At 44.9% G+C, this 144,179-nt stretch overlaps 1 protein-coding gene across 3 annotated transcripts; it reads right to left on the reverse strand.

The window, feature by feature from the left end:
* Nucleotides 1–694: 694 nt before the first annotated feature.
* Nucleotides 695–113,649, reverse strand: BICD2 (BICD cargo adaptor 2). Of its 3 annotated transcripts, XM_066596516.1 has the most exons (9): nucleotides 113,252–113,649; nucleotides 47,618–47,830; nucleotides 23,009–23,161; nucleotides 19,317–19,757; nucleotides 16,577–17,578; nucleotides 14,482–14,633; nucleotides 5,807–6,017; nucleotides 4,047–4,112; nucleotides 695–2,846 (listed from the first exon to the last, which is right to left on the reverse strand). In XM_066596516.1, the coding sequence occupies exons 1-8, from the start codon at nucleotides 113,522–113,524 to the stop codon at nucleotides 4,065–4,067; spliced, it is 2,493 nt and encodes an 830-aa protein (XP_066452613.1). In that variant the 5' UTR covers nucleotides 113,525–113,649; the 3' UTR covers nucleotides 695–2,846; nucleotides 4,047–4,064. The 3 variants fall into 3 exon arrangements, with proteins under 3 accessions (XP_066452613.1, XP_066452614.1, XP_066452612.1); XM_066596517.1 differs by lacking the exon at nucleotides 4,047–4,112 and having other exon boundaries at nucleotides 113,252–113,648; XM_066596515.1 differs by lacking the exons at nucleotides 695–2,846; nucleotides 4,047–4,112 and having other exon boundaries at nucleotides 4,119–6,017.
* Between the last annotated feature and the right edge of the window lie 30,530 nt (nucleotides 113,650–144,179).

Below are 144,179 nucleotides of genomic sequence, written 5' to 3' on the forward strand. Positions count from 1 at the left end.
AAGTGCTGGGTCTGATTGGCTAAGTGCTCAGCCGTTCTCATTGAATTCAAGCGGTGGAAGGCGATGTTCTTTGTTTTTTTTTACATTTTTTGACAGTAGCTAGGGATGATTTTCAGGAAAGAGCTTATATTTCAAGCCCTTCCCCAAAAATCACTGCGAGGGTTGCCTGCATCCCATTGCATTCAAGGGGGCAGTAGCACTGGCCCCATTGAAAGCAATGGGCATGGCGCTTCAGTTATGTGCATTTTTAACATGTGTGGATCAGGGTTTTTTTTTTTAGCCTTCAAGTGAGTGAATGAACTGGCACGGCCATGCACAAACACATTAAAATGGTTACCCCCAACCAAAATATCTCCTAGCTGGTGATCAGCTACCAGTAGAAATGCCGTGGGAAAGTTTGGACACCACAAACCTTCTCCTGGCATTATTTCACGATGCCTGTTAAAATGAATGGTAATTTGTCAGTCCTTCAGAGAGTCATGCCCTCCACTCTGGTAATATAGGGGGTTTCCAAGTGAGGGACTCCTTTTCATGGTGTCCATATGAAGGGATATATACATATTGACAGCCCATTTAAAAAAAAAAAATCAATCCCAACATACTGCATGAAAAAAAGAGATACATTTGTGCACAAGACAACAGTGGCCCCATTTTTTGCTGTCCGAACCCAGAAATAAAAAGCAAGACACCAAAGTTACGTTATCATCTTTATTGATACATGTGACTACCCTTACACAGGCAACTCGCTACACACAACCTTGTATTAATATCGTTAACACTCTTCATTCCCTAGGCAGACCTTTATAAAGAAGCACCGATCTATACGACGGCGGCCGCTTCCACGTTCCGATCTGTGTAAAGGTTACTTGGCAAGAGTACGTGCATATGACATGTAACTGAAGAACACTTTGCCACTAAAAAATAATGCACATAAACATAATACAGTACTTTATGAAATAATTTCAAATAAATACCCACATAACAGATGAAATAATTTGCAGTAACAATATCTTAAAAGATCAATACTGTAAAAGATGAGCATATAAAAACCCAACATCTAGAATCCAAACTGTTTTTCCAGCAAACAGAAACCTTTTTCCCCCTCTTTAACACGGAATTAAAAATTTCAAAAAGTTTTTATTTCTCCGCCATCTTGCAAAAATGACGTTCATTTGCGAGTACCAATTGCAATTTCCTAGGCCTCAACGAACCGCCGCCGAGCGGAGCTTGTTGATGCCGCTTTTAGATTCTGTTTCCTGAAATCAACAGCAGTTTAAATACGACATGCAAGAGCAGATATTAATGGGTTGTTTCCCCCACATTTGCTAGTGATAGAATGATAAGGCTATGTCCACCACCACAGGCAGGTAACAGATAAGTCCTCATGATCCCCAGAGATTGGCGGACCACCACCACAAATGTGTAAGTAATACATCTTGCTATATTAAAAAGTGAAAAAAAAAATCTTTTTTTTTTTCCCTCAAAGCTATTAGTTTTGGTTTGCAGACATTAAATTATGTGTCTTCCTCCCTGAATGAGCAAGGATCTGCACTGAAGAAGAATCACTGACCAACGGAATTTTTTACAATTTTTTTTGTTTTCCGTAGATAGACTTTAATCCATTAAAAATATGCAAGATGATTTTCGTTTTGTCCTTTTGCACTTATTGCTCTGCACGGTTTCCTTAAAATTTTCAGATTTCGTTTTTTTTTTCTATCCCATCGAAGCTGATCTAAGATTTTTCATAAAAAGGCACTACTGGTATCCATAACAAAGGCTTATAAACACTCGGTATTTGACAAGATTAGAATTGAAGTTTCTAGATGTACCAGAATTTGGCACAATAATAATGAAAATTAAAAAAACAAAAAAACAATTCCAATTTGGAATTTAATTGGTAACAGTTGTATAAAATTCTGTTCATCAGCAATTCTTGATTTCCTAAAAATCAGACGATTCTGAATGTTTTAGGTAATACTACTTATTAAACGCATTTTTTTTCAAGTGCCTATTACTGTTTTAACCAAAGAAAGTCAAGTTTTTTCCTTGTTACATTAAGCTATTCCTAAGAATAATAATATAGTATGAAAACCCCAGAATTGTCAGACCCTGGATTTTTTTTTCTTCTTATGAACATGGCAGTTAAAACCAGTAATTACAACACAAAAAAACTATAGTGAAAAAGCCAAAAGTAAATAAAACAGAATATATAGATTTAACACCAACAAGTGTATTAAACCGTAAAACAAAAAACAAAAACAAAACAAAAAAATAGTTGGTATATTCCCTGCAACATGCTGATAGGTAAATCAACAAGCACAAGCGTTAATACTACCCAGGAAAACCGCCATGTTGAGGCCATTAATGCAGCCGCTAACACGTTTAAAACATTTCTACATAAAATATAATGGAACAGAAAATATTAAAATATCAAAAAGTGCACAGGTTTAACAATAGGATGTAAAATAATAAAATCATTAAAAAAACAAAAACAAACCAAATAAACCCTTTTACCCAACTGTACTGATGCTTAATGGTGGATAGTTGATCGGAGCATTTTGTTCAGCACTTGTAAGTTTTCTTCCCCAGCAGCATAATAGAGTAAAGCTTTTTGATTCTGAGAATATAGCTAGATATTTCAAGAAACCATGAAAAATAAATGGGAAGGAACGCTTACTGTAAAAGATATCAAAGTTAAAGGAGGGCGCAGTAGTTTCCCGTCTTTATTTTTTTAAATTTTTTTTTGTGCCATTAGCTTTAATAAGTCAAGAGCTAAAATCGGGACTGGAGTTACGTGCATCTCAATGCACCGGATCACAAGTTCTTCTCCAGGAGCTATTCTACAACTGAAAAAATGGAAAAATAGAATAAAAATTAGATATTCAAAATTACAAATCTGCAAAGTATGTTAGTTGGAAACAAAAAAAATAAGGTAGGCCAAGCAATTATTAGTTTCCAGGCATATAGATTAAGATGTTCTTCCGCCCACCGCCTTAAAGGAGCAGTACAGGAAAGCGACTTATGCGAGCTAGCAAAATGTCTTACAGGTGTTGAACAATAAGCTGCTGAAGTTCTGGAGTCATAAGAGGTGAAGAAACAAAAAAAAGGGAAGCAGTTTTGTAGCTGTGCGCTGGACATGCAGGAAGATAATCAGCGAATGTGTTCAATGAGCAAAAGCCTGATTTGCTTATCCTCATGCAGAGAGAAAGAAATTAAGCCTCGGGTGATTGATGCATTGGTAGTTATAGGAAGGAAAGCATCAATATTACAATGGCTAGAAATTATATCACTATACAAGAATATGGCAAATATGACATCAGCCTAAAAACTTCAACCCCATTACACGCTATCGAAAAAGAAAAAAAAAAAATTCCCACCACATCATAAACTAAAAAAATTAAATAAATTATACAAAGAACCAAAAACTTTAAAGGCATATTCATATCTCTGCTTTTCATAGCCGAAATAGGAATCTGCCGCTATAGTTACTGGCCACCTGGCCAGTAACTACGAAAACAGCCGAGTGTCTCAGTGGAGCTCTGTTTGATTAGGTCTCGTATCAAGTGAATCAGAGCTATCGAAACAGCGCAGAACAGCACTCTACGTGGTTTTTGTTACTCGGAGAGTAATGGAAATAGTTTACAGCACTGAGCTACGATACTGCCATACTTCTCGTTCACTTCAATAAGAGTAAAAGCCGTCCCTCTCTTTCCAACAGTCTGTCAGAAACAGCCAAACAAAAGTGAACTATAGGTGGTCTTCATTTGGTGAAATATACGTGTGAAGTTTACTAATTTTTGTGCATTTCAGACAATTCTGCTGAACCAATACTACCATTTCTTAAATGAATAAAAAGTAGGAAAAAAAGTAAAAGTTTAACCAAAACTCCCAATATAAGATATTAATGAGCTTATGAACTAAAAATATATAATATGGGTATAAAAAAAAACAAACTACAAAACACACCATGTTAGCATGCAAATTCTTAATTTTTTCCCCCACTACACTCCACCACTCGGAAAACCAGGCCACGAGCTCTCGATTACCTTCCAGTAGCCCTGAGGCTACTTAGCGGCCGAGTGTCGGGACATGGGAATCAGTGCGCTGATAATCTATAAAGAATGGCAGTGATGTGACAAGAAGCGGTGCCAGGGTCATAGCATATAGAAAATAAGGTTAGGGTACAAGCAGGTTAGGGACGACAGGACACAATCCATCCCGCAGAAAAAGATGTGGACTGTTTTTGTAAAAAGTTCCAGAATGAACAGGGCTTTCCAATAGTACAGCATTACAAAGTAGGCACTTTAAATTTACTTTTCTCAAAATATAACCATTGTGCCATTTTTAAATCTCTCCTCCCATCCATTTGTTTCCTTTTTTCTGGCACAATTTTGATTTAGTTGTTTTTTTTTTGCTTGAATTCCACTTATGGTAACCACCATAATTCAAGCGTATTCTCATTCCTCAATGAGACATTGACCCCTAGGGGTCAGCATTTCTCTAATTGTAGAGCCCTGTTAAGTTATGTGCTTTGCATAAATTATGCGGATTTCTTCTGAAAGTGATTCCAGTAGTATTCTATGACAATATAGAATAACAGTGTTAATACTATTACAAAAAAAAACTAAAAACTACCACTAATTCTGGAGTAAATGTTAAAAAGACGTGTGCCGTTTTTTCCGTATAAGTGGAACAGGCGAAGTCTCCGTTTACAGCATGTTTTAAGATTTTTTTCTTTTTGGTCTGTTCCTCACTTGGAGGCCTAGCATCAAGTATTCTGAAGCCCAAACTAATGTCTGTATACTGCTAGCTTGTTAATACTTGAGCGAATTTTCCCAACCACATGTGGCACGTAGGACTATTGGTCATTTTTTCTCGATCTGTGCTCCTATTGACTTGGATTAAAATGATAGAGGTTAGCAAAGCATGCAATAAGTTGTACTGTAAGAGATGCTTGTGAAAGGTGGCAAGATGGTAAGACCTACGCTAAACGTCCCTTATTCCTCAACACGACTTTTACAGCTACTCTGGACTTCTACAGAAGGTCCATGATACAACGATCAACACATGCATTACAGCAGGCTACCCATCGAATGCACCCATATGGCCACACCAGATAAGCGACTCTTGAAACTTGTAATCACTGTTCCAGAAGGGGCAAGAATTTCGGCATCTTCACATTACCATTTTGCTTTCCTGTCCAAATTATTTCTCATGGACAATTATAAATTTTGGATGCGCCCATGTGTTGTAACCACAAAGCGGTCGAAAAATCTCTTCCAGACTCCGCTTGGTGGGAGGGACGGCAATATGTTCTGTTTAGCCCATATAAGGGTTGAAAAGTAAAAAATTTTTCATGCAATGCAAGAAGAATAGCTGCCCCGTTATTCTGCATCTAGTACCAGCTTACGAATATAATGCAAGTCTGGTCCAACACAGTGATTATGGCTTCAGTTTGGAATTCAATCCCCCTAAAAACATAAAACGCCTGACAGGTTAACTTCGGAAGTGCTCCTCTGTCTCCTTCCTGTGTTAACTTGTTGCAAGCTCCCCCCATACAAGTGTTAGTTATAATTAAGCTCAGCTTAATAATACCAATTTGCATACACAGTTTAACAACAGACCAGCACGGGGTTAAGTGGCTGCAATATTGTAGCAATTGGCGTTTCATGCAGACTATCCAAGCGGGAAAAACAAGGCTCTGCCACCGCTAGTCACAGCAGATCTTATATTTCTCACTGCAAAACACCTGGCTGTTGAGGACAGACCCCTCGGACCTGTCCGCACAGGAGCGAACGTGACTTACACTGGGGTTACTAGTTTTATTTTTGGACGTTGATTTTGTGCGCACGCGTTTGGCCTGCTCGTGGTCGAGCTCCAGGTGCTCCAGACGTTGCGTCAGTGCTAGCTTCTGCTGGATGGCCATGCGGAGCAGAGAGTTCAAGGTCTTCTTTTCATCTTCTGCCGCTGCCAGCTGCCTCTGCATTTCGTCAAGTTGTGTAACATATTCGTCGCATCTATAAGGGGAGGGAAATAATTTAACATTGTTAAAATGTCGTACTTAAAGGAACAGTGCAAGCAAAATTGACACAATGCATTATGCTTAGTGCATATCACTTTATTCAGCCCACAAAGGGGAGACGGCGGCCTACAAAAGTCCGATTGCTCGCTCCTGGTGCCATTTTTTACAAGGTAGGCTCAATTTCTCCATGCAGAGGAATAAGGTAGGTAGGTAGGTAGGTTCAGTTTTGCACAGTGCATTATGCTTAGTGCATAGACTGAGGGAACGGTGGATGACACAGGGATCATCTCTGAAGTTATTCCGTCATGCAACACCCTTTCAAGCCCAATATTAACCATTACACTATTAGATTGGACCAGCATGTTCTTTAACCCCTAAAGGACCAGTGTGTTTTGGGCCTAACGGACCTTTTTAGGGATTTTACCCATGTGGTGTTATCACTGACCAATTTTCTTTTCTTCAGCTACCAAAATTATTTTGCTGCGTTTTTTCCCCTGTGACATATGTCTATTTTTGTATCTTTTTTCCCTGATTTTTTTTCCCTGTACTTTTAGTTTTATTGGGGGAGTAAAAGGCTAAAAAATATATAATTTGTACAGCCTGGGATTCCAGGGTGCATAATGTGACGGTTTTGGGTCATTTTCTTTTGTAATTTTTTAAAATTTATTTTTGTAACATTTTTTTTTAACATCTAAGACGCCTATGACATCACATAAGACCTATAGGGGTCATTCACATTGTCTTTTTTTTTTTATTTCACATTTTCACTGTAGCTGGGGCATCCATAGGAGCAGTATCTATAAAAGCCCCAGTTACAGGGGAAAACTGGGACACACAGCGCAACTAACACTTCCACTTTTTACTACATAGAGATTGTTGACTGCTATGTAGTCTGGAAAGGAGAAGGCAGAAGCAGTTAAAACCGGCTTCTACCATCTCCTACGGGTCCTTGGCTGTGTCTGACAACCAAGGATCTGACCTGCTCCTGCTTGACTGCAAGACAAGAGCAGAGGCTTTAATCCCGCACGGTATTTTTGCTATCGGCCAGGATTAAAGCCCAGGACCAAGCGCAGTAAATTTACGATGCTTGGTCCTTAAGGGATTAAAGGGTTCGCATTAGATTATGAAAGAAGCAAACCACAGTGGCTGCTTCATTCCAGAAACAGTGGCCCTATTCTCTGTAGGCTTTGAGCAACGAGGTACATCAACCGGCGATGGCTACCCTCTCTATGGGTCTTTTTTAAAGTAATGCAAATAGTGTCACTATATCCTGGATGATTTCCATATAGGCTCTCAGTAAAAATCATCCCAAATCCCTGCAAAAACGTATGAGAGATACTAAGTAGTAACGCAATGACACAGTGATAATTGGTATTCCTACTTCTCTAACAGAACGCCACTTTGTTGAAAAGGGGGTGATCTGACTCAGATACGGGTTCCCAGATGATCCCCCCCTTCCATTTATAGCATGCATACCAGAGTGACATATATGTACGATAATTACTCTGTAACTTCCCCCCTGGGAGTCGCCTTCATGTATTAATAAATCCCTTTGTGCCTGCGCAGCCTCAGGAAGTCTTTAGTCTCCGCGGTACTAAACGGCTGCAGACTAATTGCTGCACTTATTTCAAGCAACATAACTTTTCTCCTTTAAATATTACATTATGTATGACGGGCCCTTTTATAGTATTACCCTCATTCCAATGGGGATGTTATTTAGCTGGCTGGCAGCTGCTAGGGAGGAGAGAAGCCACATTAGTTTTAGTAGGAGGGAGGGTACCAATCATTCGATAAAGCCATCCATAAAATGCCCTTATATAAAGGGGTTGCTCAGGACTTTACTGATCTCAGGATAGGACTTGTGTAGTTGATTGGCAAAGGTCCGCTGCTCAGGTTCTTCACGATCAGCTGATTTAGGGCTAGCTGTCATTACAGCTGGCAGCATCCAACCCTGTGTAATGCAACGACTTGGGTTGGTATTGCGGGTGCAATTTAAGGTGAGCTGTACTTGCAATATTAAAACAGGCTGCTCTATGAACGGAGTGGTCTGCTTCCAGATCTGTCCATAATGACAACTGACTTGTTATCAGCTGATAGGTGAGGATCGGTGGGATTTTGCCGCTCGGCATCAACAACTGGTGTCCTATACTGGGGATAAAGGTCCATTTACACGATTATCGCTCAAAATTCGTTCAAACAACCAAAAATGAGCGATAACAATCGTTACATTTAAACGCCGCCATCGTGCACTTTTCGTCTGAACGATGATTTTAAGGCGAACTTAAAATCCATAGTTCCGCTGCAGAGAGATAAAGTGTCTCTCAATAGACTGCATGCTGTGTTCTCCATGGGAGCTAGGAGATTACATTGTAACCTATTGGCAGCCTCAAGGTGATCAATGCAGTTGTGTAACAGCTGGGCGTGTGATTAATCACATGCTGGGCTCTACACAAATAGCACCTGGAGGCCCTTTTACATGCAAATAAAGATGATAAAGTGTTGTTGATGGCAATTAGCGGCCATTAACACTTTATACAAAAAGATTGCTAAAACTTTCAATTGTCTGAAAGATTATCCTTGCGTGTAAATGGGCCTTAGGTCATAAATAATTAAAAAAAGTCTTGGACAACCCCTTTAAGGGCACTTTTAATTGTCGCTGACTTGCTGCTGCAGATTTTGTCACAGATCTGACGCAGATTTTGCCCCTTTATTTTGAATTCAATTGAAAGAGTGAAATCTGTTGCAGATCCACACCAAAATCTGCAGCAAATCAGTGACATGTGAACTCTGGCTAGTGACCGGTAGACTAGAATAACTTTTTTCCTGCACGATTTTGCATAGGTAAGTGAATGCAAGATAGACTCGTAAACAAATAGCTGGTAAGAAAGTGCAATACTCCTCCTTTGCAGTGTGACTGATGATTTACAGATCCATCAGAAGTTTCTGAAAAGTTTAGTTACCCTTTAAAACTTTGACATGTCATGGTGACATCAGAGGTTTTGACTGGTGAGGGGGTTTGGCTGCTGAAACCCCCAAAAGAAAGTACAAAGTTGCTCAGCCGTGAATTGTGCCTCTTTAGCTGTGATCATTGAGCGGTGTACAGACTCAGACTTGCTATTTTGCGCATACACTGCTCACAGCAGGCATGAGAAGAGCCACACAGGCACGGTGCTCAGACGAGTGCTTCTGCCCATTCATTTTAGTAAGCGGTATGGATCTCGGCACCTGGAAACCCAACGTTCAAAACTTGATATGTCAGAAGATTTTTAAGTATAACTACCCTTTCAGTACTTTGGAGCTTGTGGAGATTCATCAATATTTGCGGCCTGTATGCCTACAGATGGGTCACTGGTCTCCATAGGAGCATAAAAATATCCAGTATAGTGACCCCTGAACTGCAGTCAGTTGGCTAGCATTGGTTGGAACCTATTCAGATCCTGCTAAGCAAACCTGATCTGTAAAGAGATATTATTCAGTGACTCTGAAGGATTCCCGGATGAGAAACTACACAGGGAAGGGTGGTGGTGGTGGGGGCAGAGTTTCCCCTTAACCCTTTCCAATCCACTGTCTGACGTCTGAAGACATTATGATTTAAGGCTGTACAGCTCCGATGTTGGAAGACGTCCGTCGGGGATCTCTTACTGTATATTGCCAGCCTCTCTGTGGTCAGAGCCTATCCAACGTGTCACCTCATGCAGTACTGGTTTTAGCCAGCAGATAGCGCCGTTGTATAACGGCAGAAAAAGAGTAAGCCCCCAAGGAAAAGCAGGACACAAATTGGATTGGAAAGGGTTAATGTGTGCTGAGCCACAATGCTGCGGGCAGTGAAATGTCAAAGTTACCTAGAATTGGGCGCGATGAAGTCAACATTTTGCAAATAAATTGTGGCATGACTGCAACCAATGGATGGCTTCAATGCTTCCACGTTGCCATGAAGCCCTCTTTTACAAGGTCAATTGTGTTTGGTATGGCCATGTTAGTATGTGACCCATGTAGTGGCCCCAGTAGTAACAGTGTCCTCCAAACCATTAAAGTGATCTACATGTCAAGATAATGCCTCAATGTAAAGGTAAGTGGTATAATGTCATAAGCTGAAATAGATTCTTATTGCTGGGTATGTCCTAATTAGATAACATATACAGATAATACTCTAAAGTGTTGTAGGGGTAGCAGTCGCTACCGGGCCCTGGAGCCTTACGGGGGGCCCAAAGATCCCTCCATTACATAAGACTATACCAGTATTACGAGGGCCCCCTTACAGATTTTGCAGTGAGGCCCAAGAGCTTCTAGTTACGCCTCTGCTGCTGTCACGGATATAATAGCCTCCATTGTGTGTGAGGAGCTGTAGAAGGTTATCAAAGTTCCATAAATTATGGTGTAGGATCAGCCTGCTGTAAATTCCTCCAGCAGTTGGCCTATATATAACCGGTGATCAGATCTGACTGATTAATGTTCTGTACAGGAACGATCAGCGCAGATGGGCTCGGCTCTTAAAACCACTTTAATGAAGCTTTTTTGCTTGATTAATAGCATTTGGCAGGGAGGTACGTGACCGGCACGCAGAATCAATTTTCAAAGTGGATTTTGAAAACTCTGAAGTGATCGCGGTGCCCTTCCTATTGTATTTGGGATTACTGCGGCACAGTAGAACTGCTAGAATTTAAACATTGAATGCAAAAACCTTTCTTCAGATAACTTTGCCGGAGACACAAGGGGAACCTTGATCTTAATGAAAGCAGCAGATCTGCATGTTGTAGGAATCACGTCTAAATGTCATGAAAATTATCAGCAATCCAAGTTTTCTCTAAAGGAACGGAAGAGGTGTCCTTAGGTTTTAGTAAAAAATTTAAAGAGGTATTCACATCTTAGACATTTATGGCACACATGTCAAACATAAGGCCCACAGGCCAAATCTGGTCTGCCACCTCATTTTATGTGGTCCACCAACCGTGCATCAAAATAACAGGAATTATACTCACCTTGCCTGCAGCCGCTGCCGAGTCTGTGACCGCTGACCTCTCCCTGCCAGCGTCTGCGTCAAGATGAGAGGCCAGCAGTCACAGACTCAGCAGCAGCTGCCACCAACGGCTCAGGACTGCAGACTGGGTGAGTGTAAAGCCCGTAGGTATGCTATTGGCCTCTGGCTGGGCAGCATCCCTGGAGCCACTATGGGGGACACTGCTACTACTGGGGCCACTATGGAGGTCACATACTAATGTGGCCACCATCGGGGTCGCTAATGGGACTCATTCCCAGAGGCTTAAGCGCTTTTCTGCTGTGAAAATACGCTGCATATTTGCTTAACCAAAAATCAAATAGGTCTGCGTTTTTCAGACGCTCCAAAATACGCACCAAATTAGGCCTTGCTGCATATGTTAAAAATCACGCTTGTGAACGAACCCATTGAAATCAAATGAGTTCTATTTACTGCATATTACGCACACAAAAATTGCACGCGTAATACGCAGCATTGATACTCTCATGTAAACAAGCCCTTACTATAGAATTGCACTCGGCCCTTTAAAGGCAACCATAAGGCTAATGTGGCCGTCAGTGAAAAGGAGTATGACACCACTGATTTATGGCATTATCAGATAGGAATATTTAGTTTAGATTAACTTTTATCTTGATTTCTTGATTTCATATTCAGCTAAGCCATATAAGAAGAGGACAGACATGATGGGGTATAGAGTGACATAAGACTATATCATGACAACTAAAACACAATTAACCTTTTCTAGGAACAGCTGTAATGTGAATGCAGTTCTCTGTGGTCATTAAGTGGGTGTAGATGAAGAATAATTAAAGAGGTTTTTCCCAGGACTTAGGGTCCCTTTACTAGGACCAATACCTCTTTTGGCATTTGTCTAGCTCTCCTTTACATGGGCTGAAAATTCCTGGTGTGTGGATGAACAGTCCTTACTACAATCATCTAGGCCCATAGAGAAGGCTGTACATTTTCTTGTCCACATGGTGAAATGTACAGACAACCTCTGAGCATTTGTATACTTCCTAAAAAGCCATGCACAGCCAACAAAAGAAAGCTTATTGTTGCCCCTTTTACCCAGTCTGATGATCGGGTGAATGAACATTCAGGCAAACATTCATGCCCAATAATAGAACACTGTAAAATGGCTTTTAGATATTGATGATCTGTCCTTAGGACAAGTCTTTTATATAGGTTTTCTGAGGATCCGACTCTCCTGTGAATTAACCACTTGAAAAGGCTGCGACACTCTGACGAGCCCTGCTACCTCTACATTGTATACTAGGAATAGTGTTGTACATTTTGTAGAAACGGTATTGCAGCTCAATTCCATTCATTCATCAATAAGTCACATGATCAAGAATGTAATGTCACAGGTCAAGGAAAAAGTTGTGTTATTCACCCGAGCGCAATGGCCTCTTCAAACAACTGATCTACGCGAGTCTACCCTTCAGGATCTGATATTGCATAGGGCATAAATATATAAAAATCCCAGAAAACTCCCTTAATATTGGAAAGGGTAATTTTTTTTTTTTTTAAACGGTTGAGTGAAAAGAAAAATCTAAATGATAAACTAGAAAAGGATATCTGTGCCTAATATGGCAAGTCTGAATAAAAGTGCCCATGAGGTTACCGGGGTAAGAGTAGAGATGATGAAAATCTAGAAAAGACTCTAAAATGATGCCAAATATGTGAAGGCCTGCTCACAAATATGTTGTACATTTTACTTTTAGCTAACCCTGTTGTTCACATCCATTATATAAAATTACAATAGCTCATATATTCCTGCTGCCAGCGTACAGCAGAGTCCTTTGGTTTTTCTCCAGATTATTATACTAAATTCTTTGGACTTCTGATGGACGTCTCAAGATCAAAGTGGATGAAATACAATAGTAACAAATACTTCTGAGGTGCCATAAGCAAAAAGAAATCTTGTTCCTTCCCTTTTATGCATTATACAAGACGTCTGACTTCTAGAACTTAGTTGTATCGGGTATTGTGAAGAGGTTTTGGGGCTTCACAACCTTTGGCCAGCGTACTGGGCTCCCATTAAAGGTCACCATGAAAGACAACCAACCCCACTTCAAACAAGCTGGCAGTTTTACAAGACCTGTACCTGCTTCACAAGCTTCAGGCAACTAAAGGACCTTTTACACAAGCTGATTCGGACCTGGACGCTCCTCCGAATGCTTGTTTGCCTGACAGTCGGCCGGTGTAAAAGGATCAATGATTAGTCGTCAAATGTACGTTTGATTATCGGCTGATCATTCAGTTTCAGTGAACATAAAAATGCTCACTAAAAGGGGAACGGGAAAATGTACATCTGGTCTGCGGGGAGGAACGATTGTAGCAGCAATCATCTGTCCGCGGAAGCAGATTCTCAGCCCGTTTAAAAGAAAATGAGATGAGAACTGATCAACACGCGCGTCGTTCAGTGCTGTTATACTGGGCCGAGAACTTGGCTTGTCTATGAGGACCTTATACTGTACATCAATATATACAAGAGGGAGGGTTTATGGCAGAGGCTACAGAAGCTAAAATTGTCGTTCACGGGCATCCTTGCTCACCATGGCAGCCCTTTTGAAAAAAAAAGTAGAGTTGGCCTGTTAGAATTCTCATAGTTAGGTTACTTTTACACAATTTTACCCTCAATTCCAGTTCCGTCTTGGATTTCCATACTCTATGCAGAAAACTGCAAACAGACAGAAACCTGGATGAAACCACAGTGTTTAATGTGTGAAACGGAGATGTCTTTGGCCGCTGTCCCTGTCTTTTTAGCTGGATTAAAAAACCCCACAGAGGACAGAACGAGGAGATGAAGCCAAAATCATGTGAAAAGAGCCTTAAGAGGTTTAGTATTGCAGGATATTACTGTATCCTGCAATACTAAATACTGCACTGAGAATTACCTAGGTTGGATACATAAAATATTGGCCCTAGAAGGTTTTTCTATTAACCAATTGTCTGGTATCTAGCTCAATTATATAAATTACAAAGAGTGGCTAGTGTTGACAAAAAAAGATTTTGTTTGAGGTTTTTGATATGAACTGTGTATCACTTCAATTCCCCTATGGTGGCGTTGTAGAGAACTTCTACACTTGCTTTCTGGTTACTCTTCAGCCGACGGTTGAGGGTTCTAACTGTGGAACACATTGAGATCTTGTTGTGGGGGCACTTTTCCAAATAAAAAGGGATTTTCCAAAGTAGACAATTACTTTAATGTTAAAGGGGTTGTCCATGAATGCCATAAAATGGTGAGATTGCTGCAGCCCATGGAAACTGCACTAAGAGAAAGGGGCAGGAGCGGGCTGCAACGGTTTAGCATTAGGCTCCGTTCTCTGTCCCTTATGATCTACATTTGCAATCTCCTGTCCTGACACTAGTTTACAGGCTGAACAAACATCAGCATTTTGTGGCATTCTTGGACAGCCCCTTTAAGTAAGGGATTTTGATTAGGTTGATATCTACATACCTGGTGGCAAACATGGCTCTGAGGGAGGAGAATGTAGCAGCATCTTCCTTGAGCGCCTTCAGCTCATTGCGCAGTTTCATCATGGTCTCCGTCACCATGGCCTTCTCATTCTCATACTTGCTCTTCAAGTTGGCAAGAGCGACCTCTGCAGTCTGAAGACGGAAAAAGATATTAGACATTATGTTAAATATCATCAAATAAATTTATTTTTATAGCCATAATTTTAGACAATTTCAGAACTTTTCAATAAGCTGGAAGAGCGATAAAAAACATTAACATTTAAAAAAAATATATTAGGCAGCTGATTTCTTTCAAGCTAAATTATTGTTCTCCTATCAGTGTAAGAAGCTGATCACATCACGTCTAAGTCATCCATCATGTCCCGCCGGGCTGGATCGCATGAGGTATCATTATTAGGTTGCAAGTCTGCATGGTGCACTACATGCATCAGTGGGACTGGCACTATTTATATGCCTTATACTACTACTACTACTAAGCTACCATTCCACCCAATATAGGCTCTTCTGCACCTGAAACTCACAGGCCACATAAAATGACGTAGCGCGCCAGATTTTGCCAGCGGGCGTTGAGTTTGACACATGTAACATAGTAACATAGTTCGTAAGGCCAATGAAGACAATGTCCATCTAGTCCAGTCTGTTTATCCTCCTGTGTTGTTGATCCAGAGGAAGGCAAAAAACCCCAAGAGCAGAAGCCAATTAGCCCTTTTGGGGAAAAAATTCCTTCCTGACTCCCTAATGGCAATCAGACTGTTCCCTGGATCAACCCCTAATAGTTCCTACCTGCCTGTATACCCGGATTAACAAATAACCTTAGATTTATAACCTGTAATATCCTTCCTCTCCAGAAAGACATCAAATCCTCTTTTAAACTCCTCTATGGATTTTGCCATCACCACTTCCTCAGGCAGAGAGTTCCACAGTCTAACTGCTCTTACAGTAAAGAACCCTTTTCTATGTTGGTGATGAAACCTGCTTTCCTCCAAACGTAGAGGATGCCCTCTTGTTACCGTCGTGTCATAGATGAAGAGCATAATTGGTAAAATGGAGATTGGGTCGGATCCCGCTGTGAGAATTCTCGCAGTGGGATGCGGACCCGTGCCCCTGCAGAGACCTGCGGCTAACCCGCTCCTAGCGTCTTCCGTCTCCTGCTATGCGCAGAGCGTAGCCAGCCCGTCATTACTGACATTTCTGTGTGGGCCTCTGCGAGACCCGCACAGAAATAGAACATGTCGCGATTTGTTTTCCGTGTGTATTTTCACACGGACAAATCACAGCTTTGTGCATAGGATTGCGCTTTGCAATGCAATCCTATGCAGGCGGGCACGGACGGAAATTCTGCTGCAGAATTTCCGCCCGTGTGCAGGGGGCCAAAAGCGTAGCACACCTCGCTTTTCTATCTCACAAAAAACGTGCTAGAAATATACTTTTTTTAACATTACATTTCCCTAGGAAACAAAGCTGCACATTAACATATGTTTAACGTATACTTTTTTTTGTTCGCAAAAACTTAAGAAAAAGGGTTTACCTACGAAACTATTTAAAAGAAGGATTTCTCAATGAAAAACTCATTTTTTTTATTGTAAAAATGGTCACAAACGTATGGAAACACATGGACATACGTTTAATGTATACACTAAAAAAGTACAAATATGCTGAAAATTGCACACGTTTTTTCATGTATGTTTAACATATACATTAAACGTACATTAAAAAACATGACATAAACAGCCCCTATGGCAATTCATTCTGATGTGCCACAGATTAACAAGAGAACATTACTGTGCTCAATGTATTCTGAATATGGAATACCCAGACTACGTATTCATGTGATGCACGGCGACAGGACACGTTTCTTTAAAGTAAAGATAAGATTGAATAAGAAATAGGATAAGATTTGTCTATTCAATCAAAAAAATGGTTGAGGATTCAGCTGCTCCAGAGATTAATTGCAAATATACTTCCCTCTTCTGATATAATGAGACATAACCTACTTTCCTCAGAGCGTATCACGGAATGAATAAATTATAATTGAAAAAATAATTGCTTAAGCTCCATATCAAATTGAGACTCACTTGTTTGTTGGCTTTGAGCACTGTTCTCAGTGTAGCGATCTGTTCCCTCTTAGTGCTCAAAAGAGACTTCAACTTCAAGATGTCTTCCATGAGAGTTTCTTTGTCTTTATCGACTGCCGGGCCAAGCTCTTGGCTGGCGACCTGCTGTCGCGATAGCTCTGTGGACCTGTCCACTGCAGCCTGTAAATGCTTGATCTGATCGCGGATGATAGCTATAAGATTATAAATGTTCATGGGTTCTTTTCTAGGATCGGAAACAGGTGATGGGATTGGAGATACAGGAGATCCAGAGTCACTATGGCCATTTTCGTTGTTCAACAGACCCTTAGAAAGCAGTATTGGTGATCTACGACCTTTACCTTCAGGACTGTTTCTTCCGCCTTTGCCCTCCTTGTAGTAATCCAACATAACCCTGTTGGGCGTAACATTGTTGCACATACAAACATGGTGGTACAAATTGGCCAGCTCTTCGCTAAAAGTAACCAACTCATCCTGAGCCACTGTGAGGCTTCCTTGGGTCTCTCCAGCCACATCACTCACTTTCTTTAATTCTTTCTCAAGCCTAACAACTTGGTCTCTGTCTTGCCGTGTGGTCTTCTCGAGCACGGAGATCTTTTCTGCCATGGCTTGGGTTTCACTCTCAAATCTGTTCTTTTCCTCTTCGTATTTTGCCTCACATTCCTCATATGTGGTCTTTATGCTCTTCAGTTCTTCTTTGAGGTCATGTATTTCCGCCGAGGCTACCTTGTACTTGCATTCTAAGATTTCAGGCCCATTAATGTCAACCTCATAATAATCTCCATCTTCGTGACTATCCCGCTCCTTCTCATTGTCTAAGGAGGACTGTCGTTCCTTGGAGGCATGAAGCTTCTTCATGGCATTTAGGTTTTCTGTGAGCCTGCTGACCTTGTCATTCTGCTCTGAGAGAGCACCTTTGGTGTTCTCCAGCTGTTTCTGAGATTCCTGAAGAGTAGACAACAAGCCAACCTTTTCCCTTTCCATCTGAAAGTTTTGAAAAGAAACAAAAATCAGTACAAAAAAACCACTTCCAAACAAAATACAAATAAATGCATAAAATTACAGATTGTGCAAAGAAAAATCCAGCATCCTCTAAGAAGAGCTGCACGACCGCTCAAAACGCGTAAAATAAAACGGATTCTGTCTTGTGTCTTTTTCCTGACGGGATTTTAATAATACTTTAATAAGGACGATTTTGAATGGACTTTTCTTCATTCACCATTTTGCCGGGACTTCAATCAAGTCCTGTGTATGCTGTTGTGTGAGCTGCTGTGATCTGTTTGCTATTCCAAATTGTGCCATTTGTTTAGTTGTTATATTATATAGACTGCAGTATTTTGTGGATATACCCTATTAAATTTAAAGGGGTATTACCATCTCAGACTCCACAGGATATGCCATAAAAGTCAGAGAGGTGTAAATCCCACCTGTGGAACCAGCACCTATCTGTAGTTGATGCCCTCACCACCCCTGACCTGGCTGTATGAGGCAGCTAGGGATAGTGAGGATTACGGAAATGGTTGAGCCGGTTTGAGAGTCTGTTTGCATAACTCCCATAGAAGTCAAATGGACTCGACTTCTCAATGACTTCTATGGGAATTACGGAGACAGTATAGCCCAGCCACACTTGGCTAGTTCCATCTTCTCAGCCACTTCGTACAGAGCGTTGTTCCCATCACAGTCATGTTTGGCCAAGGTGAGAACACACCCTTAAATTTGTATATTTTATTATGCTTGCATTATCACTTGCTATCATTTAGTCTAGTGACACATGAATTCTGGCTGCATCTATGGGTCCTAAAGTAACTCTCTGGGCTTGGACAAATAAAGATGGCTGAATTGCTTCTCTGACTACCTGATGCACAATGTATAAGACACTTGTGAGTGGGCAGGACAGAGTGGAGCTTAGCTCCCCCCTATCCCGACCCTCGCCACTGCTTGCAATGGCGAGGGGCAGAGAGGCAACGGGAGCTCAGTGCACTAGCTCCCAGCCCGGCCCGCCTCCTCAACTTGCAAAGAGGGACAGCGTATATCGCCTGGGCGTGAAAACCCGACTGATATATGCCTGTCTGAATAAGCCCTAAAAATTGTAAACAAAACAGGATTAAAAAAAAAAAAATTATTATTTTGCTAAATGCTTTATTATAGGAAAATTAAGGATAGATAATTTGTATATTGCAACCATAACGATCAGTACTAAAAAAAAGGAACATGTTAAAAAGAAACCTTAAAATATAGCCAGAATAGCTGTTTTTTGTTCACAACCCTTCAAAAAAAAGGTTAAAAAAAATAAAAAAATTCCTATATACCTAAAAATGCTGCTACTAGATTTCATGACCCGAAAAGCAAAATCACATATGGCTATGTAGATAAAAATAAAAGATATATTCTCCAAATCTGGTTGTGGAAAGAACAAAAGCCATTCAGTGTTAACAGGCAGTAATTCGTTCGGACCGACAGTTGCTTGGTTTTTAGGTGAACTGCAAACCAAACGACTTAGACAAATGAGTCATTCTCGCTCACTTGTCCTGTCTGGTCCCATATTTACATGTGGTGACAATCGCCCGTAATTGCCCTTTTATGAGCGAATACTTGGACAGCTGTCACCCTGTGTAAAAGTACTCTTCTGCTGTGACCTTGCTGGTTATAGAAGCCTATAGGAGTTAAAGAGAATCTAAGTCCTGCACTAGAACAGTAATAAACACAACAACACAACATGTACCTGCATGAGTTGTTGCTTCAGTTTCTGTATTTCAGAGATGTTCAGCTCACTTAGCAGGTCTGAAACCAAACTTGGCGCTGGATCATTCTTCTTGGGAGTAGACCCTTTGTTATCAGCATTCATCTTGATGACTTCATTATGCTCAAAACCATTTAAAACATCATCGTTGTTGGGCTCCGTGATTTCATCACTGAACTTCAGTCCATCGAGGGAGAAGTTTAGATGGTTGCTGAACATGGAGTCGTTGATGTTCATGTAATGGGACAGCTCCTTGCGTAGGTTGTTTTTCTGTTCGCGTTCAGTCTTCAAGGTCTCCAGAGCTTCCTCCAATTGCCTCTCTGAGATCTCTTTCAATCGGATGGCATCTTCGAGCTGGCTATTCAGGAACTCCGTCTCTTCCTCCAGTCTTTTGATTTCATGTTTAAGACCCTCGAATTCCACCTGGAGCACAACGTAAAAAAAAATATGAGAAACTCCTGAACTCTTCATTTATACTGCAATACAACTAATATATAAAAAAGAATGCCAACTTATTCTTCTATCCATGAATTCACATCTTCTAGAAATGTATGTGCTATGACTAGTCATCAGTTGCCTACACAATAGGAAAACAAGCCTGGGTAAATGATAACATTGCTACTTCCTATGGTGTTGGCCGCTTCTTCAGAATCAACCCTCTATTAGTGCTAAGCTATGTCCAGCCTGGCTCTCACCCCTATAGGACGCATACATCCATTTTCAAGTAGCTCCCCATACCAATAGCTGATCACTGGGACTTCCATCTGCTGGTTATCCATAATTTGCTATTTTGGAGCTTGAAATGGGGGATGAATTTGTCGAAACTTGCAACCTGATTTCAAGCCTACAGAATTAGCTTTCAAGTATTTTGTGCATACAAGTCGTTTCAGGTTAGCAGGAAACGTGCAGTTTAGATTTTGCTTCCAGCACCTAAAAATGTCCACACTTGCCACAGTTGCAGAAGCTTTAATTTATTTCTTAGAAGAACCCTTCACTCAACAGTCTAAGGTTATCAGAAGTCAGTGAAGTTTTCCTCTAGATGACAGCTCAACATTCATATGCTAGGTAATGAAACAAAGATTATGGACTATAACAGGTCAATTAAAAGTACATAATCACATGATTGTACCAAGCAATGGCTCGGGCCTCCATGTCTGTGCACACAGTAAACTATCTTAGTGCATGCTTTTAGGGACAATAGTGTGGTCACCTTTTACATGGCAGAATTATTGGTAGCGTGCAGTACTGATGTTTTACCAGTACTTGTGACCCTCTGCATTTTTCAGTACAAGATGTCTCCTAAGGCCTCATGTCCACGGGGACAGACCCGCAGCGGGTCAGCCGCACGCATGATCCGCGCCCCATAGGGATGCATTGGACACCCGCAGGTATTTAAATACCTGCGGATGTCATTTTCCTTTGAGGCGCGGATTGCGTGTGTGGGAAAACACCCACACCATGCTCCATTTTAGTGAGGGTCTCCCGCGGGGACGGCTTATGCAGGTTTCTATTGAAGCCTATGGAAGCCGTCCGGATCCGCGGAACACCCGCAGCTGAATTCCCGCTCTCCGGCGCAGAAGCGCGGGAGAGCAGGAGTTTAAAAAAAAAAAAAAAAAGAGTGCACGGTGGATGAAGATCAGGTCGCAACGGAGGGCTTAGTTCCCAAAACCAGAGCAGAGTTTATAAAAACGCTGTTTGTTTGTTTTTTTTCCCTACTGACGGGAGACACATTGGTACACATTTAGTAAGCAGTTTACACCAGGATTTGGCATGTATGTAAACTGCAACAAATGTATTAAGAGGCATACACATTTTAATAAATTTGGTACAATTTATTTCACTTTTTTTTTTAAATTTAATCTGGGAGACGAAATTGCAGTTTTAATAAATCTATTCTTACAGTATCCATTTAAAACATGTCTTAGCCACACAAAAGGTATGACTACATACTCCCACTTAAGTAAGCAATATCTCGTGATTCTTTTAAGTCAGACGGGCGTTTTTATGCGCGAATGTTTGTGGGCAGAACGCAAACAAATTTGCGTGACCGTATCGGGCGTCATGCTGAAAAAAAAACTGCACTTGGCTGCATTTCTGCGCACATAAAGTGTGCTGCCTGCTATCCCCTGCTGCGGCTGTGACAGCTGCAGCAGGGGATTCCTTGGATATGAAACCCCTGGATGCTGTCACATCCAGGGGTTTCACCTTTGGTCAATGGGGCTGGCGGCCGCATTGACATACAGAGAGGATTGCTATCCCCTTTCACAGCTGTGACAGAGGATTTCTTCATCTCCACGGGGAGTCCCCTCATCACTGCACACTGTGACAGCATTGCATTACTGCAGTACTCCCCACGGAGATGAAGAAATCCTCTGCCACAACTGTGACAGCTGTGGCAGAGGACCGCAATGCTATCCCATTGAATTCAATTGAGCCGGCGCTACAGCCGTCTCCATTGAAAGCAATGGGCTGCCAGCAAGCCCTGTAGTGATTTTCAGGGAAGGGCTTTAAATATAAGCCCTTTCCTGAAAATCATCCCTAAAATGTGTAAAAAATAAAAATATATATATCCTCACCTCTCTGCAGCTGCCGGGTCTCAGACGCATCCAGTCTTCTCCCTGCACTGCTCTGAAGTGCTTTCAGCAGGTGGGGATTTAAAATCCCCGTCTGCTGAAAGGACTGCCTCTGATTGACTGAGCACTGTGACCAATCAGAGGCAGTCTCAGCTGTCATTCAATAACATATACATGCAAAAAAAGACAGATACCGCAGTTACTTGCATTTTTAAATCCGCTGCCCTATATTTACCACTGCCCATTTTTGTGCGCAGGTAAATATCAGGCATATGACCACTGCCATTGAAAAGCATTGGTTCTTAATAGATGCGGATCGCAAACGCAAGTAACATGGGCACATAAAAACGCCCGTCTGACTGAGCCCTTAAAGGGGTTGTACCAATACGGCATCTACTGCTTATATATCCTATTATAATGTATGAATTGGAATGGGCATTTTAAAGGCTAACAGCTGTGATCAGTGTAAGTGCTGATCGCAGCTGTTGTGGGTGGGCGTCAACTGATCAGCTCCTGCACCACACAAACCCAGCACCCAGAGGACGTATATGTACGTCCTTTTGGTTGAAGGTGTTACTTCTGCTCATTTTCACTCATCAAGATTACAGTGGTGCAACACAGAAGTATATAGGTGACTTACCTGGCGTGATCAGGCCACCCAGGGTAGAGCAGTGAATAACACCTGAAGTCCCTGTATGCAATTAGGTTAGCTATAGGTTATTGGATCAACCTGCCCTGGTAACACATACATCCAGAGGAGGAGAGCATCAATGGGACTCTGATGTTGATTTCGGGAGTGCAAATGCAGATAAAGAATGTGTGAAAAAAAAGCCCAGTGCATTGTTTTTTCTGATCACTGGGGGCACTGGGCTTTTTTTCACACATTGTTTATCTGCAATCTGCATATGAAAGGACTGTTTTCACCTATAGACTTCTAAGAATTGTGTATTACAGCTTTGTACAACTCAGAGCTTACATGGAGCCCTGTGCAGTAAAATGCCCCAGAAAATCCCAATTAAATAATACATAATATTCACCACTAATGTCGAATGTGAACTCTCATTCCCATTATTTAAGGGCGCAGACACTACTACTACTTACCTGATTCTGCTTAAGAACTGAAACCTGTTTCTGCAGAGAGATATTCTCCTCCTCCAGCTCGGTGTAGTCTTGGAGTAAGCGGGCTTCTCGGAACTTGTACTCCTTGATGTCATCGCGCAGGCGAGCTCTTTGGGCCTCCACATTCTGATTCAGCTGAAAGGATATAAAGTACAGATCTTTAGAAAATGCAGAGATCCGGGCTGGCTAATGTTACATTGTAGCAACATTATTTAGAAAGGTTGTATTGTTACACTGTTGCAGGACTATAAATCTAAGGTCTAATTGACACAAGTAATATCCAGTAACACGATCATCCTACTAGAGCTGCCAATGATTTATCACCTGATGGTGCGGCGCTGTCAGTCAGAAGCACTATCACAGGTCACTACGAACAAAGACTAGAAGACGGAGCACAGATTCTGCAAATGCTGAATTTGGAGACCACTGCTGTAACGGTATGCAGGGATCGTCTATATGCCATATTCACGTAAGCAGTAAGGATCCTTTTACATGAAATGCCGGCTATGATGAGATCGGGGCTCATCTCCTGGACCTTCATACAGGCCCATTGAGACTATTAAGAGACAAATGATCTCTAATATGATAGTTTGTTCCCCATAGAGCTTAAAATGGGTTTTGCTGTTGTCAACTGTTGATGGCCTATCCTTAGGATAGGTCATCAATAGTATATCAGCCGGTTCTATCCCCTTGGACCTCTCTTGATTACTTGTTCATTGGGCTGGTGTGCTCATGCACAGAGTTGATTTCTGAAGGAAGGAGACAGCTCTGTTCCCAGTGCAGTGGCCAGGCTTGGTATTACAGGGCATCCACTTTAACGGGAACTTTGCCTGTAATACCAAGTCTGGCCACTGCAGTGGAAACTGAGCCGCCTGCTTCCTGCAGACATCAGCTCAGTGCACAAGACGACTGATCAACAGGAGTGTCACCCAGGAACCCTGCTGATCTCCTATTGATTGTCTATCCTGTGGACAGGCAATCTAAAGTGTTACAATTGGACAACCCCTTTAAATCATTGTTGGCAACACATTTCCCTTTCACACAGGGTGATATGTCACCGACTACAATAATTTTTGTGTTGCATAAAAGATGCAATCACATGATGACAGAAAATGTTCTTTTGCCCAAACATGCTCAATGTTTCTGTTGAACCCTGCATTAAATGCAATTTTTATCATGCTTTGACAAATACTGTGGCAACAGCTGAATATGCAAAGTAAGCAAAATCTTGTGAACTATTATGGTGTAAATTGAAGTTCAACCAAAAATACGCTGCATTCCTCTACTCAATGTGCCCTTTGTACATAAATTAGGAAGTAGATGGGAATGAAGGAGGAATAATGGATTACAGGTTGTTATGTATCCAGACGATTAGTGGATACACAGACATCTCATTATTAGTTCAGCTCGAGAGCCAGTTACATTCCTTTTCGATTGTCACAGAAACGGGGAATAGCTGAAGAAACTTCATTCAATAGGGAATAAATAAGTCTATATGCCCACCAAGGAATGCAAAGAAGGCACGCTGTACCCTCCAGTGGAAACAACAGACTGGGTCTAGGATAATTCAATATGAGTATGACGCCCACCCCTAACAGCCTAATAAATGACACAAAATAGCACAGCATGTATGCAGAATGCCAAACTGTACATAAAAGACAACTGCAATAGCTACTTTAACAGACACAAAAAATAACCCTTTTAAAAAGGGATTGTGCAGGATTAGAAAAACAAGCCTGCTTTCTTCTAAAAGCAGCTTCAAATAGCCGAGCTGCAACCCATGCACAAGTGTGATGCTGTTTCTGGAAGAAAACAGCCACGTCTTGTACATACGCATAACCCCTTCCCATACATCTTGGGTGGGAAGCAGTTCCCGTAAATGGACGCCTCAGGCTCAGAAGCAGCAATGTTGATCGCAGTGTGTTAAGGGTTTACAGGTATTATTGTACCTTAACGCCACCGGAAGCTAGGGGTTTGACAGAAGGAGCGCTCCTGTCATACCCCTAGCTTCTCATTGGCTCAAGAGGTGAAGGTCCTGGAAGGAGGTAAACTGTCTCCTTGTCTGTTAGCCGGCGCTCTGTTTCAACAGCTAACCGCCTGACCCCGCACTCCCAGCTGTCCTGCTGCATCTGCTGTCTGCGGGCCGATGCCTATAACTGAGAGTCCCCCACCACTGTAGGCTCCCTGGTCTCACAATGTTAAAAAACTGTAGGGCGCCGCTGCCGGCTCCCTGCAGTTGTGCTGCTGTAGAGGACGGCGTGTGTGACCAGTATCTATTATAGCGATCATAGTTATCATAAAACCTATAAATGTACCCCAAAATGGTAGCCATAAAACTACAACTCCTAACACAAAAAACAAGCCCTCACATAATTCAGTCAATGGAAAAATAAAAAATAAAAAAGCCTTAGGACTTTAAAAGCAGTGATGCAAAAAAATATATATATTTTTCAACAAAAAAAATAGTTTTATTGTACAAAAATCAGACAATGTGATTTTCTGGGTGTGTTTTCTCATGTTGTCTCTCATAGTTGACGTCTACCTATGATGTCAATTACAGGCCTCTCATCTTTTTAAGTGGGAGAACTTGTACAATTGGTATCTGACTAAATACTTTTCTCCACTGTATGTAATTTATGTTTGTGTTTAGCAGGACTGATCTCTTTACAGCACTATTATTACTGTTACTCACATTACTGTTATTTTGTATTGTGCCTAAATTACTGCTAATCCTAAAAGTTTTGTTTTCTTGTAATTATAACCCTACTCACTTGCATTCCCTCGTTCATAAATAAATATTGACCATCTTGTCATTCCTCCCGCTGCATCGCATCCTGAATCTGCATTGCGATACCAACAACCGCGACAGTTGCATGACTGCACAAGCCCATGTTTTCCCCATGATGGATGACATCACGTACATCCACCATGTGTTCCTGCAACGTAAAACCAAACTCCTCCAATGTACGGCATGTTAATCAATCACGTCATACATTAGAGCAGGATAGGTGATAACTGATTGCTAGGTACCCAACCACTGGGGTCTTCACCCATCACCAGAATGGGAACCTAGAGTCCCTCCCCGTGTGAATACAGCAGCAGCCACGCATGCAGACTACCACTCCATTCATCTCTATGGGACTGAATGACACAGCCGAGTACAACACTTGGCTATCTTTGCCAGTGACACGGATAGCGAATGGAGCAGTAGTGTCCATTCATGACCCTAGCTCCACTCACATTTGGTGGCTTGGGATCATCCTTCTTGTGATGAGAGGGGCCACAGTGGTCAGATAAGTTATGGTGGGACAACCACTAAGTCTTCTCAAAACAGACTTGACAGAAGCCACATGCCTGAATGTTGGGCATGACACCCACCAGATCATTAGCAATGCTCTTCTTAATGTCATCCTCATTTTCTCCGCCTATGGAATTCCTTGGGGCGATACATGTCATTGTGTAGTATCAGATGGCAGTAGATTAATCTGTTAATATCCCCTTCATTCAGCAAGAAACAACATTAATATCAAATTGCCCCAGGCATCCTTGGAAAGTCATTTAAACAGCTCGATGATCCAGTATCCGGAAAGTACAAAGAAAAGAGGACTTAATCACATCTAATATGAACATTTTATTTGGACTGTGTTCCTGAAGGTTCTCTTACGTTTTATTAACTTGGTTCTATGACTGTCTGATAATCTAGAACACTAGGCAATGCATCAGCGATCAGGTGCCAATAATTCTGTACTAAAGGAAGTTTACTGCAATATGCACCTACTTGCTAGAGACATGTGGGCATAGGCTAAATGTGTCCGTCTGCACAAGATTTCAGAGTTCCCCTTTAGGGTACATGCACATGTAGCAGATTACATGCTAATTGTCCATGCGGATTTGCGTGAGGAAGATCAACTGCAACATATTTTATAAATCTCATGTACAAGCTGTGGAAGCGTTCAGTGCTTAAATTGACATGTGGCGCGGATTTTAAAACCAAGTGCATTGGATTTCTGTCTTAAGACGGACCCCTGTGGCCAGGGAATTCGCCTTTTCTGTCCCAGAATAGAGCAGAAAAACAGAACCCCCGATGCAGATATGAAAGCAGCCCAACAATGACCTCAGGATACAATATTTTCAGCAGGGTCTTTCCCAGCCATTGTAACTTTAAACCAGGTTGAACATACAGCATAAACTATGGAGATGAGCTGATCGCTCAGTGTAAATAGCAGCTGTTCAGTATTGAACGGCTGCTATGTTAAGTGAATGGAGAGGGGTGGAGGGAGAGCGAGGAGAGAAATCTCCTGCAGCCACCCCGCTGTGCGCCAGCGATACTCGCTCCTCTGTGACAGCACGAGAGCGAGTATGTGCGGGGACGAGTGTCAGGCATCGTTTGCCTGACATTCCTCCCATGTAGTTGGGTCTGTCTACTTTTCTTGAAAATCCAGCCAATCAGTGTGCGCATTTAACTGATAAAACCTCTGTATTATGCCGACTTTACATGGACATATTTGCGCACACAAGACACAGTGAATAGAACTAATTGATTTCAATAGGTTCCTTCACGTACACATTTCAGCCGTGCAAAAAAAAAAATGCTTTATTTACCTGCATATTTGCGCACCAAAAGTCCCCACAGAAGTCAAGGGGGCGATAGCGCAAATGCGTGCACAATACGCAAAGTGATGCATAAAACACGGCTTAAATGCACTAGAAAAATAAGGGCACATTTACACAGAAAGATAAATCGCTCAAAAAAAAAAAAAAAAAACACAGTTTGAGTGACAGTTTTAAGCAAACATTTTGCACAAGCTCTTAAGTAGCTAATTAGCTACTTAAGAGTTTATTAGCGGGTAAATGAAGGCAGCTGGTGTATGCAGAAGACAGCGGTAAACACCGACAACGATTATCGCTCAAAAGATGGCTTGAGCTAATTTTGAGCGATAATCGTTGTGTCTAAATGGACCTTTACACATCTGGAACTAATTAGCCATTTTGATTGGTGTGTATTTGCCACGCAAATGAACATGCCCTGCAGGCAGACAGTAAAATACCCCAATATGCATGTACAAAAGGCCCAGTTATGGCGCAAACCCGTTGCGCTGAGGAGCACGCAATTGCGCTTATATCCGTGTTAAGCCAACCTTACCTGAGGTGCATGCACTGAATGGTCGTTTAGTAGCGTCTCGCTACAGTACAGTGCGGTACTACATGTCCCGTACTGCCGGCTACCTGTGCCAGGATGAGCTGCTCTACCCTATTAGACACAATGAGAAATCGCTCAAAAAAAGCTCAAAGCCGTCATTTGAGCGGTTCTCGTTCTCTCTAAATGCAGGCACATCGTGCAGTTTTCGTGCACAAGTCCTTGATCACTGAATTCTAGCTTGCTAGAATTGAGATATCAGCTGTTATCAGCAGAGCAGGCTGTTATCAGCTGGCTGCACTGAGAAGATTCTCTGTGCATGTGTCCTGCTGTGAATTCACATCGGGGACATTAGCAGTCAGCGCTGAGAAGAATACAGCCATTTGTTTATGCAAAGCAGCTGTATTCTTCTATTAGTGGCTACGGCGGTGTCCCGCTCCGGCTTCATATTCTATAGTAGCTACTTAGCTACTACAGAGTATGCAAAGATGATCGCTCAAAACTGTCACTCAAACTTTTGTTTGAGCGACTTTTGAGTGATCATGGACAGGTGATGGGGGCTACATGTTCATTTTTCTGGTACACTGCGTACTGTACAGGACCCTAAAGATACTCCTGTCCTCAGTATATACAATGATTTACAGCTTCCAGAATCTCTTTATGAGTGCCATGTGCAAGAATGTGCTTTATCTCTACTAGTTATCTGCTTAATTGCCTTTAATCTTCATTTCACATTACATTTGGTTGACATTTTGGGGGTTTCACAACCAATGACCATTTTTTTCATAGCGCTCCGGTTTCAACCGCTGTACATTTTTAGGAGCACTGTACACGACTATCCACTGGGTGTCAGCATCTGATGACCGGCAGCGCTACCTATGCTATTATTCATATAGCTGCCGTCAGATGAATAAACATTGTAAGCATTGTTTGCAGTCAATGCTATTTCTATTTACTCAGGCATAAATCGAGGTCTCCTGTGTAAATACATATTATCTGACATCCATTGTATTGTCTGGAAAATAAATCAACACAATATGTAAAAACAACCTCTATATGGAGGATTGTACAATAGGAACATTTTATTTTGTTTGCTAGGAAGTCAATATTGACACATGCTCCGATTACTTCCAAGATAGGAACTTACATTATATGTACAGTCAGAAGCCAAACACATTGGAAACCAGAGTATCAGTAGTGTCGCTCAGGTCATGAAGCGGCTTGCATCTTTAATAGGAGTACAAAATGCAACACTGTTCTGCACTCCATACATTTGTAAAGAACAGTGTCGGATCAGGACTGGGGTGATGTCAAGGCGTCAGCCCAGGCCCATGTGGACCATACACTGATGCTCACCCAATCTCATTTTGGCATTGGACGCCAACATGAGCACTCCTCTTCTGATGTGTGGATGAACTGGTCGGTGTGTATCCCAGACGGCCAATCAGCGCATTTATTCTGGCTCCTCCTCATTGAGGTAGCTCACTGAGGAAGGTCTTTCGGGTAAAGTTGGTGGCTCCTGTCCAGTTTCACTGTCAGATAAGTTTGTTTGGTGTTAAGGATATTTTAGTTGTTGTAATATCTCCTGACTTACTGCCATTTCTGCATTGGTATTTTATCGGGTTCATTGCATGTTAACAGATATACTGCATGTACTGGAGCGGCCCCATTCAACGGAACAGAAGAGGGCAGACTGTGCAAGCGCGGCTAATCAAGGAGAAGGATTCGGTCGGCGCCATGGAGACGGGGATGCCAACAGGGGGGGGGGGGGGGGGACCCCCTGTAGGTAAGTGTATAACTTCTGTATGGCCAATATTTAATGCACGATGTATATTACAAAGTGCATGTATATGGCCATACAGAAGTGTTTAACTTCACTTGCTTTCGCGAGACAACCCCTTTAAGCTCCGCTTATGGAAATGCATTTGTTATATAATCAATATGCATTGATCGTTATTCCTCATTTAATTTTCACGGGTCGCCTGTTACTTTCCACATTGTACTCGATATTGGATATTATTTCTTCTAAAATGCAAAATCTAAATAAATACAAATGTTAAAAAGAAAAAACAAAAATATAAGTGGGTAGAAATATGAATATTGCAACTGTCTATTTTTTGCATTTTAAAGGGATTGCACCATGTCAGCCTCTTCTGTATATTAAGCTGGCTGATTGCCGCTTGTATAAATACCCCAAATTAACAGTCGATCAGCAGGGGGTGTTGCGTCTGCTGCATAGAAAACATAGTATCACATGGAGGCCATTCAAATAAATGTATATAGCCTAAACATACCGGTATTTCACAGTGCTCTACAGATTGTTGACATGCACATCACTCCCTGTTCCTCATGACTTACTACACCCACTAGAATAAAAGTAGAAGTTTTCCAGAAGCTTGGGCAGTAAAAAAAATAATGAATTTCTTTATTTAGGCATTCTAGTAAAAACATGGATAAAAACATGGGCATTTTAAATAACTACATGTTTTGAGCAGGAGCTCCAGCTCGAAACATATACTAAGAGCTCCAGCTCGAAACATGTAGGTTTTTAAAATGCTCATGATAGGCTTTTTTAATTCATGGTTTTATTGGAATGCTGAATTAAAGAAAATAGTTATCTCCCGCTCAAGCTGGTCAAAAACATCTACTTTTCTTGTATGTTTTCTACCAGTGGCATTGTGCTTCATGCACTTGGTGGGTTGGAAGAGCAAGGACGAGTGAGCTGAGAATTCTCCAAGTGTAATATACACACTGGTGTGGGAGCAAACGGATTATGCAGAGTAAACCCATATAAACATGGGATGAACTTACAAACCTCCAGGTACATATTGTCCTTGGATTTGAATTCAGTACCCCAGTGCTGCAAGGCAACACTGAGCCACTGTGGAAAGGCCAGGTTCTCCAGAGGAGGAGATACTACTGCTCAGTAGCTTTTCCCCTCTGGCAACATTGAGGCATCCATATGCCGCGATATGATATATGGACCATTTGAAGAGTACCTATCACGTTGTAACGGTCATCCTGTCAATGGGTATCAGTAGGAGCTGAGCAGATTTATATATAGTTTGTGGGAAAACATTGAGTATAACTTATATGTTATTAATGCAAATCCCTGCTTATTCTATACTTAGGAGTCCAGTGGGTGGTCCTAAACAGTGAAAACGTTCCACAAATAAGTATACATACAGAGTTCAATGTCAATTAAGACTGCCTACTACGCTCCCATGTATAGAAAGAGCCGGGGTATGAATGAATAAAAATGACGCATTATACTGAATCTCTTTCCACAGAACTATACAGGGTGTTGTCAAAAAGACTAATCCAGCGCTACAGCTCAATACTGGTGTCCTATATTGAAATAATACCGTACTTGAATGGTAAGGCATGGATGTACTACATGATGTTATAGTACACAGGTCCTTGGATTTCAATTTGGTGTTGTGGCCCCTGAAAACCAAACTGGAAAGTTAAAGAGTAGAATCTGCTTTCCACGTCTTTCAAACTCCCATACTACCGTATACGCCATACTACTGGTACGGACTCTTTCTTACTTGATATATCTGCATATTAAATACTTGATTCTGCATTACAATCTAACAAATTTCCAATAATTGCAGGAAATATGCCTCATTTCGGAGACCACCTATTTCATTGTGTTTAGCCTGTTTACCCACTGTATGAGCCGTGTTTTGAAGCACAGCACCTCTTAAAATGACCGTCTCCGATTAGTCTCCTCCGGCTCGCACTAATTGTATTCTCTTTTTGTCTCCGTATGCCATGTGTTGTTTTCAGCAACGCATTGCAGAAAATTGCAGCTTTTGTCCGTCTTGAGATGTGTCACAGATCGGCTCTGGGTTTTATCCAAAGGGGAGGGAAAGCCCTAAAAAATGGCCAATAATTAAGGTAGATCTATAGCGTTTTGTATTTGTTATCATACGGCATCAACGCACAATGAAAACTGCAACATGGGACATTTAAGGACTTGAAATCCCAGTGTTACAAGTGCAAGACAATGACCATGACTTACGTCTGACGGTACAATGTGCCACGTAATCTGAAGACAAAGGCAGCAGACTTTGCCCTGAAAGTGATTTACATACAGCCTGGGCTCAGCCTGACAAGTAATCCACCCAACAACAATGGGGTCATTCTCTCTTGGGAAGTGTGGCAGTAAATATACGCGACAGATGCCAGCTTATTACACCCAGCACTAATGAGGGAACATTCACGCACAGAGAGATGATGGATGGGCACGGCTTCGCTGCAGTGGGCCACGTGGAACAATATATCCATTGTACTTGAAATGATACGCGGTTGAATATTCAGCAGGGACGTATACCACATTTAGGTGGCCGCGAATGCTCAGAGATTTAACAATCTAGAGAGTTGTTTAGGCTAAGAAAACAAAGTCCACTTTTAGTTTTCCCCTAGGAACAGCACCACCTTTCTTCACAGGCTGTGTCTGGTACTGCAGCATACAGATAAGGACTAACTAGGAAGATTGAGTCCCTTCTCCGACATAGATTATGAGGATGACTGATGATAATTACTGCATAATGGTAGTTAATGACTTTACTTTCCCCTAATGGCTGACAGTCAACCTTAAGCTACAGCTTTCACTGCAGCTCAGAAGAGGAGACGTCAATATACAGAGGAAGGTGTGAGATCTTTCCAGGAACATCTTGGATCACATCATCTAGAATATATCTATATAATCTTTAGCCTATATTGAACAAAACATCTAAATACACTTTAGGGTCAGGAGACAACCCTTTAGGGGCTCTGATAAGAACACCTGTCAGTATGCCCTACTAGGACATAGGTCCAGAACTCATGACTCCCCTCTACGGCTAAGGCACCTAGCGTGTCCATGCACCAATCAAGAGGTCAGAGGTTTTTTTTGAAAAGGGGTTGTCATCAAGCTACGACCCCTTTAACTTAAAATTGCCCAACCAAAGTCATAGCATTACCGGTAAAAGCCATTAGAGTATCACTGGTAGATAATAGCAATCTCATATATTTAGTGAGCTTTAAACTTTTGGGAGGCCCTTATAATAGAAGGCCCCTTTCACACTTATATTTGTATGTCTGACCCACAGCCCATATGAAATTAATATTGTTTATGGGTAGCGGGTACCTGTATCATCACTAAGCGACAGCGTGGGACATGCAAACAAGGGGGGGAAAAAACTGTACTGCGCATGACCAACGGTGAGCCTCCGCAGTCATCTGCAGTTCACAGCTGGAATCTACTGCGGATCTCCCCCATGCGGAATCTTATCCGTCTGTGTGAATCCGGCCCAACACGTGTATTGCATATTTCAGTTTAGTAAATATGCAGCGTATTTACACAAGTGAACTACATGTATTCCCCACGTATAATCCTCAGAGCAGGACAATGAAATGCTAAATCCACCACATGAGCGGTGCCAAAAGACCCCAATGACTATAAAACGGTCCATCTGGCCTCTGGCATGCCAATGGAGACTTACCAAAATAAAATGGCGCGGCTTGCGGCACCATTTCATCCAGGATTTTGTGCGGGATTTGCGCTCCAGCACAGACATGAGTGAAGCCTTGATCATAAGTCAATGCTGCAAAACCAGCTGGCCGGCAAAGTTTAGCATACCGCATCTAGTCAGCTTAGAATCTATAGAAAATCACTGAGAGGTCTTCACAACCAATGTGAAGAGGCTTTGTCTCTACAGCATAGTGGTTTGGTATTTTGACATTTTCTTTTTTTTTGTTTTGCTTCTGTGGTTGATTTTCTTTTTGTTTTTTCTTTGCTTTTTTCTTTAATTCTTTAACTTTTTTCCTATAGCCCATTACCACCTGATTCAACTGAACATGGCTCCCTAGGTTTACAAGCCTAAATATAAAAACGCTTGGGCGCCGTGAAAGAGCCTTCTACAAATCTTTCACGAAGCTTCTAGTCTCAGATGTGCGAAGGCCGATTTGTGTTTTCACGCTTTTCTAATGCGTTTGATAGACAGCTACAAGCCTGCCTCTGTCTGGATTCGTCATCTATAAAAGGCACACCTTTGTGAACGCTGGCATGATTTCAGCTTGGCTGGAAAAGAGCCAAGCAATTTGCTCATTGTGGCAAATTCTAAGGAGGAAACAACAAAGGAAATGTTCAAGTCTTAGCAAAACAAGCAGCATAGGGATAGTGTGGGTCATATACATCGGTATATAAGGACACCACATGCGACATTTACACATAGAAAATAAATGTATAAAATATACATGCAGAATCTCCTCTACCTGTAGGTGAAAGTCAATGCCAATCTCTAGAGGACGGCTCACTCTTTTCTCGCTTCAATCACTGTCGGTATGTAATTACTTTGCAGTCAATATACCTGTAACTATTGACCAGATGACTGCGGCTCTAGCACAATGGTCAATCATTTCTGTCTCATTATATGACCCTCTCTGATTTATGGCCTTTACAAACCAAGCTCTATAGCTCTTAATCCTTGATAATATAGGATTTCTCATTTTCAGAGGCATCGTAAAATATCCCCTGTATCATAAGACATCACATTTGTGGAAAAGCCTCTGATCATATTATGGCCAGTCCAACAGGATATCCCTTAATGTTATATTTCAGGAAATTAGGTTCAAATAACGGAGCACCGTGACGGTTTTCAAAGTTCTAATCTCATGGCTACTTTTTTGGGGCCAAGAGTATGGGATAGGCAACACTTGCTTCTGAATGTCTTGCCCATATGTCTTGTTGGATGGGTAATGGTCTTTTAACATGGATCGATTATCGGGCCTGAGTTTTCTCGACAACTGGGTCGTCTAAAGGGACCAATGATCAGTCAATGAACAAGCCGATGCTTGGTGATCAGTGGTACAGCTCCCCGCATGAACAGGAAGATGTACAGCTGGCTTAAAGGGGCGAACAATTATATTAGAAATAGTTCGTTCCCTTAAGTCGATACTTGGCCTGTGCAAAAGAAAACAAAACAAGAGCCAATTGACTAACGGTCCTTGTAAACAGGACAACGGTCAGGCACACAAGTGCCCAATAGACATCCCAGCTATAATCACTTCTGTGCAGCCCGATCATTGTTTCATTCGCATGCCTGCCTAAACGGAACAAAGAACGATAAGTGAACAAATCATCATTCGTCGTTCAGTCGCTGACAGCGTTTCCACTGAAGGTTATCGTCAGAGTTATACAATGCAGCAATATAATTTCTACAATAATGGTTCTGTCCAACAGGGCCCACACGGGTCAATCAGCACTCGTTACTTCAGGCTGAGAATTGGCCCCGTGTAAAAGGACCATAAGGGTGGGTGAAGTTAAAAAAGAAGCCTTGTACAAATGCTTAGTGAACAAGGCTGTTCTACGGACACATACAAGGACCACCATGTGATTCCATGCATACTGCAACCTATAAGCAGAACACCAGCCTGAGGCTTTAAACCCAAATTTTGACATTCGAGGGACAAGGAAGGCATCACCGCTTAACATCTGATGCAAAATTTAGGACAACATTATTTTGAAGCAAGGGGCCAGATTCTTAGATTTCTACTGCGGATGGGATGGATAAATAACAGCAGTTGCTAGATGTTCTAGTGTGACATACAGTTCATTCATGTTAAAGGATTTGCATAATGAGAATATGGAAAGTGAATGGAATAGCTATTCACTGGTCACCAGCCATTGTAATATTATGGAGAATGTCAGAAACACCTAGGCCTGCATGGTTGTATCAGAAAGGCCACCTAAACTCAATGTATTTGAGCAGAGAACTAGTTAAAATGCACATATCCCAGACCAATTTTGGGCATGCTGCCCGTTGCCCATCATTTGCTCTTAGTAGCTTAGCAGTTGCTCAGACAGGTGGGCAAAGAATGTGGAGGATCAGAAAGTCCTGAGGCACCACAAGCCAACTGAGCATGGCTTTACTGTCAGCCACAGAGCAGAAGTAAAAAAAATCCACTCCCCTAGGAAGGGTTAAAAGTAACACAAAAGAGTACTTTATGCTGCTGAATCACTCATGATATTAAAATAATTGCAAAAGCACAGACAAAGCCAGAAACAACCAGAGTATAAAGATTGTGTGTTTTTGATTAGCTTTTCACTAACTATAATGTAAACCATGTGCAGAGCTCAGCACGAAAACAACAAAAATATCACTCTTGTAGATACCAAAAAAACATTCAAAAAGGTGGAGACAGAGGGACATGTCTATGAAATGCGTCATGTAACACTGGAAGATCTTGGACAGTTACTAAAAGTCAGAGAAGGAAGTGAAGAAACCGGCCTCCACTTGAAGATCAAGAAAACTAAGATCATGATAACAGCTGGTAACCGTACAGATGGAAGCAAATTCAACAATGAAGAAATCGAAGCAGGTCAAAATGTAATCTTCCTCGGATCGAAAATCGACCATAATGGAGAATCAGGATGTAAAAAAAATAAAATTATGAATTGCGCTAGATCGCAGCACAATGTTAAGTAGGGATAAGACTTGGGAAAACAAAGACATAAGCATTGCAACGATATGCCGGATAGTCAACGCAATCATCATTCCCAATCACAACTTAAAGTTGGACACTAAATGAACCAGAGGAAGATTGATGCCTTCAACTTTGGTGCTGGAGGAGATTCCCTTGGATCTCCAAGATCACAAACACAACAGTCCTAGACCGCATCAAACTATAGTTTTCATTGGAGGGCAAAACGATGAAACAGAGACTCTCATAGTTCGGCCACATAATGGGACCTGATTCATTAGTAACATGGATGATGCTTGGAATGGTCAGCGGCAAAAGAAGACCTGCTGCCAAAGAATGCGCTGGTTGATACTAACAAGGCCGACACCAACATGCAGATGACCAAACTGAAAGAAGCGGTACAACAAAGAACCGCATGGAGGGCTGATCCATAAAGTGACCGAGAGTCGGCCCAGACTATACAGAAAAACATAGATGGAGATTACACCGGACTGAGTAGACAGGGTTGATATATGCAGTTGTATCCAACAGGGAGCATGAACTTGGAGAGGTGGAAACTAAATGACGCAGGAGATCACGAGAGAGGAGACGGCAATCACTAAGGTATATGCGCTAGACTAGCTGATATGTGAGACATCTCAATAATGGTTCCTCCCTCTTGGTAGGAGTCGGGGAGACATACAGCTGCAGCGTCCAGATGACTCACACAATTAAATTATTTTAGACTCCAGTTTTCAGCTTTAGACCATGACATCATCCTCATGCTCTCAGCAACTGCAGCCGCCGGATTTCAACACTAGGCTCTGAAGGGGGAAAACAGACTGAGGGGACATGCAAAGGCGTAATTCCTTGCACTGGGACTCCAATGCAAAATCTTTACCAATGCCACCATATAGGTTTCTCAATACTTATTTATTCTTATGCAACAAAGAAAAATGTTTAAAACATTTTTAAAAATACATCGCACTTACATGTAAAATTGCATTTACATGCGAGTGCGTTGCGGTTTTTTTCCCCTCTTCCATAGAACTAATGTGCAATTTCTGAGTAGAATCACCCAAAAATAGGACATGCTGGGATTTTTTGATCAGAGAGAAGATTATTTAATTTAAATGAACACATTGAAATTAATGTCTTATTTCGTTGTGCAAATTCCGTCCATACAGCTAATGGATGGAAGCGTGCGTTAAACTTGGCTGGGTAATTACAGCCTAAATATTTATGATTTCGCTATGGACATTAGATTATTCAAACAAAAAAAAATCCATAATTTTCTGGATTATAAATTAAACAAAATTTGCATCCGATTATACAAAATAGCCCACTACTCAAAAACAGATCTACAAAACCTAGGAGCATTAATAGGGCAAACCATAGAATTCCCCTTTATAAGAAAATCTATACTTATCCCCTATCCATAGGATAAGGGCCAACTTTATGATCAGTGGGGGTGACCGCTGGAACCCAAACCAATCCTGAGAACAGGGGATCCGATGGTCCTTGCATGACTGGGAGCACTGGAGATTGCAGCGTGCTTGTACTCGGCAATTTCCAGCACTGTTCTCAGGATTGGGGAGGCTCCGACCACTGGGACACTGTGGATAGGCAATAAGCCTTGCTGAGGAGTTGGTGAGCCAGTCCTCCGACTCCTTCATATAGGACTCATGTTTAAGTGATAACTTTATGGTACTAAAATGTTATCAAGCTTCTCATCACCATTCAGGAAAAGTAATCAAGCTATATCCTGGTTATCAGTGTTTTGGATAAATAGGGGCTTAGATGAGTAGAACAATTCAGAAATTTCCTAAATTCCTATGAAAGAAAATATGCAACAAATTCTGCATCGAATCAATTACACCATAATATATATATATTTTTTTTTTTACCGACTCCACAAAAATGGTCACTGACTTAGACTCCAAAGCCCTGGGGATAAGTTTAGATTTTGGTACAACCTGGGCTTATTTTATTTTAATATGTTAAATCACATATAGTCTGTAGGGGATGAGGTACAGAACTGGATTCTTTACAGCAGAGGTCAGTGCTATTGTGATGGATTCACCCCCCTCTGCATCTTCCCCTTCCACCTAGAAAAAAAAAAAATTATAATTTTTTTTTTTGGAGGGGGGGGGGGGGGGAGGACAGGGTGAATCCATCACAAAAATCACTGACCTCTGCTGTGAAGAATCCAGTTCTATACCTCATCCCCTCCAGGCTGTTTATTCTGCACCCTTCTTCCAGCCTCTATATCACATGACCAGCACTCTGACAACGCTCTGTGTCCTGTGGTTGACGAGGCAGATTTAAGCCAACTGTCAAAAAGATACGCTAACTTACCTGCCCTTAGCAACCAATCACAGCAAAGCTATAATTTTCAAGAACAGAACATAAAATGAAAGTTGCGCTGTGACTGGTTGCTATGGACAAGAAAATAGTTTTTTCTTTTTGACAGTTGTCATAAATCTGCCCCATTAACTGCAGGGCACAGAGCTTCATCAGAGTGCTAGTCATGTGGCCTGGAGGCCAGAGGAAAGTGCAGAATGCACAGCTTGGAGCAGATGAGCTACAGAAATGGATTTTCCACAGCAGAGGTTACTGAAAATATAAGAACACTTACTAACTGATCCCCTTTGCCTTCATTCTGCAGCGCAGGTTCAAAGCCTCCAAGGGCAGTGACATCACGTAATAATGGTTAGTCAGCGTGAAGCAACTGGGTGATTCAGAAAATGATAGGACAACTCAGTTTTTCCAGCACTATTTCCTGTACATGAGCAGGAAAGAGTTGTTTTCTTTACCATATGACCTCGAACCATTACCCGTGGATGATGGAGGCAACATCTCATGCAGGTGAATGCTGTGAAAAGGCAGAAGTCTTCCAGGCGAATATAAGACTTGTGAGTTCTGCTAGTTGAATGGGAGGGGATTTCTTAGGACTCAGCATAGATAGCAGGCTTGGATGTCTCCTAACCGAGTCTGTTGGATTTTAACCCCCTACGGACTACAGTGTTTCAGTCCTAAAAGGACCAGAAACTCTTTAGCAATTTTACATATGTGGTGGTTTTATTACCCTATTTTTTTTTTTTGGCTGTGCAATTTTTTCAAGACATATGGGGTTATTTTTTAATAATACTTTTCTCAATGAAACTTTTTTCAATTTTTAGTTTTATGAGGGGTAATGTGTACAATAAGGCCGCCTGCACACGAGCGTTCCAGATTCCGCTAGCGGATTTTCACGCGCGTATGGTACCTAAATGTGCTTGCGGATAGGTGCGGATGCGTGAAAAATCACGCGCGGATATACGCGGATGTGTTGCGGAAAAAACCGCGCAGAAAAACCAGCAGACACCCCTTATTGTAAACCCAACCCCTAGAGAACTGCCCATTCCTTGGAAAACAGCTTAAAAACCAACACCCAGACTCCGTTTTGTCCCTCTTGCTTGTGCGAGCACCGTTAAATTATTCTGGCAACATGCTTTCACCCGGTGAGCAGATGTCTTTGTGGGCATGGTTGATCCATGTAACTTTTTTCAGGCGCTTCTCCAGCGTGACTTTATTTCAGTCACTGCAAAAAAATTCACAAGAGGAAGGCCGCCTGCACACGGGCGGAAATCCCGCGGCGGTATTTCCCGCGATATTTCCGCCGCTGAAAGTCTGCATAGGAGTGCATTACAATACGCACTCCTATGCAGACGGCCGCGGTTTAGCTGCGCAAAATGTCGTGCGGCAAACAAACCGCGGCATGTCCTATTTTTGTGCGGGGCTCGCACTCACCCGGCCGCCGGCTACAGTCTGCGCAAGCGCCCGCTGCGCGGCAGCCGGCACATGAAAGAGTCGGGGCCGCCAGGCGCGGGTGAGTACGCGCTCGTCACTGCAGGCTCTCGGGTCAGGTCCCGCGGAGAGAATTCTCGCCGCCGGATCCGACCCGCTCGTCTGCAGGCGGCCGAATTCATTACTACAGATTTTGCATTCTTAGATCCTGCATTGGCAAGAAATACTACCTATCTCCCTCTACAAATTTGCCTGTGAAGCTCTGTGCTGTGTGTTGGGACGCCTCCTACCATGCCTACTTCCTGTAGTCATAGCAACCAGTGACTCCATCTGCAGCTGCACTGCGGATGTACTGCGTGAAAAAACGCACCCATTCACTTGTATTGGAGGCTTCACGCGCATGATCCGACCAAAATTAGAACAGGTCGCAGATTTTTTCACGCTCGTGAAAAAACGTGATACAAATCCGTCCGTCTGGGGACAACTGCGGATCCTCATAGGAGTATATTGGCTGCGGTCTGGGGCAGATAATGTGCCTAAAATAACGCGCTGGAAATTCCGTTCGTGTGCAGGCACCCTAAGCAAAATAAAAAGATTTTTATTTTTAATATACAGTCATTAAAAAAAAAAACAAAAACAAAAAACACATGAATGGGTTCCCCGTTTTGTTTCTGAAGTTTTGATATGTAATTTGTGTAGCCTCAGGTTACAGGGAGGGTGTTACGACGGTTTAAGGTGCTTGCAGACAAAACGATTAGCATTCAAAAAAATCATTCAAATGTACAAAAGTGAACGATAATCGTTGAGTCTATATGCGAGCCCACAACTTAACGATGAACGGGAATGTGCGCTTCTCTTCCGTCGCTCAGTTTTTGCAGGACTAAAAATAATCGTTGGCTCGTTCGCTTGTCGTTCAGATTTCTTATGTGAAACACTGAACGAGAAGTGAGAGATTCTCGTTGAACGAGTCGATGATGAATCTGCCCGTCTAATACGCTGCCCGAGTGGGGACGAGATGGTGAGGACGTCACCGCTTGTGCTGTCTAAAAAGCAGCCTTCGGTTGGTGAGGCATGACAAGATTTTTTAAGAGCTTGGAAGGGACAGCTAACCAGTTCCCGCTGCCCCGCCTCCATCCTCCGCTGCAAGTCAGGAAGCCGCTATGGCCAATCACAGGCTGCAGCATCACCGTCCTGAACTCCTGACATCATGGCGCCATGTTTGTGAGTGCTGATGCCAGGAGTTTGGAAGGTGACGCTGCAGCCACAGCAGTCATCTAACTTCCAGCGGCAGAGGACGGCAGATAGCTGTGCCCTGGGGGAACCAAAGACAAGGGAGTATGCTTTGTTTTTTATTTTAACTCATGCTAGCCGTTAAAAATGTTTATTTAGAAACCACACAACCCCTTTAATAGGTTAAAAGGGGTTGTTTGGGATTAGGAAAACAGGTCTGCTTTCTCCCAAAAAACTATGCCACACCTGTCCACAGGTTGTGTGTGGTATTGCAAATCGGTTCAATTTACTTTAATGCAGAAGAGTTGCAATACCAGACAAAAGCTATGGATTAGGTGTGGCACACCCATAAAAAACGAAAGAAAAAGTGACCGATGCACCAAAATTTCAATCTGCCCAATTTCCCTGAAAATAAGACCTACCCCCAAAATAAGCCCTTGCATGATTTTTAAATAGTGTCCAGGTAGCTATACGTGTAAAAATGAAATATTTTGGAGCCAAAATTAATATAAGCCCCTGTCTTATTTTTTGGGGGGAAACACGGTACTTAGAATTATCACACGAATACGGATAAGGAAAGGTTAAAAAAAGCCGCTACTTATAGCCATTTATAATTTGCCTGCATTGATTTGCTATAACTACATGAAAGAAAAATCACACTGCCAGGCTGTGTCTACGTACCAACGGGGAAAAGAAAAAAAGTCACCATTATAATCAGCCTCCCGGATAATTAGGGCAATTATCATGAACAGGAACAAAAGAATATTAGCTGCATTACAAGTGCTAAATGAATATGCAGGGATACAGAAGGGATCAGAAAAAATCCAACCAGCCGAGGAAGGAAAAAAATATATAAAAGCTAAAAATGAAGAGAATTTTTGAAAGCATTTTTTTATAAAGGGGCATTTAAATAGAAAATTAAAGCTGGAGAAACATCTGTGGTCGTATTATCAAGCTACAAAGCTTCCATGAATTGATATAATCAGACTAGAAGATCATGAGCCACACAAAAGGCTGGTAATTGGGGACTGTGATAAGGCGGATAGCCATACTGCAGCCTGAGGGGGACTCAAGTCAAACAATTCGGATCCACAGAGGTGGGCACAAGGGCTTCCTCCTGGGGAGCTGGCATTAACACAGGTCTAATGCTTTCTGAAAGGGTTTTACATGTGTCAAGGGCACATGTCCACGGGCAGTTTTTCCCATATACCACACGTGCGGTGCCAGGCCGTGTGATACATGGTGAATGGAGTCCATGAATGGACATGCACATGTGTATGTAGACACTGCGTGTGGATATGCATGAGAAATAGACAGCAGCATGCTCTATTCTCTGTGTACCACGCAGCGTGAGCTTTATATATTGGTATAGGCAGTGTATGAAACGCTGTCCTTGCACAATATATTGTGTATGGGCCAGTTCCATACGCATCCACGCTCTGTTTAAGAGCGGGGAATTAAAAAAAAAAAAAAAAAAGTCACACTGCGCAGGTCCGTGTGATACATGGGCATGTGCAAATACCGGTAAAATGCTGGGGGAGACCTGCAGCATGTTACCGATAGAGCCGCAGACATGAGCGTAATTGCGAACTGCATTCAAGAGACTCAGGTGCAACTCACATCTGACAGTAGACAGACAACGTATGCTGTCCGGCGCACGCACGCACGCACGCACGGTACACACGCGGTACAGGGATATGACCTGCAGGTCCTACTTTTTATCCACGCTTTCCCATTGGAGCCTTGGGTCTGTGTGGGCTAAAGTAAGCCGTGTGCTGTCCACAGAATTACATGGACAGCAGACGGCCTGAAAACACACTAAGCCTGGGTTCACACAGGGCAGATTTGCTGCGGTTCTGCCGCGGCTTGCCGTTGCAAATCCGCACTGCGGCAAAACTGCTGCGTTTGCAGTGCAAATGTGTTTGGGCAAAAAGCTGTTCTCCCAGGATGGATTTTTTCCGCACTTTTCAAGACGCAGCATGGCAATTCTTTTGACTTTTCCGCGGCGCTTTTTTGTCCACCAAAATATGCTGCAAAAGTAAAAAAGTGCTGCAAGAAAAAAACGCTTCCGGATTTTCCGTGCAAAAAATACGCAAGAAAATACGCAAGACAAAAATAACCTTTGAAGGCAAAACCGCAACAAATCCGCCCTGTGTGAACCCAGCCTAATGGTCCACTAGCCCAAGTGTTACAGTTCTCATAGTTTTTTTGGTTTCCTAAGGGCCCTATAACACAGAACGGTTCATTCAAATGAGTGAAAATGAATGATTATTCAGTGTGAACACAGCTAAGGATCGAACGAAGAATAATAAATCAATCAATCATTCACTTTTCGTTCATCATATGCTGGCATAAAAATCGTTGGCTTGTTTATTTGTTGTTCAGTTTAAATTACGGTCATTCAGTCGTTCTCATTCATTTATACAACACATGTGAATTGATCATTTGAACGAGCCAACGATGTATGTGCCTTATGAACTGGCTTGCCGAGCAAACAAACATCGTTCACTCATTCAAATGACAAAATTGGCAGGTCTAGAACGGACCTTAAGACCACCCAGGGGATTAAGGCCATGTTCACACATTGAAATTTTGCTGCGAGTTGGACACAGAATCCTTACAGATCCATGTGAAATCCACATCCTATTACTTGCAATGGGAATCCGCACTGTAAACTACACGGCATGGATTTTTCCAGGCACAGAAAAAAACCCAAAATATTAGTGCCGCAGGTTTTGAAGCAGCGGATTCCCGGCGGAAATCTCACGGTTTTTCGCTACAGCCAAACCGCGATATTTCCACCCGGAATCCGCCCAATGTGAACCCAGCCTTACAGGGATGAATGATCTAACCAATCCCGTAGGCCGGCTGTACATGTACAAATTCACATGAGAAGATTACAGCCAATCAGGGAACAGTTTTATGCTTGCTAAACATCACATTCAGCTGATGAATGAGCACTCATTCGCTTGTTCATCTGCTTATCGTTGTCCCTTTCAGGTGGCCCAAGGACTGAGCAGGCAAACGTTCTGCAAACGGCCTGTGCTCACTAATTAGGCTGTGCAAAAGGGACTCAAGACTTCCTACATATGGCAAAACTCTACACTGGCACACTCCTGTAGGCACTCTGTGTAGCACAGTATGGTGCCCCAAGAGATGCCATATTGTCTCCTAGAAGAAATATTTCTAATATATAACATGGAATGGGAACAGGTGATAATTTTTTCTTACATATGAACCTGCGACAAAAATACTTGTGTGCCTCTGTATGAAAATGGGGCCACTATGCAGTAGAGTACAGGCACTCAGGAGAATGACACCTTAGCTTACATTCACTGACCCAAACCTGTAGATGTTAGTGGAGGTCTTCATTAAAGACCCCTAATAATACAAACTAGGTAAAAGTCATTCAAACCTGCCAATTTTCATTGTCGGGATCGGCAACTGTTGCATGTGTGTGGGGACCTCCCAACTCTCCGTTGACAGATGACATCAGAGGGAATGCAGTATCGGTCACATTGAATTTTAATGGGCGCCTCTTTTGTTCTCCCTGAAGTTAGGCCGCTATCTGAGCTGTCTGGCGGCAGCACATGAACATTCGGCCGAACAATCACTAGTGTGTTTCGGAACGTTGGGAGAAATAGCCATTGGCTGAACAAGCGTTCAGCCTCCAGCTATTGAAGGTGTGTGGGGGTCTTTATGTGCCCCTACAATAAAGAGAGAGCTTCCAATTTATAAGGCAATCACCACTTTAAGCCAGCATTGCCCACAAGTGGTGGTGCCATTCTTCTGTAGCTTATAGTTGTGTACTATGCCCCATATATTTTCGTATGCAGTGTTCTACTTTAATCCGGAGTTAGTAAACTCCCGCTGTCTTGGAAAAGCATTCAAGGGCCGGGATGAAGCAGTGGAGGATTTGGCTGAGGTTCTAGTTGAGTAAACAATTTTGGTTTGCAGTTTAATTTAGCCGCACAGTAATTCATGTCAAAGCGATATTTGCATTTCCAGTTCATTAAGTAATGCAACCTTCCTATTACTTCTAAGTGCCCTTGTGTTTGCAGAGGACTCTGTGGCCAATGATGATCTGTTGACCGAGAATCTGTTACACACTGACACTCAGCCCTCCAGCAAAATGTAGCAAACAGGATTACATCTAATTACAAAAAGGGTCCTACTGAAAACTGGACATTTAAATAAAACTATAAGGAGGATCTCCGCTCACTTCTCCCCACATTCTTCTAAAGGCTTACATACACAGACCTGTAGAAAAGTATTTCTCTAATAAAGTAGGAAGAACGGAGGACTAGATTAGGTAAAAATAAATCTAAATAATTATTGGCTTGTCCTATATGCATTAAATAGAGGACATCACCGGGTTCATTCCGCCTGAACCACATGTATGCGTTATTGCCCCCGTGTATGTGTTAGGCTGGGTTCACCGAGGGCGGATTTGCTGCAGAAATTCCATCCAGAATTTTGCCGCAGCAAATCCATCTAATGGCCGCTAATCCCTGGATTGGCCAGCCATGTGGATAAGATTTGTCAAAAATCTCGTCCACACAGGATGGCCAATCCGTCATGGCGAAGCCGACGCTGCGGTGCGGATTCCCCGGTCGTAGCATGTCTGTTTTTTTTCCCCCCGTTGTGGCCGCGCTGCTTTCTATGGGAGCGCCAGTCGCAACAGAAAAGAATACCGCCAAGCCGCTCCAAAACTCGCCGGTTTTGAATTTGCGCTTTCCTGGTGTAAATCTCGCTGCGGCAAGAACACAAGATTTTTCGTTGGGATTCCGCCCTGTGAGAACCCAGCCTTATATACACTGCAGCGTTTCAAAATACACATATTTTAAAATGTTTGCGTCGGACTGGAATACTAGTGGGCTGTGCTGGCTTCTCCCTGCCCGCAGCATGCTGACAGCTCTCACCCCTTCTGTGTACAAGGAGAACGCTGTCAGTCATCATTCTGTGATGAGGAGAGGCCAGCGCAGCCTGTCTCTTTAACTTCCAGCTTAAGATAGGTTTGTACTGAAATGCTGCAGCGTTTCAGAATACATACATACATGGGGGCACAGTGCATACCTGTCCCAGGTTCCTGCTGCTTCTGGATTGGGCAGCATGAACCCAGTGAGAGGTTACCTTTAAGGACTGATTCTAAATGAGGACTACATCTGTACAGTGCAGTGCAATACGTAGGTGGTATACAAGTAATGGGAAATAAGTAGCCTAATTAACTATGTGTATTTTTACCTCAAAGTTCAAAGCTCTGTGGGCCCGAGATCTCAAGCCGGGCAAAAAAAAAATCTGATTTAAATGTAAACTTTACAGGTACTTTTAGACAGAAAGATTATCGTTAAAAAGAATTAATTAAATTTAAGAAGGAAAAAAAAAACAAAAAAACGCTCAAATGAGCAAAAGCGAATGATAATCACTCAATCTAAATGTGAGTCGATGACTGAATAATTAATCACTCACTTTTTGCTCCTTCATTTTATGTCAATATACCCTTAAAGGGAATTTGCAGGACTAAAATATTGATGACCTATCCTTGGGATAGCTGATGGATATCAGATTGGTGAAGGTCTACTGTCCAGAACCTCCACCAGTCAGTTGTTTGAAGAGATCACAATGCTCAGGCCAGGGACGTCACGTTTCTTCATCACATGGCCTACATGCTGCTCAGTTCCATTCAAATTAATTGAGACGCTATACCAGGCATCACCAATATGAAACGTACGTCACTGTAACCGATAAAGAGACCTCTTCAAACACTGATCAGCAGAGGTCCCAAATGGTGAACCTCAACAGATCTGACCACCTATTCAGAAGGCAGGCCATCAATATCTAAATCACGGAAAATCCCTTTTAGATTACCAGTTATGCAAAATATTGTAATGGTAACCCCATGGCACTAAGCATAATTTATAGGTGCATCATAAGAGCCTAAAGTCCGTCCTACCATAGCGCAAGTAGCAGTGTAGGAACCCTACCTCTCTCAGCTCCTGTGCCAGGGAATTCAGACGCTCGTTTTCAGACAGTGTGTTGGCGACAACGTTCTTGGATTGCTTCAGCTCGGTTTGCAGTTCTAAGACCTTTTTCATGTAATATTCTTCCTTGGTTGCAGATTCTTGTATGAGTGTTTCCTCTCTGCTTTCTCCATCCGCCGCCACTTTTTTATGGTTACTGTGTGCTTGTCCAAACGCCTGCGGGGCCGAGATAACACGTGTTACAGAAACAGACATCTGAAATGCAAACTTCTAAAGCAAATCACAAATAAGCAGCGCAGAACTCCCCGCCTCATCAGTGTTCTAGCTCGGGGCTAATTTTCCGGTTATACTTTGTATTCTGTGCTAAAATCTTTCTATTCATCATACAGCAATAGTGACTGAATAAGCCAATAAAAGAAGTGGTAAAAGGGGGGAGATTAGAGCTCACTAGCCTCATCCCTCTGATGCCTGCCTGCCATTAAGTGACAAGAGTTTCAAACTTTTTAGAAAAATAAACCTTAAATCTCTGAGAATTTTTTTTTTTTTTTTTGCGCGTTCAGTAGCTGTTTTAAGGTATGGTTTTCATAAGCCTCTGTTAATATGAAGTGCACTGGAATAAAAAGCATCGATTGGCAAGTGGCGTGCCTGAAAACCAAATCTATGCCAGCTATGAGGTTCCTAGCAATAAATTATAGTAAATCTTTCGGAACAGAAAAGCCTCCATTTTTTGCACCAAAATTTGACGATTTTTTGAAAAGTTGCACAAGTGCCTTGATAAATGCCTGTATAAAAACAGCACACATGAAATGCCTCAAATAAAATAAGTATATTGGCCGTAGCGGCCATTACTGTTTGTAGTTATCGGTTTTAGATTTCTCTAAGCAGTAGCAAGAACGTGCTTGAGCGGTTGGTCGGAGACAGAAAAAGTTGCCCTTCGATGACAACTTCCTTCCTGATCTTGCAGAGTCAGAAATATTGTGAAATGGAAAGGCTGGGTGTATGAGCCAATACACACAACCGGTATTAACGGCCATGTCTTCCATGTATAGTTATCGAGACAGCCAGGGACAGAAGGGTTAGGTTTTCTTTACAGCAATTGATTCATGACGTGACTGCCATCATACACTGTGCGAATAAAGCTTTACATTGAACAGCTGAGTAATTTGAGACAGACCGGTTGCTATGGATACAGCTATAAACATTTTGGACATCCTTAGAAACTAGGCTCTCTCTTATTACTCAGATCAGGGTGTTAATACCACATAGATGAGAGAGTGTATAAAGCGCAATCTTTAACACTTAGCAGATTTTTGTAAATTTCAATAGAGGAATCCATTGGAAAAAAAAAAAAAAAAAAAATCTTATTATTCGTATAGCGCTAACTTATTCCACAGCGCTTTCAAGTAATTAATTTACCGGCTACCTGAACCATGTGGGGATTGAACTCACAATCTTCTGGTGGTGAGCGGGAGTTTAGGCCTGCATTTCTGCCGCCTTAGCACTCTTCCTTTTACCTTAGACGGAAAATTGGCTGCCACTATTTGGACATGATGCATAACAATCTTAAATGGATTATAAAGAAGTGTATACCACAACAAAATTACTGACAGATATCAAATGGTTTACTGTAGACAAACAGCACATAAAAATGGGCAGTCATTAGGGTTGCCACCTTGCTGGTAATTTACTCCTGAGGCAAATGGCGGCATTTATTTTTTACTGACCGTAGGGGCCACTTAGAGCGGGCGCCATTACTATCGGGGCCACGGAGAGTTCCTCTCCCTGCATCTGAAGAGCAAAGCGGCAATAGGGGACCCCATCACTGCTGGGGTGGCAATGGGGGGGGGGGGACCCTGTCACTACTGGGGCAGCCATGGGGGGGGACCCTATCACTACTGGGGCAGCCATGGGGGGGGGGACCCCATCACTACTGGGGCAGCCATGGGGGGGGGGAACCCTATCACTACTAGGGTGGCCAGGGGAAACCCCATCACTATTGGGGCAGCAAAGAAGCAGCAAAGTGGATGAGATTCTGAAAATCTCATCCACATGCTATGGAAAAAATCTGCAGAAAATCTGTGTGGATAGTGACATGTGGTGCAGAATTTAATATCGCAGCATGTTAATTTTAAATATAATGTTTATCAATAGCCCATCCAGTGCTTCAGTGCCCCTCCCTGGTTATTTTTTGTTTGTTTCTTTCTTTTTGAAATGGCCCTGTCCTTTATATAATGATGGTAAAAATCATGTTGTGATAAGTCCTGCCCCTACCCCTTCTCTGAGCACACTCTCTGTCCTGTATTGGGGCTCCGCGAGAAACTTCTGCTTTAAAAAAGGCTTTATGGCTGAAATAGTTTGGGAACCAGTGTTCTACGCTATACCTGTTTGCCCTATTTTTTAGATGTATATTCTTAAATGGGTTGTCTCAAGACAGACTTTTTATGGCATATCACTAGTATTGACTATAATGGGCCAATCATACGGCCAACTGTAAAAAGCCAAGCAGAGCCAACAGGAGGCCAAGCGGTACAACACCTTTCTACCACTTTGTTCAAAAAAAGGTTGTAAGCGACAGCAGTGGGTCCGCCACAGACTGGACATTGATGGCTTAACCTAGCAATACGCTATAAAGCTTTCTTTATAGTGTATGGGCTCTAGGGTCTTTTTAATGGACCGATAATAAAATAATCGTTGAATCGTGCAAAAATGAACACTAATTATGGTTCATTGTTGCCGATGTTTATACTGAACTGTTAGTTGTTCACTTCATGTAGGCATAAAAATCATCATTTCCTAGTCGTTACACGTAAAAGGCAATCGTTCAGTACTTTGAAAACTTTTCATAGACCTTTCCAGATGACCCTGACAGATCCACAATAAACTGAATGACCTTAATGAAAAATGCTGAAAAAATGTAAATTATTATCTGCGGACGTAAATGTACGCAGTTTGACAGCCAATGACTCGTTCGCTTGTTCCACCGATTAATTGCTCATTGTAGAAGGACCCTTGTACATACATTGTCTGGCCATGGAAAGAACAATCACTATCAGTGTATTGTATTATCAATAAAGTCAGTCTGAGAAGCAAGGTCGGAGTGAAGGACGCAGAAGCACACTATAGTTTTATAGTAGAACGACTTCGCTATCTTTGTAATTACTGCGTAAAGTAGAGAGTCGGGCAAATATCTGCCCTCTTGTGACATTAATGGCTGCCACTTAGCTTCCTATAATCAGATTGCATTTGATTTCAGATAAGGAAATCTGTGAAAATGAGATATAAAAAAACACCACTGATCCCACCGAGACGCATTTCACAGGGAGGGCTCTGGGGAAATTAAAAACCATCATGTATCAGACGGAGTAAATACCATCTGTGCCGGGTCCCTATAAAAGCAGCTTAAAGGTCTTCTAATACCCCAGGTTTGTATGTATGTCGGCCGAAAATTCCTGTACTCCGTCCAAGCAGCTACAGGTGCTATAGAACAGTAAACTAATCGTGTGAATTACCTCTGAACAAGGCATTATATTTCAATATTAGCCGATTATTTTTTTGTACATACTGCTACAATACATTCCGCCATACAGTGCAACCACCTTGCAGGCAGCAGAAGCTTCTTGACATCCCATACAAGGGTTACAAACCATCCAGAAATTCCTGGACAGTCCATAAAAATAGCGGAATTGTCTCCAGGGTCTATGAAGGGGATAAAAAAAATAAATAAATAGAAACCGCCATGTCTGCGATTCTTTTGAAGCTGGTGCAACTTGAGAACGTCATTGTGATTGCAATCATTTTACAACTCAGTTAAATGCTGGTAATTAGTTCCTATCATTATGGTTTTCCGTCTCCATAAAAAACGCTGGTTGTCTGTGATTTTTGTCCAGAAAAGGAAAAAATTCAGATCGGCAATCTGTTCTTGTTGCGAATCTTGTACCCTTGTATTTCAAGCATAAATGGCCTTGATGCGAATTTTGAAAAATGACGCCAATTCGTTGTGGTAAATGCCCGCACCATGTGAAGGAGATTTTTAAAATCTCTATTATACAGCTTGTAATGTAAATGCTGTGGAATGTCCGTAGCAAGATCCAATATTCCATAGCATTTATGCTGTGTGCGAAGATGGCCAAAGAGGCCATTATAGACCTGGACATAGGCCAGATATCTGGTATGTTACTTCAGATATTGCAGATGGTCATTCTCAAGCCTTTAAAAAAAGATCAGAGGTAAGAGTTCCTTACCTACATTTGCTGAAGGGGAGTCTTGAGTGGGAGACCCCCCTCTATGAAGTGCCTCCATGCTATCCTTGCATATAGAAAAGGGATGTAATAAGGCTGCCATACATTAAAGGGGTGGTCTCGCGAAACCAAGTGGGGTTATACACTTCCGTATGGCCATATTAATGCACTTTGTAATGTACATTGTGCATTAAATATGAGCCATACAGAAGTTATTCCACTTACCTGCTCCGTTGCTAGCGTCCTCGTCTCCATGGTTCCGTCTAAATTCGCTGGCAGCTTGCTTTTTTAGACGCGCTTGCGCAGTCCGGTCTTCTCCATTCAGCACGAGCCGCTTCAGTGTGCTCCCCGCTACAGCTCTTCTGCGCATGCGCAGACGAGCTGTCACTGCTCGGGAGCGCGCTGAAGCGGCCATTCTGCACCATCCTCTGTTAGAGGAAGGTGCAGAAACTGGAGCTGCCCAGCGGAGAAGACCAGCCCAGCCCAGCCCAGCCCAGCCCAGCCCAGCCGCCCCGAGAAGCCTCCCAGGTAAGTGATGGGTCGGGGGGGGGCTGCCGCTGCGCCGGGGGGGCTGCCGCTGCGCCGGGGGAGCTAGCGCTAGGCCGGGGGGGCTGTCGCTGCGATGGGGGGGGGGGGCTGTCGCTAGGCCGGGGGGGCTGTCGCTGCGCCGGGGGAGCTAGCGCTAGGCCGGGGGGGCTGTCGCTAGGCCGGGGGGGCTGTCGCTAGGCCGGGGGGGCTGTCGCTAGGCCGGGGGAGCTAGCGCTAGGCCGGGGGGGCTGTCGCTGCGCCGGGGGAGCTAGCGCTAGGCCGGGGGGGCTGTCGCTAGGCCGGGGGGGCTGTCGCTAGGCCGGGGGGGCTGTCGCTAGGCCGGGGGAGCTAGCGCTAGGCCGGGGGGGCTGTCGCTGCGCCGGGGGAGCTAGCGCTAGGCCGGGGGGGCTGTCGCTGCGCCGGGGGAGCTAGCGCTAGGCCGGGGGGGCTGTCGCTGCGATGGGGGGGGGCTGTCGCTGCGCCGGGGGAGCTAGCGCTGGGGAGCCGGGGGCTAGCGCCGGTTACCTGCTGTCTGGTCGGCGGCTGCGGGGCGTCTGGTCGGCGGCTGCGATGCGTCCGGTTGCCATGGAGACACAGCTGGCGGCGTCTCGGGAGCGCGCACGTCGGGCTGCAGCGAGCGACTGGGAAAGAGCCGGCGGCCATCTTGAGGAAACTTTTATAACTTGCTGAAACGCTGGAACGGTAAGTACGAACCAGCTAGAAATGTCATTTACAGGGGGGCTTAGTAATGTGTGTTTAATGGGGGGGACTGGGCAAAAAAAAAAATTAACTGCTTCCTCGAGACATCTCCTTTAACAGAGGAACTACAGCTAATTACCACACACAACAGTATATTTCATAGTAGTGGTGCCTGGTAGAGCCGCTCAATCCCATTCACTTGAATGGGACTACCCTGCTCTCAGGCCATGTGACAAATGAACATGACATCACTGGCCAGAGAGAAGTGCATGACCAGCTTTCATGTGTATAGCTAGCATAAGTATAGTTGAAAGAAGACATGCCCATTAAAGGGGTTGATTTACAAAAAAAAAAAATTAAAACAAATAGCCATGTCGTAAAATAACATGCCGCTCTCCTGGCACCAGCGCTCACAACCACTTCTTTCAAAAATATTTTTAGTCAAACAACCCCTTTAAGGCCGGCTGCACACGGGTGGATTTGCATTGTGGAATCCAGAGCAGGCGTCCGCCTCCGGATTGCGCAGCAAATACTGCGCCATAGCATGCTATGAAAAAACTCGCAGAAGAAAAGAAAAATCGCAGCATGCTCTATTTCGGTGCGGAGTCCACACAGACGGCTTCAGTTGAAGTAAATGGAAGTCGTCCAAACCGCCACCCTTCTGCAATGACATTCCTAGAGACAATGCATGAAAAGCAGGAATTTGAAATTAAAAAAAAAAAAAAAAAAATAACTGTACTGCGCATGTCCGACAGCTGGCCATGCGGACTATCCGCAGTACAGTAAAGAAGTAGTAATAAGAGGTACGCGTGGACACATGTGGATTCCGACCCGGTGGTGTGCAGGCGGCCTAAGTTCAATCAAACATCTCTAGTTCTAAGAACTTCTGAAAAGATCAACATATAGGAGGTGTGAATAATATTAGCAGCTCTTTTTTCTATGTATTGAATTATGGAGTATAGGTTTTCCATTGCTTTAACACATATTACTAGGTGACCTGTAGCTATAGTTCCTTTCACAGTTTGCACCATGATCTAAAACTTTCATATTTCCGACCATAAGACATAAGTTGGTATATTACAAGCCTGCTGACAGACACTGGTGAAGATGTTTTATTTGGCATATGGCGCTATCCATCATTTATCTAATTATCAAAGTACCTGCAGCAATAAGAGATACGGACTCCTGCCAATGACTCGTAAATGACGCTCATTTATATGCATGCTAAATCTTTTTTTCCCTTAACAGATGAAGAAGAGAAAGAGCAGAGAGAATAAATTCTGCAACGTCTGCAAGTGGAACGAGTCCTCCAGCATTCTGCTCAATTCCCCCAAGTCACACATTTCAAATTGGGTTGCCAACTCTGGAGAACAATCTTTTCAGTTGCCTAAAGCAAAAGTGCAGAAAGATAATTGTATTATAATTCGGAGGTGAAATAGTTCCTATCCACTATATTTTCAGGTGTGTCGGAATAGAAACCGCAGTCAATAGCAATCAGAAGATACACAAGTAGTAAAGGGCATCTCACATGGACAGCTAATTGGGGGAACAACGTTCATAGGAGCATTAGTTCTCCTGAGCATTGCTCCACTTGAAGGTGCCGGCAATCAGCCTGCAAATGACACCTTTTGAAATATTCATTACCTTCATAGGTGGCGGCGGGTTCTCCTCGAGTTCTAGCAAAGTGAGCCCGCAGCTACCAATGAGCGTTTCAAAAGAAAGGAGGAGTGAAACTGTGGTCACCTTTAAACCCCCAAAACAAGTTGCAGTTCTGACATCCATATGTGATGCCAATAAATACCCATCATCTTGGAGAACTGTGAGCTGAAGCAGATTTGATTGTAATTTAGGTCTGCCTGGATCTAGGGCGTTTTGGGAATAGGGGTAAAGGTGTTTTTAGATGGAACGATTATTGTAAAAAAAAAAAAAAAAAAAAATCATTCAAAACGAGTGAAAGTTAACCATAATTGTTCGTGGCGCAGTCGTTGGCTCGCGTTTAGACCAAATGATAACCTTCACTTTTCGCTCATCGTTCGCAGGCCTTATTTGTTCTTCATTATTCCTGACTTCTTGATTTGAGATGGTTAGAGGGGGTTCCTCATCAGGTACCCCGCTCTTAACTGCTGATTTTGCCAGTGGACACCAAAGTTACGTTCGAGAGCGTGTGGCAAGGCACACCGCCCATCACATCTACTATCATCTACGCCAGATTTTGACGTAGATTATAGCAAAACACCTACTCCAGCTCATAGCTAGTACAAGTTTTCATCTGGCTCAAGGAAGTGCCGTCAAATGAGATAATATATTAAGAGGATTGAGCCTCTTAATACTTTTGTCGCTCGTTGCTGAGCTCGGAGTTTACTTAGAATGGCATATGAAATGCTGGTCATAGTAAATAGAAGCCAACGACTTTAACATTCTGGTTCTGACTTGCATCCCCAAGAGCAACAACAATGAAGCATATTTTCTTGCATTTAATTTATACAGTACATTTCCAAAAATAACAGAGGAATGTCACAAAATAGAGCTGTGAGAAAAGCTGCGCAAGAATGGTTATTTTACGAGAAATGCAAGTATTTACTAAATACAGACTCAGACTTCTTCTCCCAGATCAAGATGAGCAAAAGAACCAGCCAAATTAATCACAGCACATCGCAACGTCATTTCTAGTGTGATTAAAACCATCTTAATAAAAAATGCTATAAATAAAAGATGACCCTGAAGAATGTAAAGCTCCCAGCGTGTAGACCATGTGACGCGGTTAATGTTCGCGGCAAAACAGTTTTGAGAAGTAGAATATTCCTTAACGCTCCGCAGCAGGGTGCCCTGGATAATCCAGCTCTAGGTGTTAATACTTTTCTATCACTGACCAGCCTGTTCCAAATGCTCATTATCTCCTGTTAGACGACTATAGTTGTGGATGTATAAAATACGGTCATTCTACTTTATGTATGCAAAAACTACCAAGGATTTTCAGGCTAGCAGAACCTGTTGACTTCAAGGCTCACTGTTCCATGGCTGCCAAGTCTTAAGGTGGCCAATATATTCCCAAGCATCCGGCCAACAGCTATTCCTCCTTACTCTCGCTGTCGGCAGAACATTCGTTATTTTGCAATGGAGGTAAGGGGAATAAGCTGCAGCTAGACACCTCTCATAGAGGCTTATCTCCCACGCAAGCAAGGGTTCAGACATGCTGATACCAAACATGCCAATCTTTCCTTACCCCGACATCGGTTACCAGCGGACAGTTAATACATTCTCATACAGATATTAGGAGATCTTCAGACATATTAATTATCCAATCTCTCCAGAAATGTGCATAGCCAGCTTGAGAAGCTGATAATAGTTGCTTTTTTTAGGTTTCTCCGAAGTTGGCCATTGGTGCACAGACCAAGTAAAGGTGACCAGGCTTATTTCACTATCATATCTGAACGTGATCTTCTCACTAACTTCCAGACATATGGGTCTTGTAACAACATCACTGAGAGAAAATTGGGAGAATTGCAATCCATTAACATAATACAGCAAACCACGCCGATCTAAAAATTGGAGCAAAATTAGAGGCAGATAGAGCTTCAACTTGAGGATGTCTATACATGCTTTTGTTTTGGCCCTACAGATGTCGTCAGTCAACTTTGCCTAGACCAATGGTCCCCAACTGGTTTCACTCCAGCTGTTAGGAAACTACAATGTCAAGCATTGCCTTGAAATTATGTAAAGTTGTAGGGTCCAAAAGCTGGAGAGACACAGGATGGAGCTCACTTTCCTAGATCAATAGAATGCTGGTTTCATGCATGGCCATGGAATTTGCAGATAAAATCCCCTTGGAATATTCAATGTCAATGAAAGAGTACTGTGTTTCCCCAAAATATAAGGCCCGCTGCTTTCCAGAGCTCTGGCGTGATTCTCCTAGTCCTAGGCCGCTGATACAAGATCACTTCCTGGTTACGGGATTCATAAATACCGCCTCCAGAAAGTGATGGCTCTGATTAGTTCATTGAGCACTGCATTGATTGGCTGAGCAGTGCTCAAAGAACCAATGCGATGGCTGTGATTGGTTCATGGAGCACTGCTCAGAAAATCAATGCAACCGTTCAATAGGTTCATCGAGCGTTGCATTGATTGGTTCTTTGAGCACTACTCAGCCAATCAGAGCCATTGCTTGCTGGAGGAGAGATTTATGAATCCTGTAACAAGGAAGTGATCTATTGTGGGCATCAAGAACTGCAGGAATTGCGCTGGAGCTCAGGAAAGCAATGCGAACAACCTGGAGAACACCTGCTAGGTAAGTATAATAAGACATTCCCGAAAATGAGACCTAGTGTCGCTTTTAGTGCCAAAATAATATAAGACAGAGTCTTACTTTCAAAGAAATGTGGTATATGCAAGTCAACGACTCACCCATATTTGTTACTATAGGCCAACATACACATTGGATAAAAGTCACACGAACTCACCTATCTTGTCTGGACTAGTCAACTGTCAAATGTGTATGAGGATTTCCTAACTTTCCCCCAATAGATGATGGATTGAGCGTATTGGGTTTCAACTCCAGTCCTTTTGTTCTTCCTGGAGGTAAGCACTAGAGCCATCTGGTGCAGCTTTCTGCACTCCACCCATGGAAGACACATGACAGCTCAGTCAAATCAAGCAATCATGTATATGGGGTAATGGGGAAAAATAGCAGTCGGACAAAAGACAGGAATTAGGTTTACCTGTTAATTCCTTTTCTGGAGTCATCCTGACAGCATACACATGGAGGATGTCCACTGGACCCCTGTTGGGACAGGAAGCGGAAAAACATACAAAAGGCACCTCCCGCCACCAGCTCACCAGTGTGTACCAAATAACTACAGTGACCCGGCTTTGCTTAATCACTCATTTTTAATAACGAAACTTATAGTACAATACGTTACTTCACGTAGAGAAGGATAACTGAAGGGGAGGGAAAAGCCCCTATGCTGTCAGGATGACTCCAGAAAAGGAATTAACAGGTAAACCTAATTCCTGTCTTCCCCTCGTCATCCTGACAGCATACACATGGAGGAATACCAACAATCAAGGGCTTTAGGGAGGGACCACTGCTTGCAGAACTTTCCGCCCAAAGGCAGTGTCCCGGCTGGCCCCCACGTCCAGACGGTAGTGTTTTACAAAAGTATGGGTGCTTGACCATGTGGCGGCTCTGCAAATCTGGTCGGTTGTCGCCTGGGCTCTCTCCGCCCAGGAACAGGCGACCGCCCTAGTAGAATGGGCTCTAACTTCGCCCGGGAGTGGGATCCCTTGGGATCTGTATGCCTCTTCTACGGCCCTCCTGACCCACCGCGCTAGGGAGTCCTTAGTAGCGGCCCCTCCTCTGCGTGGACCCTGAAATTGAATGAAGAGGTTATTAGATTTCCTAAAGGTATGTGAGACCTCTAAGTACTTCAGAACTGCTCGTCTCACGTCTAGGTTATGGAACCTCTGTTCCGTAGTGTTCCGGGGTTCCTGGCAGAAGGAGGGAAGTACTATTTTTTGCTCTCTGTGAAAGTCCGTAAGGACTTTCGGTTGAAAGAAGGGGTCGGGTCTAAACTCTATCTTGTCCGGGAAGATGGTCATATATGGGGTTTTTATAGAGAGAGCTTGGATTTCCCCGATCCGCCTGGCGGATGTAATGGCCACTAGGAAGGCAACCTTATATGAGAGGGTCTTAACTGAGAGTTCTTCCAGGGGCTCGAAGGGATGTGCGCAAAGGGCCTGTAAAACAAGATTCAGGTCCCATGGGGGCATGGTTCTTCTTATAAAGGGGTGAAGTCTAACTGCTCCTTTAAGGTATTTTTTGACTAGCCTATGGTCGGCTAACGGGAAGTCAAAGAAGGCTCCTAGGGCGGCCACCTGGACCTTAAGGGTACCAGGTTTTAGGCCCATGTCCAGTCCATCCTGAAGGAACTCTAGAATCTTATTAATGTCTGGTTGTTGGAGGTCGTGAATACTGTGCCCCAACCACCTAGAGAAGGTGTCCCACACCCTGGTGTATATGTTCCTGGTGGACTCTTTGAGACTCTCACATAAGGTGGTGGTCACCCTCCCTGATAGGCCCTGGTTCAGATATTTTACCCGCACAGCTTCCAGGCCGCTAGTCTGAACTGTCGGGTTTTTGGGCAAATCAGGGGACCCTGTTGTAGGAGGTCGTCTCTCCACGGCAGATGTAGGGGCTCCTGTGTTGATAGGGCGGCCAGGAGCGGGAACCAAGGTCTCTTGGGCCAGAATGGGGCTACCAGGATAACGGAGCCCGGGGACCCCTGGATCTTCTTTAGAACCCGAGGGATCAGGGGAATAGGTGGGAAGGCGTATGTCAGGTCCCATTCCCATGCTTGGGATAGTGCGTCTATTCCCAGGGAGCCCCCGTCTGCCCCCCTGGAAAAGAACCGGGGACACTTGTTGTTCTCCCGAGAGGCAAACAAATCCACCTTTGGAGTCCCCCATCTTTCTGTAATCAGTTGGAATGCCTCTGGATGTAGTGCCCACTCCCCAGGGTCTATCCTCCTGCGGCTGAGGTAGTCTGCCATGGTGTTCTCTGGGCCCCTTACGTGGAACGCTGAAACGGAAGGCATCCGCTGCTCTATCCACCCGAGCACTTTCGCCGCCAGGTCTTGTAGTCGGGGGTTCCGCGTGGATCCCTGGTGGCGAATGAGGGACACAGTTGTTATGTTATCCGAGAATATTTTAATGGGTCTACCCCCGATCTCTGTCTCGAGGTCACGGATGGCCCTCCAGACCGCGCAAAGCTCCTTGTAATTGGAGGATTGAGTGGCCTCTTTCTGGTTCCAGACCCCCTGGACATAGCGACAGCCTAAGTGGGCCCCCCAGCCAGTTGCGCTCGCGTCCGTGAAGATGGATACTGGGGATGCCGGGTCCCAACTTGTGGACCTGGCGAGGTTGGAGATAGACGTCCACCACCCCAAGGAGGACCTTACTTTGTGAGTGAGGGTGACTTCCTGATCCAGGGAAGCTGGGGATTTGTCCCAGTTGCTCAGGATAAAGTCCTGGAGAGTTCTACCATGTAACTGGGCCCACGGGACTACTCCAATACAGGCTGTCATGAGACCGAGGACCCTCATGCCTCTCCTAAGGGAAACCTGGGAGGCTAACGAAAGTGCCCGGCTTTCGTCTTGGATCGTTTTTTGCTTTTCTAGCGGGAGGGAAGAGCACTGGTGGTGTGAGTCCAGGATAACCCCTAGGAACTTTTTGCTTTGTTCGGGCTGAAGATTGGATTTGTCGAAGTTAATGATCCAACCTAGCGACTCGAACAGGCGGAGGGTGAGGTTGACCCGGTGCTGGAGTTCCGAGGGTGATCCTGCTATAAGCAGGAAATCGTCGAGGTATGGGACAATTAGTACTTTGTCCGTCCTTAGTGCTGCTACCATCTCCAATACTAGTTTGGAGAATACCCGAGGTGCGGAGGAAATCCCGAACGGCAGGCATGTGAATTGGTAATGTGAGACTGACCCTTCCATCATCAGGGCGAATCGAAGAAACTGTTGGGAGTCTGAGTGTATAGGAATATGATAATAGGCGTCTTTTAAGTCCACCGTGGCCATGACGCTATCTGGTGTGATTAGGGGGATCGCTGATCTTACTGATTCCATTTTAAATCTTCGGTATGTTATAGATTTATTCAGGTATTTCAGGTTGATTATAACTCTGTAGGCCCCGTTAGGCTTCTTAATAAGAAACAAGGGAGAGTAGCAGCCTTTGAACCGTTCCTCTACGGGAACTGGGATAATGGCCCCCAGGGATAGCAGGTCCCGTACCCCCGACTGGAGGGCCCGGGCCGACGCGGGTGACTGGCAGGGGGTAACCACGAACCTCCGGGGAGGGGGGGCGGAAAGCTCAATTGTATAGCCCTCTGAGACCAGGCGAAGGGCCCAGGGATTGGAGGTTATTTCGCTCCATCTATTGGCGAACCCCCTAAGTCTGCCCCCCACCTGCCGGATCCCGATGGGCGGATTCTCACCCTTTCCGCCTTTGGGGTAAGACCAGCGTCCGGTTTTCCCCTTCCCCCTGTATGTTCTCGGGGGGACAAAGGGAGGAGGGTAGGAGGAGGAAGGCCGCTTGACGGGTCTGTCTGCTGGTAGCCCCTGACTTTTGTCTGAGGCCTTCTCCAGGAGTGTATCCAGGGAAGGTCCGAAGATGCGATGTCCCTGGAAGGGCAAAGAGCAAAGCCTGTTCTTGGAGGCATTGTCCCCTGTCCAGGCTTTTACCCAGACGGCCCTCCTGGCAGTGTTCGAAAGTGCCGCCGACCGGGCCCCAAACCTTACTGACTCCATCGAGGCGTCCGCCAGGAAGCCGGTGGCCTGTTGGAGGAGGGGAAGGCAGTTGGCGATATCTTCCCTCGAACCCCTTTGCGAGACCAGGGCCTGGAGTTGGTCTAGCCAGACCGTCATGGATCTCGCTACCGACGTGGCCGTAATGTTGGTCTTCATGGTGAGGGCCGCCGACTCCCAGGCCTTCTTCATTGCCGCATCCACTCGTGAATCCAGTGGGTCCCGCAACTGGGAGATGTCCTCAAAGGGGAGGGCAGCCTTCTTCGAGACCCTGGCGACCGCCAAGTCCACCTTCGGGACGGTGTCCAAGAATTCAATGTCTTCCGGGGTGAAGACCATACGCTCTCTAAACTCCTTAGACAGGAAAAACTTGCGTTCTGCCTGTTTCCACTCGGTCAAGATGAGCTGTTTTAGGATATCGTTGACCGGGAATGCTGGTTTGGGCTGAGGTATGAGTCCCCGGAACAGGGTATCCTGGAGGGATGGCTGCTGTGGTGCCTGTTCCTCCACCTGCATGGTGTGACGGACCGCTGTTAGTAGCTGCCCCATATCCGCCGATGCGAAGAAGTACTTCCTCGTTTCTTCCATGGGCGGTATGGATTCTGAGGGGGAATCCTCTAAGAACCCTTCCTCCGAGTCTGATTCTTCTATCCGTGACCGCCTTACCCTTTTCGTGGGGGGCGGAACGGAAAGAGACGAGAGAGAGGCCTCGATCTCCTCGCGGATCATAGCTCGGATGTCTGATATGCCCGAGGGGCCTTCCTCCCGGACCACCTTCTCTGTGCAGGCTGCGCATAAGGGTTTGGTGTGTCCCTCGTCCAGTCGCCGCAGGCAGACTGGGCACTTGCGCACGCGCTTCTTGGCCTCTCTGCTCTTTTGTGCTTCTCTGTCCTAAGAGACGGAGACAGCAGAAACAAAAGGGGGGGTTTTCCAGCACCTGACCCTTCGTTACCCCTGGTGTGAGCCCCCGGAGGTTTACTCACCAGCGGGTTGCTCTCCGTGTCCTCTCTGGCCGACATCTTTACTTAGGTGCAGACCGAAGACATGTGGGGAATCCTGCTTTCTCCTTTTCTTCTCTTTTTTTTTTTTTTTTTTTTTTGGATTTTCAAATTTGGCGCCTTTTTCCTCGAGGCCCCGCCCCCCCGTGACGCGGCCGTGCTGACGTCATGCCGCCGCGCCGGACCCGGGGGATATACTCTGCGTCGGGCTCTGAGGAGGGCGCATAGATGTCCGGGGACGTCGGATCGAGCGTAGCCGCCGGCCCGCGCCGCGCGCTCTACCCCCCCCCCCCCCCCTCGCTGGCATACCTGCTCACGCCGACAGAGGATCGCTGGAAGTCAGGGTCCCGGGCCGACGTCCAGAGCGGGTGCCTGATCCGGAGGAGGCTTCCAAGCCCTGCAGGTACGGGCTGTTTCTTCCCAGTGCGACAACCCCACTGGGCAGCGCGCTAGGGAAGGGTTCCCCGCAGGGAACGTGGTGCTGGTTTTGGATCCTGCGGGTGAGGGTCCCCACGTAGGGTCTCACCCGCGCAAGCTCTGCCAGCCCGACCAGAGAGTCGTCCCCCCACGGGCGGACAGGCTGCATAGGAATTTCTTCTTTCTTCTTGCCTCCAGCATACACCTGGAGGCTTCCGCTTGGACTGTCCTGTAGGGACAGGAAGACACTGGTGAGCTGGTGGCGGGAGGTGCCTTTTGTATGTTTTTCCGCTTCCTGTCCCAACAGGGGTCCAGTGGACATCCTCCATGTGTATGCTGTCAGGATGACGAGGGGAAAAGCAACTATTGAAAGTGTATGACCGCTTTATGATCGGTATTGAATTGACTGCCAACAGCCAGCATAGCAATATTTAATAAGAAAGAAAAATTATGAAGCCATGTTATGCATGTCTGATCTAATGACTCTTGAGACGGACTGCTCCAGAGAAACAGGCTTCTATAGCAAAGGCATTTAGTCGTTAAGCCTACATAGACACAAAAGAAATTAGCAAAAGGCAGCCCAACCCAGCAACATCCCGGTCATCAGATAGCTACACACCCTGGGTGCACTATGATAACCTCAGATCTGCCCGTCGGCTGAAGTGTGACCTGTCTAGGCAAAGAATAGATTTGTCTGAAAATGGGTCAGCTACTACTACATAATTCATAGCAGCTACTGACCGATCACAAATAGGCCATCAGCGACAGCCAGCAGCGTCTGCACATGCTGCAGCAGAACGTCACTAAGGCAATCCCCACTCCCTGAGAGCCGTACACATAGCTATACAGAAGAAATAGTGTATCCTGACCTACTCTAGGCTTCTCCTCCAGTTCCATACGCTCAAATTATTTCCATAGGCTTCAAATGAAAGTGCCACAGAAAAAGGGCAAAGACACCAGACAGCAATACAAGATAATATTCAGGGCTTATGGTGAGCTGTTCAGCCTAGGTCATTACCAGCCCATTGTTACCTAAGGCTACTTAATGAGCTAGGAATACACTATCCTACCAAAAGTATTTGGACACCTCGATCAGTAAAACGGATTGTGTCTAGAGATGAGCGAACGTGTCCGTAACGGACACATCCGCACCCGGACACCGGCTTTAGCGAACACTGGAGTGTTCGCGCGTAAGTGTCCGGGTGCCGCCGGGGGGCGGGGAGATGCGCGGCGGCGCGGGCGGCAGTAGCGGGGAACAGGGGGGAGCCCTCTCTCTCTCCCTCTCCCCCCCGCTCCCCGCCGCACCCCACCGCGCTGCCACGGCGGCCCCCGAACTTTTTCGCCCGAACACCGAGGTGTTCGCAAAGTTCGGTGTTCGGGCGAAAAAGGGGCGGGGCCGAACGTGTTCGCTCATCTCTAATTGTGTCCAATATAGCAGGTCACGTGTCCTAAACCGTGCTACAAACGATGCAGACCCTATGAGATTTCGGCCATAGTTTATGACAGGAACTGTATGCTATTGGATATACGAGTTATACCGCTGCCTTCAAGCCATTGATCACCAAAGTGCAATGCATCGGAATTTCTTCACTGGAGAGTTGAGCAATGGACTAATGCATCAAATCAGATGGACATACCTGGGTGTGGCAGATGATGGGGAACACCTTTTGCCTGAGTGTCTTGTGCCAACAGTTAAGTATAGCGGAGATTCTGTTATGGCCTGTGGATGTTTTACGTGGCATGGCATTGGTCCATTAGTTGTAGTGGTAAGCACCATGAACACGGAGGTGTAGCCTGACATTCTAGACAACAATGTGCTGCTGACAATGTGGCAATATTCCGTGGAAACTAGCCCTTACTTCTGTTATTACACCTCTCTGGACCGTTTCTTTCCTCCCCAAATAAACATTCTGGTGGGAACATTTCGTACGAGGGATCCTGCAGTCGCTCATTCTGATAAATACAGCCAGCTTTAGATTTGGAAATTTTAATATAGGATTCTCCACTCACCCGGAAAGGCGTATTCTCTACGTAAAATCCTACAGTATCCAATATGATTATTTATTGCTGGACTTCTGCAGTCATGAAAAATGGCGTTCAAAAATACCCAAACAGTGGCTCTTTTAGTCCAAATGTTTGTCACCTAATGACCATGTATGCTATAGATTTACCTTAAGGCCTCATGTCCACGGGATAAGGCCTCATGTCCACGGGGAAAATCAGGCCCGCTACGGATTCTCCATGAAGAATCCGCAGCGGGTCCCTCCTGCCCCGCGGACATGAGGGCTGAAAATAGAATAAACTCACCTGCTGCAAGCCGTGCGTGTCTTCCCTTCTTCCCGGCCGGATCTTCTTTCTTCGACCCGGCGGATGTGCTCGGCACGCCGGCTGCGTGCCGCGCGCATGCGCTGGGCCGAAGCAAGAAGATCCAGGAAGCCTATGGAAGCCGTCCGGATCCGCGGGAGACCAAAATCGGAATTTACTCACGTGCTCCAGATCTTTCCTTCGCCGCGGCTTCATCTTCTCTCCGTCGCGGCCGGATCTTTTTTCTTCGGGACGGCGCATGCACGGGGCACGCAACCGACGTGCCCTGCGCATCCGCCGGGCCAAAGAAAGAAGATCCGGCCGCGATGGAGAGAAGATCCGGAGTGGGCGAGAGGTGAGTTAATTCTTATTTTTATGCCTCATGTCCGCGGGGACATGAGGCCTTAAAAACTTCCGGTGCATGAAAAAAAAAATGCGACATGCTCCTTTTAAGCGCAGATCACGCTCCGGGTGGCCCCCATTGATCTCTATTGGTGCAGGAGATCCGCTGCGGATATTAAATGTGAATCAAATGGGTGCGGGAGATCAGCTGGGGATTTCAGGGCTGGCAGGTGGAGAAAGTACTAGGAGGTGGAGTAAAGTGGGCAAAACACCTCCAGCGTAAAAATTGCATCAGCGTATATCGTGAAAAAAAAACAAAACCGCATCCGCATGTCACCCGCATGCAATAAAATACAATTTTAAGCTCATCCGCACTGCATCCGCAGCCAAAATCTGTGTTACAAATCCGCAGCGGATCTGATTTTCCCTGTGGACATGAGGCCTAACACTACTGTACACTTTGTATAGACTGAATGAACCTACAAAAATTGACAAACTAAGTTTTCTCTTTTATTGCTCATTAGTTACATCCTGTATTATAGCCCAGAGCTGTATTCAGCTTTCTGCCAGCTTCCTATGGAACCAGTTGACAGTCTGTTGACAGATTCAACTCTACACTTTGGCTAAGCACCTATAAAACATTTCTCCCAGCGGTGTTGCACCCTGGGAGAATTATTTCCTTTATCAAGGTACTCTATACAGTGCCTTTCCAGGCTACACTTTACACCAGCAATCTACATACTGACACTGAACAAGCAGGTAATGCTTGGAGAACTGAACTTCGCACCCAGCAGAGCTGTAAATACATTACAACACAAATACAAGTAAATGAATGAAAATACATATATCCTTTAAAATCAATCCTGACATTTTCTTTTGGGACAGATGGTCGATGGTCCCCAGGAGAGCCAGAGTCTGATTAGTGACAAAGTATCAGGCTTTCCTGACAGATGTTCTACAGTTAATTTGATGGAACGTTCACTGATATAGAATATCCAACATCTGTGGATGCATTCTTACAGAATAGGATGGCCTGAACTTGGTTTCCACTTCTGAGACATCAAGTCACTATGCAGTCCAAGCCTTTGAAGTAAAAGGCCAGTGGCACACGAACGGATTTGCATTGCGGAATCCGCTGTCTGCGTCCGCATTGAGGATCCGCAGCAAATACCGTTCAGAAAATTCTATGCAAAAATAGCTTTTTCCTGCACACTTGCGGAAATTAATAGTGATTTCTGCAAGCAAGGAAAAAAAGAAAAAAAAAATTAAAAAAATAAATAAATAAATATAAAAATCGCAGCATGTTCTATTTTTGTGCGGTCTCCGCACAGACGGCTTCCATTGAAGTCAATAGAAGAAGTCTGACCTGTGGCCCACCCGCAATTGATATTGCAGATAGGTCACGGGTACCCGCGTCATCGCTTAGCGACGGTGCAGGAGAATCACAGGACTGTGCAGGACCAACGGCGAGTGCTCGCAGTCATCCGCAATACAGAATTCAACAGGTACGCAGGGTCGCCAGCCACAGTCGGAGCCGGATTCCACTGTGGGCTCGCGCATGCAGAATCCGACCAGTTTGCAAACATTGGACCCATCAAAGTGAATGCAGTCATTGACAAGTGTGAGTTCTGGTTTTTTTTTTCCCACAAACCAACAGTCAGTGTTAAAAAGTCACAGTATGCCTTAAAGTCAATGGGTTTTGGGCTCCAAAAACTGAACCAAAGGTGACGGAAAATGCATGTACATTCACAGTGAAATTGACCAAAATAAAACTTGCAGATGTGAATGAGGCCTTTAAAGGAGTTTTCTGGGACTTTACTATTGATGACCTGTTCTCTGCATAGTTTATCACTATCAGATCAGTGGACAGACCAACTCTCATCAACCATCTACATCAGCTTATCTAAAGGAGTCTTGTGCTCAGGCAAGCACTGCAGCCTCTTCTCTTGCCACATGCAACTCAGTTTCATTCAAGTGAATGGAACTGGGCTGCAATACCAGCCACCACCACTATGAAATGATCGGCAGTGTGCCTGGTCTACAGTTTAGAGACTGCAGGGCTCACTAGGGCAGTGTGGTCCATCCAAACAGCTGATCGGTGAATGAGTTGATATTGTTGTCCAATTATGAAAATAGGTCAATATTTTATTCCCAGAAAACCGCTTTAAGCTTTTTCATTGACTTTATCTGTACTGACTAGTCCAGAGTTGTAACATGTAACCAAAGTTACCCGTAGCAAAAACATAAGTGCATTTACGCATGCATTTGCACAATGGGCATTGGGTATTTACGCAAGCTTCTGCGTATTTTTGCAAACACAAGTTATGCATATTTGCGTGCGCTAAAACAGCATGTAACCATGCTCCCATTGATTGCAATGGGCAATTAGTGTAATTAGTTCAATTTGTGCTATTTTCCTATGCAGATGCGCAGGTAAATGGAACATGCTGCGTATTTTTTGCACAAATAAAATGCACGCGCAAAATAAGTGCATGTGAACAAACCTATTGAAATCACTTCAAACGACCAAACATTTTTTGCATTTACCCCAGTGCCATCATAGGGTCCCAAAAAAAAAAAACACCAGCACTGAAGGTTTTTTTTTTTTTTTTTTTTAAAAGGTCACCTGATACATTTCTTATTTGGTGGAGTAATAAGATTTGAGCAAAGTCAATCATTACATTAAAAAATGCACCAAGCGCTCATTTTTCAACAAAATGACCCGATTCTCAAACAAGGGGACAAGTGGAGCTTTTGGTAAATCTGCCCCAGTCTGTTAGGCTCATCTCGCACCCTGGCCTTTCCATTCCCCCGTTTCCAGCTCTGATTGTTCTGAACGACCACTGGCTGCCCTCAGAAGCACAAAGAGGATTTCGTACACGAGAAATCCAATTAATTGAATTCCTGCAGTAATATAGGCTTTCATGTGGTTCATATCTCGCAGTCAAGCCCAAACAATATGCAGACAGCAGCCAATGTCAGTGGATGCTTAATGAAGGGCACACTGCCCTTTTCTCCTGCGCACGGTACAGAAACCTGACGCCAATTGTCCTTTCCAGACAAACCCACTGGAGGCTCAGGCTGCATCCAACAGGCACTCGTCAGGCTTTTGTCAATGCACTGCTCGGATTGCAAGCATCGCCCGGAGGAGAACGACAAAACCCCCAATACAGAATACAAGCAGAAGGCAGGCAATGCCTTATAGTGACTGAGAAGATCAAAAAGGTGTCAACTTTAATACATGTCTCTGCAGGAGAACATATCAGCAGGGGGATGGTTAACAACTCCTATAATACTGCTGCCTCCTTATGTGGCACAAGCACCTATGGGCCCTCGGGCACCAGGATCTGGGGTAAGACTACTAATTCTGCACCCCCTATGCCTCAAGGATTGCATCTTGCTTATATACTGACATGCTATCCATGCACATAGAAGAAGGCCAGGCTCAGGCAAACGTATTTGCCTTGCGTATTACACACGCAATGTACGCAAGCATAATGAGCGCTAAATGGCATCAATGAAACCACATTGATTTTCAATGTTCCACTCACACTTGCATATATTTATTGTGCATATGTGCGTAAAAAACCCCAAAACACAGCATATTCTATTTTAGCGAGTAAGAGCTTTAATGTTCTCTATAGGTGCGTTGGAAACATTACATTGTGTATGTGTGTGGGTTTGTTTTTTTTTACGCATGTTGCTAGGATATTTAGAAAAAGAAGCAACCAGGAAGTCAGTGCAGGACAATGCACTAAAATACGCTGTACATGCATAGACATACGCAGCCAAAAACACGACAATGCGCAGTTCCATACGCAAGTAAACTGCTGCGATTATTACACAGCGTATTACGATACAATCGCGAGAGCCCGGCCAAAGACCTGTATATATCATAAGGCCGCTCTCACATAGCCTGTATTTTACCGGCTCCGCAAAGCGCCCGAATGTGGAGTTTCTAATGCTGCCATTTTCAAGCACTGTCTACTCTATTTTTGCGTGTTTTAAACACATGATTGGGTGCGTTAAAAAGCGTTGTCCAACAATGTGCAATGCGTTCAAAATGCGACAATTTTGAATGCAGTGTTTTGTAAACGCATGTGTGAGAGTGGCCTAAGACTTGTATGCAAGGATAGAAGTCCTGTATTACACATTTTTTGCCTGTTTGGCAAAAATAAAAAAAATAAAAAATATGTTTAAAAAGTTTTTGAACTTATTTAGGATGCATTTCTGTTTACTGGGAAGCCCCTTTAATGTAATTCACACTTCTAATGCCATGACCGGTCATGAGTGGCAGTTTCCATAAAGTAAACCTAGAAAGTTTACAAAGCAAACATACAGCAGGATGTAAGACACTTGTGAGAGTCTGTCAAACACAACTCAAGCCGGCAGTTTACCTTAAAGGAGTTTCGTCTGGTGGCCTTAATAGAATATACCTCTAATGTCCGACTGTTGCGTCCTCCACCGAGCACTAGAACAAAGGGGGCAGCTCTAGGAGAGCATCACACCACTCTTGTTGGCTCAATCTCTCTTTTTCTAGGTCGTCTCATAGTGAGCTATTTTAGCATTAACTGGTCACAGCAGTCAGACTTCCACCGATCAGACATTTATGGCACCAAGGCAAACAAAAAACAGTCAGCAGTTTCAACAAATACATTGAAGGTGAATATAAGTCCAGGCTGCAACAAACAGTAACAGAAACGCATGCCTCTACATTAATACACAAGTATCTGAATAAAATTGCATTACCGTTCAATAAGGATCACCTGGACGTGGCGGATAGGGCCACATGTTTTGATCAAAGTATGCACTAAGAACATAGCTTTTTTTGAGGTTAGTATAAACAGATGTACAACTTTACTCACCCACATGGCTTGTACTGTAAATGCTGTGGATTTTCCATGGAACTCCACACTTCTGCACCATGTAGACTTATTCTAAGGTGTGCATTCACATGTAGCTAATTAGTTGTGGATTTTGGCACAGATCTACAGCAGATTTCACCCCTTCCGCAGCCAATTAGCTATGTGTGAACACACTCCGGTTTCTTCCAATGCTCGAAAAAAAATTCAGTTTAATACAGAATTTAGATTGTGAGCCTAACTATGGATGGGGCGGATGTGAATGATGACAATCTCTGTAGAACACAAGGTCTATCTCCATGCAATAAAAAGTGACTTGCCACCAAGTTTGTTCACTTCAAGTATAGGAAATATTTTGAGGAAATGTATCTAAAAAATTAAGATGTTGTATTCCTTTAAATCTAGAAAGCTTTTAATAAACTCACCCAACACCCAATGGATGACCTCACGCCCATTTCATGGTGGCCCATTATCAAACTGTCTATTCAGGCCTGTTTAGAGACATCTTTCAGTTTTCTGCCGAACGATGGACTTCAGTTTGGCTTGAAATCCATCATTCAGCAAAACAGACGGGCCACACGCTGTGCTCTGCCAAGGAACCACTGATAACAGCGGATTGCATTGTCTCAGCTATTAGCCCCGCCAGCAGAACAAAAGGAATTTATTCAAAGAACAGTGGGTGGTCCTCTTAATAAATTCAGCACCTGGCGGCTCACACGCTACTAATTGGTATTAATAGGCATTAGTACCAATTAGTCGTTTTTATGTAAAATGATCGCTCAAAAGCCATCTTTTGAGCGATCATCTTTGAGTCTAAACGCACCTCACAAAAATAAAAAATAAAAAAAACTGCTGACTTTAGAGTTTTTCTATAGTTCTTAGGGTGGATTCAGACGACCGTATATCGGCTCGGTTTTCGCGCCGAGCCGATATACGGTGTCCTCATCTGCAGGGAGGGGGGGGGGGATTGAAGAGGCAGGAAAAGGAACTGAGCTCCCGCCCCCCTCTCTGCCTCCTCTCCACGCCCTCTCCGCCCCTCTGCACTATTTGCAATGAAAGGAGGCAGGACAGGAGTGGGGCTAAGTTCCGATAATTAGCCCCGCCCCCGCCCCGCCTCTCTTCATTGCAAATAGTGCAGAGGGGCGTAGAGAAGGCAGAGAGGGGCCGGGAGCTCAGAGCACTGCTCCTGGCTCTACGAGGCTCCCCCCCTGCAGAGAGAGATGACGTATATCGGCTCAGCGTGAAAACCCAGCCGATATACGGTCGTCTGAATCCAGCCTAAAATACATAGGGGTATGTAAAAATAAATCAAGTCATCCGGTTACAATGCCCAATTTGTAAATCTAGATAGCGGAGGTCAGACATTGTTATCTACAACAACTGTGCCGATTCACTAAAACCACCACCATCTCCACTGAGGTCATTTCCTCTAATATGTTTTCTAAGTATAGTTTACGGTTTTTCTAAGTCAAACTTTCAAAGACGTCTCAATGAGTTCTCTTAGCATAAACGTTGCATGCATACAAATTAAGAAGGATGTTCAGTCACTGATGAAACAGGAACATAGGGGATTTGTACAAAGACTAATGTCTGAGTAAACAGTCCTACTGAAAAAATGTGACTAATTTGGGTCTTGGGGAATTTTATCGCTTGTCATGAGATTCACTATCACACAGTTTTCCTTCCTACTATGGAAACACCAGGACCTAGAAGAAAAAAACTAGGTATCAGCTAAAGTTCAGATATGTGCAAACAATTCATTTCCATTTGAGAGGGAATTTCAACTAAATGACCTTGATGCGCCGGAGAAATGTAATCAGATTACCAAATGATATTCTGTCATCATAAATGTATAAAACTGTGCCAAATATAGCATTAAATACAGAAAAAAAAAAAATACAGATTTGCAGGATTATCAACAACTATATGCCTGGCCATTGGAAGTATATAACTATACAAACAGATGCAGCAAAGTTTAACATGACTGATAAGATAGCCTTCTGTGACAAGTTATCTTCAACTAGTTAATAAGTTTCATCTCACCTTGAATGGGTTGTCCAAGATCAAACAGTATACTAAAAACAGACCCCTATGACAAAAACGGTTAGGACTGATGCCCATGGATGGATTTGAATGGAGGCAGGCAGCCGGAAGAGATCTTGAACACGTTCCGACTCCACTAAGAACTATCATTCCTGTGTGAAAGTACAGTCTTTGGAGGACTGTCGGGCGCTTATGTGCCCAACTATCCTCCCATGTAAAGCCATCCTTTGTTTTCAGGGTGAGACGATACTGATAAATTCCCTTTAAATGTGGCAAAAAACTGTTGACCTTTAGGGAACCTCTCACCATGATCACGCCTTTAAAACCGACTTCACTGTCATTTCTAATGCATTCTCTTTTCCTAGTGAGGCCATTTAGCTATGCAATTGGGTTCCAAAGTTATGCCGCACCACATGTAAAATTGGCAGAGAAGAGTCATGTGGCCGAGAAGAGTCACACTGATTCATAAGCTACCGATACCGCCCTATGGACACTCAAATAGTAATAAAATCACTCACCCCGTTTCTAACACTACCCAATACTATCCTAGCACCATAACTTAATTGGTAAGCGTCCACTGTCCAGGCAAAGAACCACTCTGTTCATTTCTGAAAGATTTGACCAGATAGCTTAAGACATGGATGATCTGAAGGGAATGTCACTAAGTCACGTGGATTTTCAAATATCTAGTGGAGAAACCAGAGTCCTATAGCAAAGCCATGAAGGAAGACCAAAATAACTTGCAATGAATTCTCCTGAGAACCTGGCACAATTCTCTTGCCGTATCACATTCCTGACTCACTGCAGTTACTCGAAAAAAAAATCAATGAAACGCCACTGCCAACTGAGCTGAATATCATTATTACATAGATATCCAATCTGTGCTTTATTCTTACATAAGGGGCTTAAATTAAGCCAAGGCCTTGAGATTGGATATGGGAAACCTGCTGAAATAAAAGCCGGAAGAGCATGTGTCCATAATGTGTGATGCTATCAGTGGAGATGGTCGGCCATGATAAACATGTGTTTGATGTAGGATAGCTCAGCCCTAGTAAAAAGCTACAAAAATCTAATCATCACCATGAAGAAACTGCGGTGAATTTATATTCTAGGGTGGACGTAATGAGTTCACATACAGTATAATCTCCTGTTCCAATTATCTGGATGGATTTCCTTAATAATGAGTGAAGCAATTTACAGTATGTTATTTAAATCTGATGATCTGGATCGACTTGGAAGAGTTTAGCTGATTCAGATCAAGAACACAGAATTAGACCAAATTATTCCAAGAGTCCCTAATGCTGGAAAATTGACATTTGTTTCATTTGAGACAACATAATGCTAAGAAAATACAGTGCTAGGAATACTGATGAATGTACATAATAAAGTCACCGTGAACAGAATTAAAGGGATATTCTCCCCCTCTTAAAGGGGTGTTACAGGATTATACTACTGATGTCCCATCCTTGGTTGGGTTTGGGTTTAACGCTGTGCATCCTCATCGATCAGCTGTTTGCCGGACCCACTGTGTGCTATAACTAGCAGAGTGCCATACAACGTGCAGTGGCCTGAAATGGAACTGCAAGCTCATTCTGATGCACTTGAATGGGACTGAGCTTGCAGAATAATTCCAGGCCACTACTGCACACTGTACAGAGCTGTGCTAGTTCAGGCACACAGCGGCTCGGGCAAGCCAGCTGATCCAGTGGCAGTACCAGACAATGAAACCTCACCGATATAATACTGCTGAGCAGTTCCTTCCCACTCATTGGCTCTCTGCTTCTCTCCTCCACTCCGGCATTTGCAATGGGAGGGGCGGGTGGGGGTGGAGCTAAGCTCCACTGTCCCGCCCACTCCCATTGCTGGCTGTGAACAAGGGGCGGGAGTTTAGCTACACCCACCTTCCCAACCGCCAACTCCCACTGTAAACCGCTCGGAGGGGAGGAGAAAGGCAGTGAGCCAGTGAGGGGGGGTGGGGGGGTGGACTGCTTAGATGGAAGCATATACTGGCCGGCCGTAAAAATGCCGGCCGATATATGCTTGTGTAAATAAGCCCTTAAGCACACATGACCAGATGCACAAAGTTAAATATTTACATAGTAACATAGCAAATAAGGCCGAAAAAAGACATATGTCCACCCCGTTTAGCCCATTACCCCCCAATGTTGATCCAGAGAAGAAAAAAAAAAAAAGAAGAAGAGGTAGAAGCCAATTTTTCACATTTAAGGAAAACAAAATTCCTTCCTGCCTTTAATCTGGCAGTCAGACTAATCCCTGGATCACCGACCCTTCTGGAGTAATCAGTGACTATAACATGTAATATTGTAATGCTCAAGAAAGTCATCCAGGCCCATCTTAGACTCTTTTATTGAATTTGTCATCACCACGTCCTCAGGCAGAGAGTTCCACAGTCTCACTGCTCTTACAGGAAAGAATTTGTGTGTCCATCTTGCCCATATAGATTTATGTACATGCCGCAGCACGTTTGGGTACTTCAATTTTATAATGCCAAAATCTGAACGTTGGGCGAACACTGAAAACGAGATGCGACCCGAGCCTGTCGTGAACATGAAGCGAGATGCGACCCAAGCCTGTCGTGAACATAAAGCGACATGCGACCCAAGCCTGTCGTGAACATAAAGCGACATGCGACCCAAGCCTGTCGTGAACATAAAGCGACATGCGACCCAAGCCTGTCGTGAACATAAAGCGACATGCGACCCAAGCCTGTCGTGAACATAAAGCGACATGCGACCCAAGCCTGTCGTGAACATAAAGCGACCCAAGCCTGTCGTGAACATAAAGCGACCCAAGCCTGTCGTGAACATAAAGCGACCCAAGCCTGTCGTGAACATAAAGCGACCCAAGCCTGTCGTGAACATAAAGCGACCCAAGCCTGTCGTGAACATAAAGCGACCCAAGCCTGTCGTGAACATAAAGCGACCCAAGCCTGTCGTGAACATAAAGCGACCCAAGCCTGTCGTGAACATAAAGCGACCCAAGCCTGTCGTGAACATAAAGCGACCCAAGCCTGTCGTGAACATAAAGCGACCCAAGCCTGTCGTGAACATAAAGCGACCCAAGCCTGTCGTGAACATAAAGCGACCCAAGCCTGTCGTGAACATAAAGCGACCCAAGCCTGTCGTGAACATAAAGCGACCCAAGCCTGTCGTGAACATAAAGCGACCCAAGCCTGTCGTGAACATAAAGCGACCCAAGCCTGTCGTGAACATAAAGCGACCCAAGCCTGTCGTGAACATAAAGCGACCCAAGCCTGTCGTGAACATAAAGCGACCCAAGCCTGTCGTGAACATAAAGCGACCCAAGCCTGTCGTGAACATAAAGCGACCCAAGCCTGTCGTGAACATAAAGCGACCCAAGCCTGTCGTGAACATAAAGCGACCCAAGCCTGTCGTGAACATAAAGCGACATGCGACCCAAGCCTGTCGTGAACATAAAGCGACATGCGACCCAAGCCTGTCGTGAACATAAAGCGACCCAAGCCTGTCGTGAACATAAAGCGACCCAAGCCTGTCGTGAACATAAAGCGACCCAAGCCTGTCGTGAACATAAAGCGACCCAAGCCTGTCGTGAACATAAAGCGACCCAAGCCTGTCGTGAACATAAAGCGACCCAAGCCTGTCGTGAACATAAAGCGACCCAAGCCTGTCGTGAACATAAAGCGACCCAAGCCTGTCGTGAACATAAAGCGACCCAAGCCTGTCGTGAACATAAAGCGACCCAAGCCTGTCGTGAACATAAAGCGACATGCGACCCAAGCCTGTCGTGAACATAAAGCGACATGCGACCCAAGCCTGTCGTGAACATAAAGCGACATGCGACCCAAGCCTGTCGTGAACATAAAGCGACATGCGACCCAAGCCTGTCGTGAACATAAAGCGACATGCGACCCAAGCCTGTCGTGAACATAAAGCGACATGCGACCCAAGCCTGTCGTGAACATAAAGCGACATGCGACCCAAGCCTGTCGTGAACATAAAGCGACATGCGACCCAAGCCTGTCGTGAACATAAAGCGACATGCGACCCAAGCCTGTCGTGAACATAAAGCGACATGCGACCCAAGCCTGTCGTGAACATAAAGCGACATGCGACCCAAGCCTGTCGTGAACATAAAGCGACATGCGACCCAAGCCTGTCGTGAACATAAAGCGACATGCGACCCAAGCCTGTCGTGAACATAAAGCGACATGCGACCCAAGCCTGTCGTGAACATAAAGCGACATGCGACCCAAGCCTGTCGTGAACATAAAGCGACATGCGACCCAAGCCTGTCGTGAACATAAAGCGACATGCGACCCAAGCCTGTCGTGAACATAAAGCGAGATGCGACCCAAGCCTGTCGTGAACATAAAGCGAGATGCGACCCAAGCCTGTCGTGAACATAAAGCGAGATGCGACCCAAGCCTGTCGTGAACATAAAGCGAGATGCGACCCAAGCCTGTCGTGAACATAAAGCGAGATGCGACCCAAGCCTGTCGTGAACATAAAGCGAGATACGACCCAAGCCTGTCGTGAACATAAAGCGAGATGCGACCCAAGCCTGTCGTGAACATAAAGCGACATGCGACCCAAGCTTGTCGTGAACATAAAGCGACATGCGACCCAAGCCTGTCGTGAACATAAAGCGACATGCGACCCAAGCTTGTCGTGAACATAAAGCGACATGCGACCCAAGCCTGTCGTGAACATAAAGCGAGATGCGACCTAAGCCTGTCGTGAACATAAAGCGAGATGCGACCTAAGCCTGTCTTGAACATAAAGCGAGATGCGACCTAAGCCTGTCGTGAACATAAAGCGAGATGCGACCTAAGCTCGTCGTAAACATGAAGCGAGATGCAACCTAAGCCTGTCGTAAACATGAAGCGAGATGCAACCTAAGCCTGTCGTAAACATGAAGCGAGATGCAACCTAAGCCTGTCGTAAACATGAAGCGAGATGCAACCTAAGCCTGTCGTAAACATGAAGCGAGATGCAACCTAAGCCTGTCGTAAACATGAAGCGAGATGCAACCTAAGCCTGTCGTGAACATAAAGCGAGATGCAACCCAAGCCTGTCGTAAACATGAAGCGAGATGCGACCTGAGCCTGTCGTAAACATAAAGCGAGATGCGACCTGAGCCTGTCGTGAACATTTAAGCTGTGCTACATGTATATCCACATAGCTAGAATCCCTTTACTTCACCAGAGCAGGGATGGCTAAATAGGCTAATCCTCAACCAGCGAGGCATAAAGTATAGGCCTCAAACCCCCCCGGCTGTGTCAGCTCTGTGCTTCCTGACCATTCAGCCTCTGGAAACGAGAAAAATAAAAATGGATCCATAAACATTAACACTTCATGTATGAGGCTCTGCCAAGAGAAATAAGATGGAGGAAAGAATGACTTCATCCTCGCCATAACAAGAAACAATGAGGCAGGAAAAAACCCTATGATGTTCATCCACTGTAGATCCAGTCTGCTGGCCGCTAACATAATGAAATACGTCAACACAATAACCAATTAGATAAACGAACGGAACAAGAAACGGTTTGGGTATAACAATTAGGTGAGGTTCTCACAGGGAGTTTCGTAGCTGGGGTATTCTAGAATACCATGGGAGATATACCGCAACGCAAAGTTTGTAGAGCACCATAAAGCTGGCCACCCATTTAAGAGATTGACTGACAGTGGGATCATCTGGACGAAAGATCCCACTCATTATATAGCCATAATATAAAATAAAGAAATAAAAGTCTGTGCTCACCTAAGTGTCCCCCCATCCAGCGTGGGAGCCCTGAACACCGTAGCGCTGAAGCCAGAAGAAGCTGGCAGCAATCAAGTGTGCAGTGAATAGCACATGACTGCCACCAGCTTCTTCCAGGCTCGAAGCCTCCTGTACTAGACAAGGGGACACTTAAGGAGGTCCGTATGACTTATTTCTTTAATTTTACACCTTCCATGGCTTGCAAGCAATAGCATGATCAGCCAGATTTGGCCAATCATGCCATTCACTTGCGATTTCAGCCGCGGTGGTCGGAAATTTCCCAATGAGTCAGATCAGATTTTTGGCAGACAGTAGTCTGCTATCGCAAAAGATCGTTTGCGTAAATTTTTTGGCTGGAGGTCGACCGAACTGGCCAAAATTCGCCATTTTTGGTGACTGTTATCCTAAGTGTATGGCCAGCTTTATATGTCTGGTACATGCAGAGGCCAGTGCGCAGACCCTCTACAGCAGTGAACTAGGCTCTGCCATACATGGTCTACTGGGCATAATGTATAGAGATATTTTTTCTAAAAAGCAATGCTTTTAGGGAAGAATACGACTGTTCGTAAGACATCGAATGGAACCTGCCAGGATCTGTTCAGAAGAAAACCCCTGTATCAGGTCCTAGGTATTCAGAGGTAAATAAGAGACCTTAAGAACCTATATGGCAGTTCTACTACAACCCTATACAAAAAGCAGCTATAATAATACATCTGTGCGTATGTGCCCTTGATCAAATGTACGGTGTATTCCATACCGATATCCATGTGAGGAGATATAGCAGCATAAAACAAACCCTAATGAGACCTGTGCAGAGCATTGTCTGGCTTCAGGAAGCACGGCACCCCCTCCTTCTCTAACCCCATGTGCCACACATTCATTACCCAGTCGGAGAGGGTAGGGGCGCAGCGCCACGCCACACTGCAGGCTGCCTTCTGGCTATTTTTAAACAGCTTGATTACAAATACTTTCTGCTTGGAAGCTTAACACAGTCACTTATCATTTTACAGTCCAGCAGCAGATGAGGAGGAAAGAAGGTTTAAGACCTTTATCCACAGACATGGCCACTCGGCTCCCTTATGCCACCATACAGGTCTGCACCCACCCCTCCATGAATAGCTGCACTGCAGAATGATTTTACATGCTGTACTTAATACCATACCATATGTCAGTGCACAGTGTAATCACTCCTGATTAGCCCCTTACCCATTTTTTTCTTGTTTTTAGGGGGGATTACTATGTAGGCAGTATAAGATGCACATAACTGAGAAGAAAAGGAATAGCCTGACAAATCCAGCATAGTATAATATAGTAAAACAAAGCAAGCTGCCCTTACATACGCAGTCTATACCCATGAGGTCACACAAGTTGTCAAGTACATACCCACAATTAGAATAGCAAATAATGACATGTCATAGGGAATGTGCCATCATGTCATCAGAGCAGAATATGCTACCGGACAACACAGATAGTCAGTGTTTGATTCACTGACTTACAAAACAATGTGACATTTCGTCATTATCGGCCATGTTGTACCGCCATTTCTAATTTTCCATTTTTTTAGACTATGATATCGCTCCTGTATTACATTTCAGTAAAAATCCAAAAATCGTTGATGGCTAGATAACAGTACACATAATACAGGGGGTGAACAAAAATATGGAAACACTGTATGAAATCAATGCCTTACGTTACATGATATTATAAATCATATTTCGATAAGACGTGTAGAGACCGATTTTAAGTGGAGGTAATAGGACACAGATGGTGCTGGGTAGATGTGAACATCTGCCTGAGCAACAAGGTTCCATTGGTCAGGGGTTTGAGCCACTCAGCTGCTCCCAAAACCACCCAGAGCGGGGCAAGAGGTGAAGTAAACACAAATTTGGTGGGAAAGCTCTAAGCCAAGCAGGGGTCAAAATCTTGGTGCAATTAATTAAAATCCCATGCATTTCATACAGCGCTTTCATATTTTTGTCAACCCCTTGTAAGTGCTTGACATAGTGTTTACTAGGTCAAATACAACATAAGGGCTCATGTCCACGGGCAAAATAAGAATTAAAATCCGCAGCGGATTTTAACTCTTCTCCTGCCCGCGGATCCGCACCCCATAGGGATGCATTGACCACCCGCAGGGTAGATAAATACCCGCGGATGGTCAATAAAAGTGATTTTTAAAAAAATGGAGCATGAAAAAATCCGGACCATGCTCCATTTTCGTGCGGGTCTCCCGCGGGGTCGGCTCCCGCTGGCTTCTATTGAAGCCTATGGAAGCCGTCCGGATCCGCGGGAGACCTAAAATAGGAATTTAAAAGAATTTACCCATCCGGAGCGGACCGGGAAGGTCTTCTCTTCCTCACGGCCGGATCTTTCTGCTTCGGCTCGGCGGATGTGCCCGGCGCATGCGCGCGGCACGTCGGCGACGTGCCGCCAGGCGTGACGAATTCATCCGCCGGCCGAAAAAGAAGATCCGGCCGTGAGGAAGAGAAGACTTTTCCTCGCACGCTACGGATGGGTAAATTCTTTTAAATTGCTATTTTCAGCGCTCATGTCCGCGGGGCAGGAGGGACCCGCTGCAGATTCTCCATGGAGAATCCGGAGCGGGCCTGATTTTCCCCGTGGACATGAGGCCTAACTCTTCTGCTGCCCACGGATCCGCACCCCATAGGGATGCATTGACCACCCGCGGGGTAGATAAATACCCGCGGATCGTCAATAAAAGTGATTTAAAAAAAAATGGAGCATGAAAAAATCTGGACCATGCTCCATTTTCATGCGGGTCTCCCGCGGGGACGGCTCCTGCGGGCTTCTATTGAAGCCTATGGAAGCCGTCCGGATCCGCGGGACACAAAAATCTGATTTTACTCACACGCTCCGGTTCTTCTCTTCGCCGCGGCGCCATCTTCTCTCAGTCGCGGCCGGATCATTTTGCTTCGGCCCGGCGCATGCGCGGGGCACGTCACCGACGTCATCATGCACATCCGCCGAGCCGAAGAAAGAAGATCCGGCCGCGACGAGAGAAGGTGACGCCGCAGCGAAGGAAGTATCCGGAGCGTGTGAGAGGTAAGTTAATTCTGATTTATTCCTATTTTCAGCCCTCATGTCCGCGGGGCAGGAGGGACCCGCTACGGATTCTAAATGGAGAATCCGTAGCGGGCCTGATTTTCCCCGTGGACATGAGGCCTAAATGATACCACCTGAAATCCTTGAAAAGCTCTGTGGGAGTAATAATTGAAGCCATAGTGCTAGTCAGCAGGCAGCCATTTTGCATTGTGGAAACGCGCGCAAAAAAAAAAATTCTCGAACTGCATGCAACATCTTGGTACATTTTATTTCCACATTTGCCTAGTACATAGTGCCCCTAAGCACAGGACTCGGCTGTGATTTTCAGTTCATCCATAGCTTTCAGTAGCATCTTGGTTTCTTGCTGATGGTTTCCGCTAATTTACAAATAGCTTGTGGGCTTTAGAACTCCTCATGGCGGGGAAGATAGTAATGAAAAAGTAGCAAAGGGGCCAAAAATACTTAATATTGTAGGATTTGTTATTTTACAGTAACCATGAAATCCCCTTGGCAGCTGGAGGGTTACATTTCAGATGAGAAACTGTAAACATGGAGAGAAAGCAGAGTCAGCCCGGGAGCACAGCCTCCCGATTTAGACTGCAGTCCATTAACAGAACGTCTTCCTTCCCCTTGCTAACGCACAATAAGATGGCATTAATCCAGTGCGCTACACTCATCTGTACCTTAAGAATAGAGGGAGCTGTCCTGCCGCTTCTTGCTGCTCCTTCCTTCCACCTCTAGACAGGCTACTGTCACAACACATACAGCAGCCATAAGGGATGCTGCATTATTTAGATGTCCTTCGCTAGGAGGCTATGTGCAAAAACCAGAGAAGTCATAAGAGATTACTACTGTGTGTAAGGGTGGCTGTACATGAGACAGCTAGCGTCTCACCCGTGACTCAAGTGGAAGCCACAGTTGTTCCCTGTAATCCCGGCACCACCCAGGTAACAAGCCAGACTCTGTTCACTAGTCGCTTTGTTTCCGCTCATCTAAAAAATAATTGCTGGTTGATTAATTATGGTTTGGTGTACAGAGGTAATCGTCACATTACAACAACTAGCCAACAACTTGGCAGGGAGGTGTGCGCTTGTTCAGCGTGCGCCTCCCAACAAATGCTGACTGGCTCCCGCCTTTTGTACACTTTGCCCTCCCACTTACTGCTCACTGGTCCCCAAAAACGTGACTATGTGCAAGTGATCCTCAACTGAACAGTCCCTGCTGGTCTTCAATAGGATACTTTCTGCTGCGGTCTCTGGCTGGTAACGGCCTTCAAAGACACAGTCGCTGCCGGGGTCTCTCGCAGTTTGATCTTTTACGAAATACTCGGTATTGCGGCCGCTTACTAGTTTGGCCTTCGACGAAACACTCGGTGCTGCGGCCTCTCAGAGCAGCAAGCAGTCACTTAAAGACCATTCACACACATTGATGTGCATTTAGTGGACTTAGCATAGGCATGCATTGGGGAGAGGTCTTAATTTCAAATACATGTCCGCCCAAGAGCCTGATGGCTAGCACTGTGGCGTCTTCTCTGGTCTATAGCAACACTGTGATGTTCCAATAGAAACACGATCACTGTGATGTTCATCGATCACATGGCCTCCACTGCAGCTCCGTCTCATTCAAGTGAATGGGATTGAGCTGCAACATCAGGCACTATTGCTACACAATGTACAGCACTGTGCCTGGTATACAATGACAAAAACAGCACTTGCCTAAGTGCCGATGCCCCTTCAGACAGTTAATCGGCAGGGGTGTTGGGGACCAGACTCCCACTGATATGATATTGATAAACTAACCTATGGATAGGTGAACAATATTTAAGTCCGGGACATCTCCTTTAGAGCATACCTGCCTGCTTTTTTTACCATCTTTCCTTCTGCAGCTGTTGAAGGAGCAAGCCGTTATGCTGTCTCTTGTAGGTTACATATAGGGGTTGGATTGTAACTCAGACATAACATTATCATGTAGGACAGTGTACAGCAGTACCGAGCACCAGTTGGCTGCAAGCATGTCTGTGTGTAGAGTCTCTGCTTCAATCTTCCTCCTCCCCCTCTCTATAGACTTCTATGAACAGAATGAGTCATCCCCCTCCTTCACTTTCTATTCTCAATCTTATTATCTGTTACCAGAAACAGGCTTTAGGCCGCCTGCAGACGGCCGGGTCGGATCAGACAGCGAGAATTCTCGCTGCGGGACCCGACCCGAGCGCCTGCAGAGAGCAGCGCGTACTCACCCGCGCCCCGCAGCTACGGATCTTTCATGTGCCGGCTGCGCAGACCGGAGCCAGCAGCGGGTGAGTGAGCCCTGCACAGAAATAGAACATGTCGCAGTTTGTTTGCCGCGCGAGATTTCGCACGGCCAAACCGCGGCCGTCTGCATAGAATTGCGTTTGTTAACGCAATCCTATGCAGGCTTCCAGCGGCGGAAATCCAGCTGGAAATCCTGCCGCGGAATTGATGACTTAGGGCTCCCACACACTTTTTTTAAATACAGAGTTTTTTTTAGCAGCTTATGCAAAATGATTGCTCAAACTTTTAATCAACCTATCTTTTGAAAGAAATTTGAGCTATTATCTATTATCAGGTTAGGTCATAAATAGTCAATTGTCGAGAAATCACCGCCTGGGATCCTCGGCGCTGAGCTGATCGACTGTCGCACTGTCAGTGCAGCAGACCGGATGTGTGTAACAGAGGACAGCAGCAGGTTTCACTTCTATTAAAAATAAGCGCATTGCCGGGGATCCCGAGTGGCGGGGATCCAGCGATTAACCTGTGGACAGGTAATCAATAGTTTTTGGCCGGCAGTGGAAAGCAGATTGGAAAGGAAACCCCTAGTAACCAGTGATTTTGAGTAGTTTTTCAGCACAGAAACATCATTTTCGGTAAATAACATGTCTTGCACTTTTGCTAGTTAACACTTCGACTATCAAATAAGAACAATTTGTTTGAAAAAGCAATGACCATTTAAGGGCCCTTTTACATGCAACACATCGTTCAAAAATATTGTTGGATCATGCGAATTTGATAATCGTTCAGTGTAAACACGGACTGAGGTTGAACGACAAATGACGATTTGTAAACTTGTCGTTCATTTTATATAGACATAAAGGTAATTGTTCGCTCATCAGAGTTCAAGGAAATGAACAGGTGTTGCTAAACGTCATAAATTTTCATAACTGCACTCTAATGGAGAAGGACTACTTCTTGTCACCTCTTCACAGAAAACAGGGATTAGACAGCCAGACACCCACTGATCACAAATTTGATGTCTGAAATTGGGAACTCCCCTTTTAAATGCTCATATACTATGAATCTGTAAATACATACACGCACATATACCTATATACCAAATATGGAAAACAAGGGGTTAAACTTACGTAACCAATGTACGCATCTCACATCACATGATTATAACACCTGAAAACATCCCACGGGTGTATATGTAACACAAAGGCACAAATGTTAAACGCTCCACAATCAGTACAGCACCCCATGTCCTACTGTGGACAATGGCCCAAAAGCAACAGTCTGTGCGGACAATAGTGCTGATTTGTCATCTTATGTAGCACAGAGAAAAGGGTTTAATTTTAAGTTGGTGCTATTTAGAGGAGATTACAGTCTAACTGCAGCCGGAGCTGGCACAGTGTCCATGGCTGTCTACAAAGCCTTCTATAGTAACAGAGGCGACTGTGCGGCAGAAGCAGAACAGGCTCCGGCCCCGGCAAGGTTCACAGACGGTCTCCACCCCCCCAATGTGTGAACCTCAAAAACGAGACCTACAAGGAAAACAAGTCCGCTGCAGCTGCCTTCTCTTTTGAATACCCAACAACATTTTCTGAATACACAAATCTCTCATTGATCTGTATTCAAATGAGGCAGGAACGAGATGGTGCAATGCGGCGCGACGAGGTCCTTTATCATCCTCCGTTCACTTCATGTCAATAGAGCCGTGAAGAAAGAAATATTCTATACACAGTGCAGCTCATTGTATGAAAAAGATGAACATAAATCCATTAAGGAAGAGGAAAGTTGCTTTAGACTCCGTTCGCATCTGTGCTGGAGGCTCTGGCGCAATATCCCCAAACAAAATAACACAATATGTTGCACATGTTGACAGTGATAGGTTGTTATTATGGCCTTAGCCTAAATAACGGTGTCACACAACCTTATCAATCATATGCAATGTATAAGATATCCTGTAAGGACGATAGCACCGCACGGTATTAGTGTATCTTGACGCCACCGGAAGCTAGGGGTTTGACAGGAGGAACACCCCTCTCACACCCCTAGCTCCTGATTGGCTCAAGACCTGAAGGTGCTACTACTGTGGATGGTTGCCTGAAGCGGCCAGTGCTGAGCTCCAGCGTTGTGAGTGCAGGTAGACGCCAGTCCCCCACAGACTCACCGCTCTGCCCTCCCTGCAGTCCTCGAAGAGTATGAGGTTCGAGCAGGGAATACTGATTGTAGGGCTAGGTGACAGGGGCAGCATTGTGCTTCTCGCTCCCTGTGCTGCAGTAATTGCGTTGCTTAATGTCCCTCCGTCTCTGCTCCCTTGTTGGCCGGTTGCGGCACTCAGCTCCAGCGCTGGACTAAAAATGCTCATGTCCACCTGTCTGTGTACAATCGTATCATTTGAGATATGTTCACTAATGCACTTAATACATGCAACATTGACAAAAATTTTCCAGATAGAAAATAGGCACAACAGGAAAAAAAAATAGGTCACGCTCAAGTTAATGGAGCAGCCGTAAATAAGCAATGCAGAATAAACAAAAAGGACTTATTTGAGAGGGCAGGGTGGAAACGGCAGGTGGGGTGGGGGGGGGTTAAACATGGAAACCAGTATTACCCCCGAAATCCAGGTAAACTTATAATATAGGAATAATCCAGTGGGGAATTCCAGCAGTCCAGGATTAATTGATCATTCCAGGAAGAACAGATAATAAGTGCAGCACCGAGAGTCGCGGGCAACGCATTTCAGTGCAGGGCTTATACCTTCTTCAGCCCCGATAAAGGTGCAAGCCTTGCATTGCTGGTGCTGCACTTACTGTTTGTTCTTCCAATGGCCTGAAGAAGTTGCACGAAGGTGCTACAAATAAGGAGGGGAATTCCACGCTAAAATCCATGTCAAAATCAGCACTCAATGGACATTCCGCAGTCTAACAATCTGTAAAATACGTTCCTACTGGTGCGCAAAAGAATCCATTCTCACATTGCAAAGGCACTGTTCGTGTACGGTGCCGAAAAACTTGACAGCAAATTACTGCAGAACTGCACTATTGTTTTGAGCCACATGTCTTGTACGCAACGTTCACCACACTGCAGCAGCGCTGCTGGCGTGCGTGCACAGCACTGCAGCAGCGCTGCTGGCGTGCGTGCACAGCACTGCAGCAGCGCTGCTGGCGTGCGTGCACAGCACTGCAGCAGCGCTGCTGGCGTGCGTGCACAGCACTGCAGCAGCGCTGCTGGCGTGCGTGCACAGCACTGCAGCAGCGCTGCTGGCGTGCGTGCACAGCACTGCAGCAGCGCTGCTGGCGTGCGTGCACAGCACTGCAGCAGCGCTGCTGGCGTGCGTGCACAGCACTGCAGCAGCGCTGCTGGCGTGCGTGCACAGCACTGCAGCAGCGCTGCTGGCGTGCGTGCACAACACTGCAGCAGCGCTGCTGGCGTGCGTGCACAACACTGCAGCAGCGCTGCTGGCGTGCGTGCACAACACTGCAGCAGCGCTGCTGGCGTGCGTGCACAACACTGCAGCAGCGCTGCTGGCGTGCGTGCACAACACTGCAGCAGCGCTGCTGGCGTGCGTGCACAACACTGCAGCAGCGCTGCTGGCGTGCGTGCACAACACTGCAGCAGCGCTGCTGGCGTGCGTGCACAACACTGCAGCAGCGCTGCTGGCGTGCGTGCACAACACTGCAGCAGCGCTGCTGGCGTGCGTGCACAACACTGCAGCAGCGCTGCTGGCGTGCGTGCACAACACTGCAGCGCGCTGCTGGCGTGCGTGCACAACACTGCAGCGCGCTGCTGGCGTGCGTGCACAACACTGCAGCAGCGCTGCTGGCGTGCGTGCACAACACTGCAGCAGCGCTGCTGGCGTGCGTGCACAACACTGCAGCAGCGCTGCTGGCGTGCGTGCACAACACTGCAGCAGCGCTGCTGGCGTGCGTGCACAACACTGCAGCAGCGCTGCTGGCGTGCGTGCACAACACTGCAGCAGCGCTGCTGGCGTGCGTGCACAACACTGCAGCAGCGCTGCTGGCGTGCGTGCACAACACTGCAGCAGCGCTGCTGGCGTGCGTGCACAACACTGCAGCAGCGCTGCTGGCGTGCGTGCACAACACTGCAGCAGCGCTGCTGGCGTGCGTGCACAACACTGCAGCAGCGCTGCTGGCGTGCGTGCACAACACTGCAGCAGCGCTGCTGGCGTGCGTGCACAACACTGCAGCAGCGCTGCTGGCGTGCGTGCACAACACTGCAGCAGCGCTGCTGGCGTGCGTGCACAACACTGCAGCGCGCTGCTGGCGTGCGTGCACAACACTGCAGCGCGCTGCTGGCGTGCGTGCACAACACTGCAGCGCGCTGCTGGCGTGCGTGCACAACACTGCAGCGCGCTGCTGGCGTGCGTGCACAACACTGCAGCGCGCTGCTGGCGTGCGTGCACAACACTGCAGCGCACTACTGGTATGTATGCACTCTGTAAAACCCAACAACATTGATATAGTAAAAGCAGTCCCCTGTGATGTTCTCATCTTATGTAAATTGCTTGCCATTCGCCTCCAAAATGCAAATGAGCTCCCTGATCCGGATGAGATCATTTCCTGGATCTACGAATGACTGTGGTTATAACATCAGCCTCATGTGCTCCATATACTGGATGCATGCTTTACACAGTGACAGCTTTTATACTGATAGAGAACGTGGATATATAGGGATCAGTCAATGTCCGGCACCTTCACACCACGATTATCAACAAGATCACATTCACGTCAGAGGCTCTGTTGCAGATCTGGTCTGGAAAAAAGTTGGAAAAACAGTATAGCAGGATTCACTATTTAGTCCGGTAAAATTCTGGATATCATGACGAAAATCGCCGCCGCTTTCATTGTTTTATCCTGAAGCGGAGCAGAACAGAAATGAAGAACATCAATGTGAACGATGCTGAAAGAGAATATGCTTGGGTAGGAAAAAATAAGTATGCAAAGGTATGTCGTAACATATCCATAGGCCAAACTTATGTCAGGAGAGTGTACAGTAGGGCGGTATCATCTATATGCCAGAGAGGAGAAGGTCTACAAAAAGCACCTCCCGCCCTGAAAGACCCAGGATGCCTGAGCAGGGCATGGAAAGTACAATGCTTCATTCCTCTTGTGGCAACGCTCCAGGGTAAGTGAATATTTGCTTGCAGATTCCCCCACACATTACAGCAGATTGCTGGGTGTCGCAGCAGTGGGACTCATCAGGGGACTCCAGGAACAAAATCATACAAAGCCACAAAAGCCCAAGTGGAGAAGCTAGTGTCCTTCCGCAGGCCGAGCTCACACGAGTGTGTATGTGCCGTCATAACACACTCGTATCTCACGTGCGCGAGCACGCATCAGTTATCCAGTGACGTGTACTTGCTGTGTGCCGCAGATCCCCATACACTATCCTGGTGTGTATGTGTGCATAATATGTGCCAAGATAGTGCATGCCGCACATGAAAAGTAAAAAAATATATATCTCACAGTGGCCCAATACAAATCAAGTGGCTATGGGCATTGCATGCGGGAAAACTGCAAGCACGACACAGTGACAATACGCCTGTGTGACACCGGCTGTAAGGTGCTTTTACAAGGAACGAATATCGGTTCAGTATGGAGGCTGGGGGGAGTGAATTGCTGGACTGTCGAATTTGAATCATAATCAGTCAGGGTAAAAACATGCAAAAGACTGAACTCGTTTGCTTATCATTCATTTATGCAAGCAGGAAAATTATTGTTGGCTCGTTCACTAATTGATTGGTAATCACTGAATAAGAAGTGACCAATTGTCATTGAACAAGTCAACGATGAATCTAAACAGGCTGCACGAGCGCGAATGAGCTGGCGATGATGCCACCAGTTCGTACGGATGTCAATCGTGCAATCTGAGAGAAGCAGTACTGCGTTTCCCCCAAAATAAGACCCTGTCTTATATTAATTTTTGTGCCAAAAGAGGGTCTAGGTCTTATTTTGGGGGGATGTCTTATTATACTTACCTAGCAGGCTTGGTCCAGGTTCCTCCCGCTGCTCTCCGGAGCTCCGGCACGCTGAACAGTGGCATTGATTGGCCAATTCATAAATCCCGCCTCCACAACCCAATGGCTGTGATTGGGTTTTTGACCCCTGCTCAGCCAATCAATGCAGTGCTCGATGAACCAATCACAGCTGTCGCTTCCTGGAGGTGGGATTTAGGAATCCCATAACCAAGAAGTGATCTTCTGTGGATGAACAAGGACTGCAGGATGCACATCGGAACTCCGGACAGCAGCAGGAGGACTTTGACCGAGCCTGCTAGGTAAGCATTTCTTGTTTTTATTTTAATGTAATTCAGCTAGGGCTTATATTTCAAGCCTGCCCCCCCCAAAAAAAAAACAGAGTAGGGCTTATTTTCAGGGTAGGTCTTATTTTTGGGGAAACAGGGTAAAACATGTGTGGCAGCAGAGCTTGCTAAGATTACATTACTACAAGTGCACTGTTCAGTTTTGCATTAGTTATGGCCTCTTTTGAACCATTGTACTCCCATTTTAGAACAATAAATGGCTGCTCTGCAGCACACACGGATAAGTTATGGCCCTTTTTAATATGCACAGCTCTGCGGGGTTTGATGACCAATAAAAGCAGTGAGGTCTTCATATGGCTCATCTGTACGTGAACAATTTATCTCCTCGCACTGCTGAATTTAGACATCCTCTCGCTGGCCTGAAATCAATCCTTTTCCTCGACTCTCCACCCAGGCCGGGGAATTTTTAATAGCGCTTCCCAAACCGGGGACATAAATCTAGGGACACTTGCTGCGACTACAATCTTCTTCCACAAAATAACTTACAAGGCACCACGATATCTGCCGCCTGTCAGTGACTAAACTGCGGGCCTTGAAGATGCATGAAGGAATTTAGCCAATTAATCTGGTGCGCAGCTACAATTTGTTCTCCTCTAACCCCAGATGTCAGCTTTTATTCTCCTCATGAATAAGGATAGTGTGCGAAGAACTTGACGCTGCCCTCCATCATCCTCATGACTAAATAATAATAGGTAGCTTCAAAAACAGATACAGGAAATTCCTGCCACGAGATGACGGATCGGCCATGCGTGCCTCGGCTCCGAAAATACCCAAGTATAACATGGGGAGTTTGCGCCTCTGAATGGTCAAAATTGATCACGGGTGCCATTGAGAGAATTGGAAGTTTTTGCCTGTGTTTAGCTGTTAATACGCTCCAATATCTCTATATCAATTTTCAGATACCATCATTATGTCCTTTATGAAGACATGGCTAATGCAAGTATGTTCCTCGGAATCCTAAGCTTTGGGGGTGGAGTGTGGTCCTTCAAGGACACTGTATGGCTCATACATAGGCTGGGCGATTCTGCATGCGGGAGGCCCGTTGTAGATTCCGCCTGTGAACCCGGATGGTGACCCCACGTATGGCGCATGACTGTATTGCGTATGACCTCGGAGGCACACACGCAGGCGGCCATGCGCTTTTTTTTCCTGTTTGTAGTTCCCGTGCCGTGACTTAGCGATGACGCGTGTACCAGCAGCCCATATGCAATGTAATTGTATAAGAGGCTCTATGGTCGCGGATTCCTCAGTAAAATAGAGAATGCTGTGATTTTCCTTTTGCTTACGGCATACGCAATTCGTACACGCAAGTGTGAAGGAAAATTCACGCCTTTCAATGCCCGCCTTTTAACATGGATCGTGTTTGTGGAATCCGCTATTCAAATCTGGTCATGTGTTAAGTGATACATTCATTGTATTAAAATGGTAACAGTGAGCTTAACATCACCATCATAATAAAATAATCGAACTATAGGACTAAAAACATAAAATGTAAATGTATTGGAATACCATTACAGAACTGTACTAAATTCCTAGGAAATAAGCCACAAATTCTGCATTGAATTAGTGTAGTTTCACATCTGCGGTGGGAGTTCTGTTTTCCGGCTCTGAACGGATCCCATTGACTATAATGGGGTCTCTTCAGTTTCTGCTCAGCTGCCCGTCATTTTACTGAAAGCGCTGCATGCAATTTTCCGACTGAGTTTCCAGCACATATTTGAAACCATGTTTAATTATTCCGTATTTAAAATATATAAGTCTTTTTATTAGCTGGAGTTAGTACATTTCTACTGACTCCACAAACGATTACAAGGCCATACTGCATCTCTTTATAGATTTCAAAAATAGGCATCCAGAGGCTTCTATCAGGCTATGTTCACATGGGGAGGTTATGTTGCAGACCCTCAGCGGCAATGAATCGGCAGCGCAGAATCCGCATCAGAATTTGGTGAAAATTTCACCCCCTCGTATGAAGAGATGGGATCCACAATGCAGGACAAACGATCAGTGGGGATCCAGAGCGGTGGATCCCTGCTGATTAACAATTGATGACCTATTTTGGAGGACGTTATTACATTTCTACAATAAAAACCCTTAAAAATAATTGTATTTGTATCATCGCATTTCAGGTCCTATAACATTTTTATTTTACCAAAAGAGCTGTTATTAGAGATCAGCGAGCACGCTCAGTTCAGGCAATTACTTGAGCGAGCATTGCTTTTTTCGAGTAACTGCCTACTCGTCCGAAAAGATTCAGGGGGCGGCAGGGGGGGGGGGAGCGAGAGAGAGATCTCTCTTTCCCCCCGCCCCTCAAATCTTTTCGGACGAGTAGGCAGTTACTCGAAAAAAGCGATGCTCGCTTGAATAACTGCCTTAACCGAGCATTCTCGCTCATCTCTAGCTGTGAGGTATTGTTTTTTTGCGAGCAGAGTTATGGTTCTCATTTGTACCCTCTTGGTGTAAATTCATTTTTTGGGTTTTTTTCCCATCGTGGTTTCCTATGAGACAGATGCAAGGAAAAACATTAATTTAGGCTTTTTTACAGTGCTTACCATGCGGTATAAATAATATGCCACCTTTACTCTTTAGGTCAATACGATTGCCGCCTGGAATTCCTGACGATCAGCAGATCTCTACAGGAAGTGAAAAGGCTTGGCAAGGCCATCCATAGTTTACAAGTGGACAACCCCTTTAATTGCAATTAAGAAAAAAAAAACCCTGCTTCATAAATCCGTTCAAGTATTGTGTACACGAGGTGATGTGAAGCACAACTTTATGAGACAGAGAAAATAATCTGTAATCATGTAGAAAACGGCCCAAGGAATGTGAAGGGTAAACACTTTACGGATCACATCCTGCACAAATTCACATCTTTCATTCACCGTTAATGGAATAAAGCTGGAGGGATGAGAAGTAGTGGGGGTTGGGGGGCAGAGAACTAGGAGGCCTGGAGTACGTTTACATGCAAACTATGAAAGTAACATGAACCAGAGCGTGTATTCTTCACTCTAAAAGTGAGTTAAACACAAAAGAACAAAGAAGAAAAGAAAAAAAGCGCAATTTGCCAAATTATTAACAAAAAAAGGCAACACATATTTTCCACCACTTCAAGGAAAGATAATCCCTTAATTGCTTCATTGTTGTAAATAGTGTCAAGCCAAATTAGCTTAGAGGGGCTAAATGCAACTCAGGACTGACGCACAGTGTCCCTATTAAAAAGGTTACACAGTGATCCATGCAAACAGATTGTCTGCTGGGGGTCGGAGGGGTCGGTGTCAATTAGCCCGGCCTACCTCCAGACTAATTCATAACTGACACTTCACTTAAAAGCTTCCAAATAACGAGAACTGGACGTTCCATGGAAAGACAGATGATGACCAATTAGTCTAAACTCTTGACGTTACCCCATACGCCGGCCCCCATGGATATCATTAACTGGGGTGGGCCCTGATGGCAATTTTCTTCAAACACGGCACGTTTTCACATGAGCGTCTGAGCGCCGACATAGTTTTAATCAGGGATTAAACTCTAGCAGGATGTCAGCGCTCAGATTGGTTTCTCCCCGTACCCCTCCCCTACACAGAGTTCACACGCAACAGGTTAAATCTAGCCAGATCCCTATAGTACAGTATGTATTGTGTGTTACATTGCACTCACAAGCCGATCAATTCTTTCCTTTAGGGGCCATTCACACAAGCGGATTTTCTCTCCATCTTAACCCGTATTCTTTACAAACATATTACGGACAGCGTACAACACCACTGATATGGGATCATGTAAAAACGCAGCAAATATGCAGTTGCATGCGTACTCACTAGGTTTTTACATGTGTTGCCAGAAAGCAATGGGGGGGGAAAAAATGACATCAATTGGGCCTTCTTGCATTTTTCTGCACGCATGAAAAATGCTGTGGATACAGATGTAAAAAACACGTATGCATTAAAAATGGATGCAACATGCATGCAGTGACAATGGTGCGCTTTTCATAGTCTGAAATTGCCTTTGTCTAAGGGCTCATTCACATGGGCAGGCGCAATGTCGGACCGAGAAACTGCCCAATACCATGCAATTTTCACAGCAATGCAAAGCAGCTTGGATTAACAAAAAAAAAAAAAAAAGTTGCTTCGTTTCTATGAAGGGAGTTCAATGGGAAACATCGCATTGCATCACATGGCATGCGATGTCTTGTAAGGTCCCACTGAAAACAATAAGCGAGGCGTTCCGATGATAGAATGGGCTACGATTGTAAAAAAATAAATTAACTTTTATGGATTAATCCATTAAGAAGAATGGATTTCTTATTTGCGCGACTTCTGTGCACCTCCCATCTAACAAAAATCGCGTGAGAATATCGCTCGTGTGGGCATTCAAGTAAAACACTGTGGAAAGGAGAGGGTAAAATCCAAAAATACTGCACAAATGAAAATGGATACATAAATAAAAAGTAATGGAAAATGTACTACCCAACATTATGTTCCTGGTCACAACATAGACGCCGCCATCCTTTCTACAACGTTCACAACAATACGGAGGTCAGAAGAGGTATAAAAATGGGCCATAGGGGCAATGGCGGCCATATCAGGATTCATACTAAGGCGAGACGCACAAAACTCGCGTGAATAAGAATGGAGTTATTCACAGGACCGATTTTTTTTTTCCGCACTGTGATCCTCAGATCGCATCTCCCATTGTTTTCAATAAGATTTTTAAAAACATTGCATGGCACTTGCAGGCCGTGTGATGTACACGCGAGTGTCATGTGAGGTTTCCTATTGAAATTAATGGGAAACACTGCTAATCCTCTGACGCACGTGGAACACCCGCCTGAAGAATGCAATTTTGCAGAAGTGATGCGCGGCACTTTTGAATTTAATATGCCTGACATATGTGTATAGAATCCCTCACTCTCCACCCCGCCATACCGTGCACTTCTCCAGCCCTTTACCTTCTGTATCACCCCATTACTTGTATGTAAGCTCGTTGCAGCAGGACCCTCACCCCTACTGTCTTCATCAACTGATTACTATGTAACCGTGATTCTGTAATTTTTGTACTTTTGTCTTTCTGTATTCCCCGTCTATGTAAGCGCTGCGGAATATGTTGGCGCTATACAAATAAAGTTTATTATTATCTGCATGGTAAACGAACGTTAGCAAGCGTGATACCGCGCTAGGCCGTGTGAATGTAGCCCTAGGTCGTTTTTTTGGGGGGGAGGGAGGGAAGCTATACACAAGGAAGCCACAGAGAGGTAGGCCGGCACCATACTGTTATGTAATCTGTCTTTGTTGCCCCTAGCAACCAATCACAGCACAGCTTTCATTTATTATACTGCTGAGGTAAAATGAAAGCTGCGCTGTGATTGGCTGCTAGGGGCAACACAGATTTTCTTCATACAAAATGTGTCTGGGAATAAACCCTGCTAAATAAAATATAAGGAACGCTGGTTAATATCCCCCTCCCGCCCCCTGATGTTCTAATAAGACTATACACCATTTATTTAGCAGTTTGCTATGGGCCAACATAGTCGCAGACACTTGCAGTTGATACAAAGAAATCGGACCTTGTAACACGACAGATTTCTGTCACAGATTGGTTGTCAGAAACAATCCTTTGTGTTAAAATTTCAAGCATGGACTGGTCAGACCTCTTAACATTGCAAGCTTTGAACCTGAGGTCTATGGACGCCTCAGAGGAACAAGCGAAATGTAAAAACAATGACCGTACACGCATTATACAAAAGTGCCTAAAAGAAAAAAAAAATAATCACTGATTTTACTGCAAAATTTCTCTTTTGATCAATTCAGATTACAAGCTGCCATTTCAGAGTCTGGCTTCCTGCCCAAAAAATGAAATCTCCCGCCGAGAATTGTGACTAAACGCAAGCATGTGTCCTGACAGGACCAGAGGAGCATTCTACAGACGCCCAGCAGCATTCAGTCAGGAGGCGACGCCTGAATCGCTTTCACCAAGAACAGACATCTTTGTCAGGAGCTTTGAAGTGCGAGGACAGATTGAGAGATATTCCACATGAAGAGCCCTGCCTGCCACCCCTCATTCCTTCCCAAGCAGAGACATCATAGCTGCATGTCCTCCGGCATGGCCGAAGCTGCAATGTGATCTGCAGTCATCCCTGTTTTATCCTCCATGAAGGGAGACTTGTGTTCTACTGCCTTCAAAACCGAAGACTGAAGAGACAAGAGTGATTAGAGACAGAACAATTATCGTTCAAACGAGCGAAAGTAAACGATAATCGTTCAGTCTAAACATGCGCTAAAGACCGAACGAACAATAATAATAACGTTATTCCCTCAGTATTAAAAACCATTGCTGGCCAATTCACTTATCGCTCGTTTTTAAACAGCGCTCATTCAATCCCTCTCATTCACTTATACAGCGAATGTGCAAGACTAAACGAACCAACGATGTATCTTCTTGTCTGAACAAGCTGCATGAGAGCAAACAAGCTAAGGCCGGGCTCACACAGGCAGATTCCAATTGTGAAGTTTGCAGCAAAACGCAGGCATTGAAAAGCATGTACTTTTGCTTTTTCGCTCACGCTCCCAGATAGGAGTTGCGTATTTCGCAAGTGGAAAAACAAAAACAAAAAAAATGCAGCATGCTCTATTTTGCTGTGGATGGCCTCCATTGAAGTCAATGGAGGCAATTCGATTCGCAACCCATACGCAATTAACAACGGCACAGAAAATACAAATATTGAAGGGGAAAAAAAACTGTACTGCGCATGACCGATGGCAAGCTGCCACGGTCATCCATAATACAGGAAAATAAGGTACGCAGAGTCAGCGGCTGGGCTCACAAGCGGAATCCGCTGCAGGCCTCCTACATACAGAATCAGATCCATCCGTGTGAGCCCGGCCTTACTCGAATGTTATTTGCGTGTTCAAATGGTAAATCGTCCAATCTGAGAGTACCCTTAGGCCAGCTTCACACGGACGTGCTTGCGCACACAATACGCATAGAATAGTACCAATTAATTTCCATAGGTTGATTCTCATGTCTGTATTAATAATATATTATTATTATTATTATTTTTATTATTATAGGTGCCCATAGAAGCCAATGGAAATAAAACAGAATACGGATGTCAGTATGACCGGGCTAGCTGAGACTAGTACTGTGACATATAGTTTCCTTGCCCCAAATGGAGCTTTCGGAGCCACGACAGGAGTCCGTCAATAAAAGAACGCCACAAGTATTGATTTAAAAAGAAAACAAAAAAAAACCCAACACAAATAGGCGATATACTCGAGAGAGCATCGCCTTTTTCGAGTACCTGCTGCCTGGTCCCTGAAGATTCGGTGGGGCCGAATCTCTCTCCCCCTGCAACCCCCTGCTTACCCCTGCGGCCCCCCCGAATCTTCAGGGACAAGCCAGCAGGTACTCAAAAAAGGCGATGCTCTCTCAAGTATATCGCCTTACCGAGTATGCTCGCTCATCTCTATACACAAACAAAAAAAGTTAGGGCCCTTTTACATGGGCTGAGAAATCATTTGCATTCCAGGAATCAGTGAAAGTTTGAACGGTATCATTTAGTCTAAATGCATTTCAGTCGTTCAGTTTCTGCATGCCTAAAAACTAAAAGATGGATCGGCCCGTGGAAACAGGCAGTCGCTTATGTATGAATAAGGGTGGGCGGGCACGATCCCCAGCCCGCTCTGCCTTCATTCACTAGCGAGGATCGTTCCTGTGCAAGGGCCCTTTTACATAGGATGACCTGACGGACGCAGATGCCCTACAGGTAGTCCCAGTGATGAACATTTCTGTAAAAGCATGGGAATGATCATCGCTAGTGAATGAAGGTGGAAAGGGCTGAAATCGCTCCAGCCCGTCCGCATCTTTTCACAGATGAACTGCCTGTTTACACAGCCCGATCCGTCATTCAGTTTTTATGCCTGCAGAAATGGGACAAACAAAGTTATCGTTCATTGCTCAGTTGTGCGTGCATTTAGACTGCGCAATAATTGTTCAGATTCTTACTGATCACAGGAACTTGAGCGACTTCGTGGCCCATGTAAAAGGGCCCTAAAAGCACAGCAACGATCATTGCTTGGGACGCCCTGTTGGGCATCTGCGCCCGACAGATCACCCTGTGTAAAAGCACCCTTAGACATAAGCAGCACTTACTAGCAGCAGTGGCTATCTGGCTGCTGGGATTTGTTCGGCTCTGTGTGGGAAGAAACTGCGTCAGAAAGCCGACTCTGACATCTTGGTGTGGGTGGTTGGAGTCGGTGCCTCTCGAGGCAGAAACTAACAGGCATTTTATAAATATGCGGGAAAACACCAAGACTAATTAAGTAAGAAAATGTGCAAGAAAGGAATTGGAAGTGCTGCAGACTCAGACAGCAAGGTCAGGGTATTCTAATATGCAAAAGTAGGAAAAATCAGAAAACACGTGAATTAATTATGGTAAAACTGCAATTGCAGCAATGGAAAATGTACGGGAAATATCAAATACATCATCTAGCATGAATGAGGCCTGCAAAAGGGCACAAACCCTGTCCGGCATCATTAGGTGTACCAGTTTTGGTGCTGCAGACCCAACAACCCATCTCTCTCTCCTAAAGCTGCCCATACACATCAGACTAAAGTTTTTGAAAATGGACGATTTCAATCAAAACAAGGAACCCACATTGATCATTATCTAGATCAGCGTTTCCCCCAACTCCAGTTCTCAGGGACCCCAACAGGTCATGTTTTCAGGATATCCTTATAGTAAGTACATCTGTGGCAATGTCTGAGGACTGACAATAATGAGAGGGAATCCTGAAAACATGACCTGTTGGGGTGCATTGAAGACGGGAGTTGGGAAACACTGATCTGGGAAGAAGTCAACCATGTTTGAAATTTCTGATGGATTACTATCTGATGGATCTTTCTTTGAAAGAATATTCCTAGAACGTTCTTTCGTCCAATGACTATGTATGGCCAGTCTGAAGGCTAGTGATGGCCAATATGGACCAATGTGTGTCTAGCTGCGTCTGTGATACAATTGTTCACTAGACAATCGCTCAGCCATCAACCTAGTTCTATTTCATATGCAAGACCACCTTTATGATCTCATTAAGGTACAACACCCAGTAATACAGGCTGCAATGAGTACTAGTAGACTGACAGCAAGCGACTATCATCAATTTCTCGCTGGGCTGATATCACAGTGATGGCCCATATCCATAAAGCCCAGGGCACATGCCATGAGCACTCATGCATATAGATGCTTTTACCCAACAATGTGACCTTGCACACCTTATTTGTGTTTCAAGGCTCCTTTATTTCAACTATTAGAAACACTATTAACTCTCAGATGAGTGAGTTTTAAAGTAAAAAGGTCCTTTTAGATGACGTTGTTTGAACAAGTGAGCGACGTTACCATTAGCTCATTCGCTCTTGATACATTGTTGGTTCTTTCAAATGAGAAATGGTTTAGTCTTTCATATTCGCTATATTAATGAATGAGAAGAACTGAACGACTGCTGTTTAACCCGAATAATAAGTGTACGAGCCAAAGATGACTTTTACGCCTGCAGAAAATGAACGAAAAGTGAATGATTATCCTTTGCCATTTGATCATGTTTAGACCGAACAATTATCATTCACTTTCACTCATTTGAATGAGTTTTTGAACTACCATCTTTCCGTCTAAAAGCATCTTTAGGAAGTCGAAATACTGTATATTAAAAGGCTTTACCCAGGCAAAAACTATTGATGACCTATCATCAGGATAGGTCATCAATAGCTAATCATCGGAGACCCACCAGTTGTGATCCCTGGCGATCAACTGATCATCCGGGCCTGCTGTCAGTGCAATGGAGCTGGATGGAGTCATCAGGGAGAGAAGCGGAGGTGCCATAGCCAGCTGAAGCCAGCAAAGTCAGACGTGGAAGTGTAATAGGAGGCTTCAGCTTCCACCGATTTCAATGGCAATGAAGCTAGCTATGTCACTTCGGCTTCTATCCTCGATGACAATTTCAAGTCTGGCGTAGTGGCTCCCCAACAATTAACTATTGATGACCTATCCTGAGGATCGGTCATCAATAGTTTTAGCCCAGAAAGCCCCTTTAAACTGCCATCCGTTTGGAATGCATTGATCCATATCTTCAAGGGTGTAAAAACAAACATCGGATATGGGATACATACATGAAAAAGGTCTCATTTTCTAAAAAAAAAATAAAAAAAAAAAAAACATGATAAACCCAGTGAAAATGTACTCCATTTTTAAACCGCTGATAAACCCCATTACATAGCACTGATGAAAGCATATTTGTTTTAAACAAGCATTCATCGTATCTAAAGTATATACACTCCTTCATAGGATCGGCTTAGTTCCACTTCATTGTAGGTGAAAAGTTCAGTAAGCCAAGTCGATAGTAAACCGAGTGACCGCGTTCGTTAAAAATGACTGCCTCTACTCAGCCTTCACTGTGATTATGTGCAAGGTACACTTTAATTTATAGACACTGCTGAAGCGATGTCAGAGTCTAACTATATCTACCATATTATTACACTATATATAATTAAAGCAGACAAGGACAACTTGAAAAAGTCTGTGTGCACTTTTGAAACCATGTTTTCGGATCAGTGTAATGCATCCAAAATAAAAAAAAAAACTATATAAAGCAATTTTTCAAATAGCTGTGATTAAAAATATCCGTTTTATCTATACAGCTGCTCTGCAGACTTATGCATCTCCATGGTTGCAAACCCTGTGTAGTCTGATCCTGCAGTCATGTGTCATTCTCTCCCATCTGTTCTATCCCCTTGCTAAGCTACTGTTTCCCAAGTCACTACATTGCGGTTATGGGCTGATCTTACTACATACTGGTGGGTTTTTCTACATCAGTAGAAATTCTTGACTTCTGTCAAGTTCATCAAACTGTTATTCAACCAATATGACTGCCTGGATTGTTAGTCCACCAGACGCTGCCTTTCCTCCCCCACCCCTCACAAATCTCGCACAAATATGGGGTTCATATATGTGCTGTGTGAAACTGGCCTTAGACAGGAATGGCACAAGAACTCGTCATCTGCTGTTATAGCCCATCTCGGCTAAGGAATGATGAGTTCTGCAGATGGACACATCATTTGAAGCACCAGCGTTGTATTTGGCTGCAGTCTCCATGCACTACCTATTCGTCAGAATGATTCTTGACATCCTCTTCTGACCCCTTTCATTGGTGAGTTGTTTACATCCACAGGATCCCCTTTTGCTGGAAGTTTTTCCTTGATCACACCATTTTTTGTATACTCTTCACATGGTTACACAACAAAACCCCACAAGGTTGTCAGTGTATGAAATACCAACCCTGGCTAATCTGACCAGGCCTCATTGGAAGTCGCTCAGATCGCTGGATTATCTAATTCTAATGTGGATTTATGCTAAAACAGATCCAGGGAAAACTTGTCATGTGATTCTATGCTGCACTCTGGAGTCACGGGTCTAATTTCCATACAGGGAAGCTCCAATCATGAAAGGGTCAGTGTATTAAATAAAGTGGCCATTCGGTGTATTAAGCTGCATAGCAATGCATTAAGTTGTCATTCAGGAGTATAGGGAAAGCTGGGTGCGAGAGCTACACTGGCGATTATAATCAGGTTACCCATCCATTATACAGATATGCAGGATCACTCAGCCTCATGTATTACAAAATACATATTTGTCATGACAAATAACAGCGCCTCTTGCAGGTCCGATGACTTTGTTGCTTAGTTACAGCTCTCTGTAAACTTATTCATGAGCCACAGAGGAAGCTGGAGCCAGATCTGAAATAAAATACTAAGGAAATGAATCACACTACAAGGGGGTCTCTCTCCCCCGGCATTCCCGATTAGTCATGACTTAAAACATAGCACACAGCTAGTTTGTTTCCTTTAGAACATCTTACTGAGGGTGTTTGAAAAATAGTTCAAATGAGCGAAAGTGAACGATAATCGTTCGGCCTAAACGAGAATCGTTCGCTTGTTGTTCATTTTATGCAGGCATAAAAAAAAATATCATTGTTTGCTCATTCGCTTATCATTCAGTTTAAATACCAATCATTCAGTCCTTCTCTTATAAGGCAAATCTGAATGACTGAAAGATACTAAACCATGCTTTTTTTAACAAACCAACGATGTATCTGCCTGTCTAAAAGGCTGAATGAGAGCGAACGAGGAAAATCAGCAAGTATGTATTGCTATATGTTATAATGAGCGTACTTAATTCATAGTGCACAGAGGCAGTAATTAATATTCTACATAAGCTAAACGATATTTTAGGATCTACCCAAAATACTTTTATATATTAAGATTATTGCGGTAACGAGCACCAATTGAAGATATAACAAGTTGTCTTCATACATACCTTCACATCTACATGCCACAATTATCGTGCTGTACTTCGTGAAATCATTCGTATCAGCCAGTTTATTGGTGGTGGTGCATCCTCCATTTATAAGGGGATATGCTGCTACTAATATTTATGACGCATGAAAAAAAATGTGATCCACGGCAAACAAGAAATTATCACTTGTTGATCAATCACGGTGCATGTTTACACTGGTCAACGATTGATCATTGCTTAGTGTAGAAGGGCTTTTAGGGTCGGACTGCACCCATCTCATGGGATTTTTTTGCCTTCCTCTGGATCAACAAGGGGGATGGAAACAGGCTGAACTAGATGGACAGTGTCTTCTTTCAGCCTAACATACTATGTTACTGTTGGAGAAACACTACAATTGTACAAATGTTGCTCTGTAGGGAGGCGAGCAGCAGGGAAGCTAATTTATACAATTCCCCATTTTGATCATTCTTAAAATCGGCAATGGATGTAGACAAAGCAACCACCTTGAAACAACCACCCAAGATTGCGTGGAAGTGGTCTTCTTGAAGAATATGGGCAATATGCAGATATGGTGGAACAAATAATCTGTCACATGAAAGCCGGTCTAGATAAGAGGTGGTCTTTGGGAGAAGTTTTATTGTATGAGCAAATACAATCTGCAGAATGTAGGAAAGATCACCACTAGAGATGAGCGAGCGTACTCGCTTAGGCAAACTACTCGAGCCAGTAGTGCCTTATGCGAGTACCTGCCCGCTCGTCTCAAAAAATTCTGGTGCCGACGGGGGATCTTTCTCTCTCACCGCTCTCCCCCGCCGGCACCCGAATCTAGATGCGAGCAGGCAGGTACTCGCATAAGGCACTACTCGCTCCAGTAGTTTGCCTTAGAGAGTACGCTCGCCCATTTCTAATCACCACTTAACTACGCTGACCTAATTGCTAAATTCTCATTCTATTATATAAATCACAACTAAAACATTTTTTTCTCTTTTTTTTTTTTTTTATAAAGAAGGTCCATTAAATGTACAATAACACTACCTGGAGTAATGGCCACCGCAACGTGAACACATCTTCCATTAATTTCCATTAGGGATTATCAGAATGTCAGCAGCCAGTTCATCTCTGGGCATCAGGCTGTCTGATTCTGAAGGCCATTGGGGGTTGCAATAGTCAACGTTTTACAATGTCTCCTATGGGTAGGTTGCAAAACCCCTTTATCGCTGATCATAGAGAGGAGGAAACGTACTTATAATCCATGGTACACTCATTGACATGATCATTCCACTAGGCCACACATGCATGCAGTTTCTATGGAAGTATGAGAAGCTACCAGAAATCTTTCGGTGTTCACCTGATGAAAAACCAACACAGAAAATTCAGATTCATCTGACAAGGCTCGGTTCAGATTAAATCTATGACCTCCGTTTAACTTAATATATGTGCTGTGAAAAGTTTTTGATGGAGGTCATATGTCTATGATATTATTCCGTATCCTTTTTTGTGGTATTCTAATGGATACCGGCCAGCCAGGAGGACACTTTTTTGGCCTCTGTGGGGCTAATGTAACCCTCTGAACAGTGAGAGCTTTCCCAGCATATACGCTAAACATACATCAGGAACATAATGTGAACATATCCTAATGTGCATGGCCACCATGTGCCTGTGGTTATTTTTGCCTTCTACTCTCCGCCCCAACGCTGAGGACCAGTGGTTACTTCCTACTGAGACATGCAAAGATGCCTCGTTAGCAATTATGCAATGGAAAAAGCCACCACACTGGTCTTCAAAAGAGTGGGGAGATCCTTTGTGGTCACCTCACTTAGGCCCTGCTAGTAAGCTTGGTATTTGCAAATACCATTCATTAGGGATTCTGAGGTCACTGGACCTCACACATAATAGTGCCTCCAAATATAACTTCCTATGAAGGTTTATTAGATCATATATATGAAGCCTGAAACTCAAGTCCATGTAAGACCTGAGCCAAGACACTCCCGTCAGAAGGAACAAAGCTCCTCGGCTATTAGCACACAGTATATTAAATGCACCCAAAGGGCCACAAGAAGCTATTTTGACGAGTTCTGCACTATCTTGTTAGGAGTTGAGGGGATCAGTATTGAAGTTTCCATGGTGACATCGAGAGTCCGTCAGCCGTAGATCCATTCTTTCACTGTCAGATACTATGACATGCGGAAATTGCATCAAATAACACCGTTGTTATGTCTGAGGCTTGGGGAAAACAGCAAGGCAACACATAGGTGGAAAAAACAGATATTATAACAGCACCACGCTTTCTATAGGAGGACTGGATAAATATACATTGTGCGTCCTGCCAGTTACTGATCAAATCTTAATTTAGTGGAACAAACCTGAGCAATCAGATTTCAGACATTCGTGATCTCACAAAAGCCAAGAAAGCGCTAGGTAAAAAATTGGTTACTTTTTTAGCACAATTGGCTTCCAAACACTTGGCCATATATGAAGTTGATATTTGTGCCACAGGCACAAAAATTAGCATGAGAACTTATTGGGGGGCATGGACCAATATACTGCGTTTTATGGCGTTTCCAACATGTGACAACAAGAACAGCTTTACAGACAGCTCCTCATATCTCAGCTTCCAGGACTAATGTGAGTGTTAGGCCTGACGGGCTCTGCAAGCGGAATTCCGCAGCCGAGTCTGTCACGGCGCCCCCCCAGGGACCCCATACTCACCTCCGGATCCGCTGTCCAATGTCCCGCATCCCTGCCGGCGCGCATGCGCAGTACAGCGCATGACACGCTGGCAGTGTCATGTGACGTGTCAGCCGCGTCATATGACACGCCCACAGCTGCGGCAAACAGAACATACCATGGGTGATTACAGGTGATTTCACGGGGTGGAATTTCGCACCGTGGGCATTGCGCTATTAGGTTCAATACAACCTAATAGCTGCGGGGCAACACCGTGGATTTCCGCCGCGTGGTACACGGCGGAATTCCACCCGTGGGAATTCGGCCTTAGGGATGGTTTACACAATTTTTAAACATGCTGTGCGGTTCTGTTTGGAGGTTCCTCACAGCTACAGTAAACATTGTGACGAAATCTCTGAATGGAAACAAATGAAACAATTCAGGCGCCACTTGGTGCGAGTTTTACAAGGTTTCTGTTTGGAGTATAGAACAATGTAATCAACTATGCTATTCTATACTCCAGATAGAACAGAAATGAACAAAAACCTTGTAAAAAAAGGACATCAAAGTGGTGTCTGTTCCATAATACAAGTGAACGGCTCTGTTCGTGGATTCCCTCATAGTGTTGTTTTCGGCAGCTGCGATAGAACCCCGAAATGGGATCGCAGTGTGTTAAAGGCTGTGTGGACCCTCCCAAACACTCACATAAGTCCTGGAAGCTGAGATATAGTTTGGCATGGTCACCAAGCCGCAGAGCATCTCTTGTTGTCCCAGGGCTTGGCTGTCACACGTTGGAAACGCCGCAGAAGCGTTGGTGGGAATGAGGCTGTTCGGTTGTCCGCAAGATCAGTCCCACGAACCATCCCACCAGCAATGTGGCCTACTACCATAGCCGAGCAGGGAGCCAGTTGTATATTAGAAACAGACTTGGCTTGCTCAAGATGGCAAACGATTGGCAGAAATCGGTCGAGCATATTTAACGCTTCTAGTTTTGGTTGTCCACTGCTGAAGTTTTCCGACCCTACAGACCACATTTTTTGGCAGGTGGCAAACAGAAGTTTGGTGTTGCCCATTTGTGATAAAATTTCAAATTAAGGTTGGAGAAAATAGGCCATTACTGCCAACTTATCTCACATCTACAGGCAGCTTATGGATAGATTTCATGTTTTTATAATCACTGATGGCCAAAGACCCCATCAAGTAACACCTAATGTCTCAGCTTCCTGAACCTTTTTGAAATAGATATGGGAAGAATGAGTGCAGCTAACCTTTTAGGTTATGTGTGGAGTCAATCTTCACAACTCTGATTTGCTAGTATTGTACATGCAAAAGGCTTGCTAAATAGCATGACATTATCCTTGGTGTCATTATCTAGTAACGTCATCCTATTATAAAGGTAGGCTGTAAACCATAGACACAAATGGATTTTGACCCATAATCTAAAGACAGGAAAAACCACACTATTATCTTCCGGCAATGTATAAGAGTAGCTAAAACCAGTACATATATCATATCCTGACATAGTCTCTCCGACTATGGAGGTGGTGAAAGTCCTTGGATATTTGCTCCTGGCTACTACAATCCAAATGTCAGAAAAATTATTCTCATCCAAATCAGCTATCAGGATGGCAACGACAACCCAAAAAGGACTGCATGCTTACTAAACAATAAACTGCTAAAAAATGGCCAAAGATACATCAACAGATGCCATTGGTTGGGTTTATTCATTTTAATTGGCAAAGGTAGAAGATCCTTGACAAACACCAATGCACCTTCTGACATGATAGGGATTTTTAGATTCCCCGTGTAATGAATTCTAGCTGTATTTGTTGTTTCTGAAGGTCTAGTCCTACATTAATCGGGGTTAGTCATATTTACATATTTCTGAAGACAAATCAGAATGAACTTAAATCCTTAACTGACTGCCAGGGGTGTTTAAGGAGAACCTGTTACCTCGGAACAGCACCATTAATTAAGTTATGGTGCTGTTTGAGGTGGTGATGGGAGATGTAATTTTTATAATCATCTGCTCCCCTGTTACCCCTCAGGTGAAGTCCATATGCGGTCAGAAAATCTGACTATTTTCAGACTGCTGTGCAACGCACTCAATGGCAAAGTCAAGCAATATGAACAGCGTCCATCATCTTTGATACCAGACATTTGCAGGAAGAATAGAGGGAAATACCAGCTGAAGAGTTTTACACATTAGTAGGAGGTATGCCACGGAGAGTATCCAATGTCATTACGGCCAAAGGAGCCCTACTAAATATTAACATAGGTATATAAATAATAGCTTTGATTCTTGTTCCGGTGTCCAGTTATATTTGGTAGGATAGCTTACATACGGGTGAGGCCCCCGACGCCTCCTACGTCGTGCACCTACGGGGGGAGGCCCCCGACGCCTCCTACGTCGTGCACCTACGGGGGGAGGCCCCCGACGCCTCCTACGTCGTGCACCTACGGGGGGAGGCCCCCGACGCCTCCTACGTCGTGCACCTACGGGGGGAGGCCCCCGACGCCTCCTACGTCGTGCACCTACGGGGGGAGGCCCCCGACGCCTCCTACGTCGTGCACCTACGGGGGGAGGCCCCCGACGCCTCCTACGTCGTGCACCTACGGGGGGAGGCCCCCGACGCCTCCTACGTCGTGCACCTACGGGGGGAGGCCCCCGACGCCTCCTACGTCGTGCACCTACGGGGGGAGGCTCCCGACGCCTCCTACGGGGGGAGGCTCCCGACGCCTCCTACGGGGGGAGGCTCCCGACGCCTCCTACGGGGGGAGGCTCCCGACGCCTCCTACGTCGTGCACCTATGGGGGGAGGCTCCCGACGCCTCCTACTTCGTGCACCTATGGGGGGAGGCTCCCGACGCCTCCTACTTCGTGCACCTATGGGGGGAGGCTCCCGACGCCTCCTACTTCGTGCACATACGGGGGGAGGCTCCCGACGCCTCCTACATCGTGCACATACGGGGGGAGGCTCCCGACGCCTCCTACATCGTGCACATACGGGGGGAGGCTCCCGACGCCTCCTACATTATGCACATACGGGGCTCCCGACGCCTCCTACATTATGCACATACGGGGGGGGGGGGCTCTGCACGCCTCCTACATTATTCATCTATGAGGTCTGGAAGCTTTGCTTCTATATACTACAAAATAAGACCTTTCCCTGGTGTTGCCTTTCCACTTTGCTAAATTCCTATTAGAATTGCCTTACATTCCTGAAATACCAGCTCGTTATCACAGTACTAATAACTTGTAGAGGGACACATAAGGACTGTGGAGGACTTGGCCTGCATTACAGACAAGCAAGAAATGTTGAAGACATTCTACAGAAACAATAAAAGCACTGTAATGCGGCATTCACAGTGGGAATACACCCTGAAAACAAGTAGAAGAAAATACATTATACTTTCACATAAAACCTCGTTAGTCGCGGTCCGACAGGACGTAAACACAGAAGGAATTGTGGACATCAACTTGTTAAAACGTCCAACTCAATAGGGAGGCAATAAGTAGAACTCACTTTGAGACAAATCAAAAATACCGGACAGGAGAGATGCATCTTATAGAATCTTACTTTTCACTTCCTAACAAAGACCATCTATATAAAAGGACATGCAGGCCGATAGGCAAATTATCAGCCAAACTTGTCAAGATTGTCAGGATCCACCATCAGAAAATCTAGTGCCCATGTCCAGTTTACATCAAATGTAGACATTGCAGCCACGCAAAGCTGCAGTAGCTTACTCTATGAGCATAATATCCATGTGTGATATTCACCTCAAGTCAATGCAAGTCTTCAAGTGATTGCAATGCTTGGACAACAGCAACAGGATGAGTCTTAAAGGAGATGTCCCGAGGCAGCAAGTGGGTCTATACACTTCTGTATGGCCATAATAATGCACTTTGTAATGTACATTGTGCATTAATTATGAGCCATACAGAAGTTATAAAAAGTTTTATACTTACCTGCTCCGTTGCTAGCGTCCTCGTTCCCATGGAGCCGACTAATTTTCGCCCTCCGATGGCCAAATTAGCCGCGCTTGCGCAGTCCGGGTCTTCTCCTCTTCTCTATGGGGCTCCGTGTAGCTCCGCCCCGTCACGTGCCGATTCCAGCCAATCAGGAGGCTGGAATCGGCAATGGACCGCACAGAAGCCCTGCGGTCCATGAAGACAGAGGATCCCGGCGGCCATCTTCAGCAGGTGAGTATGAAGACGCCGGACCGCCGGGATTCAGGTAAGCGCTGTGCGGGTGGTTTTTTTAACCCCTGCATCGGGGTTGTCTCGCGCCGAACGGGGGGGGGGGGTTTAAAAAAAAAAAAACCCGTTTCGGCGCGGGACATCTCCTTTAAGATGTAAGAAGACACTGACACAATGGGTAAACATTGAACATTCTAAAGCACACATATCAGAATGACCATCTGATCCGGGCCAAATCTTTTGGCCACAGGTAAAGTTTTCAAAAAGTTTGCAGTCTTTGCATTAATGGGGATATGAGTGGAGTCATTTCTTTTTCCAGTGGCCTTCATCCGTAAGATAATAAAGTCTACCACATACTTTCCTTGACATTTTTTCACTGTTCTCCATGATCTCCAACCACTCCATGTATGTGCACTAGAGATGAGCGAGTATACTCGCTAAGGCACTACTCGCTCGAGTAATGTGCCTTAGCCGAGTATCTCCCCGCTCGTCCCTTTAGAGTCGGGGGCCGCCGCAGCTCACAGGTGAGTTGCGGCGGGGAGCAGGGGAGAGCAGGAGAGAGAGATCTCCCCTCCGTTCCTCCCCGCTCTCCCCCGCCGGCCCCCAAATCTTTAGAGACAAGCGGGGAGATACTCGGCTAAGGTACATTACTCGAGCGAGTAGTGCCTTAGTGAGTATACTCGCTCATCTCTAATGTGCACCAACATGATATGTTCTTCACCGAGTCAATACGTATACTTGACGTCTATGTGTAATATACATTACCACGTCTATATGTGCACAGAGTGAATGGGACTTCTGGAAAAAGGTTAGTGAATATATTGCCCACCTGTGTGGGCCTTTATCCCTTTCATGATTACCCAATTTTGTGCCTTAAGGACCAAGCAATTTTCATTATTGCATTGCAGGAGCCATAATTTCTTGGCATAGCCATATGAGGGCTTGTTTTGGGGACAAGTAGTGTATTTTAACCCTTTCCAATCCAATTTGTATCCTGGTTTTCCTAGGGGGCTTGCTCTTTTTCTGCCATTATACAACGGCGCCATATGCTGGTAGAGCCAATACTGCATGAGGCGACACATTGGATAGGCTGCGACTGCAGAGAGGCTGGCAATATACAGTAAGAGAACCCCAACGGACGTCTTCCAACATCGGAGCTGTACAGCCTTAAATCATAATGTCTTCAGACGTCAGACAGTGGATTGGACAGGGTTAATGGCAGTACTCTGGGGTACATATAATGTGTAGTTTTATTAAACTTTTTTGGACGGGAGATGGAAAAGCTGTAAAAATAAGACCCAAAAACATTGGTGGAATTTCTGGATGTTTTTTTTTTTTCAATCGCCTGTTCCACAAAACGACTGGCAAACAAACAATGATTTTTATATGTCTGCATAGAATGAACAATAAGCAAACAAATTCCCATGCACTGTTCTGTTGTTAGCCACGTTTAGGCTGCCTTCACATCTGCGCTGGAGCCTCAGTTTGGAGGTTCCGGCACAAACTAGCAGAGGAAATAGCGCTGCATGCAGCGCTTTTTAATCCGGTAAAGTGCTGGACATCTAAGCAGTAACCAAGTGGACCCCATTATAGTCAATGGGGGCCGATTAGTCCATTCATAAGACGGATCCGTTCAGCCAGGGGATTCCCCTTTCCTGCTCCAATAACATTGCAGAAAAACGGAACCCCCGTTGCAGATGCAAAACAATTATCGTTCCACGTAAAAGGGGCCCCCAGACTTTGTTTCCCTTTGGTTTTGTGAAAATCATTAGACGCCTCTTCCCTTTTCTTGCAGTGATCTAACTTCCTGTTTCCATCTCTCATCTAAACTGCAGCTCCAGCATATAGGAGGATGGAAAAACAAAAGCAACAATGTTGACAACCCAACAATAAACAAAAAGCCAGATTTATAAACATTCCAGAAATGTAACAGTTTGGAGCAGCAGGGCATGCTTATTAACCCCTTGTACTAGAATAGAACTAGCACGTAGCAATTTACAGTCTATTTTCCCAGGATTCATTTTTTTTCCTTTCCTTCACTTCTCCTTATCCATAACAGGATGGAGGAGGGGAGGCTGGGAGCCGAGCAGATGTCTTGGGAAGGGCAGGCGGTGTGCGCAGACTCCCAGCACAGCGGATGATGCCACATCTCCTAGACACATTGCAATCCGTAATGCAGATCTTAGCTCACCGCCAGTACAGGCCAAGGATGTGAGAGGATGGCACAGAGGGCATTGAATACAAATCTCAGTCTACCCATCATGTAGGGAGCCCAATAACACTGATAATATTCCAATATTTTTCAACCAAAAGACCGAAATAAATATTTTTTCTATGACGAGCGACTGCTGCGTTCCCATTACAGAGATGTTAACCCTTTGCTGACATAGCTTCTCTGGTATTCCAAGTCAGTAACTTACCAAACTGAATTTACTGATATATTAAACCCTTGCAAGGTCATTACAGAGGTGCATTATTGTAGAAGAATAGGGAGAATTGTGGTGCGGGGCACAAGGTGACTAATTAGCAGCTGGCATGGGAGCACATGGCATTATATACTGACTGGCATGCTTGTACTCTATGGAACACTTGGCAGAGAGGTCATTGTATGACCTGACTGTTAACACCTATGTCCAGGCTGCGGCATGGTCCATGATAAGGATGCTGCAACTGAGGCAGCTGAAGAAGCCAGTAGAACAAGCAGGGCTATGCCAGTGTGCGCCATGTGGATGGTAGGATTGATAGCAACATAAAATATGCCTCACCAATGACTGTCGATGGAATCCCTGTATGGAGTTACAGTACTAAAATAGGCAGGGATGATTAACAATGCTTCCTGGTGTCTGGCTGGCAGCGCCATCAACAGGGGTGATAATGTCAGGTGCAAAATGACAAGCAGATAAAGATGCCAATGTCCAGTGGTTGTAAGGAGTGGGCACTGTGTGAATGATTACACTGATCATGGAGGAATGCAATACAGCTTGGCTGTGTAGGATATAAGGTCAGGCCTGTAGTGATATTAGGGAAGAATAGCAGCATTGTAGGGTTCTAGGATAGACCAGCGATAACAATATATAACATACTGCAGCTTGTGGCTCACTGCAGTGATGGTAGTGCAAAGACTGCAGTGTAGAATGGTGCAGGGACCTCAGTGTAGAGTAGTAAGCGCAGTGTAGGACTATAGAGCACTGTCAGTAAAGAACTACAGGGACAGCAATGGTGGGCTGTAATAGTACACAATGACAATAGTGTGGGGGGATGTAGTGAAGTCATCCAGCACTGGAGAATTGTGACAGCAGTGTGAGCTGCATTGAAGTGGCACTAGTGCTGTGACAGAAGTTGGTGTTGGCAGCATAGTGACAGCAGTGTGGAAAAAAGTGCAGTGAAAGCAGTGGGGATATGCGTTGGACTGACAACAGTAAGGACCTGTAATGTAATGTCAACACTGATGTGCAGGGCAGTGACAGCATTGGGAGTATACACAGTGCAGTGACAGCAGTGGGAGTGAGGGGAGATGAAATGCACTGCAGGCAGTGCCTGGCATGCAGTACTAGTGTGGGCAGCGATAGCAATGGGGATTGTGCAGGGCTTGCAGTCCAAGATGTGCAATACTAGCACCAGTGGTGGTGGTTATGCAGTGCAGTACCTGTGTAGGCAGTGACAGCAATGGAGGGGTATGCAGTGCAGTACCAGTGTGGGGAGTGACAGCAGTGGGGAGTATGCAGTGCTGGCAGTACCAGTGTATGCAGTGACAGCAGTGGGTGGTATGCAGGGTAGTGACAGCAGTGGGGGGTGTACAGTACCAGTGTGTGCATAAGGTAAAGGTGGGGTGGGGAGGGATACTGTAGTGCAGTACCAGTGTGTGCAGTGACAGTAATGGGGGAAGGGGGTGGAGATGGAGTGCAGCACCAGTGTGTGCTTTGACAGTAATGGGGGATATGCAGTGCAGTACCAGTGTGTGCAGTGATAGTAATGGGGGTGGGGTGTGCAGTGCAGTACCAGTGTGGGCAGTGACAGTAATGCAGGGGGGGGGGATGCGGTGCAGTACCAGTGTGGGCAGTGACAGTAATTGGGGGGGGGGGGTGCAGTGCAGTAGCAGTGTGGGCAGTGACAGCAATGGAGGGGGGGTGCAGTGCAGTACCAGTGTGTGCAGTGACAGCAATGGAGGGGGGGGGGTGCAGTGCAGTACCAGTGTGTGCAGTGACAGCATTAGGGGTATGCAGTACCAGTGTGGGCAGTGACAGCATTGGGGGTATGCAGTACCAGTGTGGGCAGTGCCCCCTCTCACCTCCTTGAGCTGCTCCATCTCCTGCCGGACGGTCTCGTACTCCAGCTCCAGCTCGTCATACTGCTGTTTGAGCTGCTGCTTCTCGTCCAGCACCACCAGCCCGTACTCGGCCGCCTGGATCTTCTCCCGGGTGGTCTCCCCCAGCTCCCTGAACAGCCGCATAATCTCCGAGCGGAGCCAGTCCGAGCCGGACTGCATGACCAGCTTGTCATACTCGTCCTCGTCCATGAGGAGAGCCATCCCTGGAGGGGGTGCAGGGCTCACGTCTGTCATCAATATGTCGGGGTTCCTTCCCTGCACCCCAAATCTTATCCCCGGATCATCCCCCGCATCCTGCGCCCGGCGCTCGCCGCAGACACTGGCAGGAATGCGAGCCTAACCCCGATTACTGGGAGTACGAAGCGGGGAGCGTCTGACAACTCCGCCGAAGGAAGCGCTGCGAAAGTGAAAACGTCAATAAGGAGGGACGGCTGGAATATGCTGAGAGAAAGAGACTTGGTAGACGGTCCCTAAGTGTCTGCTAAGGGCAAGACGCATGCTCAGAAGTGACGCGAGCCTGGAAGGCATCCACGACTACTGGCAAGACACGTGGGTGCTGGGAGATAAAAGCCGAAGGAAGGGAAGCGACAAGGTTTACTTATCCTAGCTGACATAGGAGGGGCGCTGTAGGACGTATGCGGCTGTAAATGCACACCTATGAAAATAGCGTGCATGTTGCAAAGATTGTAATGCATTTTTTTAATGCCCCCTTAAAAAAATAATGGGCCATTCTAGAAGAAGAAGAAGAAGAATGGCACAAATATAAAACATGCAGCAATTTGTCTAAGGGTGCCTTCACACTTACGATCGCGATATCACTGTGTTTTTTAACACGGATGTCAATAGGACTCTCTAATGTTAAAAACGTATCGCGCAAAAATCGCAAAGCACAAACTTTGGATTTTTGTGCGATGCAGTTTTAACATTAGAAAGTCCCATTGACATTTGCGTTAAGAAACGCAGCGATATCGCGATCGTAAGTGTGCAGGAGCCCTCAGACCAAGATGAAAAATTGCTCGTGTGAATTAACGAATTCAAATGAACGAATTCTTTACCCATGGACGTTCTGTCAATCCCAGAATTGCACAGAAATCGCATGGAAAAATCCAAATTGGGGTAAGGTCACATGGGGTGGCATCAGCAGGGGCTAGCTAGAAAGTTTTAGCCTTGGAGGGCAAGCACAAGGCTCTGGCACATGAGTACAGGCCCATCCTAAGATGAAAACACAGGATGTAGAGGGCTGTGCCAAACCAAACTATGCCCACCGGTTAATGGCCACATAAATGATTGCCAATATCATACAGTTAGTAGCCACTATGGATGGGCACAATTTGGTGGTGTACAGCCAGCACACTGTGTGTTTATCCTTAACCTGGAACCCATCCAACATAAATATGGCAGCTGAACTAACCTCATTATATATACATACAGCACTAGAACTAAGTTCATACCATAAATGCAGAACCAGAACCAAGCTCATAGCATAAATATAGTACAAGAACCAAGAATGCTCCATCTCTGTATAGCCAATTTCACAATTTCAGACAATCATAGGTGCATTTTTGCACTCCTAATACAAAAGAGTGTCCCGTCCTGAAAGCAGGTCCACCGACTGGGACTTAGCATTGTAGAAGCACATCCTAATCGGAGTGGTTTCACAAATACTGATATTTACACCATACAATGACTAAATAGCGATAGTTCTATACTAGCTCTCTAAGCACTATATGAGTATGTAATTACAGTACAGTTACATATATTTAATGACTCACGTAACGTCCTCTCTGGAGTTTCCTTTTCTTTACCATCTAGCCCAGACCACCATAAACATTTCTTCAAGTCACGACTTGTCTCTGTAAAGTTTGCAACATAGACATCTTTGGGTCCTCACTTTCCAGCATCCCATTACCACTTCCCCCCCCCCCCCCCAAAACACCCCAATTATGTACCTGATGTGTCTTATCTGCCCTGCTATGTGGTGTGGTGTCTGCAAATACTGTGCTTCAGAAATAACTAGACTTGTCATAACTATTAATTTCCTCCCCAAACATATAGTGCCACACAGACAGAACCCCTGAAAACAGTAGTGCTTAATACTGTCCTAAAATAATAGTGCCAAACAGATAGTGCCCATTCTTTTACTATAGATAACAGTGCACCACACAGAAAAAGGGCTATTTTCTGTACCCCAAACAGTAATGCCCCACATAGTAATATTTCTCACTCTGTGCTCTCACACAGTAATAGTACCCCTTTGTGCCCTTGTATGGTAATAATGCACACCGTTTTGACCCTTACAAAGTGATAGTGCCCTCTTAATAGTAATAATACCCTTAATAATTTGTAAGTGCCCGCAAGTGGCCCCTTAATCGTGATAGTTAGAGATAAGCGAGCACGCTCGGATAAGTCAGTTACTCGAGCGAGCATCGCTCTTCTAGAGTACCTGCATTCCTGTCCGAGCAGGCTCGGGGGGAGTGGGGGGTGGGGGTTGAGAGAGAGATCTCTATTGCTCGCTCATCTCTAGTAATAGTACCTCCACGTGTCCTATTAAAGGGGGTTTCTAGGACTTAACTTTTTTTTGTAGGCTTAAAATAGTATAGAAATAAAGAAAAAATGAACACTCACCTACTTCAGTGGCTCTCCCATCTAGGGCTGGAGTCCCGGTTCCCTCTGATTGAAACCTGGAAGACGCCGCGGGTGGTCACCTGCCATACATTGTGCACAGGATCACTCAACCAATCACAGGCCTTAGCGGCAATGGAAGAATCACCACTGAAGCCTGTGATTGGCTCAACATGCACAATGAACGGCTCATGACCGCGTGCACCTTCTTCCAGATTCCGCGTGGCGGGGAACGGTATTTCAACCCGAGACAGTGACCCACTGACTACCTGATGCACTACACCTGCTTTGGTTGACCAGTGCTGCCCATGTGAGCAGTGCCAGCCAGTCAGCAGCATGTAGTATCTTTGAATGCCAGTGTATATTAATGCACAGTGTGTATCAGGTAGTCATAGAAGTGACTTAGCCATCTTTGTCCAGAATCAGGTAACTTTAACATTGTAGCTATGTTAATGCCACCCCATGTGGCTACACTACTTCGGTCTCTGGTTCAAAAACCTGCCTCCAAAACATGTGGATGAAGCCACTTTAAGGGCCTATTCAGACGCCATCTTCACGTCTTTGTTCTGTTTTGCTTTCCAGCAGAATTCACACGAATGCTTGGGCCGCCTGCACACGACCGTGTTTGAATTGCAGAATCTGCAACCGTCCCCTGCGCTGACGATCCACGGCATTCCGCACCAATTCAAACGAATGGAGCATCCAAATGTCCTCTCACACGAGTGGACAGCGACTGCGATTTTCCAGTGACGCACACCAAGTACTTGTCCTAATGTATAGGGGAACCAGACATGGCTTCACAGTGCACCCTTAGTACCTCTCGGTATTATTGTATCTTGACGCCACCGGAAGCTAGGGGTTTGACGGAGAAAATGCCCTTGTCACACCCCTAGCTCCCAATTGGCTGTCTTAATGTTTGTCCTAGCAACAGCGTGTTGCTTTCATTTTGCCTGGGGTCGGATTGCTGTAGCCAGGGAACATACACTTTGTAGCCACCGGTGCTGGCTAACTGTTTGCGTGATGAAACTGCGTCCCCCCACACTCTTCCTCGCTGGCTGCTCCTGCATGGCCACCGCAGCCATCTGCCACACAGCTACGGTGGTAGCACTGTGGCTCCCAAGCGCTGCGCTGACCTGCACAGCCCAAAACTGGTCGGCTATTGAGACTTGCGCCCCACCACCACCACTACACCCTTCCCCGGCGCTCACTGGTTCTGCACGGCCAGCGATTGCATGTGAGCGCTGCAATGCCACAACACCCGACCCACGCCTCTCACCTCATTGGGCCTGAATCCAGCTGTGAGCCTCAGAACAGGGCAGAGAGGCGGAGAGCCCTCAAGGTTTTCACCGTTGCTGGGAGCCCGACGCCGCGGAAGAGGATGGGGGAGACAGACAGAGACCTCTCTGCTTCTTCAGCCGTGCTCGGAGGACCTGTGAGGCTGAGGACGGGTGAGAGCCAATCACAAACAGGGGGCATGAACCCCCTGTCAAACTGCTTGTATCTTGACTCCACCACTACTTCCGGTGGCGTCAAGAAACAATAATGCCGTACCTCTCCTGATTTATAGGGGACCCACACATGGCTACACAGTGCACCCTTAGTACTTGTCTCTAATATATAGGGGGCTCAGATATGGCTACACAGTGCACCCTTAGTACTTGTCCTAATATATAGGGCACCCAGACATAGCTACACAGTGCACCCTTAGTACTTGTCCTAATATATAGGGGACCCAGATATGGCTACACAGTACACCCTTAGTACTTGTCCTAATATATTGGGGACACGGGCATGGCTAAACAATGCACGCTTACTACTTGTCCTAATATCTAGGGACCCGGACATGACTAAACAGTGCACCCTTAGTACTTGTCCTAATATATAGGGGACCAGACGTGCTACACGGTTAACCCTTAGTACTTGACCATTCCTGTTGCCCAGCTATCTGTCACCCCTCTTCACATGGAAGCTACATGTGAGCAGCCACATATAGATATTTCTGTACCCAGATGATTGGGGCCGCACAGAGTGTCATTGTGGGCCACTAGAAAAATCATGTGCAGTTTTTTTTTGTTGAATTTCTTTTTATGATGCTAGCGTTTGTTGGTCACACACAGTTTCTTTTGTTTGTCATTTATTTGTTCTCAGAGAAGCCAACAGGAAAACACATGAAAATAGCGCCAGGCCAGCACATTTTGTAGTAATGTCATTGGCCCCCCAAAAAATAATTCTCCAAAAATTAGAAAAAAGGTCACTTAAAAAATGCTATTTTTTTTTAGGGCTTTTCATATTTTACTACTGACCCAAAGCTAACATTTGGATGTGTTTTTTGCCACAAATTTAACAATAAGATAGGCCTCTCTTTTTCTTTGTTATCATATTAGTATAAAATAGAGGAGTTGAAATATCAGGGCCATCAGCTGTCATTAGATATGAGGGCCAAAGGACAAGAAGGTCAGGCAGCACATGAGGAGAAAAGACTGCCCTGAGGGCGCAGGAGGTTGCAATTACCAGGCTCAACAGACATGCAAGATGCTTACATTTACAACTTGCAAAAACACAGCGCCCTGCTCCTTCCAGATCCCTTCTTTTAAGTCCATTTAACCTCTTAAGGGCTCCTTCAGACAAATACAAAGAGATTAGAACCCACTGGATTCTCTGAGCACGTTCTTACTGTCCTTTTTTACACATGCAGAAAAAATAGAACTTGCTCTATTTTTGTGTGCATTTGCATACCTAGGGCCCCATAGAAGTCTATGGGAAGTTTGCAAATGTGTGTGCAATACGTGCGTAAATGCGCAATACCCTGCACAATTCCATGAAAAAAAGAAGACATCTGGACCTCATAAAGCTAAATAGCCTTTTAAATCACAACTGGGAGGTGGGGTGTTCCCACGCCCATATGAACATGTCCTGCGTGCGCAAAAAGTACAGTAAAATGCCCCAATATGCACTCAAATCTACCTCATTCACAGCACAAATGCATTGCATCGTGCACAATTGCACATATGTCCGTCTGAAGGAGCACTTGGACTGTATTTACATGGGTGATATTTACACATGGGTTCTGGGTGATTGTGAAATGCACAGAACTCGCACGTGAAAAGAACTCATCATTTTAAATGGGTTAATATACATGGGCGATTTTTTTTTCACAGCAATAGTGTGAGATAGAAAAATCGCATCATGTCCTATTTTTGGGTAATTCGGCTGCAAGAATTGCCAATTCTTTCAATGCGAGTGTGATGTGTTTTTTCCCACTTTTAACTATGGAAGCACATGCATTTTTTTTACACACGTGAAAAACACATGTACACTGTCCTATCTCATATCTACCTATCTATCTCATACCTATCTATCTATCTATCTATCTATCATCTATCTATCTATCTAATATCTATCTATCTAATATCTATCTATCTATCTCATATCTATCTATCTATCTATATCTGTCTATCTCATATCTATCTATCTATCTATCTATCTATCTATCTATCTATCTAATATCTATCTATCTCATATCTATCTATCTATCTCATATCTATCTATCTATCTATCTCATATCTATCTATCTCATATCTATCTCTCTATCTATCTCTCTATCTATCTCTCTATCTATCTCTCTCATATCTATCTATCTATCTCATATCTATCTATCTCATATCTATCTATCTATCTATCTATCTATCTCATATCTATCTATCTCATATCTATCTCATATCTATCTATCTATCTCATATCTATCTATCTCATATCTATCTCATATCTATCTCATATCTATCTATCTCATATCTATCTAATATCTATCTCATATCTATCTCATATCTATCTCATATCTATCTATCTCATATCTATCTAATATCTATCTCATATCTATCTCATATCTATCTCATATCTATCTATCTATCTCATATCTATCTCATATCTATCTATCTATCTCATATCTATCTGTCTCATATCTATCTATCTATCTAATATCTATCTATCTCATATCTATCTATCTAATATCTATCTATCTATCTATCTATCTATCTATCTATCTATCTATCTATCTATCTATCTATCTATCTATCTATCTATCTAATATCTATCTATCTCATATCTATCTATCTATCTTATATCTATCTATCTATCTATCTTATATCTATCTATCTATCTCATATCTATCTATCTATCTATCTAATATCTATCTCCTATCTATCTCATATCTATCTATCTATCTATCTTATATTTGCTATACTTTTGAGATGCTTCATACAGATGTTATCAATTCACTCTATAATTTGTTTACAGCAGTGAGAGTCAAAAATATAACAGCAATCAGACTACATAACTCATCACTAGAAGCACAAACAAATAGAAAAGATTATGCAAGTGTTAAACACAGTAGGGATTGTCATGTTGAAAACGCAGTCCAATCTACAGAGCAAAATAAACTGAGGAGATTGAAATATGTTTTTATGAAAATACACGCGGAAAACAAATAGTGGCATAGCTTTTCCCACTAATACATATATCAGTGTTCTCAGCGCCTGCTACTCTATAAGATGCTACACACAGATTGGACTGCATTCTCAGTCTAATGTGTTCCCGTTAACAATGCTTGCAGTATTTCTCAGTTTGTCAATCCACGTCAAACTGGAAAATCTCAATGATCATTGCTGGTGCTGCAATTAACATGTCCAAACACACAACTTGTCGTTACTTAGCGTATATGGGCTCATTGACGAAAATGGTCAGAGGAGGATGTCAAGAATCGTTTTGACACATTGGCACTGCACGGTCAAGCAGATCTCACCTGACTGCATTGCTGGTGATCCAACTTTCATATCTGAATGCACAACCCTTCATCCCTTCGTACAGATGGACTATAAGGCCCCCTTCACAAAATTTGTGCACAATGCACACAAAACAGGACCCATTGATTTCAATAGGTTCATTCACATGCGTGTATTTTTCCTGCGCATTTGTGCACCCAAAGTCCCTATAGAAGTCATCAGGGATGTGCAAATGTGCGCAAAATACACTAGAAGATGTGTGAAACACTGAATAGTTGCACGGGGCAAAGCACACATCTGGAACTAATTAGACTAAGGTCAGTCTCACACAACTGGATTTGCATTGCGTATTCTGTGATCTCCGTCTGCACGGACGATCCACGCAAAACCGCGATCATTGAAAGGCATGCATTTTCAATTTTGCCTTCATACTCTGTGAAACGAATTGCGTATTCCACGAGCGGAAGAAAAGTTGCAGCGTGCTCTATTTAACAGCAGAATCCATGCAGACGGCCTCCATTGAAGTCATTAGAGGCGTCCAAGACACAGCCCATATGCAATTACCATTGTGTATGGGTTGCGGGTACCCGTGTCATCACTAAGGAACGGCACAGCAGGAGATACAAACAAAGAAGAAAAAAACTACTGCGCATGATCGCCTGCAAGCCTCCGTGGTCATCCACAGTACAGTTTGATGAGGTACACAGGGTCACCGGCTGGGTTCACAACTGAAATCCGCTGCCGGCTGCTTGTGTGTGGATTCTGACCCGCTCATTGAACCTGGCCTAATTGGCCATTTCAATTGGTGCGTCTTTGTTTGCTGTGCGCAAATGAATATGCCTTGCGAGGGCAAAAAGTACAATAAAATGTGCTGATGTGCATGCAAAAAAGTATTCTTGATTCTGCAAATACGCAGTGCTCAGGCATGCGCAAATGCGCATACGCTTGTGTGAAGGTGGCCTAACAGCAGACAACCAGGTGCAGTGCCATTGCTATCTGAAAGAAACAGAAAGACAAGACCCCAGTGGGTAAAAGAGCACAAAAAACTGCATTACTGAGCCGTGGAAAACCATCGCCTTCTCAGACGAATCCAGATTTCTGTTTCACCGTGATAATGTGAGGTCAGAATTTGGAGCAAGCAGCATGAATCGATGAACCCTTCCTGTTAGCTGCTCACCACATCAGTACCTCCATATAATTTGCAGCAGCTACAAGAAGCTTCCTGACCGCAGGGGCCGATATTCCTGCAGAACGATTTCAATATCTAGCGGAATCTATGCCACGATGAATTGCTGCGGTTCTGAAGGCCCAATGAGGTTCCATGTACTACTGGATGGGGGTCTATAATGAAGTGGCCATTGAGTAAAAACTGGCTCCTACTCTGGATTCATCTGTATCTAAGCAATTTTTGACATTTTCTCTTTTTTTCAACATTTCTTATTTATCATTTTAATTCATGGAGTGTCTTCAGCATCTACAATCAGTTTAAAGGGGGTTTCTATTCCAATCCCATCCCATATGATCTTTGATGAAGCTGCTTTTTTATGTGAATATAGAAAGAGATGTTAATTACGAGGAGTTGTCCGGCGATGACACGGGAGTGACAAGACAGTATTGTCATCGCACAATGTTCCTTATTTTCCGCTTCAGGCAGCAGTGTTATAGGTCATTGTCAGCAGACCGCTTTTAACCCCAATGTTACTGCCAGCACCAGAAGACTCATTTATGAGTCAGGAGACTGGAACTACCAGACAAAGCAGAAGATCTGTCTGCTCTTCTGGTTGGGTTGTCTGCTTTAAGGCTGGGCTCTCACAAGCCGGTTTCCAATCGCAAATCTCACGGTTTGGCCGCAGTGGTTTGGCCGGCCGGGATTAGCGGCCACAGGTGGATTTGCCGCAGCGAATTTCCAGACAGATTTTCTGCGCCAAATCCGTCCTGTGTAAACCCAGCCTTAAAAGCAAAATTTCAAATTCCCAATTAGGGTACATTGAAATTTTCACGATGGAAAATCTGTTCCATACATCTGAATTGTTTTTTTTTTTCCTACAGCATGGGATTCTTTATGGCTCAATTACATAAATATGACAGTTAGGTCCCATGTCCACAGCACGCACGGATTCCGCCTACGTATTTCTGCAGCAGGATGCGATTTTTAATTTTTTCTCCGCATAGATCCACGCGGATGCATTGTGGATTGTTCGAACAGAAAAAAGAAATCACAAGCCCAAAGTGACTGCCTTCCCCCTCCTCCCCAACTTCCTGCTTGGTATCTGCCTACAAATCCACAATGCATCTGCAATTGAATTGCGGGTGCATTGCAAATTGCTTGCTTCCATGTAGATCAATGGAGCTCAACCGCGCAGAATCTGCTGGAAAATGGAGCACGCTGCGATTTCTTTTCCACACAAAAGATACGCAAAACAAATTTGCATCTGTGCATGGAAATGCGGACGCACCATACTTTCCTATAGGTGGCTTGAACTGCTGATCTTCCGCGAGGGTGCTGATCACAGATTCCGCAAATCAAATCCACCCGTGGACATGAGACCTTAGGCTTACTTCACACGAGCTTATGTGTATTTGCATGCACAGAAACATACTGTTCTATTGGAATGAACAATACATTTTTTGCGTGCGCATCTGCATATTTTACTGCACCTTTTGCGCATGCAAGGCATGTTTATTTGCGTGCGGCAAACAAAGACGCACCACTTGAATTGTCTAATTAGTGTAATGAGTTCTAGATGTGTCCATTCTCCAGTGGAATTACGCAGCGTAATTACGAATCTCCTTGCGTATTGCACGTGCATTTGTGCACTGCACATTAATATCTATGCGGACCTTTGATGTGCAAAAGCACAGAAAAGTACAGCATGCTGTGAGTTGTTTTGCCCCACTGAAATGTACGTGTAAAGTACTGAAATGTGAACAAACCCATTGAAATCAATGGGTTCTATTCTGTGCATATTGCGTGTACCAATAGGCCCATGTATGCGGGCCAAACATAAAGTTCTGTAATGCAGTGAGTAGGAGATTGAATGGAGAGAAGCATGTAATGTCTTAGACCACCAATGCTTACTAAATGACAGTGAGCATCAGGTAGTCAGAGGAATGGTGCGGCCATCTTGGTTTCCACCTTCACTGAGATTTGCTGCATAGCAGTTAAAGTGTTGTATAGGATTAAGCCTGGATTCACACGCACGTTTTATCGCGGCAATTTTGCTGTGATAAAACACTGGCCGAAAATCGTGACCATCTGATGCATTGGATTCCAATGCATTTGGTCAGATGGGCGATTTTCCGGTGTGTAAAATTGGCTGGCCGAAAGGGGTAGCACCCAGCCAGAAAAGGTAGGCCTGGACCTATCTTTTGCTGGAATACGCTGACTGATCCCATAGACTCCTATGGAAGCCTATGAAAGCTGTTGGAAAAGGGAGATGGGAGGGGGTTTAGCAGTGGCTTTGCTAAACTTCCTCTCCCTTCCCTCCCCCTCTCCGCCCCTTGTTGGCTGCCGGCAAAGGCAGGGGGCGGGAGATTAGCACACTAGCTCTTCTAAGCTCCTGCCCCATCCCACCCCTTCCCCTTGCCGGCAAGGGGCAGATAGAGGGTGGGAGTTTAACACACTAGCTCCTGCCCCCTTCCTTAGCTGGCAGCCAGCAAGGGGTGGAAAAAGTAGTTTAAAAGAGCTAAATTCTCTCTCCCTGCCCAACAGTATTGCAAGCTGCATCGAGTGCACGCCGCAGCTCGGCCGTCTGAATGGGCGTTAAAACGGGAAGTGCAGCTGCAACTTGGTCGCGGCTGACTCGTGCATGTGATTTTCGGCTGCGATTCGGGTGGACGGAAATCACAGTGCCCGTGTGAGGGCAACCCAAGGCAAATTTTCTCCTCTTTTTGCTTTTATTGGATATGAGATTTACTGATTCGATGTAATGAAAAGTGTACATCTGCTTGGCTCATCTCCTGAATGTTGCCACCAGTCTGCCCTTACATGCAGAGTCTGTGCAATTAAAGGAATACTCCATTGACCTCATCACATTAGCAGGGTAGTACATCTGATGCTGTATGGGTACAGTCCCGCCAGTATTGGAGGATGTGGTCACATCTTACAGAGAGCTCTCTTATATGGATGACTATCCTCCCAAGCATCTTGAATTCTTTTGTGAAAGCCTTGGATGGCAGCTAAAGAAAGAGGATGAGTACAATACTAGATACTGTGTGGTTGCTTCACAGCCGCAGGTGGAGGGCACAGAAGGGGCCCTATTAATATTGCAGCCACTAACAGAGTCACTATTATTATGGGGGTCATAACTGGGGGCACTGTTATTATTGAGCCACTTTGTCTGTGGCTCCTGGGATGGAATTGTGTCTCATATAAGATAAGTCTGCTTTTGTTTTACTTAATTATTTGGGTGTTTGTGCATCTTTTATCACCCATAGTTGTATATATATTGATTGTCATCTTACTTTTGCCGCTATTCCCTGTCACCATTTAGAGAAAGTCAGGGTCACCACAGGTTTCTGATGTGGGGCTGCCCTCATCAGGGCGATCACCCCGCTTATATGTATGGTCTTCTCATATTAGAAGGTTTTGGATTTCTTGTTTTCCCTTTTGGTGTTTCCTCATTACATATTTGTGTTATCCATGTTTATATTATGTGTGTATCTCTTCGTCCAGTTTGGACGCAACCCAGAGGCGTAACTTGAAACTTCTGGGCCCCAATGCAAAATCTGTAACAGGGCCCCCAAGTATAATGCTTTATTCATAGTACTGATCTCCCTATGTGTAGAAGAAGGGTTTTATGGGCCCCCTAAGGCTCCTGTGCCCAGGTGCAACCGTATCCCCTATAGTCACGCCCCTGATGCAACCTATATGTCCGGATCAACGTAACACTAAAATTAGCACTTGCAACATTGTGACTAGCATTAGTTATGGCTCACTGCGGGACATAAGAAAAATGCCACAACCTTATATTCTTGCAACATGTACATGATGCTCTTAGCCTTTCAAAACCTCTAGAGGTATTAATCGTTTTTTTTAATCAAATCATTTCAAATGCGGTTATTCATCTTCCATTCATATTCCTCCTCCCTAATGAGCATCACCAGCATTAGGTCTGGAGACAACACCCGACTTGTTTCTTCTACTCCTTCGGGGCATCAAGTACCCAACCTAATATAAGTATTAAGATTAAAAACATAATCACAGCTATAATTGATTAATCGTTTGTAGGTCTCTACACTGTTCACAGCATATGGATATCTTGTACCTCATCGACACGTATTATCACTACACGCCCTGACTTAGAACTACCTCAGCATTTTATACATTTTTAATAAATACGTGCTCAGATACACTCATGCAGACATGGGTTGTATTAATACATAATTGCGTAATCACTAATGGGATTGGTCTCTTCTATTAAAGGGATTGTCTAGTTAAGAAAAAAAACATTTTCAAATATTCTTTAAAGGAATTATGAGTTATTATTGGAGTAGCTTATGTAAGGTCACCATCAATTAGAGCATAAAATACTATGTAACAAAGACCACCTTTTACTCTGGAAGATCCATCAGATACATGCATTACATCGACGACGCATGGATTTCAGTGGGCACCATGTAATGCTTAACTTCCCCTGTGGTGGCACTGCAGGGAAATTGAACACTTCATACCAGCTGCAGATTTCAGGGGATCGTGGGGGTCCTAGGGTCTGCACTTACGTTATTTTCAAGGGGCTAACAAAGAGGGACTGCCCAAAGCAGATAGCCCCTTTATATGGGTTTTAGGTGATGTGTAGTTATGGATCACTATGGTACTGCCACAGAAAGGCTGCTTTCACACGTACGTTAGGCTCAGTTCAGGGTGTCCTTCTGTCTGATCAGTTTTTTCCCATTGATTTTAATGGGGTTTCAAAAAAAACGGAAAGCAAACTGAAAGGCTTTCATTTGTGTCTATTCTGTCAGGTTTATTTTTTTTTAATGGAAAAATAGCACAGTCTGCAGAGATCTTTTTTTTAAATAAAATCTACCGCCCCTGTGTCCCACATCGCCGCTCCGGGTCTGCCCCCTGATGTCCCATTTGCAGGCTTCCTCCAGCGATTGATCACTGAGTTCTTTCATTGGCTCCAGCGTCGGTGACGTTCCGTAAACAGACGGGACTGCAGCCAGTAAACAGACACCAGGAGCGAGGACCAAGTGATTGCGCGGGAGATGTGAAGAGAGGGGAGTATATGACTATCTCTTGTTTTATGGCGGGGGAGATGGATTTTATATAAAGAAAAAGATCTCAGAAAACCCCTCTAAGTGGCCATACGCATTAGATGATTGTAGGCCAAACCTACCAATTTCAGCAGGATCGGCTGATAAGTAGAGATGAGCGAACGCGTTCGTCCGAGCTTGATATTCGTGCGAATATTAGGGTGTTCGGGATGTTCGTTATTCGTAACGAACACCATGCGGTGTTCTGGTTACTTTCACTTCCTTCCCTGAGACGTTAGCGCGCTTTTCTGGCCAATTGAAAGACAGGGAAGGCATTACAACTTCCCCCTGCAACGTTTAAGCCCTATACCACCCCCCTGCTGTGAGTGGCTGGCGAGATCAGGTGTTCGCCTAATATAAAAGTCGGCCCCTCCCGCGGCTCGCCTCAGATGCGGTGTGAGTTAGATGAGGGACAGTGCTGTTTATACCGGAGCTGCTGTAGGGAAAGAATTGGTAGTTAGTGTAGGCTTCAAGACCCCCCAAAGGTCCTTATTAGGGCCACTGATAGCTGTGTGTTGGCTGCTGTTAGCAGTGGGATTTTTTTTTTTCTCAAAATCGCCTCTGCAGACCGTTGCACCTGGCATTAGGGACAGAAGTGCTGCATAGGCAGGAAGAGTGTTAGGAGTGAGTGTAGCCTTCAAGAACCTCAACGGTCCTTTCTAGGGCCATATTTATCCGTGTGCAGTACTGTCCAGGCTGCTGTTAGCTGTGCTGCATTTTTTTTGGGCTTCTCAAAATCGCCTCTGCAGAGCATTCCACCCTCCATTGATACTGCAGGGAAAGAATTGTATAGGCAGGGCCACAACACAGTTATTATTCATAGAATATACGCAGTGCTGCCTTTTGGTGGGAAAAAACTGAAAACAAATCTATTTGTCCAGCCTCTGTCCGTCCTAAGGGCTGTGGACACGTGTGAGCTGCGTGAAAAACATTGCTAAATCATACGCACCCAGCTACGCTTTACTGCTGGCTTCGCCATTTGCTTTCCTTAATTGGGAAAAAAAATACCTGCTCTGCCAGAGTTATAATAACTCTGCTACCCTCACGTTCTGTGACACATAAGCAGGGACACAGCACAGTTATTAAACTTCTCATGTTCATAGAATATACGCAGTGCTGCCTTTTGGTGGGAAAAAACTGAAAACAAATCTATTTGTCCAGCCTCTGTCCGTCCTTACGGGCGGTGGAGACGTGTGAGCTGCGTGAAGAACAGTGCTAAATCATACGCACCCAGCTACGCTTTACTGCTGGCTTCGCCATTTGCTTTCCTTAATTGGGAAAAAAAATACCTGCTCTGCCAGAGTTATAATAACTCTGCTACCCTCACGTTCTGTGACACATAAGCAGGGACACAGCACAGTTATTAAACTTCTCATGTTCATAGAATATACGCAGTGCTGCCTTTTGGTGGGAAAAAACTGAAAACAAATCTATTTGTCCAGCCTCTGTCCGTCCTTACGGGCGGTGGAGACGTGTGAGCTGCGTGAAGAACAGTGCTAAATCATACGCACCCAGCTACGCTTTACTGCTGGCTTCGCCATTTGCTTTCCTTAATTGGGAAAAAAAATACCTGCTCTGCCAGAGTTATAATAACTCTGCTACCCTCACGTTCTGTGACACATAAGCAGGGACACAGCACAGTTATTAAACTTCTCATGTTCATAGAATATACGCAGTGCTGCCTTTTGGTGGGAAAAAACTGAAAACAAATCTATTTGTCCAGCCTCTGTCCGTCCTTACGGGCGGTGGAGACGTGTGAGCTGCGTGAAGAACAGTGCTAAATCATACGCACCCAGCTACGCTTTACTGCTGGCTTCGCCATTTGCTTTCCTTAATTGGGAAAAAAAATACCTGCTCTGCCAGAGTTATAATAACTCTGCTACCCTCACGTTCTGTGACACATAAGCAGGGACACAGCACAGTTATTAAACTTCTCATGTTCATAGAATATACGCAGTGCTGCCTTTTGGTGGGAAAAAACTGAAAACAAATCTATTTGTCCAGCCTCTGTCCGTCCTTACGGGCGGTGGAGACGTGTGAGCTGCGTGAAGAACAGTGCTAAATCATACGCACCCAGCTACGCTTTACTGCTGGCTTCGCCATTTGCTTTCCTTAATTGGGAAAAAAAATACCTGCTCTGCCAGAGTTATAATAACTCTGCTACCCTCACGTTCTGTGACACATAAGCAGGGACACAGCACAGTTATTAAACTTCTCATGTTCATAGAATATACGCAGTGCTGCCTTTTGGTGGGAAAAAACTGAAAACAAATCTATTTGTCCAGCCTCTGTCCGTCCTTACGGGCGGTGGAGACGTGTGAGCTGCGTGAAGAACAGTGCTAAATCATACGCACCCAGCTACGCTTTACTGCTGGCTTCGCCATTTGCTTTCCTTAATTGGGAAAAAAAATACCTGCTCTGCCAGAGTTATAATAACTCTGCTACCCTCACGTTCTGTGACACATAAGCAGGGACACAGCACAGTTATTAAACTTAGATAATTCATTCACTAGAGGCAGTGGGGCCTTTCGTTTTCCAAAAAGGGCAAAAATTATATTTGGCCTGCAGTCTTGCGCCAATTTATTTCCTGCCTGTGAAATCAAATCACTGGTAATACAGCATGCTGAGGGGTAGGGGTAGGCCTAGAGGACGTGGACGCGGCCGAGGACGCGGAGGGCCAAGTCAGGGTGTGGGCACAGGCCAAGCTCCTGATCCAGGTGTGTCGCAGCCGACTGCTGCGCGATTAGGAGAGAGGCACGTTTCTGGCGTCCCCACATTCATCGCCCAATTAATGGGTCCACGCGGGAGACGGTTATTAGAAAATGAGCAGTGTGAGCAGGTCCTGTCCTGGATGGCAGAAAGTGCTTCGAGCAACCTATCGTCTACCCGCAGTTCTGCGCCGTCCACTGCTGCCAATCCGAATCCTCTGTCTGCTGCTCCTCCTTCCTCCCAGCCTCCTCACTCCACTACAATAACACCTGCTCAGGAGCGGGAGCACTCCCAGGAACTGTTCTCGGGCCCCTGCTTAGATTGGGCAGCAGCGGTTCCTCTCCCACCAGAGGAGTTTATCGTCACTGATGCCCAACCATTCGAAAGTTCCCGGGGTCCGGGGGAAGAGGCTGGGGACTTCCGCCAACTGTCTCAACAACTTTCTGTGGGTGAGGAGGACGATGACGATCAGACACAGTTGTCTTGCAGTGAGGTAGTAGTAAGGGCAGTAAGTCCCAGGGAGCAGCGCACAGAGGATTCGGAGGAAGAGCAGCAGGACGATGAGGTGACTGACCCCACCTGGTGTGCAACGCTTACTCAGGAGGACAGGTCTTCAGAGGGGGAGTCAAGGGCATCAGCAGGGCAGGTTGCAAGAGGCAGTGCAGTGGCCAGGGGTAGAGGCAGGGCCAGACCGAATAATCCACCAAGTGTTTCCCAAAGCGCCCCCTCGCGCCATGCCACCCTGCGGAGGCCGAGGTGCTCTAAGGTCTGGCAGTTTTTCACAGAGACGCCTGACGACCGACGAACAGTGGTGTGCAACCTTTGTCGCGCAAAGCTCAGCCGGGGAGCCAACACCAACAGCCTCACCACCACCACCATGCGCAGACATATGATGGCCAAGCACCCCGCAAGGTGGGACAAAGGCCGTTCACCGCCTCCGGTTTGCACCCCTGCCTCTCCCCCTGTGCCCCAACCTGCCACTGAGATGCAACCCCCCTCTCAGGACACAGACACTACCGCCTCATGGCCTGCACCCACACCCTCATCTCCGCTGTCCTCGGCCCCATCCAGCAGTGTAGTTCAGCGCACCGTTCAGCCGTCGCTTGCGCAAGTGTTCGAGCGCAAGCGCAAGTACGCCGCCACGCACCCGCACGCTCAAACGTTAACCGTCCGCATCGCAAAATTCATCAGCCTTGAGATGCTGCCGTATAGGGTTGTGGAAACGGAGTCCTTCAAAAGTATCATGGAGGCGGCGGCCCCGCGCTACTCAGTTCCCAGTCGCCACTACTTTTCCCGATGTGCCGTCCCAGCCCTGCACGACCACGTCTCCCGCAACATTGTGCGCGCCCTCACCAACGCGGTTACTGCCACGGTCCACTTAACTACGGACACGTGGACAAGCACAGGCGGGCAGGGCCACTACATCTCCCTGACGGCACATTGGGTGAATTTAGTGGAGGCTGGGACAGAGTCAGAGCCTGGGACCGCTCACGTCCTACCCACCCCCAGAATTGCGGGCCCCAGCTCGGTGCTGGTATCTGCGGAGGTGTATGCTTCCTCCACTAAAGCACCCTCCTCCTCCTCCTCCTCCTCTGTCTCACAATCAAGATGTGTTAGCAGCAGCATGTCGCCAGCAGTCGGTGTCGCGCGGTGTGGCAGCACAGCGGTGGGCAAGCGTCAGCAGGCCGTGCTGAAACTACTCAGCTTAGGCGATAAGAGGCACACGGCCCACGAACTGCTGCAGGGTCTGACACAGCAGACCGACCGCTGGCTTGCGCCGCTGAGCCTCCAACCGGGCATGGTCGTGTGTGACAACGGCCGTAACCTGGTGGCGGCTCTGCAGCTCGGCAGCCTCACGCACGTGCCATGCCTGGCCCACGTCTTTAATTTGGTGGTTCAGCGCTTTCTGAAAAGCTACCCACGCTTGTCAGACCTGCTCGTAAAGGCGCGCCGGCTCTGCGCACATTTCCGCAAGTCCCACACGGACGCTGCCACCCTGCGCACCCTGCAACATCACTTTAAGCTGCCAGTGCACCGACTGCTGTGCGACGTGCCCACACGGTGGAACTCTACGCTCCACATGTTGGCCAGGCTCTATGAACAACGGAGAGCTATAGTCGAATACCAACTCCAACATGGGCGGCGCAGTGGGAGTCAGCCTCCTCAATTCCTTTCAGAAGAGTGGGCCTGGTTGGCAGACATCTGCCATGTCCTTGGTAATTTTGAGGAGTCTACCCAGGTGGTGAGCGGCGATGCTACAATCATTAGCGTCACCATTCCTCTGCTATGCATCTTGAGAAATTCCCTGCAAACCATAAAGGCAGCTGCTTTGCGCTCGGAAACGGGGGCGGGGGAAGACAGTATGCCGCTGGATAGTCAGGGCACCCTCCTGTCTATTTCTCAGCGCGTACAGGAGGAGGAGGAGGAGCATGAGGAGGATGAGGAGGAGGGGGAAGAGACAGCTTGGGCCGCTGCTGACGGTACACCGGCTGATTGCCTGTCATCCTTTCAGCGTGTATGGCCTGAGGAGGAGGAGGAGGAGGATCCTGAAAGTGATCTTCCTAGTGAGGACAGCCATGTGTTGCGTACTGGTACCCTGGCACACATGGCTGACTTTATGTTAGGATGCCTTTCTCGTGACCCTCGCGTTGCACGCATTCTGGCCACGACGGATTACTGGGTGTACACACTGCTCGATCCACGGTATAAGGAGAACCTGCCCACTCTGATTCCCGAAGAGGAAAGGGGTTCGAGAGTGTTGCTATACCACAGGACCCTTGCGGACAAGCTGATGGTAAAATTCCCAGCCGACAGCGCTAGTGGCAGAAGGCGCAGTACCGAGGACAAGGTAGCAGGGGATGTGCGTAGATCGAGCAGCATGTACATCCCAGGCAGTGCAACAGTCTTTAAGGGCCTGGCCAGCTTTATGGCTCCCCACCAAGACTGTGTCACCGCTCCCCAGTCACGGCTGAGTCGGCGGGAGCACTGTAAAAGGATGGTGAGGGAGTACGTAGCGGATCGCACGACCATCCTTGGTGACGCCTCTGCCCCCTACAACTACTGGGTGTCGAAGCTGGACACGTGGCCTGAACTCGCGCTGTATGCCCTGGAGGTGCTTGCTTGTCCTGCGGCTAGCGTCTTGTCGGAAAGGGTGTTTAGTGCGGCTGGGGGAATCATCACAGATAAGCGTAGCCGCTTGTCAACCGACAGTGCCGACAGGCTAACACTCATCAAGATGAACAAAGGCTGGATTTCCCCAGACTTCTGTTCTCCACCAGCGGACAGCAGCGATACGTAAGCAATACGTAGGCTGCACCCGCGGATGGAAGCTACGTTCTCTCTCACCATCCAAAACGGGGACATTTCTGCTTCATCAATCTGTGTCTAATATTCCTCCTCCTCCTCCTCCTGCTCCTCCTCCTGAAACCTCACGTAATCACGCTGAACGGGCAATTTTTCTTAGGGCCACAAGGCTCAGTCAAATAATTTTTCAGAACAATTTTTAAAAGTTTCAATGCGCTTAAAAGCGTTGGAACTTTAACTTGAACCAATTTTTCGTTACACTGGGCTGCCTCCAGGCCTAGTTACCACTTAAGCCACATTAACCAAAGCGATTAATGTGTTTCACCTGCCCTCTTGGCTGGCCATGGCCAATTTTTGGGATGTACATTAGTACTGTTGATACAGCAATTTTTGTGGGCCCTCGCCTACAGTGTAATCAAATTAATTTTTAGCCCACCTGCATTACAGCTGACGTAACCTCAGCTGTGTTGGGCAATGCAATGGGATATTTTTGTGTACCGCCGGTGGGTTCCAGGGAGCCACCCATGCTGTAGGTGCACACGGAGTTTTTAATACATCTGTACACTTCTAAAGAACCCCAGTCTGACTGGGGCATGCAGTGTGGGCCGAAGCCCACCTGTATTACGCACAACATTACTACCTCAGCTGTGTTGGGCAATGCAATGGGATATTTCTATGTACCGCCGGTGGCTTCCTGGCACCCACCCAGGCAGTGGGTCCACAGGGAATTATAAATGCATCTGTTTCCACTTATAAAGAAACCCAGTCTGACTGGGGCATGCAGTGTGGGCCGAAACCCACCTGCATTAACCCTTTCCAGTCCACTGTGTGACCTGTGAAGACATTAGGGTTTAAGGCTGTACAGCTCCGTTGTTGGTAGACGTCCGTCGGGGTTCTCTTACTGTATATTGCCAGCCTCTCTGCTGTCGGAGCCTATCCTACGTGTCAGCTCATGCAGTACTGGCTTTAGCCAGCATATAGCGCCGTTGTATAACGGCAGAAAAAGAGTAAGCCCCCTAGGAAAACCATATACAAATTGGATTGGAAAGGGTTAAGCACAACATTACTACCTCAGCTGTGTTGGGCAATGCAATGGGATATTTCTATGTACCGCCGGTGGCTTCCTGGCACCCACCCAGGCAGTGGGTCCACAGGGAATTATAAATGCATCTGTTTCCACTTATAAAGAAACCCAGTCTGACTGGGGCATGCAGTGTGGGCCGAAACCCACCTGCATTAACCCTTTCCAGTCCACTGTGTGACCTGTGAAGACATTAGGGTTTAAGGCTGTACAGCTCCGTTGTTGGTAGACGTCCGTCGGGGTTCTCTTACTGTATATTGCCAGCCTCTCTGCTGTCGGAGCCTATCCTACGTGTCAGCTCATGCAGTACTGGCTTTAGCCAGCATATAGCGCCGTTGTATAACGGCAGAAAAAGAGTAAGCCCCCTAGGAAAACCATATACAAATTGGATTGGAAAGGGTTAAGCACAACATTACTACCTCAGCTGTGTTGGGCAATGCAATGGGATATTTCTATGTACCGCCGGTGGCTTCCTGGCACCCACCCATGCTGTAGGTGCACACGGAGTTTTTACTACATCTGTACACTTATAAAGAACCCCAGTCAGACTGGGGCATGCAGTGTGGGCCGAAGCCCACCTGCATTAAGCACGACATTACTACCTCAGCTGTGTTGGGCAATGCAATGGGATATTTCTGTGTACCACCGGTGGGTTCCAGGGAGCCACCCATGCTGTGGGTCGACAGGGACTTCACAATAGGGAGTTGTACCTGCCTGTGTCTATGAATTAAAAAGCCCGGTCTGACTGGGGCATGCAGACACCTTGACAGAATGAATAGTGTGTGGCACATAGGTTCCCCATTGCTATGCCCACGTGTGCAGCTCCTGATGGCGGTGGCACAGGATTCTATTTCTCATTGCTTCTGTACAGCATTGTGGGCTATCGCTCCGCCACTTTTAAAGAGGGTCGCTGCCTAGCCGTGCCAACCTCTGCAGTGTGTGCCTGCGGTCCCTCGTCATGGCAGACGCAATTCTAAATAGACATGAGCGTGGTGTGGCATGAGGGCAGCTGAAGGCTGCCCAGGGACACTTTGGTGTGCGCTGTGGGGGGGAGGGGGGGCGGTTGGTCAGCATGTAACCCAGGAGAAGTGTCAGTGGAGTGTCATGCAGGCAGTGATTGTGCTTTGTTGGAGGTAGTGTGGTGCTTAGCAAAGGTATGCCATGCTAATGAGCGCTTTTCAGAAGTAAAAGTTGTTGGGAGGGGGGGGGGGCACTCTTGCCGCTATTGTGGCTTAATAGTGGGACCTGTGAACTTAGGATGCAGCCCAACATGTAGCCCCTCGCCTGCCCTATCCGTCACTGTGTCATTCCCATCACTTTCCTGAATTGCCCAGATTTTCACACATGAAAACCTTAGCGAGCATCGGCGAAATACAAAAATGTTCTGGTCGCCCATTGACTTCAATGGGGTTCGTTGTTCGAAACGAACCCTCGAGCATCACGGGAAGTTCGTTACGAATAACGAACACCCGAACATTTTGGTGTTCGCTCATCTCTACTGATAAGCTAATGTGTATCGGAGTGTTCCGAGTCTCCCCCAACAGCAGATATCAGGGGAATGTTAGATTTCAACGTGCCCAATCCATTTGTTCTCAAAGGAGATAGCTGCTGCTAGAGGTGTCTGACAATGGCTTATTGCCCTCTACCTGTTGAAATTACATGCACACTCGGCTGATCTGAGCATACCTGTGTATGAGGGCATTGGAAGGAATAGCTTTCAGCTCAATGTGTGTTTGGCCAACAGCTATCTGGTGTGTGGCTACCTTTAATTTACTGGGGCCATAGCAAGGGATTGGGGCTCCCCTAACTGATATACTGGTTATGAATCTAACATAACTCACAGACCAGATGGCGTCCAATGATCCAGATGGGAAATGTCATCTTTTTGTATTGTAGATATGGCAAAAGTAAGGAAATACTTAAATGTAAGCTCAGTGATAAAGAGGCATGAATGCCCATAAACAGTCACATAGAAAAGTCTCATCACAAATTGACATATGATGCTGTCTGAAAAATCTCAGGCAACTAGAGGACACATAAAGAATCCAGTCTAACCATCTGCTGCCTGAATCAAGAAAGCAGGTGTTTGATACACGAGGCAGAAGTCACATATCAAATCCATCGGCAGATGGGACTTCCCTATTAGGAGCATATTTCAGGCTCTTTGTTAAACTCCTACTAACCAGCAAGTATATAATAAATTACCAGGAAAGTCCATGAATATTCGAGAATCTCCAGGCAACCGGTTGTGGCTAGACTTGTTAAAGAAGTTAACACCCAATGCAGGAAAACACCAAATATATGGGATTTTGACATGGGTCAGTGCTTTTGTCCCCTTGTTTTCAGTATCCGCTTACACTGTCTTCTGCATTATAATCAATACAAAGTTAAAGGGGTTGTCCACTTTTGACAATCCCGACTAGTTAGAAGAGTGTGTTGTACCTAATGAAGGAAGCAGTCTGGTTCTGAAATGTGTTCTACCTGACACAGCCAATAAAGAGACTGTTGCAACTGCACAACTTACTTTTCCTATACTGGTAGTGCCTGGTTGCATTTACATTTTTGCATGTCTTAGAAAAAAGCCTTTGATAATAACACAATCTTAGGCCCCTTGTCCACGGCTGTGACGGAATATCGCTAGTGATATTCCGCCACAGGGCAGGAAGGGGGAGCACTGACAGGTCTCAGCGGTGAGCCTATCTGACAGATAGGCTCACCGCGGAGAATCGCGGCATGCCGCGATTTTGATCCCGCGAGAGGAGAATTGCTATGATTCTCCGCTCGTGGACGCCGGCGCTGCGCTTTCCGTAATCTGTGGGGAAGCGGTCAACTTTGCTGCGGTGCCACCACACGGGAAATGAAGCATTACACAGTGCCTATTTATATCAATAGGTTACTGGTCCTCAAGAACAAAAGACACTCTTTATAGCTACTGTTTACTGTGGTCAAGAGATGAGGATCGTGAACAAGTGATTTCCCTCTAATAGCTGAACATTCGCTAATAGGAATATTACTTTTCAGGGGCGCTATTTCCTTGTGAGGGAAAAAGAAAGAAAAATTATTACTTTGGGGCAAAAATGGCGAATATTACTATGGGAAGAACAAGGGAAGACAATGTTACCGTTCGCACAAAGTAGGCATTATTTTGTGGTGGGCATAAGGGTGAAATTATTAATGTGGGGGACACAAAAGGGGTATACCAGTTCTCTGTGGGACACCAAATAATATTATTACTATAAATGGGCACTGAGATGGGCATCAGGGATAGGAGTAGGATGAAGAGTCTGTGCACAGATAAGGCTGAAAGAAGTCTTGATGGTATTTTTTCTCCTGATCTCTTAAAACCCCAGCAATGCCCCATGGATGCTAGTGCTGCACTGATATGACCCAGCTATGTAGCTGAAAGTTATGGGCAGGATATGGCCAGCGAGCATGAAGCTCAGCTCAACCTTTTTCTAAGGCCCATGGAGCCTTTAGCTATGCCACCAAGGCTCTTATTGCATTTTTATCCTTGATAATCACACTGTGAGTATTTCAATTCACACATAACCCGATATGTCTTGCTGAATCACAGCCAATTGCATGTGTGCTGTCTTGCGGCGTTAGTATTGGAATTCTTGCGGCGAGACAGAGTGAATGCGCAGTCTCGGCATTAGCTCGGCATAGCATTCGGCGCTCCCTGCTAGGCAGTGAATGCTATATCACTAGGACATTGCCCTGCAGGAAGGAAAATGTCGGCAATGTACGTAACATCACCGGAAGAAGAAGAATCCGGCCAACTGGAGGTGATGTGATCCGGGGGCTGCAGGAGCCAGAAGAAGATCGGCAGGGAGAAGGTGCGGTAAGTAGACAGCCTGGGGAGGAATAGGTAAGTATTGATATGACAAAACCCCTTTAACACTTTATGCAAATACATCGCTAAATCTTTTAGTAATTTGAAAGATTATCTTTGCGTATAAAAGGGTCTAGAGACTGCTAGCAAAATCTGTTTTGGAATGTTATAAGCAGCTGTAAGGGCTTCCCAGTCACAGATAGCAGAGCTCCCTCCCATATTTCATGGCTCTATCACAAGGTGCTATCAAAAGCTCTGTTTAGGAAAATTTAAGAGCCATTAAAAAAAAAAAAAGAAAGTAAAATTGCCGGATGAAGCATATTACAAAGTAGCTTAACCCTTTGCAATCCAATTTTGGATTCAGAGTTTCCTAGGGGGTTTTCTCTCTGTGTCATTATACAATGGCGCCATCTGCTGGCTAGAGCCAGTACTGCGGTATGGGACATGCTGGAGAGGCCCCTGACAACAGAACGGCCAGTAATATACAGTAAGAATACCCTGCCGGACGTCTTCAGACATCGGAGCTGTACAGCCTTCAATCAGAATGTCTTCAGACGTCAGACAGTGGATTGGAAAGAGTTAAAATCATATGCAAAACTTAACCCCAGCCTCACCCCATTTGGTTACTCTTGAAATTACATAATTTAAGCCCCATTCCTTTATTTTTTGACACAGTGAAAAATGGATGACCCTGTGATGTCAAGTGTTAACTCAGAAACGGAAGACAATCCAATGTAAAATGCGCATACACTCATAGTGAAATCGGTCAGCTTTTCACTGCCCAAAATCCCTTGTGGCCTAATATGCCTCCAAGTTCCTATATGCCTTCAATTTCTCAGAGGTTTTCGCTCATGAATTCATACAGAACTCATTAATTACAAAGGGTATTCAATGTTTCTAGAGAAGAATACCATACTAATATAAAGGCACCACATGGCGCCATGCAGAGTGCCCTTCACCAATGTAATGTACTGTAATGCTAAGCCATAGGGTCTCCACACGCATGTTTGGCCAACTTTTATCTAATGTGTACGGCCAGTTTACATGTCACCAGTAAGTGGGAATCTTGTCATACCTTTATCCTAAAGGTAAATCCCAACTTAATCTATGTGTTAAATTGGGATATTCAGCCGTTCAGGTTTGCTCACTTGCGGTTTCTAAATACTTCCTTTATTATAATGTCAAATATATTTGTAGAAACATGTTTCATTGAGTTTTGTTTTTCTAATTCTTGTAACCGTACAATAGGCAGCAGCCGGCACATAAATCCCACATGTCAGTAAGGATAACACACTGATCTCTTACAACCCAAGACTAACACAAGGTGTTGAGTTGCTCATAGTTGACTCTTCAGTTACTGTCTGTAAGGACTGTAAATTACGTTTAAGCCTTGCAGAATTAGCCAGTCACACAACACTTTCTGAACACATCATGCAGGTAGCCAGGAGCAAGGTGTATAATTATTGGGAAGTGTTAGGAATACACCCTTGATGGATATGGATACATACATGCCTAAACATGGCCACGGAATCAACTGGAGCTGTACAAACTTATACAACGCAACTGGCGGCCCTGTATGCAAACAGACGCTTGCCTCCAGCTATGCCATCATTCCCTTTTCTTACATTACAGCCATACGAAAGTGTACAGTGGTTAACCATAACATTAATACCACTGACAAGTGAAAGAAATATCATTGATTATCTCGTAACAATAGCAAGGGGTGGGATATACAACCCCTTCGCACTATGGGATGTATATGAATGTCTTGGGTCCATAGGGTTCACATGGCGTGGACTCAGAAACTGAGACAGAACCATAAACAACCGGTGTCAACTATCTTTAACAGATGGCCTCAACAGCCATGATCAGCGTTCACACTGAACGTGGCTGTTAGCTTGTTAAATTCTGCTGTCAATTCTAACAGAGGTATTTAAATAGCCGAATTGGCAATCAGAGGTCTTGAACACCCCCAATGAGATCGCAGGAAGTCGTCCATGTGTTATGACAGTGATGCCCTGTATTTCTGAATATTAAGATCTGCCTGTGGCAAGTCTTAACAGAGTACCATATACTGCAATACTTAAGCATATAAGTGATCAAATGATCACAACTTCAAGACCCCTTAGGGGACAAACAAAGTAAAAATTTGTAAAAAAAAAAAAGAGGTTTTTTTAAAAAAAAAAGGAATTTGGTACCATTGCATCTGGAAAAGTACATTGTATGAAATAACAAACTATTTATCCTGTACAGTGAAAATTGCGAGAAAAAAATTTACATCACCAAAATTGTGCTTTTTTTGGTCAACCCGTTTCCAAGAAAAAAATGTAATAAGAAGCGATCAAAAAATCGTGTGTACTCCAAAATGGCACAAATAGAAATTAGATGTCATCCCGCAAAAGTTGAGACTTCATATAACCCCATTGACAAAAAGATTTTTAAAAACTTATGGCGGTGAGAAGATGGCGGCAGAAATATTTTTTATTTTTTAAAAGTAGGACATAAAAAAACTCTATAAATTTGGTATCATCATAATCATGCTTACCTACAGAATAAAGTTATCGTTAGGAGTAAGCCTGTTACGTCATTCACACTCACGAACTGGTGAAACTCCGGCGGAACTCAGAAACAGCAGACAAAACTCGTAGACAAACAAATGCCTAAAACACAACCAAGCATATCTGCATGCATAAACAGATGTAAATAGATATGATACATGGTATTGGTTTGTATTTTGGCCAAGATACTTAAGTCCGTGAGCCCACTTCAAGGGTCCTTGTTATCTCATGGGTCCCTCCTCTAACGAGACAGATATGAGGCTGATTTCCAGTCAAAATCCACACTAGCCAGATGAATCTACTCTAAATTTCCCTAGATTTATCCACATAGTTCTTCTAGTAGCGAAAAGACTTCTGCTCAAACATTGGCTTCTGCAAACAATCCCAGGAATAACACCTATTAAGCATGGAATGAGTGGAGACAGAGAAACACAAAGAGAAAGCAGCAAAAACATTTTTCAAAAAATGGCATATCTTCCTCCATTCACACTACGCCAACCAAGAAATTAGAAAGACAGTAACCCCCTTTCAATATACAACCTGGTAACTAATAGAGGATGCTAGAGACTCCCTGGGAAGACTGAAAATCAACGGAGGGCAGGATAACGGGACGGACCGGAATGGAACATGAGACACAGGATAGGGTCTGGACAGGGGCAGTAGGAGGAGAGGAAGATGGAAATATTAAAAGTACCCCCTCCTGGTTATTTCCCTGTTTACATTTTAGTATGTTGTTTGTTTGTTTTTTGCCCAATTTGAAACAAATGGATCTATACAAAGATAATTGGAGAATTGAAAGCGACAAGTAAACCATAATAAGGAAATAATACAAGCGATCAATATGTTTAATATAATATTTTACTTCCCAAAGGGACAATGCAAGTTATGTCTGCAAATGAAAAGCTCTTGAAGAGTATCATTGTATCTTTCCAAGATGTATTTTATTTATGTATTATTTCATTATTATTGTTTTTTTCTCTTTCTTGAATTGTAATGAAAAATATTTGCAAAAGTTTAAAATAAAAAAAGATGTTTGAAAAAAAAATCCACACTAATGGTACGGATTTTGACAGTTTTTTGGATGCGGAATTTCAGTGCTCTCAGTAGTAATAGTATCCCCCACAGCAGTCTCAGTGGTAATAGTGACCCTCACAGTGGCTTCAGTAGTAATAGTGTTCCCCATACTTGCCCAGGTAGTAATAGTGACCCCACAGTGCCTTCAGTAGTAATAATGATACCCACAGTGGCCTCAGTAGTAATAGTGACCCTCACAGTTGCCTCAGTAGTAAGAGTGTCCCCCACAATGGCCCTCAGTCGTAATAGTGTCCCCCACAGTGGTCTCAGGAGTAATAGTGTCCCCCACAGCAGTCTCAGTAGTAATAGTGACCCCACAGTGGCTTCAGTAGTAATAGTGTTCCCCATAGTGGCCCTGGTAGTAATAGTGACCTCCACAGTGGCCTCAATAGTAATAGTGTCCCCCACAGCAGTCTCAGTAGTAATAGTGACCCCCACAGTGGCCTCAGTAATAAAAGTGTCCCCCACAGTGGCCTCAGTAATAGTGACAATAGTGACCCCATAGTATTTCCAGTAGTAATAGTGTCACCCACAGTGGTCCCAGTAGTAATAGTAATCCCTACAGTGGCCTCAGTAGTAATAGTGACCTTCACAGTAACCCCAGTAGTAATAGTGACCCCACAGTGGCCTCAGTAGTAATAGTGTCCCCCACAGTGGTCTCAGTAGTAATAGTGTCCCCCACAGCAGTCTCAGTAGTAATAGTGACCCCACAGTGGCTTCAGTAGTAATAGTGTTCCCCATAGTGGCCCTGGTAGTAATAGTGACCTCCACAGTGGCCTCAACAGTAATAGTGTCCCCCACAGCAGTCTCAGTAGTAATAGTGACCCCCACAGTGGCCTCAGTAATAAAAGTGTCCCCCACAGTGGCCTCAGTAATAGTGACAATAGTGACCCCATAGTATTTCCAGTAGTAATAGTGTCACCCACAGTGGTCCCAGTAGTAATAGTAATCCTTACAGTGGCCTCAGTAGTAATAGTGACCTTCACAGTAACCCCAGTAGTAATAGTGACCCCACAGTGGCCTCAGTAGTAATAGTGTCCCCCACAGTGGTCTCAGTAGTAATAGTGTCCCCCACAGCAGTCTCAGTAGTAATAGTGACCCCACAGTGGCCTCAGTAGTAATAGTGTTCCCCATAGTGTCCCTGTTAGTAAGAGTGACCCCCACAGTGGTCTCAATAGTAATAGTGTCCCCCACAGCAGTCTCAGTAGTAATAGTGACCCCCACAGTGGCCTCAGTAATAATAGTGTCCCCCACAGTGGCCTCAGTAATAGTGACAATAGTGACCCCATAGTATTTCCAGTAATAATAGTATCCCCCACAGTGGTCCCAGTAGTAATAGTAATCCTTACAGTGGCCTCAGTAGTAATAGTGACCCCCATAGTAACCCCAGTAGTAATAGTGATCCCCACAGTGGCCTTAGTAATAATAGTGTCCCCCCACAGTGGCCTCAGAAGTAATAGTGTCCCCCACAGCAGGATACCACAAGGCTCTGTCCTAGGCCCAGTGTTGTTCAACATTTTTATAAATGATCTGGAGGAGGGAATTGATGGGAAACTGATCAAAGCTAGGAGGGATAGCTAACACTAGGGAAGAGAGAGAGAGTTTTCAAAAAGATCTAGAAAAGTTTGGACAGTGGGCTGCGACTAACAGAATGGTATTTAACAAGGAGAAATGCAAAGTCCTACATCTGGGCAAGAAAAATGAATAAAGCACATACAGAATGGAAGGAATTGAGCTAAGCAGCAGCACATGTGAAAAAGACTTGGGTAGAAAACTGAAAATGAGTCAACAATGTGATGCAGCAGCAGCCAAACCAGCAAACACAATTCTGGGATGTATTAAGAAAAGCATAGAGACTAGATCACGCGAGGTTATTTTCCCCCTCTACTCTTCCTTAGTCAGGCCTCATCTGGAATACTGTGTCGAGTTCTGAGCACTCCACTTTAAAAGAGACATAGACAAATTGGAGCAAGTTCAGAGAAGAGTTACCAAGATAGTGAGTGGTCTGCAAATCATGTCCTATGAGGAACGGTTAAAAGATCTGGGAATGTTTAGCTTGCAAAAAAGAAGGCTGAGAGGAGACTTAATAGCGGTCTACAAATATCTGAAGGGCTGTCACAGTGCAGAGGGATCAGCCCTATTCTCATTTGTACAAGAAAGACTAGAAGCAATGGGATGAAACTGAAAGGGAGGAGACACAGATTAGATATTAGAAAAAACTTTCTGACAGTGAAGATAAACACCCACCTGCGTGTTTTAACGCTGCGATATTGCTGCGTTTTTTTAATGCGATTGTCAATGGAACTTTCTAGTGTTAAAAACGCATCGCAAGTTGGTGCCTTGCAATTTTTGTGCGATGCATTTTTAACATTAGAAAATCCCATTAACAACCACGTTAAAAAAACGCAGCGATATCGCAGCGTTAAAAATACGCAAGTAGGTGTTCACCTTGAGGGTGATGAATGAGTGGAACAGGATACTACGGGAGGTGGTGAGTAGAGATGAGCGAACACGTTCGGCTCCGCCCCTTTTTCGCCCGAACACCGAACTTTGCGAACACTTCAGTGTTCGGGCGAAAAAGTTCGGGGGCCGCCGTGGCAGCGCGGGGGGGTGCGGCGGGGAGTGGGGGGGGAGAGGGAGAGAGAGAGGGCTCCCCCCTGTTCCCCGCTACTGC

This window comes from Eleutherodactylus coqui, chromosome 3, assembly GCF_035609145.1.
Source record: "Eleutherodactylus coqui strain aEleCoq1 chromosome 3, aEleCoq1.hap1, whole genome shotgun sequence".
NCBI classification, from domain to species: domain Eukaryota; kingdom Metazoa; phylum Chordata; class Amphibia; order Anura; family Eleutherodactylidae; genus Eleutherodactylus; species Eleutherodactylus coqui.

Excerpts from the sequence above, each read along its gene's own strand:
- BICD2 (XM_066596515.1), bottom strand. The coding sequence starts at position 113,524 with ATGACAGACGTGAGCCCTGCACCCCCTCCAGGGATGGCTCTCCTCATG. Across the intron at positions 19,758-23,008 it reads CAGTTCTTAAGCAGAATCAG|GTGGAATTCGAGGGTCTTAA; the intron begins GTAAGTAGTAGT and ends GTTGTGCTCCAG. Across the intron at positions 17,579-19,316 it reads TGAAGCAACAACTCATGCAG|ATGGAAAGGGAAAAGGTTGG; the intron begins GTACATGTTGTG and ends CAAAACTTTCAG.